The sequence below is a fragment of the Onychostruthus taczanowskii genome, unplaced genomic scaffold (genome assembly GCF_017590055.1).
Source record: "Onychostruthus taczanowskii isolate IOZ18803 unplaced genomic scaffold, ASM1759005v1 scaffold18, whole genome shotgun sequence".
Lineage (NCBI taxonomy): Eukaryota > Metazoa > Chordata > Aves > Passeriformes > Passeridae > Onychostruthus > Onychostruthus taczanowskii.
This window is the reverse complement of record NW_024499017.1, coordinates 3,060,317-3,204,495: the sequence shown is the minus strand read 5'-3', so window position 1 is coordinate 3,204,495 and position 144,179 is coordinate 3,060,317. Positions and strand designations below refer to the sequence as shown.

The 144,179-nt window shown below is 38.6% G+C and overlaps 1 protein-coding gene across 2 annotated transcripts; it reads left to right on the top strand.

The window, feature by feature from the left end:
- The first annotated feature begins 50,420 nt into the window (after nucleotides 1-50,420).
- On the top strand, nucleotides 50,421-124,658 carry TOX3 (TOX high mobility group box family member 3). Of its 2 annotated transcripts, none has more exons than XM_041400677.1 (7): nucleotides 50,421-51,126; nucleotides 99,551-99,616; nucleotides 103,516-103,767; nucleotides 117,868-118,137; nucleotides 119,497-119,724; nucleotides 121,076-121,156; nucleotides 122,796-124,658. In XM_041400677.1, exons 1-7 carry the CDS (start codon nucleotides 51,025-51,027, stop codon nucleotides 123,537-123,539), a joined length of 1,743 nt encoding a protein of 580 aa, XP_041256611.1. In that variant the 5' UTR covers nucleotides 50,421-51,024; the 3' UTR covers nucleotides 123,540-124,658. The 2 variants fall into 2 exon arrangements, with proteins under 2 accessions (XP_041256611.1, XP_041256610.1); XM_041400676.1 differs by having other exon boundaries at nucleotides 103,513-103,767.
- The last annotated feature ends 19,521 nt before the right edge of the window (nucleotides 124,659-144,179 follow it).

Below are 144,179 nucleotides of genomic sequence, written 5' to 3'. Positions count from 1 at the left end.
AGTGAAAATGTTTTTAATTGCCCTTGCCTTCCAGAGAAGCAGTTCTTATCATATCACATTATCATGTAATCTTCCAGGCCTGTAATGTGACATATGGGTTTATTAGTGGATAACATCTGAAGTGACACAGTTTTAACTAAACATAGATCTAGTCAAGATGCCTGCAACCTTTAGGATCAACAGAGATGATCGGTTTGAGAACTAATGATTCCTATTTTTAAAATGTACACATTATCTTCAGCAGTAGTCACACTTTGGTGTGGTTTTTTATCCCACGAAATTAAATAAAATTATAAATTACTATAGTAATCACATATAGTGTAAATTTTATACTGCAGTGGGTTTTAATAATAGATTTTTCTATTTAAGGAAGTACCTTTGATCCAAGCAAAAGAGTCTGCCTTAAAAAAAAAAAGAGAAAAGAAAAAAAAAAAAAGCTGTTTCATTTTATATTGGAAAAATACAATGTGACATCTGGAGAATAAATTGTTCAGTCAGCCAGAAATACGCCTTGTAAAAATTGCTTAGGTTTCTGTAACAAGATTATTTACTGCGACTGTTCACCTATAATACAGCACACTTCTGAAATGGACCTTTTATGAAACACATCAAGCACTGTGGAAATATATTCAGTGCATTAATCTACAACACTACACACTTTACAACACTTTTAGAACAGATTTTGAAACTCAGATCATCTAATGAGACAGAAAGTTTTGTCTTTATATTCATTCCAGTCACGTTTTACGCTAAGCCCTCAGGGTATTTAACATAACGCAATAGGTTTTTTTAGAAAATACAGACAAACAAAATGTATTACTTTTCAGATGACTAGTGATCTCGGACTGTTCTCTGTGCATATTTCCCCTGCCTGTACATAAAGCACACACCATGCCTATCTTTTGCTCTAGAGTTTTATAAATATTTGAGCACTTCAAAATATGTCGGTTTCTAATCATAGTTTTGTGTAATTAATAGCAACATCTTGATTATGATCATACTAAAGGCAAAGAAAGGGCCTGACACAGAGAGGGTGGCATTGATTTGCTTTGGCTCTAGGTGCCAAGCGAAGGAACATGGAAAAATGGAAGCAATAAAAAGGATGCATCTGTGCCTCGTTTTAGGCCCTAGATATGCAAGGAGCTGCACGTGTTGTGTAAAAGGGTGATTTCTAGGTCTGAATAAAGTCATAAGTAAAGATTGGATGAAAATTGATTCCGGAAATATCCAGATGTAGCAATGAAAAATTAAATTTTACTAGTGATACCTGCGAATAGCTAATATCCAAATCCAAAAAAAAATGTCAGTAATCTAACACCTATTTTTTTCCCTGTGAGATAGGTTACAGTGAAATTGCAAGTATGTAGGAGGGGAGTAATTTCTTGACATGCAATTCAGAAATTACTGCATTCAAATTGTGAGATAGATACTGAGACAGTCAGCAGCAGAAAACAGTGGTCACAAAAGCAGGAATCTTTCAGTTTCTAAACAGAGGAGGCAATCTGTAATTGCTGTCTTGCCTGAAAGTATGAAGAGTATTCTCTTGACTGGTAAAAACATCGCATAAATCGCATGTTGGAATGCTTGACTCAGACGTTGGAGCTGTCATACTTTGGCAAGTCAGGTTGTCCTAAACCAATGTGGTTTTTTTTTTTTTCTCCAGAAGTCCATTATAAAAATGAGAATCAAGATCATAAAATTCCTTAACTGTCAATTGTCATTAAAGATGTAGGTGGTAAAAGAAACCAGCTGAAGAATACGAATGCAGCATAAAAGCAAAAAGTATATAAAAATCCACTTATTTTTTAGTTTAGATTCCCCTCTGTTCCAGCAGCATGGTTTCTAGCAGTGTCTCAGCACAGGTAAACTGCAGGTTTACCTTCAGGTTTTGGGGTAAGCATTCAAGCCTGCCCATATTTCCTGTCAGTTCAAGTTACTTATTATGAATAGAAGTCCAAAATACCCACCAATTTTATAACATAGGATATTAACTTGGAAATTGCTGCTCTGGATTGCAATTACTTTCAGTGCTTTATACCAAGACATTATATTTCCTTTGTTGCAAGATAATGGTACCATATGGAGAAGGCTAAAATTCACCGACTGGAGGAAATGACCAGCCCTTGAATTCTTGATTTCTGTCACTGCCTCATAGATTGATTTGAAAACTTGAGTTTCATCTTGGTAGTCTGATACCTATCTTCATTATGGATTATTCGGTATTTTGCGTATATAAACTGCTGTATTAGTGGTTTTGCTTTTACTTATGTTAAAATTAAGAAAAATAAGTAATTTATACAAGCATGGGGTAATTGAGAGATGTTTTCTGCCAGAAGTTGCTACCTGTCATCTTGCTTTCAAAGGTGTTTCTTCTGTGTCTTGCCACTTAAAATGAAATCATTCCAAGATTGTGAAATATTTTTCTTCAGTAGCCTTCTGATGTTGTCATTTTTGTATCTTCAGATGTGCAATTTTTGCAGTGCTCTGTGTTTCCTGCAGATTTCATTCTTCACAGAATGATTCATGTAATTTGCTGAAAGCAGTGTCTACTGTATGTTTACTTCTTCAGCTAGAAGTAAACCAGAATATGCATGTATCAGAAGATATACTGTTTCCTGTAATTACCTCTGGTTTCTTTGTTGTTAAAAATGTCATAATTTATCTCAAATGCTGTTACGATGTTCCTTTCATTTTCCACCTTTATTTTCTTTGATTGCTTTTAAACTCCACTCCATTTTGCAGTTTGGTTCTTTATTTGTCTTATTTTTTTAGCTGTGATTATGTTTTCATTTCATGTCCTTGATTTTACCACATAAACAATGACTTTGAGTTTATTGTTAGCAGATATATATATATGGAGAACTTAGGCTGACATACTGCAGGCAATTATGAATGGAAATGAAAGGCATATTATGTACTACACAGTGGTTATCTGAACAGACTAAATAACAAAGTACATGATATAAAGTAAAGCAGTTGTTTTACTCAATACCTGCATTTATTGTCAAGTAGCAAACAGATAACTCAATCAATCAGGGAGAGGAGTGGTATCTCTTCACCTTAACTTTCCAGATAAAATTTCCTCAAGGACTGCTGTGTTCCTCAACTTTTATGCCCCTATTGGTTGGTGCTGTTGCTTAGTGTAACTCTGAGAATTGTGTGAATAAACTGAAAAACTCCTTGATATAGGAGCTAAAACAATGTAAAATATTATTCTCCTATTATTTAAAGTTTCCGCAATTTAAAATTTGGTCTTTTCATTGATATGGAAATCTGACTTATAAAACACCTGACAAGAGCTCCACCCTGTCTCAGCCCTGATCCTCTGTGTCTGTGGTATGTTGAAGGATAAAAAGCCAACATCAAGAAAATAGCAACTATTCCTAAATGGTGGCAGAGAGAGTTAGACCAGGCCTTTGCCTCTCGCCAATGCAGAGAGTTTTGTGCTGCTTCTCAGGCTCAAGAAAATCAGATGTTTAAACTTATGATCAGCAAACTAAATATGAAATACTGTAGCACTGGGCAGAGAGAAAGCAGGGAGGTAAGTTGGGCTCCAGATATTACTGAGGTTCTGCTGGACGACTGAATTAAAACTAAAGCAAATACTGAATATCTGTGTATATCACAATAAGAAATAGAACTCAAAGGAAAGTTAAGATAACTTCTTTTGTCATGAAAACTGACAAAGCTTCTTTTATGAAAATACCACTGAAAAAAACTGTTTTCCTCTGCACATTCTCCAGATGGAGTGCAGGAATATGAATTTTCTCATGGATTCATGGTTGTAGCGTTAGACAGACTAAAACTTCCAGAGATTTTTCTTGTTCAGTTCTGATCCTGCACTGAAGTGATAATATTATTCTTTCTGTGCTCAGTAATCCTTGGTCAGCTACTTGGGCTTTCAATATCATTAACTTTTTCATACCAAATCCCAATATTAAAGTAAAAATCTGCAGTAAAAGGATGTGAAATAAATAAGCTTCTGCTCTGTAAAACACATATAAAATACATACAGTAAGCTACTACTATGGTAGTAGCTATATAATACAGTATACTGTAAATCCCTACATAGCAAAATGAAGACTACAGAAATGGAAAAATTCAAGTATAATACTTAGAATACAAAAATATGTGTATTCTAGTACTAAAATTACTATTGGTTCATAATAGCCATTCCTTAAGCCTGCACAACTGCTATGCATAGAAATTGCAGAAAACCAGCCCTAGTTCTGGAGAAATTTGGCATTTGGCTGTGGTGGCAGTGTGAAATGTTTAAGTGCTTCAGAGCCACTCTGCATTTCATGACCCCACCCTGCCCTCTTCCGTAGATTCTTAAATCATTCTGGTAGCAGGTGTCAGGGGGAGAGGCAGGCTGTGCTAATCTCCTGTTCCAGTGCTGTAACACCACTATTTAACACAGCCCTTTGGCCCTTTCCTCTGTGTAAAGCACAAGTCTGGTATTCCTAATTCCCAGAGTGTTTGAAAGGGAAGAGGACACGCTGCTGTGATGAAACACTTTGTGTCACACACCTCAGCTGCCACCTTTCCTTGGCTGCATAGGCGCAGGAGGGTCTTGTAACCCTTGGAATTTTAGCTTCATCCTTCCCTCAGCCACACCTTCCCTTCCCAGCTCATCACAGCTGTGAACCTGTGAGTGAGATCTCACGTTTTTGGGAAGGCAAGGGAGGGGTTGGGGACAGCAGAAAGAAATGTCCTTACTTGACCAGAGCATTGCTGTGCTCTGACTGTGTGGCAGATCCATGGAATATCTCATGGAGACTGTGCCAGCTCAGAAGGTGTGCTGAGGTAAATAATGCTAGAACAGGCATTAGGCTCAGGTTGATAGAAAATGAGGGCTTTGGCTTGGAATAATGAAACTATTTGGGCTAGAATAGTTTTGTGAAATGTGCAGTGAAAATCTTTATTTTCAGGAAATGCACCTGTCCAGTAAGTGGGGAAGTACCCAGCTGATAATTAAAGAGTGTATTTGGGAATATCATGTTTAAACTGGTGAAAGAAGGAAAAATGTGTAGTTTCTAAGGAAAAAAAACTTTCTCTAAGCAGTAGTGCATTAATTTTTCTTGTAGTTCAGCTACATCATTGCAGAGTTTTTCTATTAGATTGAAAAACCTGAAGGATGCAGAGAAAACTATTAGCTGAAAAACTGTCAAATGTGCATATTTTTCCCTGCGAATTTTTTATCTCCATAAAGACTTTTCCCTGCTATAATTGGGAAAATGCCTTTAGTTCTTACAGTTTGTAACATGAGTAATGACTGCATAAGGTTTATTAGCCTGATGAATATGAGTGTTAGGTTACTTATTTCTGATAAATGAAAATCAATCCAATAGATGAAAGAAAAAAAATACAACACCAAGAATTAATACTTATGCTTGTTTTATAGTTCTTCCAAAAAATCTAGTTAGGAATTCTGCCAATGTCTGCATATAAAAAATGTACTAATTTTATAAATAGTGTATTTTACACGATAGTTACACAAGTAAAATTTTTTCCCTACTGACTGCAAGGTATGCTGGCAGGAATAAAATTTGGAATTGAAACTCTCAGTCTGCAAATACTTCAGTCTGCAAATTTTCAGTTATTAAAGGTATTTTTTCTCAAATTCTTACTTCAGAATCAGACTTTATCCTCCTTTGATAAAGTCTTTGCATCTCTGGATCTTACACCTACTTAAGAGGTTGATCTGAAATCACACAACTCTTTTTTCTACTCTGCTCCCCCCCTCTTTGAGACAGTTTAAGAAATGCAGTTGTTCTGCTCTAGACATTTTGGTGCATATCATCTACAGAATAATTTGCAGTATTATTTTATAGTTTAAATAATGTTCCCTTGTTCAGAAACCCACTACTGTAATCATTTATTGATTGACTAGTATTGAAATACTATAGTCTCTGGCACAATGTAAATTAGTATTTTATATCTGATGCCACATTGCAAAATATTAGCATTCAGATTAAAAACAACTGCACTCTGCCAAGAAAAGATAGATTTAGGGCCAAAGCAATTGGATTTTGAAATACATTTATGCTTATTTTTTAAAGCATTTCAATTTTTGGAAAATGAAATTGAGGGTAAGCTTTTTGCCTGGTACAGTGTGTGTTAGGGGTTTACCCAAGGGGATAAATCCAAGCCATGAAGTTAATTTAGCTTCAGTACTAGACAAAAATCTCTTGGCTCACACAGGCAATGCAAAAGGTTGAGAACAGCTGCAGATCTCTTAAAATCATGCTTTTTCTGCAAATCAGTTTTTGTATTTCTATATGCATCATCTATTTATAAATATTTCTATGGCTATGTAGCTTCCTCTTTATAAATGGGTTATTTTAGTACACGTTTGATCCACATCAAATTTATTCAGATTATTTCAAGGTCAGGATGAACTTTTAAAAGCAAAATGTCTACAGAGAGATTTTTTTCTTAGATGTTATTTCAAAAGGTGATCTTTCATAGCAAATGTTTTAAAACGTTATCCGTACATAACTCAAATGTTGAAAATACTTTTTTATTAAGCTGTTTAGGTTTTGCTTTGAAAGGAAAGCTGTATTAATGTCTTATTTACTTTTTTCTTTATTAGTTTTTTTGATAAAAAAAGCTAAGAGTAGATAAAAGTGAAACTGTTTCTTCAGTGTGCATTTTTGCAAACGGTGTTAAGCAAAACCATCTTTTGTTTTATAGAATTAAAATAATGTTGTTAAATGCAGAAAAATAAGTATAGGGAACAAAAAAGTTGCAAAAGTCTGTTTAGCCTGTTTTTTTCACTCTACTGAAAATGAACAAAATAGATATTAGTTGTATAGAAAAGAACTTTCAAACAGAGATAATTGTTCTTGCCAAGTAGAAATTTTGAAACACCTAGAGGAAGCTTCTGCCAGTATTTGAAAATTCTCTTGTGTATGAATTTTCCAGAAACTATATTTTTTTTTCCAAGGATTATAATTTAAAGCTACACATGGTATTTTCTATACTGATTTAATTATCACCAGAAGCTACTGTAGTAACTAAGAAATGCCTATTTCTCAAAAAAGTCTATTCTAGACACAATTTGGTGTGTGAGCTCATGCTGGATTTGCTTTTCAATACAAATCTCCTTTATACATTCTGGCCCATACCTGAAATACGTTTTAAGCTAACAAATTTTGAATATAAAATTCCATTTACCACCTTGATGCCACATTGCAGGAGGAAATTTTTCTTCTGAAATTTTCCAAGTGTTATTTATGCTGAATTCTGGCAGCTTCATGCAAGCCGTGATTGCTGTGAAAATGAAAGAGCAACGTGTTCTGATCTGTTGACCCTCATAGATTTTTTTGGGGGGTAGGCTTTTATTTTTACTTTTACTGTCCTAAATGGCTTTTTTTTTTCTTATTTTTTTTTTCTTTTGTCAGTTGAGTTAGCTCAGACAGAAGCTGCTAGTTTGGGGTTCAAGTTTACACTCACCCTGGTGGTTGATGGCAGTGGTTACCCTGCAGGATTGAGGAGTGTGTGGTAGCAGCCCACCATGAGTGTTTTCAAGTACTCAGTTCTACATAAAATGCTATTAATACAGAAATGTTAATAGCTACAGCCTCCCTGGTGTGCCTGGAGAAATAGTAAATGGCTTGTTCTTTGTAAAACATCAGATGATCAGCTGCTCAAAGACTTAGTTGAACAGCTGTAAGGACACTTGTGTTCTCCATGCCTGTGGTGTGTTTTTGCCCCTTGCTGTCCTTGGGCACAGTGTCAGTGTGAATGGCACCAAGGCTCTTCCTCATCAATTTCTATTAGCATGCTATTAGTATTAGTAAATTAGTAAATCAGATACAGTGCCAAGTGTAGTGGAGGCTTGAGAACTCCAATTCTAAGACATGACTCCTTAGAGAAAGTGTCACCCAGCCCCAGATATCCCAGTATTACACTCTACAGGCTTGGCATTATCACCTGCTTGGCTTCCCTCACATATGGAGATATCCTGGCACCTGACTTGTCACAGCTGCATGATTTGCTTCCCATCATGTCACGATAATACATTTCCCCTGCTCGTGTATATATTTATCTTTCCTGGTGTTTGAAGTTCTCTAGTGTAAAACACCAGGTAGAAACACATACTGTGTTATCAACAATCTAGAAGAAATGTTTCTCGCAACTCTTGCTTAATTTTTAAGATTGCTTTTGCTGATAATTTACAGCCACCAACATGATTCTGCGATCCCTCCCCTTTACACAGACACACAATGGATACACCCACACATTTTTCCCTCTTAGTTGATGGAGGGCACAATTGTGACTCTGAAAATCCATTTAGGTATAAACTACAGAGCTCTGTTCTATTGAGAACCATGCTGGTAACACTGAGTGAATTAAAAATTCATTCAAGCATTAATTTCAAGAGGGTGTTTAATTAGCTGATCTTACATTATTAGTTATCAAAACAGAGTATGAGTATTCATTCATAGCTACAGAATTATTGCATTCTGCCTTCTCTTTGGCAGTTAATAATTTTGAGATAACAGGCCAATGTAGGGAACAAGGGAACATATTTTGTAAGGGATTGGTTTTTAGAAATGCATTGTAAACATTTATTTTTTTGAAAGTTTTTCATGATATTTCGTTCAAAATCACAGATGTTTTTTGTTCTCAGACACCCTAGTATTACAGCCCAGCATTTCAGTTGTTTCAGTTGTCTCAGTTTAACTGCCTGGGTAATTCTTAATCTTGCTATGTTACATTCAAAATCCACAGTACTCTTGAGAGTCTGTCCAAACTCTTGTTTTTCTTCTAATATTATTGTAGGTTTTTTATTTAATTGGTATCTCAAGTGACAGATCTTCAATCCAGAAGGTCAGCTTTGGGCAGAAAGCCCCTTCTCCCTGCATTCTGTATGATAATCCCAACAAAAAACGGGCTGGCAGAGTTAATGTCAGCATGGGCATACCAGTCTGTGAACATGTACCCATGTCATGACTGCCCACAGCTCAAGCTTCAATTGTGCTTTATTTATCAATTCTATCAGGAGACAAACTCACTCCAACACAAAGGGCACAGTTACACTGATATGTTTCCTGAATCACCGGGGAGGTTAAGTGACTCATGGACAATTAGGTCAATATTGTATTGAAAAATGCTATTCATTTTAAGCTGAGTGATCCTGTAATCATCTACAGAGTTTTGAAGGCAGAGAAGCAGACAAAAATACTAGCAGTAAAAATAAATTAAAAGCTTTATTTTAGAAAATTTATTCTAATTCATAATTCCACTTCTACAGCAGATGTAGTGAGAGAGTTTTAAAATTTTGTGGGAAGGGTTTATTATTTAAAAATATCCTAATAGTACAATGAATGATCCCCAAGGAAAAAAAGGTAGAAAAGATGTTTTCCAGACCCAGCCCCTTTCTCTTAAATTCCACAAAGAGCACCACTGCTAGAATGGAAAATGAGTATTTACTTTGGAAAATTGCTTGCTTTTTGAATAAGTCATGTTGTTCAGGGTAGAATGGAATAACCTACATCATAAATTAATGCTGTTAAAATGAATACTTGATATGAATCCTGGGAAATGTTCTTTGCCATCAGTGTTTGGAAAGAGTAGGAGCTGTGCAGGAGCCAAACCAATTTGCATTGCTTGAAAACACATAGGTTTCCCACTACTGATGAATTAACAAACACTTTGGATCAGCTCCATCTTGTAGTGTTGTTAACGTTTACCTAAAAGCAATAGTGTGAGAAGGTACAGTATGTGATTTGGAAGTAAATCAATACTGAAGTTCAATGAGGAATTTTAAGTTAGAAGAGCAAAAAGAAATGAAATTTTGTGGACCTAAACACCTGATGTATATCACTGAGCACAGGCCAACAAAGGTTGTTTAATACATAATTTCTGTATAATTGTGAGGAGATGTTTGTTTTAGTTTGGAAAGTTCTATATTCCTGCTAGGCCAAACTGTCAGTTACAGCATCTCTCCAGTTTTGGATGTCCTTGCAATTTTTAGCTTTTTTTTTCTTCTTCTGATTCCATTCCATTTCATTTATCTCTCATGCTCTTCTCTTGCCATTGCCCCCATAAGTGACTCACTTTTTCCCAGTAACTGAAATGTTATGGTTCAAACACTTTTGTATTTTGTGATAAATCATTCCAGCAGCTATTATCTGCCTTTCCTATAATAATTAGTGTTTTCAGAAAAAAAAAATCTTTAAGCGTACCACTGTAAATTGTGTGTATTTTTCTAGAATTGGCCAAAGAGCGTTCCTGAGCACCACTACTGCTGAAAAGAGACATGTCCAGTGACCTTTCTGGGCACTGTGAGAGCATTTAGGAAGGAAATGTAACAGACCTTTGCTCTCTGTGTGCAGGATCACATTTTTCCAGTTTTTAAACAAAGCAAGCACTGTACTTTCTAGTATGAAAACTGCCATGTTGGATTGTTCCACGATCAGCATTTAAAAATTATCTGATGACAGTAAAAGTAGCTAATAAAGACTGAGAGGTAAAAACAGTCTCTGCAAGCTCCTTCCATATGGAATCTCTCCTCAGCTGTGGCTGTAAATCTCAAGCAGGAGTAACTGGGAAGCCCCTTATTTTGCTCCCTGAGTTATCCCCTTCCCTTCAACTCCCTGACCTCAAACTTGTCTTGATTCCCTGGGCAGTGTAAACTCATACTTTCAGCTTTATAGCCATGAAGAGTAATGTTTGAAACACAAGTACATGGCAATTACTGTACTGAAGAAGAGCTCTAGATTTGCTGTCCAGCATTCTGACTAATAGGGGTCATCTGTGAAGTGCTCATTATGTTTGTCTTAATATCTAAAACCCAGAGTTTTAAACCACTTCAAATAATTCTTTGTCAGCATTAAGTAAAATTCTTTGTTTCAACCGCAGAGTATCTCAAGAATTTATCTATGTGAAATCTATTCTTTCTGTGAATCTTGTTTAATTTATGGCCTTAGCAAAATGCCATGGTAAGGAGTCCCAAAATCTAATTATGTGTTGTGTGAGAAAAATTATTTTCCTTTTATCAGTTCCTAATTTGCCCCACTTCAATTTAATAACCAACTCGTTTTGTTGTATTATGGAAGAGAAGAGGAAAAGCTCCCAGTTGACCTTCTTTATAGCTTTCATTACTTCGTAATACACTTGTTGTCATGCCTGTCCCTATTTGTCTTCTTTTCAAGAAAATAAACAAAATAAGCTTAAAGGGCAATTTATCCTTATCTAAGAGGTTTGGGTTTTTTTCTTCCATCATACTTGTCTGCTTCTGTGAACCCCATTTCTTCAACATCCCTCATGAGATGCAGAGAATCTCCAGGTGTTTTAATTCACATTATTTCATTCTTTTCCTTAAATAGTAAAACTTTCTTTTCTTTATATGAGTTCCCATTCCTGCTGCAGGCATGCTTCAGGTCTTCACAATATTGGTTAGATGCTTTTCCTAGATTAGATCAACTTGGAACTTGCTAAGATGAACGACTAATTCCCATTGCCTCCCCAATGTACATTAACTTTCATTTATCAATATTGAGTTTTTTTGCAGTGGCTTTGACCTACATTATTAAGCCATTTGAAAGACACCAATATCTCTACCAAACACCAGATTTTGTCATCCTTGAGCAATAGTAGTTTTGTCAAAATAAAAAGGCAAACATATTTGAAGCCTGATGCAATTATGAAAAATTCCCTATTCTTTCCTAACTGTTTAACTGAGACACAGAATTAATATATTTTGTGGGATTTGGGCACCTGCATTCTGGGATTAAGGAAAAAGGCTACAGTGATGGGATCCAATGTGGACTTTCCAGTCCAGTTTGGTTCACTTAGAGGGGACCCCAGGTTTCTAAACAACCATCTACTGCCATGATCTCAGGATTTCACTGGAATGGCCAGCTTGGGCTTTATCTCTGAACTGTATGTCATGTAAACGAGCCATTGGAAGGTAGTGATTTACTGCACATTCCACCACATTTCTGTATTTCCTACCCCCAGAGCGATGGCTGGCAAATTTTATTCAAAAGCCCTGGGGAGCAGAACTGGGAATTTTGTGTTGAGCTTCGAGTGTGTCCTGATTAAGAGCCCTTTCTGAGTTTAACATCCTCTGCCATTGTTCCTGTGTTCTGCATTTGAAGTGCCAGGGAAAGGGTGCCAGGGTGTCTTCAGCACGGTGGTAGAAATTTGCTACAGCTCAGCAAGAAGGCACTGAACTGCTCACAAGTAGTCCAAGAGCCCCTTCCTTGTTCATATTTCATGTGACACATAGATTACTTTCTTGACTACTTATATTTCCTGGCTCTAAATGCTGTGCTATTTGTCTGATGTGCATCTTAGTCAGGATTCAGCATAATTCTTATGAATTGATTGAACAATCTTTGTCATGTGGTTATTGAACTTAAGAGGTTTAAATCTATCTGTCACTGAGCTGCACTGTTCCTTATCACTTAGCACTCTTTTTCTTCACCTTCCTCGACTCTCCAGTGTCACTGGTGCATTTTTGGCACTAAATCTGGCCCTGCTGCTCCCTCGACAGCCTCATTAACTTTACCCTGAGGTGTGGATTTTCGTTAGTAGCCTTTTCTGAACCCAATCTCATCAGCAGATCAATTGTGCTCTGAAATGGTGCTTGTTGTGATTATTAAAGCTGGAGTATTTATCCATTTGGTTTTAGGGACTTGGGTGCAAGTAGAACTTGTTCCTCCTGCTTTACAACCTCCTGCCACAAGCAGTTATTTTTAGGTGTGTAACTTAGGTTGTGAGCATCTGATGTATAAGAACTGCTTACAGAGCAGGAGTGTGTCGTTACAGAGTGTGTACCTGCAGTATATGAGTGCTCCCATGAATTCCTCATTTTATTCTCCACTGACACTGTATCTGCTTAGTTTCAAGGGCATTGCAGAGTGGCAGTGGGGGTGGGATGTAGAAGGCAGCTTGCTGCTGACAATTCTGGCATAAACATTCTTTGTAACAGACATAATTTGGATACCAGGCTGAATTTTCAGCAGTAATTAACAGGTTGAGTAACCTCAGCAGTTGTTTATAAAGTACCTGCAGAAGTTGTTCTCTAGAGGGTGGGCATTTTAGTATTGAGCAATTTATACTCTGGCAGATACACTCTGTGAACAGCACTTTACCTGATCCAAATTCACACTGAATTAAAATTGGGTTAGGTACAAACAAGTTCCCCATAAAAGCATTAGAATTATTATGAAAGAATGCTCTGTGATAAATTTGGAGCAAAATGAGAATGCTAAAAATAACAGGTTTTATATTTCACATATGCATTTTTCAGTGGCAGAAATATCGGTAAAAATGTTTTTAATTAGTACACCTTTTCTCCAGAAAAGTGAAGTTGTTGCAAAAGAAAAAAGCGCAGAAAGCATGTTTTGAATACATGTACTAAATAACTATGATACTTTTGGCACTTCAAAACATGCCAAAATTTGGCATGTTGCTAAGGGCATTATGTGAACATTTGTATATCCAAATCACATAAATCACTACTGCAATAATTGTTCATCTTGTTTTTCTGAAACTTTTGATGCTGGTTTGGTAGAACTAGGGGGAAAAATTGTTCTAGTAGGCAAAATAGTGTGAAAGTTCTTGGTATCTTTAGGCAAGATAGTGAAAGACCATCCTAGTCAGTTTGTGAAATGAAACCTAATTTTAATTTACCTCTCTGACTTCTCTGTGTTTGGAGCACTGTGCAGGTGGAGGAAAAGTCTCCCTACAGTGAGAGCCCAGAACCAGAACAGAGCAGTGGCTGCATGTGCTGCTGATGGCACCTACACCTGGCCCATCCTGGGGGGTGTTCCAATTTGAAGCTAAAAGTGCTAAAGCAGATGGGTAAATTTAATGTAAGAGAAGCCAGTGAGGTGCAACTGCATTTTCAAATGCTAATAATAACATTTAATAGATTTCAACTACCAGCTGATATAAGTTAGATAGATACAGTGCTGCTGCTGCAGAGGAAGGAAGAGCTGGCCAAGTTACAGCGAATCAGGCACTATGATGTGTTTCAAAAGTGTTTCCATCAAACCATCCAGATGCAAGAATATTCCATTATTGATTATCACTTATTCTACCATGAGTGCTCAATAAGATAGCCAAATGCTCCAAGATATACAAAAAAAAGATCATAGATTTTCTCTTTCAAGTTTTTTTTGACTGGGGGTAAAATGTTCTTTGGTGTGCTTGTATGAAAACATGTATAACAGAAAGGAAATGGAGCAGGCTGGATTTGTTCTCAGGGAATAAGGTTAGGATGTGAAGCCGAATAATATCTCTTAAAATATCTAAAAAGTGTAATAAAGAAGGTTTGAAAGCAATCAGAGGTGTTAAAACAAAGATCTTTCACACACATGTATTCAGCAGTATAGAGGTAATAACGTGAGCAGAGTATGAGTCCTTAAACTCAGTGATGCTAGTAGAGAAAATACTACAGTGTTTTCAATCTCTGAAGTTTAGTTTTTTGCTTTGATCTGTTGTCTTGCAATATCCTACAAAGGTGCTACACTGAGAAAGAGATGCCCTTTCTGTACAGGTAACCCAGTACCACTTACATGCTGTCTGTGCTGTGTGAGGTTGCTGAAGATGTGTTGGTATAAAATACTAAACATTTAGACTTAGAGCAGTTATTCCTTTTTGCTGTTATTGGGAATCAAAGGGAACATTGCTGTGTCCTACCTCAGGTGTGTCCAGAGTATCAAAAAGATACTTTGATACTTTTAGAAGTATCAAAAATCCCCATGATGGTATGGAAACAGATTATAGTCACATCCTTGTTTACCCTTTGGGTCCTAATGGGGGAGGGAAGGCCCCAGTTAAGAGACTATTTAACAATGAGTTGAGAATATGAATGGATCTTTTAATTTCATTTTATTGGTATGCAGTGGGCTGACAGGAAAGGATGCTGAGAAATACCCATTGTCACATCTTGGGATAACTCATCTCAATCCATTATTGTTTTTATATTCTACTACTGTGCTTTAGACCTTGATGAAGTGCATGTGCTATGGGGGTCCAAAAGATGTGGTTTCATACTGAAGTGCAACACAGCATTGTTTGATGTGATCTGTTTCTTCTTGTCATTCAAGCCCATTTAAGGAAGATATGTAATTCTGCCAAGCCTGAATTGACTGGTAACACTCATGAATATTTATCATGTCTCTGATTTGTTTTTTTCTATTTTATTCCACATAATATTGCTTACCAGATTAGTGGTGGTGACGGTGCTGTTGGCAGGAAAAAAGTAAAGACCAAATTCTAGACAAAACCATATTTCTGACTCGACCTTAGGAACTGTCTGTGTCCATTTTGGACAATCTGGGAGGCCTGAAATGCTAGCTGTGAAATACAAAACTTAGTGCAGGAGGGGGCTATTGTACAAATCCATATATTCACAAGCAATGTAAAAGAGAGGAATAAGAAGCAGTTATTTCTGGCAACATAAGGACTATGCTGCTACCTTATAACTCTGGTCAAGGGACAAGTTTAACAGAAATTAAAGGAAGTGCTCACTCATTTTATGAATTACCCACATATAGAATTCATTAAGGTGTTGTGGAAACTAAAAAATGGATTCACAATGATGTAACACAAATTCATGGCATTAAGTCCAGCTGTTATTAAATGTGATGGTCCACATGGAGTCTTCATCAGAGAAAGCTTTGCTTGGGAGGAATACTTTGGAGAGGATGCTTCCATAGAGCCCCAGCTTCTTGGTCTGCAGTTATCTCCTCCTGGTTGATGTCAAGGCCAGAAATAGTATCCTAGTTTGCACCTGTAAAGGTACCACTTTTGGGTGTTACATGGCTCCTTTACTTAAGGAGGTTACAAATTTGATAATCCTTCAGCAGTCACTGAATTCCAGACTCTTGGGTCCCAGTCTATTGTACTGGAGTGTTTTACCCATGCATGTATTGTGAAGATTCAATGTGTGTGTTATCTCCCTCAAACATAGGTGCAGAAGCTTATAAACTGCCATTCTGATGTTCCTTGCCTGGGAAACTTGCCCTCCACTACACACATTTGGTACTTGTACATTATCTTTTGGCTTCCCATGCACATGCCCATCTGTTCCCATGGCATTGTGCCTGCTCACAAGATGGTGTGCCAGCTTCACTAGACAATGATGCCAATCAAATAAGAGTTGCTGCAAGTGCTTTCTTTTCTAAAAGTAGCCCCTTTCAAGTGAAAGCAGTGCTATAATGGTGCCACTTGTCTCCTTTTTCCTGTTTACACCTGCTGACACTTATCCTCCAAGATAGTGCTGGAACAGTAAAAGAGAGGAAGAGGTGCAACATGGGGCAGCTCAGGATTGTCAGATAATACAGGCAGAATCACCAGAGCAAATTCAAAAAGGCATATTAAACACAGACCGCACTGACCATGTTGATCAGGGGGCAGATCCAAAAGAAGACAGAAATATTTAACTGTAAAGAGCTTGAGAATAAGTGTACTGCTGTACTGCTGGCAAAAAAAAAAGAGAAAAAACAAGTTTTTTATTTGTGTTATTTATGTGTGTGTGTGTGTGTACACAGCTTTGCAATGATAACCTATAAAACTCAAAGGTTTTATAGGTTATAAAACTCAAAGGTGTAAGTGCAGGTAAACCTCTTTATTCTGTTGTCCGTTAGTGACAGGTACCTGTTCAGCTCACAAGAAACTGGGAACTAGACCTAGGAAAAACTCTGACATAAAAGTCAAAATGTTTGACAGTTTGTTATAAGATGTATAAACAGCTAGGACTGGAAAGAACCTGCTTTCTTCCTTTCCATTTGTTATATAAGCCAAAATTAATTCAGTATTCCACATCTGAACATATAATACCACTTTCCATGTTTTCTCCTTTCATTTGAAAGGACATCAACCCTGAGAGCAGTTTAGGCACAATGTAGAATATTTTGATATAGTCTGCAATGCTCTGAAAGGTGTAAGTATTCAGAAATTAATCTGAGAACAAAGCAATGATAAAAATTGATCTGAGGTGACAAATATTTTCTTAATTTTTGCCATTTAATAATGTTTATGGACTATAACTGGGTGTGTGTTAGTGTAGTTCTGAAAACGCTGATCAAATCATGATCTTTTTTAAGTATATCATCTAATTGTTTTTTTCAGAATGCGTGCTCAGCTCGGTATTTTCCCCATGCCTAAACAGAGTTAGTAGAACCTTATTTTTAAATAGTGAAGTCAAGAGTTAATTATTGAATTTGCATAGCATATGGTAAGAAACTGTGAAGCAGTTCCTGAGGTGCACAAACCTTGCATTATTAAGCCACAGAATTACTTGGGAAAAATTAATCTTCACAGAAATAAAGAACGACTCTCAGTTCTTACTTATGATGATCATCTTGATACTTGAAAGCCCCTTAATAGCCCATTAGCAACCCATTATAGTGATCTTTCTGCTAAGGTGACCATCTCCTGTCATGACGGATGTGATTACACACATTGCATCTCCAGGCTGTGGGATTGGTTAGCACCGATCCAGGATGCACACATCCCAGCGGCAGACAGACAAGAAATTTAGGTTATTGTTTCCAAGAGCAAGCTGGCCAGAAACAAAATAAAAGTTGACTAAAGGACAGCTAACTTTCCCTTACTGATGTAAAGTACAGCCTAAAGAAAAATATATCTTCACATTCTCAAATGTATGAAAAAAACACTGAAACAGTAGAATAGTGATTATTACCAATAAGCATCAACTGAAGATACCAGTCTGTGCGTGGGATTCTTGAAACTTTTGAAATTATTTTCATAACTTGCTTCATTTTGTTTCCTAGTGGAATATTGGTGCTGCCAAACAGAATAGGAGAGTTATCCATATGGAATAAGAGAATGTTTTAGGATTGACACAGATATTAATAAAGGTCAAAGATTAAGCAGTCACAGGGGATGAAGTGTGCTGCCTAAAGTGTCCAGAAAATTAAATATCAAATCTAGGAAAATAATTTGGTTTCTGAGACCCAGACATGTGTCCTATCTGGGTCAAGCTATTGCCTTTTGAGGCCAATAGCTTGGACAATGTCTAATTAGCTAATATTTTGAAGAGATTGGACATGAGTAAGCAGTGATAGGACCTAACACCTGTACAGATATAAAAAGGCAATAGTCCATGATCTTTTACTGGCTCTGCAAAGAGAATTACTGAATTTTACATTCCTAGGGGGAATTGATTTAGGAGTGTACCTGATATTATATAAACACACTGTTCATGGATAAAGGCATTTCACCTTGTGAGAGTCCTCTTTAGTCATAGAAAATGCATAAATCTCTATTATATGAAAAGACCTGAAAGCCAGCTTCCAAATTTCCCTCTTTAGAGAACAATAAAAGTCAATCATTGACCCAGAAAAGCTCAAATAAAGCTTTACTTATAATTTACAACCAAACAACTTAACATCAAACATTTTCTGAGAGAGACATGAGTGACTCATTGGGAAATTTAATCTAGACTAACCCTTGGCCTTTGCTCTCTCGCTCAGGCTGCTGCTACCTGCAGCTGTTCATTTAATGCAGAAGCATCTCCATTCTGCAGAAGAGTTGAATCCATTGCACACCAGCATTACTGGGACATGGGATTAACACACTGTAAACAAGATTTGTCTTATCACAACTCGTAGCAAGAGTCTGCTATGTAGAACTGTAAATTGTCATGAAGCTGTCTCCTTAATCCTTTCTGCATTCATTTTTATTAGATTTCTTACTGCTTCCTTCAATCATGTTTGCAGATTATTAAAAGTAGGAGTTTGGGAAAAAGCAGCCTTTTGAGCTGTCAACTCTGATACTGCTGCATAGACAGAATGCATATAAATAAAAACCCTCCTAATTTTTCTTTAGTATATTCTGATGTAGTATCATGTGTAATTGTGCTGTTAGCTGCAAGTTCCCAGGTGAGGCTGGAAGTGATTTTGTCTCCCTTATCATGGCTTGATGACTTTTTTAATAGCAGAGGAACTCTTGTGTATTAGCATGTCAGGCTGGTGAAACAATCAGGATGATACGGAAATCACTCTGGTTTGTTAAATTCTTATCTTCCTTTCCATTTTAACACTTCAAATTTTCAGTGTTTGTCAGCAGTAAAGCACCTTCAGCAATAAAAGTAATGGAAAGAAGAAGGGAACTGTGTTCAAGGCAGGGGAGGAAGGGGAGGCTCATTCACGCCACACAGAGATAAGGGAGAAACCCCTGGGGTACCACACTGTACTCAGGGTTCTTCCCTGAGCTTTGGGAATTCCTGATTCGAGGGAAGAGAGGAAACAGCACACCTGTGTCTCTGCTCAGCTGAGCACACACACCTCAGGGTGCTGCTGGATTTGTTTGCCAGAGCTGCTCATGACCTTGCAGGAAATCTCCAGGTGTTGCCCAGGAAGAGCACCGCTCCCTCATGCACCACGGGCATTCCTCCTGCCCAGTTTTGCTGGTGCAGCCTTTCCCTTGGTTTTTCAGGACACCACAACAGTGCTCTCATTTCAACTTCTCTGCCGCTTTAGAATATTTGCTTTTTTGATTAGATGGCCCAAGTGCCTTCACAGTGCTCATTTCCCACAGCAGCTACCTAACAAAACTCCGCCTATTTGTTACAGCTTTTTTCTTTCTAGCTCCTGCATAGCTTCTCTAGGAAGTAACAGCACCTGCAGCCCTCCTGAAACCTGAAAAAAAGAAGTATTTCTTCTTACTTGCTGGTTTTTTTATGGGTTTCCCATTCTTGATTCACAGCTGTCCTTCCTCCAGGGTAGAAGACCACCACTGTAAGCACCTTTTCCTGCTGTGACTCCTCAGGCTGCATTTCTTCTGAGCCCTGTCAAGGGACTTATATAAACCTCCTTATGCTGCAAGTAGTTAGTATATCTTTTATTGTTAGCTGTTAGGAGTAATGTTTCAAAACAAAACGTAATTAATCACAGAAGTGAGTAAAAGTGAATAATTAAATGGAGATAAAAAGTATAATTCACACAAATGCCTAATTATTGTCAGTTTATTACAATTTTCAAAATCTCATATGTGTCTTAATTCACTTGTGAAAGTTGGGAATGCAGATCCTCCATCACTTAAATAGTTTGGGAAATGTTGTGTACCAGTCCTTGTTTCTTCCATTTAATCTATTTTATGCTGAATGCTTTATACACAGATGTCTGTCAGAGAGCAGACTAGCACAGTGGTGGATCATTAAATATCAGCCCAATGTTATTCTGGACTGACTGAAATGCTTGTCATTGCCTGAGAAAGGGGAAAAGAGGGTTTTACTGTGCTTTGCAGGTGTTTGTTTTATGGTAAATGATATTCACATGATTTACATTAATTTGTGGGTGACTGAGTGTGTCTAATGGTGTCAGGATAATTAGAGGGAAATATTTTATGGTTTGCAAGGAGCAGAGCTCTGTTTTCCTTCATGACTCAGGCCTGGGTTTGAGAAGATAAATGACTCTGGTACCAGAACACATCTGATCAGATTCATTATAAATGGCTTCACACATCTTTGAACTCTGGCTGACTCTGTAAAATGGAAAAAGCAGCATCATGTCTTGGGGTGCCCTCAAATAAGGAAACCTTTTGAAAGAGGCATCTTTACCTGCTTTGGGGAGTTTGAACAACAAGAGAACCAGAGCTTATTAGTTTCACTCAAAAGGATATTTCTCCAGGGGTGTGATACCTTCACTTTTCCTTGGGGCTTGCGATAAAAAATTGCATTACCACCTGGCTAATTCCAAGGGTTAGTAGAGACTAAAACAGGCTTGTTCTCCCAGGAAATAGCAAACCTCAGGCAGAACTTTCCTCCAGGATTGGAGGCTGGTGCCATACTGGATGGAAGAGGCTAAGGGATGGGGCAGGAACTGGAGCAGGGCGTTCTCATGAGACAGTTGTGCCATAGATTTGTGCAACCTCACAGGGATCTAGGACATAGATACTGGAGAAAATGAAGAAGAGATTGAGCACAGATTTTTGTCATCCCGTTTCTGCCTGCCCTAGTGCTCTGCCCAGGCTTTAGCCCAAATCACTCTGTGGTCAGATTTAGACAATGTGCCCCAATGCCTTCTCAGTGAAACCACATGGAACACATTTGAGAAGCTAATCTTATCAGAAGCTGCTTTTTGAAATTCTTGTAATAATTGAATCATTTGTAAACTTCCCTACTGGTTTCTGTTTGCTGTTCCACCCAGGCACATGGGGATGGATGCCCTGTGGGCAGGTTCATTTAGCATTAATTCTGCAGTTGAGCAAAGGGGAATCAAAGGCAAGGAGAAAGGGACTTAGGCTAAATCAAAAGTACAAGTGCTGTGTGTACATGTTAAAAAGGAAGAAGCCATGGTCTTCAGGGTGGAAGTGAATAAAATGAGAGGACTCAGTGGCAAAACAAATATCAGTGGGAAAGTCTGACTTCACCTGATAGCAGTACTGTTAATGCCAGATATTCCAAATTCTCAATGCCAGTTACCAAAAAAACAAAACAAAACAAAACAATTAAAACTCACACTTACTGAATTAAATAACAAGTTGTTGTTTTCCTTTCATTTTCTTGTCATGAGTTCAGAATAGGGAATAGTCCAGTCACATATTTTGTCATTTTTTCCCCACAGCAAATGAAGTGCAGAAGTACATTTTCTCATTAAAGTGAGAAGATCAGTGTGTGCAGCAGGTTCTTGTTATGTTTCTGAATCTGCCATGGGCCTGCAGGGTTATTCAGATTAGCAGTTTTCCTGCACTTACATGCTTTGCAAAGCAGGTTGAGAGCTGGGTGTGAGGTACCAGAGCCCAATCATGTAATGTGGTGAGCCATACCCAGAGGGCTTTCCTCTGTGCCAAGTCCCTGGTAGGTCCTGTTCTGTCAGACACCAAGGAACCACAAGAAAAACTGGGTACTTTTTACTCTCATCCCTCCTAATCCTTGGTGCCATTCCTCAAGCAGTCTGCATATCTACTGGCACAATGCAATGTTTAACATTTACCTCTTTTGTGTTTGTATAATCATTATTTTGGCTTTCAGTGGACGTTTATGTGAGTGCTCAGCTTATTTGGAAACTGTTTTTTTTTCATTTCATTTTTCTTCTAAAATAATTTCTTTTGAAAATGAAGTCCATATTTTGTATTTCTTGGCTGGTCCTTTTTACTCTGCCCTGGAGTATCCTTCCAGTATATTTGCATTTTACTTTCTGTAATCTGGGAAGAAATTTGGAATAGTATGCATTCCTCCAAGTATTTTTTTAAAGTTTTTTGCTTGGATTTGGTCTTTTCTTATCATGTCTTAAATGTGACAATAAGCACTTCTCATAAGAATTTCAAAGAACACCACCTATGACTCAATGATATTAAGTTATTTTCTATTCCTCAGCCTTTGGAAACAGGACAGCTTAAATTTTCATGCTGGAACTTAAATTTTTTTAGATTACAAGTAAGATATAAAATGTTTTTGAACCTGCTTTTTAGTTCACTGATATTATTGGTGAGGGAAGGGCTTTGCTTCCAAAAAAGCTCTTGTCTCACTCTAAGTGAAATTGCTCATAGCACTCTTAAATGTGAACTACAAACTAATAGAGTTTCTCTGTAGCAACTGCTGTCTTTCCAGTGTATGAACTGCATTCTGAGATTTGAATATGTAAAATGACTAGGTCAGGCTGTCTTGAGGATATAAAAATTATTGGATGAAGTAAAATTTTGCCTGAAATTAAATTTGCAGAGAATCAAATATCTGTTGTTTAGTTCTAAGCAGATGTTGAAAAGGTTTTCCTGGATGCCATCCTTCTTGATAGTATGTATTTTGATCTGAAGCCAAGTAAAAAATCTGGATGCTAGTCTGGATCTGGAAATTTTCTTTAAATAAGCATATTAGTTAAGTATGTAAATCTGCTTATCATCACTTAAGGAACATTGCCAGAGTAAGAAACATCTGGAGCTCAATATCAGCTAACTTATTAATTCACATTTTTAGTATGTTGTATCCAGAGTATTGTAGGATTCTGTTATCTCAATTGCTTAAGTCAGCTTTATCTTAAAGGCAATTAGCTGTAAGTTCTGTTGTTTACATTTAGACTCACACGAAATCCATGGAGTGTAGTTTTATAGGCTCCTCACTCAGCTTCCCAGAGCTGCTCAGAAATAGAACAATGCACACTGTGGTACAAGTAACTCAGAGCTGAAGTAATCATGGCTTTAAACACCAGTGCTTGCTTCTGGGAGACAGATTCTGGAAATAATTGTTACTGGTTAGCATTCTGAGCTGCATGGTCTGGCTTCTTTATCTGAACTCACCACAGTCTAATTCAAAGAAATGATTGTTTGACCTGTTCTTGGTAAGAACATAAGTACAGATGTCAGTAAAACCATGAACCTTACTCAGTTTTATGACTATATTTCCCCCTAAGCTTAAAAAGTATTCTCAACTTTTAAAGTTACAGCAAACCATTTATATAATTTCTAGCATTTTCAAAACTGATGGATGCTTTATAGAGTATTTTTGCTAGCTTAGATGATAGGTTTTAACCCATGAGAGGTACCTTGCAGTTATTGAAGTGAAAATGGCTAATGGCTGTCCCTTTATATGTGAAAAGTCTAGTAAATAAAGGAAGCATGTTGTTTAAGGAAATATTGTTTATTGGTGGTGAGAAATTAGTATAAATCTCTACACAAAAAAAAAAAATTCCAAAACTAAACAAACAACATTTTGAAACTGAGTCAAAGCCTTAGAACTGCACAAGCAAGATGGAATGTGCAATTCTACTTAATTATAGTGGAGTCTGCCTAGTTCACATTCTCTTTGGCTATGCAGTTAAGGTGACTCAAAAAAAAGTGCACATAATTGTGAAACTTAGGTAGCAACACTTACTTTAAGGATATAAATGGATATAAATACCCTTTTGTTTCTTTTTTTTTTCCAGTGAAATTTAATGATAATGGTACTATTAAAATAAACTCTTCAGACCTGAAGGAATTCAGAAAATGCTCAAGCTCCAATTAATATTCTAAACAGATCCAGCCCTTTCTAGGAACTTGGAAGCAGTCTAAGGTAGTTCAGGTTTGTGTACCTTAAAATTAAAGACTGTCTTAACTGCATCCTGCTGCAAGGATATTTATCTTTTGCATTTACTCCACAGGAGTCAGGCCCAAAGCAAAGCATTCTGTGAATTAATTTTTCTCAAGTACTGCTCATTGCAGTCACAGTCCCTTAGCTGTGGATCAGAAGTGTTGGTCTTGTGTCCTTGAGCAGATTAGGTAACAATTTATGACTGCATGCTGCTTGATGTGGCATCTGCTGATGAATTTAAATGCAGCCTTGCACACAGACCATAATGATCAGTATTACTACTTTTAATAATTTGATTAGATGTAATGGCTTTGGAGCAAGGATTGCTTCTCTGTTGTTTGTGCTTGTCATTGTGGAAGGGAGTACTGATTCAGAGTTTGATTTCCTTGGTGCTGCCATAAAATGAAAGCTACATAACGATATTCCTAGTAATTTGGAAATAAAAGGCAGATGGGACCTTCAGCTTATAAAGATGATTTTCTCTCTTGTTCTTGCTGTGGCTCTGACTATACAAAGTTACATTAGGGGGTAAAGAGTTCACCAGTTTTTGATATATAAAAGGAAAACTAAGGTATCTTAGTGTGATTCCATGAAAGAATTTTAATATTAACTGAGCAAACAAAGCTCTCATGTACGATCTTCTGTTACTGTTTAAATTCTCATTATGTTTCAGGGTTTTAATAACTGGAAGTTGCTTCACAATGTACCTACTCTGTGAGCTAAGCTGTTCCAAATATTTTTCCTGACTCAAATCAATTAAGAATATTGTGTTTCATTGTGTACTTATAAATACAGCTAGAGTCTCCCTCTAGAGAGTGTATACATTAGAAGAGACAATTTTGGAGGGCAAGAAATTACTAGCATAGTGTTGAAAAAGTGTTTCCTCCATGAAACATAGAAAATGTATTCATTTTTGTTATATACTGTAATTATACATTACATTACTCGCTTGTCGTGTACCTGCTTGTTTTATGTCCTTATAGTAAGTAATGTTTCTATATAATACATTCTAATTTTCTACTGGTCAAGATAAGAAAACAACACAAGGAATATAATAATAATATACATAAACAAAAAATAATATTTGATCATACATCAATGTTTCCGTTCACTTATTTTTTAAAGGAATCTCAATGTTGGGGTGAGAGAAACCTATCTTGTATTATTTTAAAATCTTTTTCACATGCATTTCAGCATTGGAAAGAGCAGTGGAGTCAAAGTAATCATAGTGACTTGCATATATACAGGCAGAAGATATTTAACAGGGGCATTACTGCTATTTTCTGTTGTGATTTTATTTAATTAATGTCAGTCCATCTGTGCACAGATGACATACTGGGTTGGGTTCATAAGAGTTTGTGAATCCATTAACTTCAGGTGAGACACAGCAATGAGCACAAGCTGAAACTTGTTCTTTGAATTGGATTACACCCATGTGTAGGCTTATTTCTATCTATGTTGGTTTGGACCCTCTCCTCTTTCTTTTGTGTTATCTTTCTTTTAAAAAGTGAAAAATCTTACCCAGATTGTAAGGGAAAGCTTCTAAATAAAATGTAAATAAACATCTGAAAAGAAAGAAATCTGTGATACAGGTCATAGCTGTTTATCTTTGAGTGAAAGACAAGAATTGAATGGTGCTGTCCTTTCTTTTTGTTCTTCTGGAAGAAGCATAATAAGAGAAGGTGAGTCATGAGTGTGTTCCAGCAAACATGCAGCTCAGTAGTACATTCTGTTTGGCTTACTGAAATTGTACTGTGAGGAAAACTCCTTTGTATTGGCAGTGAAAGGTCTAAGAATACTTTTCCAGCCCCTAAATGATCAACTCTGTGTGTGCAAATGATCACCAGTGTAGCTTGTAGGCTGAAAAGTTGTGACATAGGTGTATAAACGACTTCCATGGAGCACTCAAAAGACAAAAAATCCTTCTAATGTCATTGGGGGGGTACAGATTATTTTCTGAATGAAAATGAAAACACTTTCACTCACAAAGAACACAGAATTTCTTCATATTCATATATCTTGAATGAGCTGTTGAAAGGGAAGATATTTACTGGAATTCAGAAAGAATTTTCTTGAGTTCTTACAGTGATAATAGGCCCTCTTTCCCTGACGCATCACTCAGCAGGTGTCAGCACTGAAAACTAAAATTTTCACATGGAGTTTTCTCCATTATATTATTATCATTTTTAAAGAACAACAAATAATGTTTTTTGCTGAATCCAAAGAAGAAATTTGTTTTGACTGTAGAATGTGATTCTGGAGAGGAACAGCATGTATTACCTAGTGAATCATAGTTTTCAAACAAAGAGCAGCATACAAGAAAAGATCAAGGTTTATTATGCCTCACTTACTATCAAAGAAAAATGCAATGGCAGATGCAATGTTAGCAAATTCATGGTGCTCTGCTCACTTTTCCACAGCAGATGAATGACTGTAATTGATGGACTGGTCAGACAGACTAAAACAAAATAACATTTGTCTTTGACAGATCAAGGATTCACCTGCTTTCTTTTTAGAGAAAAACATGAAAGCTGGAATGAAGTTTTATTGGAAGTAATGCACTTTCATTGTCAGTAACAGGCAAATGAGTACTGGAGTGACAGAAGGTAAGCTCAATGCTCATATTTAATATTTTATTGCTAAAAGGCATGGATTTTTTTTCTGAGTAATTTATAATTCCAAGAGCAAGATTGAGCAGGACCCAGTGTTTAGCAACAAGTGAGGAGGGCAAATGGTTTTTCAAAACTTATTGTGTGGAACAAAGCCACTTAACTGCTCAGGATACTTCAGAGTGTGCACTATGGACTCAGCAAAATGGAAAATAACCAGAAAGTCCTCCTTCTACCATCTTTTCTCCTTCTTGCTGGTTGGTATTTTTCTTTATGATGTACCTAATGACTCCTGGTTTTTTGAGGGGTGTTCATCAATATGGTTAAAATATTCTGGCAAGCCAAAGGTTATCTTTGTACCTCAGGGGAGAAGAGCCCATTGGCATTGGTAGACAAGATCTTTTGTCCACATGCCTCCCTCCCACCCCCATTGGACTCTCTCTTGAAACTATGTGAAACAAGCAGAAGATATAGTCAGTGGTTTTATAAATATAATTTCATCCAAAAATTTCCAGTTCATGGAAGAACTTGCAGAAAAACCCCCACTATTTAAGTCAATACCTATTATTCTCCCCCCCAAAAAATTAGGGTGCTTCAAAAAAAGAAAGGACAAGGTTTTGTCTGCTGCCATGCTATCTAAAGTGCATGGCCTTTGCAATAAAGAAATCCAGTATACAAAACAACTTTTCCAATGAAAGCTGAATAAACAGTATTGTGTTTAACTTGCAAACTATTAAATTTGTGATAATGCTATTTAAACACTGTGGTTCTCTACTGTACTTATCTGATATAATTCTTTCTTTGCATACGACCATGTCCTTCCAATATGCCTTGTCACATCCCTGATAAAATGGAGTTGAGAGTCATGACAAAAGCAGGAACATCTGGGAAATGAGAGCAGAGAAGCTGAGTGTCAGATAGCAATCAATGGATCACTTAGGGCAATTATGCTTAGGAAATGAAGGTAGTGCAGATGATGTAATTTGCACATGATCAGGCTGGTGAAGGGAGTCAACGCTGCTCCCCTTAGGCTGTTATGGAGATGCCTGTGCAGATGTCTGTCCTGGAAATGCCACACGTTCAGGAGAAGCTGTCAGCTCCCTGAGGAACTGCCCACTTCAGATGAGGCAGAGCAGGGCAAATGCCCCCTGGCAGTGCCATCCATTAGGACAATCTGTGTAAGTCACACTCTAAAGAAATGAGCGAACTGCAACAGAATGAAACATGAATTGTAAAGCACAGAGAAGTTCTCCTTCCAGTCAGTTCAAGCTTCCTGGCTCAGTCCAATCTTGACACCTCTCCAGTGACACGTGACTTTGTTTTGCCAGGTCTGTCCTTTCCCGTTTGTCAAGTGGTTTTGACTTTTTTTGTCATTTCAACTTAGCCCATTTTCCTTCTGTACATTTTCTTGTGCAATTAGTTGACTGATTTTGCTGCCTTCCTTTTCACATGATGTCAACTAATCACTTGTCTATATTTCTCTTGCCTCAGCTGGGCACATTTCTCTTATGCAACAATACAGCTTTAAGCTTCCCCTCCTCTTAGGGCTGCCCCCATTATTATTTATTAATGCTTTGCACAACTCTTCACCAAGAACTTTGACTTATCTTAAAGACTTTCAATAATTAAGCTCCACAATAAGCCTATAAAGGATGCAATTATATTATCTATTTACCAGATGGCTAACCAGGAACAGACAGAAGTTAGCTAAATTGCCCTGGGTTAAAAGTTGGGGAAAGACAGCACTGGGAATAGAATCCAGTGTTAGTTGAGTTTCTCTGCCAAAAGCTTGTAGTACTACAAAGTGTGTATACCAGCTGTTGGGGAATCACTCTGCTGGCCCAGAATTGTCCTGCTCTAGCTAAGACCTTAAGATCTATTATTGAATAGGTTTTCAAACTCAGTCCTTGCCCTTTTCTTTCCTAAGGGGACAATAGAAACATCTGAACTTGTAAACTTAAAATGAAACTCTGCTGATGTTTTCCCATCTCTTCTGTAGTAGTTCTGTAACTGAGTGAGGTCTATGCATAGCTGGATTTTTTAAAAATGTGTATTATCAACAAAACACTCTGAAAAAGAGAATGTCATTGTTTTTCTGCCTATCAATCTATCTGTCTATCACAGTGTCAGCCAGTCAGACAGCCTGCCCATAGCACCAAAAAGCCATGCTGGATTTGTTATCTGTGTGACCAACCATCTGGACTACATACTGAATTCTCTGTCACCATTAAACAGAGGAATCACACTTTGTAAATAGTGACTTTAGGGATTTTTTTCCAGAGCTACTTATTTGGTGAGGCTGGCAAACTAACCAGTTCTTGTAAGTTTAGGTCTTGATGTCCATGTTCATCCTATTGCCACGTGTATGATCTTTGATATGTAGAATATTGAACAGAATAAAACCTATGGACTATTCCAGATGCAGGGTTTGCAGTGTATTTATGAAAGCATTGACATGGTGCTCTGACTATTTTCATGAAGTATTTTAGGATCATTTTAAGTCTTTGGGATCATTTTAAGTGTTACAATGGAGACTTATAGTCCTTTCACAATCCTTTCACTGATCTTGAAATCCCATTTTAAACTAGACATGTCTAATTTTCATGCTGGGAATTAATCTACAAAGAATAATTCTTATGATGGACAGAAGTACTGATTCTCTGCTGCAAGAGCTGTGGCCAGTGTGTGATCACTTCTATAAGGTTGGTCCCATTCCCCGTGGAAGGAGAGCTGTTGTGCAAAATATTGTCATTAAGTTGTAAACTGAATGACAATAAATGTGAAGAAACACCTTTTGGTCATTTTGCCTTGAACTACCTGTGGGTTCCTGGAAGCTTTCCAGTATGAGTGGTGAGGGCAGCAACCTCCAGTTATTCTCTGTACATTTCCAGATCTTCAGGCACATGTTTATTCCCCTGCCCAAGGTGATGCCTTCCAGGGGGACTGGTTACAGTATCTTGCATAAACTCACTGGACTTGTAGAAGATCTTTAAGGGCCATTTGAGATTTTGTCATGAGGAAGATTATGCTGAAATCTAGATGGCCTTTCTACTTTGGGGAGGAAAAAAGGCCCATCTATACGAAATTGTGCTCATTACTGAGGAAAATAAATTCTTGTCTGTCAAGCAAATGGCTAGGCTTTAGAAATGGTTAGACTTGCACATCAATTACTAGGGAAAAACAACACCTGTGTACACTAATTACTTATTTAATGGAAGGTTTTCAGATATAGGGTCAAATTCTCCACTTGCATCAGTTGTATGCCACAGAAATGTCATTTTTGTCAATGGAAAAACCCACTGATTTACACTGGCAGGTATTAGGTCAGGTGAATGGGACATTATGGTGCACAATAGGAGTGTCATTGTAATAAATAACATCTTTAACTTTTAAATGTATGCTTTATATATTCTTTCATGATTGATGTCCCTTTACGTACTGTTTGAGTTCATTTGAGTGCAGTTGTGTTTAGTTTTTGTCTCATGTTTGTTGACTTTTTACTCTCCTTGCTATGTCAAAAACATTTTGATGCTATAAATAAGAGCATGGATTAAGTACATCCTTTGTGACAAGCAATGTGCAGTGCATTCACTTCTTTCTTCTAGAAGATAGATTATCTTTTTCATTATTTTGAATCTGCACTCTTCCAGTATTCTGAAGATCAGTAGAAGTATATTTAAACTCAGTTATGGAAAAATGATGTTTTATATATATATTTTATGCTTTTGACAGATGTGTGCTTGCACCTGAAAATATCCACACTCATACAAACTGCAGTTTGAAGAAGTTGCAGAATCCATGGCATTGGTTTTATTTACTACAGGAGCTGTGTATGATGCTGTGGTACAAGAGCTTGTGTTATGATGGGATTGTGTATGATTCATAGGTTAAATCAGTTAGGTTTAAAGTATTCCCTCTGGCTAAAGAGGTGGGTGTACAAAGGATCAGACTGGGGAGGTCATCATGCATCAGTTGTAGCTCCCTGTGCCCTGGCACTTGAGGAGCTCTGTCCTAATTGCCACCCCCACCAAGCATTCTGAAACATGTCTGATGTCCTGGCAGGTATCTTTATGGTTATATGGGTATGGCCAAACCTCTTACAGGTGTAAGCTGACTTGAGTGAAACTGTGTGCTTGCATTAAGGGAAAATTTCATGGATGGTGTGCACTGCACCCACAGCAAAGGGAGACTGAGTACAGTGCCAGTTCACTTAAATAACAGCAGGAAACACACAAGAGGAAACATCAAGGGCAGCTGGCCATATAGTCTAGGTGCACACAGAAGACATCATTGCATATTTTCAAGTTGTATATTTTCCCCAAATATCACATTTAGCCAGTGATCTTCAGGCAGGAGTAAGACAGGAAGAGTCTTTCCTCGTGTAACTGTCCTAGGGCTCAAAAAGTCCAGTGACTGTAAAGTCTAGTCTCATCACAGGCAATTCTATTTTATATTTGTCTTCATTATTGAGCACGCTTCATATTCTCTTCCTCGGCTCACTGCAGCTTCATTGCTTCATTTCATGTATCGGGAAGCCGGACAAAGCTCAACTGGCAGCAGGATTTAGACTTTTATTAAGTCAGATAGAAATCATCTCACTCAGTAATCTGGAAAGATGGTGAGAAGTCGTGAGTTTGGCAGGATGGTCTTTTTTAATTACTGCAGATTTCTGATCTACATTTCCCTGCAGTTTAGCATATTGTTGTGAACTTGCAATGTGAGTGTCAAACTTCCCTCTAGTGGTTGGTACACAGAGAATAAACATTGATTTAGCTTGATGACAAGTATTTAACTCTGGACAGAAAAAGATGACAATTCATATGAGAGTCTGATGGTTGTACACAGTGAAATGTATTTATTTGTCTTTCTTCCTCCTTTAATGATTTAGTTACTTCACATGTTGAAATACTGTAATTAAAACATGATTCATTGTCAAAGCAAACAAACAAACAAAAACAAACAAAAAGAAGGATGGCATTATGCTCTGCAAAATGCGAATGTGCCACCTATTGGTGATGCCTCTGCACTTCTTGATTGCTCTTCAGCAGGTCAGTGGCAAGGTCACCATGAACAATGTCAGTTGTCCCAAACCACACAACAGGACTACACACAGTTTTGTGCCTGCTTGTATTAATGCAGTACTAGTGCTGCAATAATATAAAAGCAAGAATTGAGCAGTAAGTGTGAAATAAAGAACTGAGTGTTAAAAATGTGCAAAGAATAGAGTGACTCATTAAGTGTCATTATGATTAAAGAGTTCCATTTCTTGCTAACAGAGTTCTCAGCAGCAGATTGTGAAACCAGAAATACACTCTGCAAGGCAGAAGTTTTTTGCTATGTGTGAAGAGGAAAGATATGGTGAACTTGTATGTTTCTCAGCCATCTGAGCTGTAAATTTGCACCTCTACAATCCTCTCAGAGAATCTGTTAATAACTTTTTGGAAGCTATTCTGCTTGAATCCTATAAGGCAGTAAGATTGGATCCTGCCTGCACAGGGTCCATGCATGGAAAGGAAGAAGCCTCGGGACATCTGACACTGTAAACTCTGTTGTGAAAGTTTTGTTTCCAGTTTTCAAAAGCAGCCTTCATTCATCCTTTATGCATATTCAGAATTGTATTTCTGTTGAATAAATATTTCCCACAGGTACCTCTGTTCTTCAGCAGGTGCCAGTGATTAAACCTGTCTATGCACAAATAGAAACTATATTTTAAATCTGTGGTCCTTCTTAATTGATTTTTCTTATACTTTATATAGCAGTTACCAATTGTCCCACTCTCCAGGACAGTATTGAATCACTGCTTATGGTATCACCTCTACTTCATTTCATTTAATAGAAAAACAAAAATCAATATTAGTTTCCTCAGTCTAAACCTAGCAAAACTGCTATTTAGTAAAAAAATTTGGAATGTATTTTTGCTCATAATCTTCTCTATGGCATAATTTTGGTGATGGTTTGGTGCAGATTTTGTGCTTTGTCTTTTTTTTTCTCTTTTTTTTGTTAGTGGCACAGCTTAGTGAAAGGACAGAGTCAGCCTTGACTGGCTGCAATAAGCTAAGCACTGGTGTGTGACATTAAATGTACACACTAGAATGTAAGATGTCATTGAAAACAAAACCAGTTCTGGAGAGATAAGGTAATAGTGAGAGCTAGCTTACAGCAAGCACAATTAAAGTACACCACAGTGCAATATTTGACTAATCCTCTAAAAATATTGGTTTTCCTTAAACTTGAGATTTGTCAGAATCACAAAACAACCCAGCAGCCTAGATAAAAGTCAGAATGAAGAATCATTTGAAAATATGGGGTATGTTGTTATACCCATAAAGATTGTAAAGCAATAGCTGTGTCAGGTCCTCTTAAAAATAATACGCTTTCATCTTATGTCTTAATGCAAGAATGTCTTTTGGAGCAGATGTTCTGGGAGTGCTCCCTCCCTTCTGCAATGACAGAAGCATAGCAGTGCTCCTAGAGAGGTTTACCTTTCAGAGCTGACAAGTGTTAAAAGAAAATGGGGGGTGCGAACAGGTTTATAATCTACATCACAGATCTGTGGGAAAGGGTTTTAAAATACACTGTGTAAGGAAGAGGAGAAAAATCAGACACATTAAATAAAATCTTTATAAATAGTAACAGTGAAGTCATACAATGATCTTTAGCAAAATAAGCCCCACTAAAGCAGGCCATGAGCAGTGAGAGCTGCTATTTCTTATGGGATGCAGTGATAAAGAAATTACATACTTATTTGAGAGGAACATAAATAAAGATTAATAGGTTAATGAGTTATTTTCCTTTCATTACTATACTATTGTACTTTATTATAATTGCTTTGCACTCATTTAATTAAATTTGAACTAGGGCCAACACAAGATAATTTGTTTTCCCTGTACTAAACAATGAGTATGCAGATTGGAAGTACTGAAGCAGTAATCAGCCCTCTGTTTGCAACACTTTTCTACTCTGAGTAGACATTATAATTGATAATTTGATTGTTGCAGCACTCTGTGCAATATATTTTAAAGCAACATTAACATAATGGAAATTATGTTGTGTGCCTAATCCAAGCTTTTCACTGTGTAAGTATATGAATCCCATTCTGTAATGAATTAGGGCACTATCCACCAAACATGCATACAACCTTTACACACCTCATTTTGGAACAGAGCTATCTCCTTCTAGTCTCCAGTCAATGTCTTCCCTATCAAGTTATATCACTGAAGTTGTACACAAAAAGAGCTAAAATAGCTAAGCTAAGCATTTCAATGAAGGCAAATTTGTTCTGAAATAAATCTTTCATTAAAACTAAGTAGGTTTTTTATAGTCCCTGTATAATTTTTGCATTATTTCCAAGGAAGGTGTTTATCCTGTCCATTAGATTTTATCTTTCTATTGTCTCTTTCCACCTTCTGAGAACCCCACTAGCAAAACAATGATGTGACTGAGAAGCTGAGGTAGGACTTTTCAATGCCTGTAATATAAACAAAAGCTGCCTCATTACATTTTTGTATATATTGAATTTAGGAAACAAAGCATTTTTTTTTCATATTCTGCAAGAATGAGAGAAAAGACTGAGGTTCTGTTTGATCTTTTCTTTGTCCCAATCACATGACCACCCTACAGTTTTAAGGCATTGCTTGCTGTTGCCCACAGTCCCTGCAGAGGATTGGTGTCTGCATCTCCTGACCTGATGGAGTTCTGAGGGTGGTGGGACAGTCCTGAGCAGTAGTGTGCCACCTCAGCAGTCACCAAGGTTATCTTGCCTTTCAAGTTTGGGCCATGAAAAAGAAGTAGAAAAACAAAGTGAAGTATGATGGCTTATAAAACTCTGCCAACTTTAACTTTATTTGTTTTCTGACAAAATAAGAGTGGTTTTGCTTGCGTAAATATTTGAGTCACCTCATTTAATATTTGCCTGAAGTGTCCCTGTACTAGAAAGGTGAGTTGTGGGTTTGCAAAATAAGTTCAACTTGTTTGAGAAAAGTGTTGTAGAGGAGAGTATTTCACTTACTGTCTTTTAGAACTGAGCATGCAAATTCTCCTATGGTCTTCCTTATGCAAGGAATCCGACTGAAAATAATCACGATTACTATTTTAGAGAAGTCATGATGAGCTTAACTGTGCTGCTCGCTGAAGAGCAGTGCTAATGAGTGTGGAGTGGACCAGGTTGCCTGCACAGACTTCTTTTGTTCTCCACCATGTTTCCAAAGGAAGTTTTTGAAGAAGATAGGAAGCCTGACTGGCAGGCTTGACTTCCCTTTTTTTTCTCTTCTAGTGTGTAATTCAATTTCCTTTTGCTGACAATTCTTTAACATCATTATAAAGCCTAATATATTAGGAGAGATGCCACTATAATACTCCTGGAGCTGAGAGAAAATTAGAACTACAGGAGAAATGAATGGTGTTACGGATATTTAAAAAGGTGTCAGAGAGTGCTCCTTGCATCACCACCCAGCTCTAAAACCACTGATCCTCTGAGAGGTTCTCTCTGTCTATTGCTATGGTCTGACACTATGTGCTTCCAGTGTTATTCTTTTGGGATTTCTGTGCTTTTCCAGCCATGTAAGAGGACCTTGGGGAATCCAGCCCCAGATATTTCCTCTCTTACATATGAATTTTTTAAATAGGTCCCCAAGTCTACCTCATTACTTCTGGACCCCAAACAGAACTCAAAGGTTCTGTTTGGGCTTCAGAAGTAATAAGGTGGACTTTGTGTGCATGAAAGGAGATGGAGCTGCTGGCCATGGTGAGGCACTGTGTGTTGGGAGGGAGCTGGGACTGCAGCATCCCTGCTGGAAATCAGGGTGTAGGGGAGCTCCTCTCAGCTTCATTCAGAGCCTGCAGGAGGCTTCTTTCCTGCACTTAGTAGCACAAAGACAGAAACCTTTTGTAACTTGTCTACCACGAGGCCTAACCAAAGTCCCCTGAGTCTTAATAAAGGTTGCAGTCATCCTCAGTGTGTTCAGTTTTGCAATAAAGGTTGGTGCATTTCAATAACTTTTGAGTTTTCCAGAGACAGGCTTTGCCTGAGCAAAGAAACACAGGATCCATGACAGACAGGGCATCATTTAGTGTTCATATCAAGGAGTGGTGGGATTTTTCCACACCACCTTAGAATCTGTTACGGTGGATTATGCCTTCAGAAAAACTAATTTATAATGTCTCAAGTAGAAAGTGGATCATAAGTGCTCTGTCTTTTTATACAAAGCCACTGCTGTCAGCCCATAAGGCAAATCCAGGGAGGCTTCTGTTTTCCATTTACTGTAGTTTTCAATTGATTGGTCAGTGGTGTGTATCCTTTTTCGGTTTCTTTATTCCCTCTCTTTCAGACTTGGGATATCATTGCCTGAAATCCTGAGGGTAATATTATAGATTTCTTTTTATTTCACACAGAGCTCTTTAAACACACAACATGCCTGAATTGCCCGTCCATCTAGCTTTAAATCAGTCTGGGTGTGTAACTCAAATCACAGACTGAATGCTATAAGATTGCTTCTTTGCACAATTTAAAAGCTTGGACTAAAAAGGGAACAACCCTTTTCATAGGTGTGCATAGTAAATATAGCATGACTAGAGATGTAAGAATGGGAGAATATTTTGATATGAAGTGTTTTAACCGAGCTAGGTTTACAGTGAAATCGAAAAATGCAAGAAGAAAGAAAAGCTCTGAAAGGCATGAGGGGATCATGGAAGGGTATGGATGGAAAATAAAACAGGAGATTTTCAAAGCTGAAGTTTTGCAGCTAGAGAATTCTACCTGCCATCCAGTGTGGATATTTATTTGGGATAAATAAAATAGCAGTTGAGACTGTTGAAATGCATATATCAATCATCTGTAAGATAAAGTGGGTGGGGAAGATTGAAAGATTACAGAACAAAGGGGAAAGTGTAAGTAAAAGGAAGAAAATAAAAGAAGTCTGTGTGAAGGCTAAGATAAATAAGAGATTTTCTGAATACACAAGAAATGAGGTCACTGGAGAATGCAGCTGAGTTTGAGACATTGCAAAGGTAGTCTACCTTTGGTTGAAAGAAATATATCTTTCAGATGTTAAATTCTTTGAGTCAGTTTTGTCAATGAAGACAAGGATAATACAAAGGAATGACACTGAAACAGAAAAAGGAATTAATATAGATTCTGAATACTGACAGAAATTAGCACTTTAAAAATCAACCCAGAATTCTGGGAGAAACTGAAACACTCAGAAGGAAACATGAACATGCTGACCATGTTATTGGAAATAGTGCCTGGCTGGAAATGCCTGAAGGCTTGAAGTACAGTCCTGGATAGTGAGTTCTTGGCAGATTTTAGGTCATGACATATGGTTTGGATAGTCTGTGCTTACAACAGAATTGTTCTTACACAGAAGTTTCCATTATCCTTATGTACTATGAGCTTTTTTAAAGTTTACAATGGAGAGAAGGGCACCAAAATGAGACCAAGGTGAGCCACATCCTCACTCCATTTGAGTCAGGGTATTTAAACACAGTGAACTATACTTAGGAGAATAGGAAAGACCACGAGCTTGCAATCAGGTGAAGAATGTATCACATGCTTTCAAAGACAGCCCAGACCAGTGGAGAGCAGTAAGATTGAAGAGTTCTCACCAGCAAAACAAAAAACAACCAACCAAAAACAAAAAGTAAAAAAAAAAAAAATAAGAACAGCAAAAAGAATCAGTTCATCAAGGTGTGAAATGGAAACACAGAGGCGTCATCTTTGTGTAGCCTGATAGTGGTGAGGCATAACAGTAACATCGTAATGCTCAAAAGACCGATTTTAATTATCTTTTAAAAAAGTTATTGTATGATCAGAAAAGGTTCAAAACCACTGCTAGTATGGTACAAGGGCAGAGAGACCTTAGTTATTTGTTTAAGTTAGAGAAAGCAGGTCTATAGAACAGAGGAAATTAGGAGGTCATCTCATTGAGTCAGAGATAATTCTGAAGGGAATAGGCAGGATAAATGCTACCAGGTTAGTTGAACTCTTTTGAGATGCAAGAACAAAGGAGATGAACTAAGAGAAATCAATGGCCACTGTATTTATTTGGAATTCCTTACAGAAATCGGGAGCAATTGCATATATAAAATGTTTCACTAATGGCGGCAAGAGGAAGAAACAATTGAAACAATAATTTAAAGGGTTAGTGTATCTAAGGTTTTAAAAGCATAGACATTTAACATTAGCATTTACAATGAGCTCTTTTCTTTGCAAATAATTATACATAATCTTTTTGCAAGGCCACTCTATTGCAATAAATAATAAAAGAAGGCAGAAAACCTTAAAAATAGAAATTTTAATTTAGAGGTGGTTATAACTCTGGATATTGGAATTTTTCCTACAGTGATTCCCCAACAGCACAAGTAAATTGTGTGTGGCAAGAGGGAGTAAACACTACTTTACTATACATACTTCTGTGTCTACCATTCATCCTGTTTGAAAACAAGTATAGCAGAAGGGATTGTGTCATCAGAGAAGTTACTTGATTTTTTGGGTTTGGCTGGGTTTTCTGTTTGTTTTGTTGGTTTTTTAAAATGAATTTAAATTTGCATCTGTGCAGAGGAGTACACAAATGCACACACCACACACACATATATATTTTTGTATATTTATATATTTGTATATATATATATATGTGGTATTGTAACCCAGAAATTTGCATGCTGTAGTTCTGAACTTAAATTATGAGAGCCCTTCAGGGACTGGTGCTTCCCAAGATCCTCCCTCTTTAATCAGGAGCTCCCCTCTTCTGTAACACAGCACTTAATGGAAAAGTGCTGACTGAAATGGGGGGTAGAAGGGACAAAGGAATTTTTTTTCCAGAGAAAAATAAACTCCTGTTCAAATGTAAAAATGCAGATTTCTATCTGTACATGGACTAATAGGTGCTATATTTTGTTATATTAGGAGTCCATCAAAGGCTGAGATGAAGCTGTAACATCCTGCCTGGAAGAGGGAGCCTTTCCACCAGAGTGCTGATGGACCATCAGACTCACTGCATCAAAGAGAAAACTTAATCTGCAATAAGAGAGGCTCAGGTATGAGGCAAGACCACTTCTACTCACCCAGCAATGACCGCCTCTATAGAAGCTGTCAGCAGAGGTCCCTATGGTCTGCTGAAACCTGGAGCTTCCCTTTTCTTTCCAGGATATGAAGATTGACATAAATGTAAGTTAAGAGTAAAAGATGAAGCACATTGAAGGGTGGAGTGCAGTGTATGGGTGTGAAGGTGAATGAATATTGAATTGTTGTACATTGAAGCAGTTAGGAGCATTAATTACTCTGGATTTTAAGTATTAGAAGAGGAACATGTACTATACATGTACTTGTAGGACGTGTGCCTGAGAAATTAACATATATCTGCATAACCCTAAAAAACCCCTATGGATTCAGAACCATTCCTGAAACTCAGCTAGTTTGTGTTTTGCTTTGCTAGGTACATAGAAAAGATAGGATTTTCCCTTCCCCATCTCAGGCAAAGTGGGTTCCAAAGTGGTTCAAATCCTGGTAATCCAGCCTGAAGAATGAAATATTCCTGAAAAGAGGAGGTATGCTGTGTGAAGAACAGCTCTCTGCCAGGGCTGCCGCTCGTACAGGCACACCCAGGCTGGCTGTAAATGAGGTTGTTCAGGCAGTAATGTAGCCACAGAGCTCAGAGCTGCACAGGGCACACTGTTTACCCAGTTTTTCAGCCATGGAACAACATTCACATCAGTGAATGCAGTGGAGACATACCCAGAATAAGAATGTGATTTATTCTTTCAATGTGAGAAGCAGCTATATGTTCAACAAAGGCTTTCCTTAGACTAATGGCCAAAGTAGGCCCCAGTGCAGCTCCTCTATAGACTGAGAAGAAAGGATTGTTTGTTGAGGCCCAACTGTCCCCAAAAACCAGTCTGCTGAGTGGATTCCGTCATGTATGAGTTCTCTGCTCGCTTCATTGTCACGGGTGTTTCCGTGAGCCTGCCATGCACGGCATAACTGGGAATTTACTGCAGCAGTTGCTGATAGAGCAAATAATTCAAAGTCCTGTCACAGCTTGGAAAGAACAGATGACTACTACAGAACAGTTTAATATATATAAGATATTGTTTACCAGTGGAATACAGGACAATGTGATTTTTCTGTAGACCCTCTCATTCTCAAGGAATGGCAAAGCATTTAATAAGGAATGAGTTAGAGTTGTGGTTGTTCAGTCCAGAGCAATGGCTGGTTTAGCCTTTCAGTGCAAAATCATTATGTGCTCAGCAGCAGCTCACAGAGCCATGGCCAGTAAGGGCTGTCGTGCTGAGACAGGGACAGAGATTGTGACTTCATGCTCCACAAATGCAGAATTTCTTCTGGTTGGGCTCAGCTCTCAGAACCTGTTTGTCCTGCAGGTTTGCTCAGAAGGGGCTTGTTATACAGGGCCTCACAGCTCAGTGTTTAGACACGTGAGTGCTCTGGTTTCAATCTGTGCAGACAAATGCAGATTGATTGAGAAAATAGTACTCCAAAGGTATCTGATTCAACCAAACTCTTCAACACATCACTATTTTCAGCCATGTGGAGTATTTATTTTTTAATGATACACAGATTTTGGACAAAAGCACAAGCTGCTCATGAGACTACATGAGCAGAAGGAGAGGCTGTGTTGATCAGCTCTTTTTCTGCTGGAAATTATTTATTCAGGTCACCCTTCTACTGTAAAAGTTTGGGAGCAGGAGTGAGTCATGCCAAGAGTTTAAGGGGCTGGAATGGCTCCACTGGATGCAGAATGATGGAAGAAGGGGGAGAGGATGGGGAGAAGGGCCACTGCCCCTTCCTGCTCCTGCTCCTGTTCCTGGTCCTGCATGAGGTGACTTTTGGTGCTTGCTGCTGCTCTCCTGTGTGTGAGACTGATCTCCCAGTGCCTCTCAGTGACTGCCATGCCTCCTGTCCCTGCACTGGTGGCTGTCTGTGTCCCTGGGCTGTGCCCACCTCCCTGGGCACTGCAGGGAGAGCTGCCCCATCGCCACTGCCATCAATGTGCTCTGAGCCAAAGAGGAACTTGAGGCTGTGATTGCTGTGAATGGTGTTGCTGTACCTTAGCAGCTGGATGGATGTCATTGAAAGTGAGAGAAGGGGAAGAAAACCCACAAAACAAGTTTTGGAGAAATCTTTATCAAACAATACCTGTTGTGGGAACTGCTTTCAGTGAGATGCAAACGCATTTCTCTTTCATTTCTGCAACGGTTCTGAGCTGCTTCATTAATAACAGACTTGTTTGGGAGACTGACAAGATGGGAACCAGCACTGTAATTACACACTGCTCTTTTTGTGAGGACTGCCATGAAAACAACGCTGTGTTCTCATTTTCTCCAAAGACAAGCAGGGAAACAAATTTCTAACACCTTACCCTCTGTTGCAGCCGGACACAGTTCCAGACTGACATGAATCAATTAAAAGTAATAATGTAACCCATAGAAACATTATTCAGCAAGCTTCATACAAAAGAAAGCATTTCTACTTGCCTAATTAAGGGATGAGAAAAAATATATATATTTTTGGCAGTGGTTGTGGAAGTACTTTGCTTTTTTTTTTTTTTCAAAAGTCAGACCATCATAGCACAAACAATTAACAAAAGAAAAATGTTTCCTTTTCCCGGAGTTGGCTAATTAAAAACTTTCTCCCTCATCAATTCACTGAACTCCAAAGGAGACATTGTGTGGCTTTTTAGCACCTGGAATGCCATATTTATTTTTCAGTTGTAAAACTGTATTATAGTGAACTGTCATACACACAGCTTACCTGGATTCTTTAAATAAAGCAGTGATAATCTTTATCATTGCTCTCTTGACTTTGTTTCAACATTCTTTTTAATGCAAATTTCCTAATCTAACTTGTAAAACATTTAATATTTAGAATATACTCCTTTAAGATCCATCAAAAGAGGCAAAGCTGCACAACAATGCCTGGTGCTGGAGCATTGTGAGCCTGCTACAAAGGAATGAGGTGATTCTTTCTTTCAGGTCAGAAGGTCAGGCTTCACTGCATTAATTTTGCTGAGTCTCTTTGTTATTTATAACAAACAAGGTCATTTATTTTCATTTCCTTGTTTCTAATTGCATGCATCTCCTTTGGAGTATGAACTCAGTAAACAGGTGGCTGAAATGCTGGGGAAAATACTTGAAGCTGTTCCAGAAAAAGGGCATGTCCCACACTGGTAAAGCAATTTGATGAGTTAGAGATTTAGTCATAGCAGGATGTGCACCTGCTTGAAAGCAAACACACTTCTCTTTGGCACACACAGATACATGCAAATTAAAAGAGATTATTTCACTCTGAATGGTGGGTTGATATTTGATCAAATTTAACACTGTATATTTTAAATAAAGCCTTGGTATATATTAGTGAAATACAATCTCTTTTCAGCTGCTTTTGATTTTTTTTTCAACTTCTCTTTGAGTATTACAAATGAATGATATTTCTTCACTGGCTGAGCCTACAAAAAGAGTATGTCTCTGGAGGAGAACTTTATCAGTGGATCTTTCTGATGAGAACTGCCTACATGCACTGAAAAAAAAATGGTATAATGAAAAGCTAGGATGTTTGACTGACAAGGAATAAACCAGATCTTAAATTTTTTATTCTAAAATGAATTCCTACAAATTAAAGGGCATTCATTGGAGTGATAGCAGTATGTCTTTTTAATCCTGTAAACCCCATGTTTCCAGGCAGCCCAAATGGAACTCCTAAATATATTCATGGGCAGCTTTTGCATAGGTAGTTATTGAATTTGCATTTCAAAATACTGGCACTGTAGGGCTAAATCTGTGGCTGCTTTGTCCTGAAAGATGAGATACACTGTGGACTACCTTGATTTTAGGGGTATTTGGGAATATAGCAAGAAGCAGTAATTGTCTGGCATGACTGAGCTTCTGTTGGTGGTGGTTGAGAGCAGGTCCAGGGCTGAATCCTTAAGAGAAAAAGAGGGAGATTTCTCAGCAAGGTCTTCCAGTTCCCCAGAGAATGGGAGGCACCATGCCCTGTGTCCACAGGCTCTGCACTGAGCTCTGGAGCTTCAGAAATGTCTCTGAGCAAGGGAAAGCATGGGTGGGAAGCTGGAGCAAAGGATGTACCATCCTAAGAGACAACTTTTTGTCTCTTTTCTAAGACTGGGCATAGAGGGGCTGTTTGGAGGAGGCTCTGCAAAGGGGCATGTATCCTTCTGCTTAAATTGTCCTTTTCTGCAGATTATTTCCAAAGAGTGGGGCAGGGAAGGCAATTTGGTTGTAAGGACTATGCTGCAGCTTTCATTGTTTAGGATGCATACTGTAGCCTTTCTATGAGAAGATTACTGTCCTGGGTTTTTCTTTCCATGCATATAAAAACATACTTTGTAATTTCAGGGAGACAGTATCATTAGGTGGTATGTTGGAAGAAAGAAAATATTTTTTATCTCTAAAATCGATAAAAATCCAAATCCTTTCTTTAGCAAAATATTTGTTTCTTGAATGTAATTATAAATGTCATTGTACATTCTTCCTGACTTCAATGCTTATCTTGAGGAGTTCAGCGAAAATAAATTGTTTTCATGAAAGCAGAGAAGCCATTTGATAAACACACTGTCTCAGAAAATTGTTCCTGAAGCAGAGGTCGTTCTCTCACTTTAAAAGAAAGAGACTATGTTTTAGAAAACAAGCCAGGCAGCAGAAAAAAGCATTTTTTCTTTCAGACAATTCATTTTTAAAAGCAATGTGTAAATCACATGGAAAATTCTGCATTGATTATTTTGACTGCTGTAGAACCCTGGAATAAATGAAGTTGAAATAGACTTATATCAAAGAACATTGCATTTAGTACCAAGTCGGAGAGTTATTTTACTACTGATTTTTATTTTTTTTTTAGATTTGGTTTTGTGATCAGATGTTTTATTAAACATTAGCCATTCATGGTAATGTGGACTGATTCTTTAAGACCAGCTTGGCACATACTGTTCATGAGCATCAGGAAATAGTCTTGAGAACTGGAATCTGTCTTTTCAACATTGAAAACCTGGCCCACTGAGGCATACAGAAAACAAAAAAACCAAAAAAACCCCAAAAACCAAACAAAAACCAAACCAAAAAATCCCTCAACTCTATAACTGAACAAAAATCCTGAATGAAAGTATAGCAGTTCATTTAGAGATGTTATTGCAGTCCCTAATCACACCTTCAGAAATCTGTTCCTCAATTTTCAATCTGATGAATTTATGTCTGTGTCTAAGTCCCAAACTCTATTGTACAAGTACTTATAAAGTAGTGCTTCATTTTTTTTAATCCTCAGCTAGAATTATGCTGCTATTAATATCAGTGTTATTAATATGCTCTCAGAAGACTACATCATTAATTAGAAGACCTAAAGGATAACTAATGGGTCCTTTGGAAGACTACTCCCAGTTATTGTATGGATCTGATCTATCTAAATAAAGCAGTATGTCTACAGCACTATTCTTTTTTTTTTTTAAATTTTTTATATCTTCACATTCCCTAGCATTAGCCACTAATTATTTAATCTTATAACCTGTGCTGGTAGATGGTGTGACACGGTAAGTCACTGTAACATTTGAAAGGGACATGATGACAGCAGCATTTCTAAATGATTCATTTGGTTTTTAAGGCATGACTGTGAAACTACATACTGCTTTTACCTTGTACCTTGGCAGTGTCTCATCAAGTCCTTCACTGCCTTCCAAGAGATGACCAAAAGCCCATCTCTTCCACAGCCACCAAGAAAGGATGTGCATTGTGGTCACTGAGGGTGGACAGAGCCACCTCCCCAGCCTGGGGACAGCCACTGCTGCTCACCTTGCCCCCAGGGTACCAGGCAGCTCTCAAGGGTGAGGATGCCCTTGAGCTGGGGATTGTTGAATTATTCACAGAATCTCAGAAAGACCTTTCATTGATCACTCCAGAAACATGCCCACATCCTTCTTTAGGTGCTTTTTTTTGCAAAGTGTGCACCTGAAATATATCAGAGGTCGTATTTGTGTATTTCGAACCATTGCCTAAAAGAACACTGGGTGAAATTAAAACTGAGAAACATGCATGAGTGAATTTGTTGCAGCTACAAGGATTAAATGTAACCTTTCCCACCTGGAAAAATTCTTCAGACTATCTCTCTAAGATTTTTATTAAAATAATTATTTCAGTAATTAGATTTGGTTCTACTGCACAATAAAAGTTTCTGCCTATCACATTCCTCTAAACTAACAGAGAAATTTCGAGGAGAATTTGGATTTCTCGTGGTGAGCATATTTTTCTTTCTGTAGAATTTTCTTATAAATTCCCTGTAAAATGTAGATGACAGTGGCTTTTCCCCCCTCACAATAGTTCCAGCAGTTTAAATTCAACAAATGTATGAATGTGGAGAGAGCTGGAGGAGAAAATCAGAAATATACCACACAGCTTTATATCAACAGATGATACAAATTATATATATGTACATGTAATTATATATATGTGTGTGTGTGTATATATATATATATATATATATATATATATATATATATAACCACCATCTCTAACCAAGTTTTCCTGTCTTGCTTTAAAATAATATCCCTGGAAAAAAGGAATACACTGCATTAATTTCTTAGTTTCAGTTAAAACTTTTATTCTTTAATGCTAATCTAGTGCTAATCTAGAAGTGACACTGTTCCAGTCATTGTTCCCCTAAATAAGTGAATTTTCATATTATTGGACAGTTCCTTTACTGTTTTCAGTGCTGCCATCAGTTTGTTTTTCACCGTGGTCTTTATCCCACAATAATTGTGTACTAGTGTGTGAGGATACTGTAACACTGCAGTCAATAGCAACAGGATATTCCCTCTGCCAAAAAGTAATCCTATATTGTCCATTACACACAGGTTATTTTGGAAGGTTATGGAATACTTTCTTTAAAGCAGCAGAAACCTTTTGCTGTAACATAGTTCAACAGTATTAATGGTTGCCTCTGCTCTCTAAACAACTCAAATATCTGGTTTTCCGGTAAAATATTATTTGAAATATTGTATGTGATTTGAGGTGGTAAAATACTTCAGATAAAGTAAGAGACTTCAGCAACCACAGAAGTATCAAAGAGGCACATGTAAATCTTTGAAAAGTTTAATAATTTTATTTTATTCCCAGTTTCACAAAGTAATGTATTTCCTGATTTGGGCCTTAAAGAATTTTCACAAACCAAAAACTTGCAGTTGTGATTTTTTTTCCCCCTTGCAACAATCCATACTTGTACTTTGAAATAAAGATTTGTATTTTAAAGGAATGACTATAATTTTTAAATAATCCTGTGATCTGCAGTTCTCTAGATGTGGCAGCTGAGACAATGAGAAGGTAAATGATCTTCTGGCAGGTAAGCACCAAACTCCAGCTCCCCACTTGTTTGGATTCTTCAATCTGTTGGATGAAATTCTCTCCTTTACTGCAGGAAACGTAGTCAGTGACTAATAAGTGTCTATGGATCTCTGCTTGAGATACTTGGTAGGAGATGTAGGTATCAATGAATATTTGATCTGACTTAATGTTAAGAACAAAAGTATTTTCTTTATTGACTCACTTATATAGGATATTCATGCATTGTGATCACTTCTAAATGACATCTGACTTTACCACCTGATGAGAAGGGGACTTCAGTGAGATAAACTCTGATGAATTAATATGCTCTTAATTGTACTTTTTCTTAGCCAGAAGTTAGTATTGCAGTTATTGCTTTGAAGGGTTAGTCAAAATATTATTGATTCTCAGCAGCTGTACTTGATAAGTAGAATATAGGTCTAATTCAAAATTCATTGCAGTCAATTAAAGTGACTGTCTATTGATTTGAGGAGGCTTTAGACTCTTTTCTAAATCAGACCTGCTTGGTGCTCTTTCTTTTCTCCTGTATTCCACCCTTTTTGTTTTGTGCCCTTCCATCCTCCACATGTGCTCTGGGGGGAAGGGGCTCAGACAGTCTTCACAGGTGACAGCAGAGATGTCCTGCTCCTCCCTTTCCTCTTGTTCCTCCAGTTCTTACAGAAGCCAAAAGATAATGTAGGAGACTGAAGGCATAGTCGGTCTTGGGATGCTGAATATTTACCTTTCTCTCTCCCTTTTTTTTCTCTTTCTCCCTCTTTCTTCTACCTTCCTCTTCTTAAAGCTGAACGAAAAATTTCCAGAAAGTACCTTGTTGTGTCTGGACAGGTTAAAGTTTGCCAAGTTAAAAGTTTTCAAAGTGCCTTACTTCATCTGGATGTTTTAAAATTTGCCAAGTACCTTATTCTACTTAAGAGTTCTAAAGTTTGTGGGTAAAAGTTGTTATTGAACCTACTGAGAATTTGGGTGTTTCTCCCATGCACCGCTGTCTTTGCCAGTGGGAGGGAACTGTGTGGTCAGGGACAGGGGGGTGCTGAGGTGTGGTGCTTGTGGAGGACCTGGCTGCCTACCTGAGAATTTGGGTGTTAAGAGATCTGGTTTGTTCGCTCTTACCTCTGAGGTCCCTTGCTGACCCTGTGGTTTGCTGGAGTAAATCTTCCAGTGCCTTTGTTACTGAGCCTCAGATACTACTTCCATGTTACTGAACTGACACAGGGCTCTAAGGATACAAAGTTTGGGCTGGCATGAGAGGAAAAAAAAAAAAAAAATGCGGGTTGCAGGGCTTGTGTGGGAATCAGCCAGGCTTGGAACATTCATATTTACCTGTGCAAGTTGAAAGGTTCCTGGGCAGCAGTGAGAATTTGTGCAGGCACACTTTCAAGTATGTATATGACTGATTCACTCAATACAATTTCTGTTCTTACATCAGAAAAGCAGTTTGAGTGTTCTTAATGGCTTTTAAAATTGAATTGTGATGATGAGTCAGAAGAAAGTATAGCTGAAGATGGAACAGAGTCACCATTTGTGTGTTGCTTCCTGAATCATAATTGTTGGCATCAGTAGGCATACATTCAAACCTTTATGAAACAAGGCTTTTTTAAAAGTTTCTTTGAAATTGAGGCTACCCAGGACCAGGGAAATTATGGGAGTACTCCACTTACTGTAGATAGTATAGATGCTTGCTTTTATTAAACTAGCAAGGAAAAAAAGAATACTTACTCAAAATTGCAAATACTTCATACTCCATCTACTCTGAAAGAAAAAAAAAAGATAAAAGAAGACTTTCAAAGCCACAGTTTTACCGAAGCACCTTTAAGAGAATGGCTTAAGAGAATTTGTTGGACTCCTTTCAAGCATCATGTACAGAAGGTTATAAATACTTTGGCTCATTTTTCATCTTTAAGGTACTCCTGAGATAAATGCATTTAAATGCATTGTAATAAAAAACATGTAATGACGTCATGTATATGCATTAAAAGTATAGCAGAGATGACTCAAGTTTACTTATTTAATATACTACATGGAAGAGGTGTTGAGAAAGAAAAACACACACTTGCCTAATTCTTTAGTTTGTACAATTCTCTCTGGTATAGTATCACATAACATAATATTTTATTTAAAAAGAAAAATAAATTAGCATATATATGCCAGTTTCTCTTCTGCTTTTCTTTAGATCATTTTGGATCACTAATTCATTTCACTGCAGTCATACTAGTTCTGCAAAAGACTTAATTTGGCCACTAGGTAGAGGTGACAAAAGTAGATTTTAGCTAGGAATTGTAATTCTTTTACTGTTGAAAATATTGAAGTTCTGCTTTATTTTCATGACAGTATAAACAGAGAATATTTCAAAACTTTTCAGCAAATAATACTTTTGGGGTGTTTTGCCTAGCTTGAATGTAATTACTTTTTTTTTTTTTTTTTTTATATGCTGACTGAGTCTGTTGCGATTTCACATCAACCTTCTGAGCCAGTGATGCAGTGATGTCAAAACAGAATATTTTGAAGTATTCCTGTTGTGGGTATTACTTCCAGAAGGAACTGTGTTGGAAACAGCAGAATACTTAAAACCATTGCTATTAACATCACCAGTATTTGCTCATGTCCTGACCCCAAGTCTCCTAAGCAGCGGCAGTAGTTGCTGGTCCCCTGCAGCACCTGCTGCGCCTCCCACCTGCAGCCTCCCACTGCTGGCCCTGCAGCAGAGGCTGCTGCTGGAGCAGGGAACAGGAGAGGAGGGCTGGGCTGTGCTGCCAGGCAGTGCCCAGGGCCATGGATCACACAGCTCTGCAGCCTTGCAGTGCCTGCTTGCAGTGCAGCAACAGCACCAAAGCCAGACTTGGAATCAGTTGCTGTTTGCCCTTCACTCATGTAGTCTTCCTCTGAGTTCTGTGGAAATATGCTTTCAGATCTCATTAGAAGTGCAGAGACCCAGAGCTAGGCAGTGGGAAATAGCTGTGTTCATATATCTCTGTTCATATAGCAGAGCAGTCTAGAACTTGAGGGCAAAGATCTGTTCCTATACCTAAGAATCAGTTTAATGTAATGTGCACTTGGGTAGAATTCTACTTTTACTTTCAGCCTCAGCTGAAAGATGTTTACTGTGCCTGTACACCACACCTTTTCCATCGCTGTGTTGGAGAAATGCTCTAATGCGATGTTGCATTCTGAAACAGTTTCATTGTCTTTTTCTGAACAATTTGTTTCTCTCAGGAGCATAAGTAATTTTTTGCCACAGATACGGGGTGTTCCTGTGTGAATATTCTGTGCTGTATGTGCCTTAACCATTTCTCTCCTAGTAACAGGATACGTTTTGCAGTCTTTTGCCTTCGGTTAAAAACAGCTGCCATAATGAATATGAAATTGGATTATGTATTTGACAGTGTATGCCTGTTATCTTTGCTATCGAGGCATTTACCCATTCATACACAGTTTTCTAGAAAGTTAAATTCTGAATGCTCTATGGAAATACAAATATGTATCTATGCTATGTTTAATTCTGCTCTTAGTGCAAAATACCATGCTAGAGATGTTTGTTTCAGAGTGTGATACTTCAGAATCAATACCCTGAATAAGGGTGATCTGGCATCTCCTATGCAACCAGGAGCTACTTGTGCCACCACAAATATTGAACATAAGATTTCTAGGAATGGAGTTGGGAAGATGTTCCTTTTTACATGATGTAGCTATTGACTGTTTTACAGTTTGCTCCCAATGTTTTTAGACAGTGAAGAATTATGCCTGGAGATGAAGTATTGGGCACTAAGCTCCTGAGGAAGGAGTGTGACTGAGCATGTGCCCAAGGATGTGTGTCCTTCAGAGCAGGTCTTGCTGCTGTTGTACAGTTAAGCCTTGTCTTCTTGTGTTATTATTGCTATTTTGCAGCTGAATGGAGGAATCTCTATCTGAGGCGTACTTTCAGCTGCATGAGAACTGCCCAGGAACCCGCCCTAGACCCAAAAGGCAATCCTCTCCCAGTCACGGAAGCCTTGAGTCCAGGGCGTGTTTCCATCCTTCTTCCTTGCACCTTGTCTGCAGGGCTCAAGCTGTTAGTTTAACTGGCCTTGTGCTGCTTTAGTGTTTTCTCCACAAGTTCTGGAGCAGATTTTCGGGTCAGCAAAGCCCCGTGCAAGGGAGCAGACATGGCCGGGCTGTGCCTTCGACTGACAAAACAAATTTGGGTTATTAGCGGGTTGCTTTGACTCATCACCCGGAGACTTTGAGAGTGAGGAGGTTTCTGTAAGTGAGGCAGGCTACTGTGGTTTAAAGTCTTGCTCTTGACAGCACGTTAGAAAAACCTCGTTTCTTCTGCTACCAACCAGACGCAGCAAGGCAGAGGTGTGAATCGATAAAGCGCATTATCCAAAAAAAGGAAAAAAAAAAGGCGGAAAACTGGTGGAAGCGGTGAAAGTTACTCACCTGGAACCTTCCGGGAGCGAGGACAGCCATGAGCAGGACCGCTCGCTGCCGGCCCCGCAGCGCGCCCGGCCAGCGCAGCCCTGTTGCACCGAGTCCGGGGTAGCCGCCCCCTCCCCGGCAGCGCGGGGCGGCCGCGGCCCCGCCGTGCCCCGCTCCCCGGCGGTGACGGTCCCCCCGCCTTTGTCGGGCGGGCGGCGGCCGGTCCGTCCGTCAGTCCGTCCGCGCCGGGCGCGTGGCTCCTTTGTGTACAGCAGCTGCTCTTGAATGCGGAGGCAAAGCCTGTGGCTTGGCACTGAGCTTTTAAAAAACAACAGCCCTCCCTCCCTCCTTCCCTCTCCCCTGCCCTCCCTCCTTCCCTCCCCTCCCCTCCTCCCGCCGAGGTGGACGGGCATCCACCTGGGTCCGCTGCCCACCTCTCCTCTCATCCTCCTCTCTTCTCCTCCTTGTTTACCTGCACTTTTCCGCCGCCTCTTCCCCCGCCGTCCCCGCCGCCCCCCGGCCCTCGCTCGTCCCCGCTCTCGGGCAGGCTCGGCGCCCCGCAGCTCCGCTCCCTCGGCGGTTTGCCCGTGCCCCTACCCCGGGGAAGGCACTTGAAGGTGGATCTATTAAACCTCCCGGCGGTCTCTCCAAGTGGACCAAATCTCCAGCATGGATGTAAGATTTTACCCGGCTGCGGCGGGCAGCGCGCTCCCCGGAGACCCCTCCAACCTGGACTTTGCCCAGTGTTTGGGTTACTACAACTACAACAAGGTGATTATTCCCGCGGGTGTTAATTCCTCGTGCTGCTGCCCGGGCCGGTTGCCCGCGCACCGGAGTTGGGGCTCCGTCGGGGCGGGGAGGTCGGGGCTGGGGGATGCGCGGAGCCCGGGGCGGGAGCGCCCGCCGCTCTCCGCGGGGCCGGGGAATGCCCAGCTCCGCAAAGTTGTGCTCGGCGGGCCCGGGCAGCTCCTCCTGCCGCGGGGCTCGCCCCGGGGAACCTGCCCTCGGGCCGGTGCTCGGGCGGTTCAGAGGGGTGCGAGCGGCGGACAGCCGGGAAGAGCTCGGGGAGGCGATGCTGCTCCCCACGGCCGGCGAACAAAGGCGCGTCCCGAGCGCGCAGCGTTCGCGGTGGGGTCGGGACTTGCCGAACTTTCCCCGGGCGGGAGCCCCGCGGCTCCCGGCGCGTCGGGCGGAGCGCGGTGGGCTCGGACGGCCCTGCGAGGAGAGCACGGAGCCTCCCTCTGCTCCGTTCTCTCGGCTCAGCGCGGCTCTGTCATGGCCAGTTCCTAACTAGAGGATTATCCAAACGGGAGGATTATCTAAAAGTGCATCAGCTGCTGGTACAGGAGGGTAACTAGCGCTCCGCTTTGGCGAGGGCTGTCACAGAAGTTGCAGTACCACTTCTGTCTATTCACACCTCTGCGGCATGTGCAGCGTTTGGAGTAAACCTTACAGTCAGAAGCAGTAGTCATTTCCCAGTGTCTTACCTTCATTTACAGAAATATGTTTTAATAATACGGGATGATTTACCACAAATTACCCAAAGTTGAGAATGACACTGTGACTCACGCTATTTTGAAAAAGACTTAGCTGTTTGCACTGTGATGTGTCAATAGCACATTGAGCTATTAGCACTGGGCCCTCACACATGCACATAAAGATCCCTTTCACGCTGTGTTTTTCCTGGTGCTATGTTTGTCCAACCTCTGGGGCCTTTTGTGAGGCACTGTATGAGATGCTGGGGAAAAGAAGGGTGCTGCATGAAGCCTGAACTTACGTTAAATCCTTTTTTTTTTTTTTCAAAAATCCTTTCCAAACGAAGAGATAAACTTTGCTGAAATACAAACCTCACTTTCAGAGAGAGAAGTAGCGTGCGTTCAAACAGATTCAGTAGCTGGAGAAAACTTTCTCCAAGAGAAATCGCGCGTGGGTGGATGTCGTGGGTGGACTGCGGTGTCGCTCTGCAGGCCGATGTCCCTCGGGGCCGCTGAAGTTTGGCCGGCGGGGCGGCTGTCCGGCCCGTGTCCGGCTGTCCGGCCCGTGTCAGGCTGTCCGGCCCGTGTCCGGCTGTCCGGCCCGTGTCAGGCTGTCCGGCCCGGGTCCGGCTGTCCGGCCCGTGTCAGGCTGTCCGGCCTGTGTCAGGCTGTCCGGCCCGTGTCCGGCTGTCCGGCCTGTGTCCGGCTGTCCAGCCCGTGTCCGGCCCGTGTCCAGCTGGCCGCGGGGCGCGCAGGGCCCGCGCATGCGCGCGCGGGGCTTTGTTAGCGCGGAGCGGAGCGCGCCGGGCGTGAGGTGAAGATGAAATGTCAGCCCCAGCTCTGAGGGCTGCTGAGGACTCCGGGAGCTCGAAAATGCCTCGTAAATGTCCGCTGTTGGTTGATAAGCCGGCTAATTTTGGAAGCTTGCAGCGCTCACTGGCAGCCGGCGTGTTTACTGTAAATTTCACTTGTTCTGTGACTTTCCTGTGTTGTGCGCGGCGTGCGCTTAATTCAAGCTCAGGTACAAGTTACTCTGTAGGCTCTTTCTAAATCTTTTTGTACGTCCAAAATTTTTAATATCTTCTGAATACCGGTAGTTTCTCGTGTCCATTAACTTGCTGCTAGTGCACAGTTACATATAACCTTTTAACTGTATTTCCCATCGTTGTACAATGAGAACAGAGTGTGCATTCAGAAAAAGTCAAAAGTAACTAACTTTTGGCCTGCTCAGAAACACATTTCACTTGCTGCGCTCCTGAACATAATTTTGGCAAGTACCTTGTAGGCCAGGCTTCCAGTCTGCAGCAGAAAATATTTTAATTAACAGAGTACAGCTCATGATGCTTGTGTCTTATAATAGATATCTTTGTATGCAAAAGGCCTGATCTGGGGCAGGCTGACACACAGGAATTGTGTTGCTGTTGCTGTGAGCTCTTCATTGGCTCAGCTGGCAAAACAGCAACGTGGTGTACAGGTGTTTCAAGGACATAAGAAGAATTTGTGAATGAGTTCCTAGAAAGGATGGGCCTAACTGATCTCATTTTCTGCATTGTTTGTAATCTGTAGTTATAAGAGCCATTGTAAATTTGTGGGGTGTTTAATTATTCTGATAAAGAGAGTACATCTATTTTGTTATCTTGCCTCCCTGCTTTGCTTTCCTTGTCTTTTGTCCTTTTCCCTGTGTTTCTAAGGAAAATAAATGGTTGTTCTGTTAGCTACTGAGATGACCAGAAGGCACTGAAAAAAAGGGCTGAAATATTTACTCTGCTGAAGTAAATGTGAGAACTGTTATTGATTTCACTAGGGACAGTATTTCACCTCAAGTCTTTCTGAAACTCATTTGAGCGTCCTGCCCACTCATCCATGCCTGCTTCATTGTTAGGAGCTGAATCCGTGTTCTCCTTGTGACAGTGACATTGCCTGTGACAACTGCCGGGAAGCAGCGTGATGGCAAGAGTAAACACACTACGTGGTTGTATATACGTGCAAAAGCAGAATTATTTATGTGAAAATATTCTCAAGATCATTAAGACATAGAGTTGATGGCATATGGCCCGCCTGTGGAAAATTGTATTTTGCATGATAGTGTCTAAAAATATCAAATTTAAAGCCTTTTAGTGCAAATACATTGCACCCTGTGAGACAATGCTGCCTTCCACCTGCATGCTATAAACAGAATTTCCCAGAACTGCAGGGTTTTTGCCCTTCAGTGGGTGCAGCACTGGCAGGAATGTGGCAGACTGACCCGTGAACCCCCAGGCAGGACTTGGGATCGCAGGGTGCCCTGTGAGGAAGGGTCAGAGGTGGGAGGGGAGCTGCATCCTGAGCCCTGGGTTTGGAACCTGGGATGATGAGGAGCTGTGCTGGCCCTGACCTGCAGGTAGCCTTTGGCTGGATTCCATCCCAGATGCTTTTCAAAAGCATCCCAGTGCTTTTGAAATTGGTGCTGAGGGCTGGGTAAGACCTAAGGGTGAGGGATGTCATCTTGGGGTGTTTTGGAGGAGGGTTATTGTTGCGTACATGACAGGTGTTTGAAATGGACTGATGCACGTACACATCCCTGCCACCACAGCAGTTTCTAGGAGATTCTTTGGGGCTGCCTTTGGTGAGGTGGTGCAACATGGCACCCACATGTGGAGGGCAAAAGAGGAAAGAGGGGCACAGAGTGCAGTGATTTGTCCAAGGTTACACAGTCGGTCGCTGACATAATCAGGGCCACAACCAAGGTATTCTGAGATTCAGTCCAGTGGTTTATGCTGAATCTCATTTACTCTAATAGGATTACTTACATGTTTAAAGTAAAGCATGTGCTTAAGTGCTTTGCTGGATCAGGGCCATATTTGATAAGTTTTCAGCCCTGATGTGAGAGTACATTACTTGACCCTGCATGTGTGTGCCTGGTGGTGGCTCGGGATAACAGCGATCCACTTCTGCTTCATGGAACTGCACAAGTGAAGCCATGGTTTGCCTGCTTCTAGAAGAATCCTGCTGCAGTATACTAAAAAAAAATCACCAAAAAGGAGCTATAAAAATTACAGAAAGTTGAAAGAGACCAGCTGTTGTAAAACATTCTGCTTCTGTTTTGAGCCCTTTTATGGTTCTGCAGATGGAGAATGATTTTGGACATTCAGTACAGTTGAGTAGCTTTTTCTAAACAAACTTTTTCACTTATTGAGTAAATTATATGTCTTGTACTAAAAATATTTAGGGAACTAGTATTCATCCTGGCATACACATGTGGGTTTGTTTTTTTTTTTTTTTGGGTTTTTTTTTTTTTTTTTTTGGGTTTTTTTTTTTTTTTAAAGAAGCTGTAATTCTTATAATGCCATTTGGAAAAAGTGAAAACTCCAAAACCTAAATACATACAGCTCAGTGCTTGAGTTATCATATTAAATTCCAGAATCCTTACTTCATTATTTAGCTGCCTGCATTTTATAACGTTTATCTCTACTACACAGATTGTCCTTGAAGGATACAAATTTCAAACATACATACCTTAATTTAGGCACACATACGAGATTGTCAGAGCTTGATGTTTTCGGCTGAAATATTTTTCATTTTACAAAGGAGGCTCGGGAAGTTTATCTTGTTCTTCCAGAGGTAAAGCAAAGACAGCAGTAGTTTAGTAGCAACTAAACTGGGCTCTAAGTCATTCCTATTAGAATGTTGTTAGGAAAAAGTGGATTACAGTTATGCAAATACTTTAAAACTACTCTTCTTGCAAATTTAGGGTGGCTCTATATGCGTGAGTTTTCCTCTCCTGCAGCAGATGGTGAGAGACAATGGGTGCATGTATGTTGCTAAGATAGAAAGCTCCATGCTCACTCATCAGCTGCCCTGCACATATCTTGTTTACATCTGGGCTCTGCTCTGGTGCAAAGGGGCAGTGGGGGCAGTCTCTGCTGCTCTGTGCTGTGCTCCTGTGTGTGTGCACAGCTTCACCAGGACAGAGGTGGCCCCAGCTGATGGGACAGGGCCACAAAGCACCAGGGAGAAGTAGAGAAGTAGAGGTGTGTGGCAGAGACACAAATACAGGTCTTGTTGGAGACAACTTAGGCAGGGGATTGGGAACTTTTTGTTGCAGTATCAACTCAGTAAATGACATTTTATCACCAGTATTTTCCACTGATCATCTGGCACATATGGCAAGTGTGCTCAACTGCCTCTTTCCCAGAACGCCCAGCTCCTGCCTTGGTATCTCAAAACCTCAGGACTGTGTAGGCAACTGCTGCTAGGGAGCAAAAAAGTTCCCAAAATATTTGTCTGTCCAGTCCAGCACTAAAATTGTTGGATATATAATTCCTAGTCCCTGGAAGAGGAAGTGAAATGGTCATATGAGTATGTCCACCAGAATGAAAATTATAATTTGTATCATCACCCCGCCTTGCATGATGTTGTTTTGCAGGCAGAGTCACCCCTGAGGTTTTCTGGCATAGCTAAGAGCTGGCTGTGAAACAGGAAAAACCCCTGTATGCCACAGCTGTGCAAGAACCTGTGGCTGGTGCTCAGAATGAACACCTGTAATGGGGATTGTGACTGGATTGTGCAGTGTACAGTTTTTCTGTTGCTCACATAGTGCAGCTCCTATACTGAATGTTCCATTTGCTGGTTGAGAGTTGATTGTATAAAAAATATACTTTGTAGAAGTCAATTTTTAGAAATAATTTTTAGATGTTTTCATTACAGTGGGTTACAACCATATCAGTAAGATGCTTGCAGGAATACAGTAATACATAAAGAGTTTGAATGTAATGCTTGGGAGATATTTAGAGTACTTAAGGTATGTGTGGAAATCACTAGTGGGTGGAAATTTAAAAACAGTGGTATTTTGTAGCAATCACAACTCTGGGGTGTGTGTGCCATGGACCTGGAGACCCACTTTACACAGACTCTGGGGTGAGGAAACATTGACCAAATCCACTGGGATGACAAGAACCTCATTCCCACGGTACCACCCATAGTACACCGCATTGTACTTCACAGACAGGCACCCAGTCCAACCTAACCTTATAATGAATTATTGCAAATTTATAATAAAATCTAAAATAGAAGCACAGGAAATAGCAGCCTCTATTCTTTGGCAGATACTCAAGAGAGGCTCTCAGTTGTGTGATTCATTTGTTGCAGTTTTGTGCAGTGTCTGACAAAGCGAGGCCAGTCAAACTGTGACCTGTGGTTTGTGCTGCAGCTTTTATTAAATTTACAGTTAATACATGCCTATATATTTGTTGAATTCTGATACTCCTTAAAAACCTAAGTAATGCTATTGAATGATGATGATCAAATTTAAGAGGAGAAGAATTTGTACAGCGCTAATCCTACCTTTTTATCTGTAATCACTTTTCTACTGCCGTAAAATTGAGTACTGTTATACAGACCTAATGGCAGGGTTGAATTTTCAAATGCTTCACACTCTTATCTGATAGCTGTGTTCTGTACTGTTACCTGTCTGTGTGATGTATTTATAGAGTGCCAGTCACCACAGTATCTTTGTGATGATTGCTACCAAAATTGAGAACTCTGAGGTGAAAATCTAATCAGGACTTTAGATAACAATGTCACACAAGAGCCTTCTGGTCTTTGCCTCTGTGCTCTGTTCAGATGAAGACTTAGATGAGATCATGCTTGCTGCCACGTTATTCATTATTTATTTTTGTAACAAGATTTCTATTTCACATCTTTTCCACTGATGCTAGTGTGTGTCAAAACAGTCCAAATCCTGTTTTGAATGTATTCTCTCTGTTTATACCTGAAACAATGTATTCAAAATCACAGGCATTACAGGGCAGCTGAAATATTAAAACCAAAAGGGGAGACTGTCATTACACAGCTGCTTCTGCCATGGGTAATCTTGAATATCCAAACAGATGTTTTCATGAACTTCCTCATTCACTTCATGGTAACGGGCAGATTAGCTGAAAATACTATTTTCATCACATTAAAAATAGCTGAGTCTTATGAGCAGAGTGCTGGAAGTATGATTGACCAGTGTTGCAGGCTGAATTGTGTTGGAAAAAGTGTGCTACTGAAAACAGACAATGTTAGTTTATAATTGAAAACTGTTTTAAGCAAACAGTTCATCTAGTTTTCAGTTTGTTTGTATAGTTCATGTTCCAGCTCTTGGCATCAGTGTTTGCTGTTTATTCCTGCACAACCAGTTTGCCCAGCAGCCACATTTGGTTGAAAGCTCCATATCAAGAGGGAAAAGAAAAGCAATCCACTCTCAGAAACTGTAAGTTGAAGATATCCCTTGTATCAAAGTGGTTTTTTCATGCATAGAAGACCCATTCAGTGTGGGCATCTTTCACTTACTTACATGTGCATTAGATCAGGCCTGATCTTGGTATTTCACAGAGAAATTTTCATCCATTCAATGTTTTATTTTCACTCTTTTAAAGTAACAGCCCTTCTCTGGGTCACTAGAGCCACATATTATTGTTCCTGGCCAAAGACTTGTGAGAGCTGAGACTAACATGGAAAAGAGTGGGTTGTGACATAGGTTAAAAACAGAGGGTGTTTTGGGATGAAATGCCAGGACTTGGACTGGTAACCTCTGAAATAAGGGATCAGAGATCTCAGCTACTGGCTGGGGTGAGAGCTGCAGAGGCAGCAGCACAGGGATCTCCTCCCTTCCCTGCTCTGCTTTACCACCTATGTAAGTGATGGTTACGTTAAATCATTGTGTTAAAGCAGCACATTTCTCAGACAGATACATTTGCATTTGGATTTTCCTTCTCTACAGTGAATATTCTGAAGAGTTCTGATCAACTGGGCAACCTAACAAAAGGCTAGAAATATATAAAATTACCAGCATGATAGGATTTGAGGAAAATGAAGTCTCATGCAGATGGTTAAGATCACTTGGGGTGAGGTGTCTTCATCTCTGCCTTTGATTTCCTTAAGAAGTTTTTGTTTTGTTTTGTTTTGTTTTGTTTTGGAGTGGGGCTTTGTTTGTTTTTGTTGTTGGTGTTGTTGTGGGGTTTTGGTGCGTTTTTTTGCAAGGAAACAACATGAGCTTTATGAATCATCTTTTCTGTTCCAATGGGACAATGCCTGTATTCAAAGTCACTGAATTATATAAAGGTTTGTAGGTTCAGGACATATTTAAACACCTCAGTATTGATTAACTGTCTAATTTTGATAAGAAAATGGTGTTAAAGCCATGCAAGAATCAATTGCTGAATGTTGGAGTAGCTTATTTTCAGAGCAGATCATATTTATCTGCATTCTTTTTATGCTACTCTTTTTATGGTTGTAAGGCTTACACAAATAGTTGAATTTGTGAATGGTTTGGGATACTGTATTTCAGTACTTGTTATTAATAAAATTTGTTATTAATAAAATGCTTTTGTTAAACTGTACTTTTATCAGTAAACTGTTCACCTGATAAGGGATTAACAGTCCTCTATTTACATTCTTTAAATAAAGAAGAATTTTATTAGGAATGGAAAAACAATCATTTTGTTTGCTTTAATAGGTTAATGCTGTGACTTTTGTGGTTTCCTGAAAAGCACGTGGCTGAAATGATGATGACTATAATAGGTGGTGGCCGTGTAAATATGGGGCTATCGTGCTATTGATCTTTCGTAGCAAAAAACTTGGTAGTTGTGGTTTCCTACCACAACCCAACATGGTTCTTTTTTCTCCTGTTGTTTTGCTTGATACAGTTTGAAATATGTAGTATACTTTACATTTTAAAAAAGCCTATTCTATACATGTGTTAAAACCCCCAGAATTTTACGATGCATTCTCTGCTCTTTTTCACAGCAGAACTTTAAGTAAAAACAAGACTGATCTCAAAACTACACTGGACTATAGATGTAAATACACTGTGAGGTGCAAACACAAGAGCTTAGTATAGAGTTGTGGTACAAAGCAATCGTGAGAGTAAATAATATGTTTATGCCTATGTGACTTTCTCTTTGTGGTTTTATGAGAGTGTCCAATTGCTGTGTTGCAAATGATAAGATGAAGTCATTTGTATCAATTTATTTTGTCCTTCCAAATAATTTGCAATTTCAGAATATTGTTAAATAAAAGGATCTAACAGATGTTTCTGCTGTCCTTTCCTCCTGACGTTTTTAAATCCTACTTAGAGCTATCTTTATGCTCCCGTGGTGGTGCAGCTGAGACCCAAGGAGAGCATGTGGAGTGGTAAATCAGATGTTATGTCACACAGGGCAGCCAGGCTTCCTAAACAGTGGCTTGCATCACTGCTTCCATGATAGAGATCTACCTGCTGTTTATGACAGAGCAGAAGTGCCTTTGTTTCATTCTCATACTTTCATCTAAGCCTCTTTTTAACGTAATAGCTCTGTGCTGGGGTCTTGGATGATGCTTGTAAGGTGCACTGGGTATTGGATGGCTTCTGTAATTGTTGTTTCAAGGATGTGACAAGCCCTCAGTGTGTGCAGCCTCAGTTCTCAGGGTTGTCTCACCTGGGTCTGCCTCCAGCACTCCGAGTCAGCCGTCCCTGTGTGTCAGTGACTGCAGTGCAGTGGTTCAGTGCTCCCTGCTCTCCCTGGCCTGCTGATGGAAACAAAGGTTTGTTCTGAGATTATGCCTTCCTGGAATTAGCTTTGTGGGTGCCTTTGCTGTGAGAGGGCTCTTGGAGTGTGCTCTGCCTCAACACATTCCTTGGGTGGCTTTCTCATCTCCTCGTGGCTCTGCTGCCTGCTCTGGCTGGTGCTGATGGCACGTACCAAAAACCTGACATGCTTGGGGCCACCACAGCTGGGACAGAACCTCAGTGTTTGTGCAGCTCAGACTGAATTAGGTGAAAGACAGGCAGTTTAATCTAGGGCTAAATGTGACTCAGAGCGATTTATCAGAGATCATATGAAAAGAAAATATGTTCATGAAATACCTCCTCAATCAGGCAAACAAGCAGCATTTCAGTGTTGTGCATACACAGGTGTGGGGTATGTCCAGTGTGCAGCTTAGAGATCAGTCTTGCTCTTTTACCTGTAATTCTTCACAACAAACAGCTATAGAATGGTAGTGTGAGCTTCTGTGTTTATTTTGCCTCGATCTGCTATAGCTTGCCCAGTTTAAGTAGAAAACTGTTTTTCTAAATTTAGTTGGCAAACAACTTGTGATAGGATAGCAGCCTTTTTCTGTCTTCTCTGCTAGAAAGTGTCTGAGTAGGGATGGTGAAGATTGGCTTTGACTTCTATCAGCACAAATATATTGCTGGTGATAACATATCATAGGAGTATGCTGCCTATCTCCTGTATTCTTGTCTCCAGTAAATAGCAATTTTTCAAGGGACGTCTCAGAATCTGCCCTTCTGTTAATAGTCTGGTGGAGAGTTTACATTCCAGAAAAGAATACTGATTCTTCGCTTGATAACATATTAAAGGGTTTGGTCTTTTTTTTTTTTTTTTTTTGTTGTGTTTTTTTAGTTTTTTTTTTTTTTTTTGAGGTTTGTGTTAGGTTTTGTAAAGAAAATTGGCAGCTATTGCTTGTAATACATGTAACTAATAAATGTGAAATTGAAAACGTGACTCTTGGACAGTCACACATTTTTAAAGCTCACACAATGTGTATTGGTTTGCACTAGCTCTAAAACAGTTCCACTGCTTGGAAAATGTGGGGAGGGACACTTTGCTCCTGCACAGAATACCTACATTAAGATACAAACATCTTTGGAGATCATGGAGCTCCTTATGATGGCTTGTAACATTTGGATTGCTAACTAAATACACTCTGCATCATATTCCATGTCATTTGTGTGTTTATGCAGAATTATTTCTAAATAGAAGCTTTTAAGGTTATTCCATCATGAGGCATAAGTGAGAGACAGTGATAAAAAGCTTGATTTATTATGACTAACTGCAGGTGAACACTGTTGTTATGCCTCATTCTGAGTGTTTCTGTGACTCAAAAAGGACTCCATTAAAATACCATGACGTCAATGGAGTATTTTAAATGCATATCAAAGGATAAAGTCTAGAAATCATAATAGTAAAAGCATCTATCCATATACTTTTAGACTAAATAAAGCATTTCTAGATCTTCTGAGTTTCATTTATTCTTTGTGTGGGTGAGACCTGATATCAAGGATACATTTTGCTTTCTGCTCCCCCAGGTGTAACCTTTTTTCTTTTAAAATAAATGTGAAAGTAGAAGGAACAATATCCATGGAGGAAAGTTATTCTGTACCTTCAGGCTCATGAAATCAGATTTATACTTTGCAACTGCAGTGAGTACAACCAATGCACCACCAATCTGACACAGAATTTTAACAGTGAGAAATCTTTGATCTTATTTTTTTGATTTTTTTCCCCAATTCTTCTTATTTTGCTCATTTTTAGAGTTTTACTTCATCTTCCACACTTCTGTGGTAGGAAGAAGTCTTTGCATTATTTGTTGCCAAAGGAAATGGCCATTTCTTGATGTAAAAGGATAGAAAAAGGGATGTGAAACACCTTGGGGACAAAGAGGGAATAGTGCCTTGGGAACACTGCTAAATATTTACAGTTGGATGATCAAGTGTTTTCAGTCTCTCTCAGTTCTTAAACTTCTCTCTTTTGTTGGCAAGAAACAGTAATAGAAGGGGGTGAAAATACATGTTATTCCCATTTAATTTTTTTCCCTACATTTTAGAGAACTGATCTTTGCTTCTCATTTGATCAAAAGAAAGAGGCAGGTTTGTCTTTGCTTCTTGGTTCTGGTTGTTTATGGCATCCAAAGTTTGTTTATGGCAAAGGAGCTCATATCTGCAGCATTTTCCCCCAAAACTCAAGTATTCAGGGGTCATTGAATGCAGAAGTAAGAAATAAGAAGATTCTAGATGATGAATCTCAGTATGTATGCTAGAGCAAGGCCAGTTGCTTATTGATCCCAGCTACTGAAGTTTTCCCTGTGAAGCTGATTTATGTTTATCTCAAAAAACCCCAATCAATCAATCAGTGAGACAAACTGAACTTCATGTAAGAACTGATTTAAAACATATTCAGCTTTTTCTTTCTCATTCTTACTTTGTAAGAAAATCTTCTGTGGATTCAAAAGGAAAGGGTGCAATCCTGCTCTTGCACATAGGAATATACTTTCTTTAAAAAAGAGAGTTGTATCTGCTTTTGAATTGAGCTTCATAAGTAGTTTCTTGGGCACTGAACCACTCATTTCCTAAAAGGATAAAGCCAGTTCTTTGTACCTGCTGGCAAGACAAAGGAATCAGTGCTGCTGCTGCTACGTTCTTGCAGTGTTGGTAAGTGTTAACTCTGGCTGGTGAGAAACACCTCTTCTGCTGGGCCTCTCATCCTTACCAGAAGCAACGCATTGGTCTCACTAGTTTTGTTCTGTACTTTTACTAAATAAATGAATGATTATTATGTTTTCTCTGGCTTAGATACCAAACAAAAAGGAAGGAAAATGCTACACTCATCTGCAAAGGTACAGATAATTTTCATGTCTGAAGTGTGAAAGAAGTGACACACAAAATTGCAGGTCTGTCAGAAAAGTTTAAGGTTTTTTTCATAAGTGCCTTCTACTGGAGAATTTCATTTTCTTACGAGAAGATGACATAAGAGATAGTATATATAACCTAACAGTAATAATGGAAAATGCAGGGTGAGAAAGAAAAGAGTGTTCCAAGCATGGCTGTGTATATATATATATATATACATATATATATATATTTATATATATATGTATAACGCTGCCCATGAGCTTAGATTGAGGAGAGGAAAACCTTTCTCTCCAGAGGGCTGAGCTGCTGAGGCAGCCTTTGCATAGGGAAGGAGCAGTAATGTCTTTTCAGGCTCAGGATTGTTGCTAAACGTCATCTGGTTGGGTGAAACACAGGCCATGGGGTTAGCTGTACTTTTCATCTTGCTTAATGTTGTTCTTTTAAGTTTCATCTTTACTTTGCTAAATATGTGATACTGAATTTGTGTTATGCACTTTGTGAGTCTTAGAGTGAGTCTGTGAGACTGGACAAGGCAACCACAGATGTAATAGTTACTTACACACTTAATAACAACTTTGGAGTATTGCATAACAGCTAGTAAAGAAAATTAATGTCTGAAGTCTAATTATATAATGGAAAACAATTAGAAATGAGATTTTTAGATGGTGGGTAGTTACCTAGTATCTCTTAATGAATATGGAAAGACTATTCAGTTCTTCCTTCAGAAGCGGTGGGCTTTTCCTTGGTGGTGATGAGGAGGGAGGGGAAAAGGCCTTTAAGCATCTGAGGTGGTGGAACAATCCACATCTGGAACCTTGACAATCTCTAGAAGTATGTTATTAAATCATTAGCTATTTTGTATTGATGTGGGTGTTTTGCAGGTGCACATCAGGTAATTATCTGCTTCCTCACCTCCATGCTCTGCTAACTGGTAGCTGCCTCCATTTTTGAGAACACAGGATTCCCAGGAAATGTGCTTCGTACTGTACCCTGTGGTGTTCATTTGTATTATATTTTTAGTTCAGCATAAAAAAAAAATAACAGCATACTTATTCATCTACTCTTTTAGGGAAATTTCTACTGTCCACTATTGCTATCATTATTATAAACATAGTATCTTGCTAATTGATGTAATGATTTTTTTCCATGTATGTCCTTTTCCAGGCCTGTTACATGACAGAAAAATGTGGGCAGTTGTGTCTTTTCATTTTAAACAAAGATTATCTGTTGGCTTCTTGAAATGGTCCTCTGGTTGGAGTACATACAATTGAAACCTCATCCAAGTAATTTTCTTTGAAAAATCACATGAAATAAGGGTAAAGCTGTAGAAGTTGTATGTCAACAAACAGTATCTTGAGGATTCTTCAGCTGGAGTGGAATCAGTTCAGTTATTGTTTCCAACAGAGAGGGCCCAAGCGTGTGGCACAAAGAGCTGGTAGATCTCAGATCTCTTTGAAAGCCTCTCATTCATAGCACTGGGTGTGACACACTGATGTTTTTGGAAGAGATCATTTGGCTGAACTGGTTTTGTGTTTCAGACTCAAAAAACCTGTAGATTAATCTCAGAAGTTCAGAAAAATTTAACGGTAATAAATATCTGCTGGTTCTGAGGTTTTAGGAATTAGATGGCTCCTTCTGAACACTGGTAGCCTCATGTTTAGGTAGCTGATTATTTGCATTTGCAGCATGATTTTGTGGGAATTACTGAGCTCTGAAATATACTGTGAAGATGTGCTGCTTGGTTATAAGGCAGTTTAATTGCAAAAATCTTATTGTCAAATTTCATTGCTGCTGTTTCTTAATATGTCCCAAGACAATTCTATTAATTTTGTGCTATTAAAATGTGATTAAAAACCAGTGTAGATTTTTTTCAATAAGGTTCTAGCTTTGTCTTTTTTTGAAGAGTAGGCTGAAATAGTTGAAAGGTAAACTTTAAAGCAGGTGACTGTAGCTGATGTAAAAGTTTTCTTCAAAATCTCAGTTGCCCAAAGTAATTATTCTTCATACTTTGGCTGCTAAGTACTAACAATGGGGTTTTATTTGTTTATGCTTGTGCATCACAATGGGTAATGTAGTGTTTTATCTGGTTTATCTGGAAAGAAAGATTATTTTTCTTCTTAAGTGGACTTTAGAAAAGTGAATAGATGAGGCTTTGGTAGCATCCCAGACCCCTGAAGCTCGATGACAAAGCATTTATCTTTGGTCTAATGTGTCAAACACTGATTTTGGGGTAATGGTTTGAGAGGTATGGGCTGGGATCTGGTTGGCAGGGAAGGACATCTCAGCAAGGACCTGTGGTGGACTGAAACAGAAGAACCTGGAGTGAGAGCCTGCACAGTGGTCAGTACCTGACACACTTGCCCTGTGTGATCAGGGGCTCCGGGACCAGGGCTTGACTAGCCTGGAGAAGGAAAGACTTCAGGGGACTTGGCAGCATCCCCTGTACCTGTGAGGAGATGAGGCAGACTCTGCTCAAGGGTTCATGGTTGGAGGTTGAGTGGTAACAGGCTCAAGCTGAAATGAGAGTTTCAGGCTGGATGAAAAGAGAAAAAAAATCACTTTGAGGATAACAGAGAATTGGAAGAGGTTGCCCAAAATCCTTGATGGTTCTTAAGACCAGACTGAAGAAAAACCCCAAGCAAGAAGTTTCTCAATTTGGTGTGGCTGTGCTTTGAGCAGAGGTCGGATTAGAGATCTCCTGATGTTCCTTCCTAGGGCTGCACAAGGTGAATAGGCAGCAAAGATCAATTTGATCCTCCTTGCACTGTTGTAGAAAAACAGCTCTGGAAGGGTGGTATTGCCTCAGCCTTGGCTTGGCAGGGCCCAGCAGTGGGAGAATGAAGCACTTGTTTCACATCCAGGATAACCATCTCTGCTGCTGGGGAGGAGTTGGCTCTCAAGGGGGAGTGAGCTGGTCACTGTGACCTGTCAGGCCATGGTGATTTGATGCAGCTGCCTGGATCCCCCTGCAGATGCATATTAACTCATGGCATCCTAAAACAAATGATTTTTGTTTAGCTCCATGTAACCGTACTGTAAGGGATTTCTAAAATGGAGCCCATCAGTTTGGTTTGGCAGTTGTTACAGTGTAGGAAAAAAGTGTTTAAAGACTTTATTTGAAACTCCAATCTGGAATAGGTGTCGCTGGTACCCGTTAGCTTTTCATATACGTGACTTGGCTGTTGCTTCTATAATAAAGTTTTAGAGTTTCTTCTTTCCTTCTTCAGAATTCCATCCACATGATAATTCAGTTTTTATTCTCTATAGTACTCTTTAGAGAAATTCATCCAAAGGAAGGTAGTTCAAATATCAGAATTTCCTAGAAACCCTGTTGCTTTTGATACACAGAAAAACAAATCACAGTAGCAGCACAGATTTGGAGATGTAAAATAGTTTTCCTAGAAAATAAAACTTTTATTGTGCACAGCAGTCTTGGAAGAAGGTTTTTGAAGGAAGCTTTTAACTTTAGTAGATGTTAATTACTGCATTCTACATTTCTTCTTCCTCTGTAGTTGGTGCCAGGTGCTGGTTGCATGAGCTGACAAAAGTGCCCATGTGTGAGAGGAATAGGGAATGTGCTGAACTTTAAAATCATACATTGGATAATTTGGTATTTTTCAAAGTCCTACTACTCGTTCCAACCTAAATCTTTGTGGTATATAGTGGTACCCAAAATGTTCCTTGTAGGATGTTTTGGATTTTACATTTAAGACACTACAGAAGGATCTGATTTTCAGAGGTTGGATGTTATAGCTATGGCAATGAAGCTCTTTAAAATATCACATGCCCAAACCCCTCCCCCAGTCACCACCTGTATTGTAGTAAATTAAGCCTTGACTAGGTAGTGCAGTCTGAAATCATCATGGTAGTGATTCAGATCGTTACTGCAAGAGAGTGGCCTAATGAAATTGCTGTGGGGAGGAAAGGACAAAACCTAAGCACTGTAATGGAAAATAACTCATGATAGTTTTGCAAAACTCAAGATTTCACTGTCCTTACAATCTGCTCCAAACATTGAAAGGAGTAGTAGGTTGAAGAGAAAGTATCACCATGTTCATATCTTAGTACATTTCGAAGAAACTTTTTTATTCTTATGAAAACATTTTATAATCACATCAATTTATTAATCAGAAGTAATTAGCTTTTGCAGTTTTAGAGTCATTAGTCACAGAAATCACATACCCTAGAGAAGATGGACCAGGACTTCTTACATGGTGCTGCCTTTGTGGAAATGGTGCTTTCCCTGTGTTTTTTTGTATTAGTTAATAGAAAACCTCCTTGAAAGAAAAAGGATACTTATCAAAGAATGTTTTATGAAACAGAAAAAGAGAACTCATAAACCCTGTTGGATTCCAAGAGTTATTACATTTTACATCATATGCCGTTTATTTTTCCAGATGCCACAGTTAAAAATAATGTATTTTTAATATAACTTGAAGGAGTCTACAGATTCATAATAGCACGTGACATGTTAATATCCTCTGCGACATCCTACTGGTCATATCCAACTGTGATAAACAGTTGTATGTGCTATAAAAGTGACATCTATTATAAAAACAAGGGTAATGCAAAAGGATACAAACAATCTCTTAAATTTGTAAAGACTGTTGCAAATCTTGAATGTTAATTTGAAGAAAAAAGTACATGCTAATGCTAAGTTTATGCCTTCAGTTAATAGTCTTTTATTCCTTCAGAAAAAAAAATCAAGCAGCTATACTTTAAATGAATTTAATGAACTGCAAAGACTGACATTTTCACTATAAAAGTCACACTTCATTTAATGAAGTAGTTAAATATTGATGCTATATTAAAATACAGGCTGAATAAAAATGATAATATGGTTTTTAAAATAAGAATTTGAGCTGTTTTTTCTTGTTATATTGAAAATTTCATGAACTGAGAAAAGGGAAATACAACAGAATATCTCCATAATAAACACAAGGCCCTTTGTTGAAATAACATTAAAGTTGAAAGAACCAAACCTGTAAAAGAAAGGAAATCACTTCACCATACTCAAAACTCAGCATCTTTGTACTTAAACACTGAATGTTTAAATGAGTGGAACCAACAGTATTTTCTAAAATTTTCAAAAATTCTTTGAAACAAAGACCTGTGCTACAGGTGGTACATAGAAGGCCTAGACATGTGTTTAGCCAGGATCAATAGTTGAATTGAGATCAAACAGGATCACAGTATAAAGTCATGCCTTAAGTGCTATGATTTTGATGATCGTGTTCTGGCAAACATACATTTCAGTTGGTATAGTTTGAATTTTCAACTGAATTTTTATACCTGTACTTTCACCATAACATTGACTAAAGGAATATTGCTGGCAAACATGGCTGAGGTGTTTCCCAGCTCCAACACTTACAAGATGGTAAGGGAAAAAGAAAACAAGAATGAATCCTAGCATGGATGTGAATGGGACCAATGACTGAGTGATGGTATGATTGTCTTCACTTTGATGGATTGAATTATGTTGTAATGTACTTCATAAAGCTGTACCAATTCTGACATCAGGCTTCTGTGTGTAGTAAAACACTGAGGATGACATCTTTGGCTCGTTGAAGTCAATGGCAAAACTCACATTAATTTCAGCCGTCTGTAATTTCATTCTCAGTCGCTGACTTATAAAACAATGGCAAATTGATTTAGTACTTTTTTTTTTCCCCTTGGGAAAGAGCTCTACTCTATGTAAAATGATTTGTCTTTTGACTTTCATGCTCTTACTCTGAAAATATGAATTTTAATTCAGGATAAATACAATCTGATTTCCTTCCCATACCTGTGAGCATGTAAACATCAAAGGTGGTAAAAGAAAGTGGAGCTACTTTGAAAGTGGTAGGTTGTATGTATAGTCATATACACAGCTGCTAATTGAAACTGATGATGAGGAAGGTAGTTTTCCAGTGGAAGACTGTTGAATTCTTTCTGTGACTAGCAGCTGTAAGGTGTGGTCTCTACACGTGTTAGTGGAAATCTGGTTTAGGTGTTTGGGTTTTTTTTTTTCTCCTTACATGCAAACAGTTTTTTCCTTAAAGCAAAAACAAAGAAAACACTGGAATCTGAAGTTATATAAATGTATTTGTATTTGGAATACATGCTGTATTTGTGTTTATGACAGTGATCTTCAAAATTCTTCCTAAGCTGCTACATCAGCACATAATAGCATAGTTGTGTGTCCTGGTATTTTGGCACAGCAGGCTCTGAAACACGAGCTACTTAATAGAACATAAAATTTTGTAGGCTATTACATAATATCAGTGAAATTTACCTAGAATTAATAGAGCATTGAGAATTTCTTCCTCCTCTAGACATCCTTCCAGGAAATGGATGTCAAATACATGTTTATGCTCTTCATTGTCTTATAGTAGCTCAGGTTCTGCAATAGCTGTGGCTTTGGGTGGCTGATCTGCTTCCTGCCTAAGGCAGTGCTCCTAGGGAATAGAAAAGGGTGCAGCACAGCCCCAAAGAGGAACATTTGGTGGCATGTTTAGGAATCTGTGTCCTTATGTAGGTAAATCTTTGATGGAAGAATTGTAAGAGGTACTTGAGAAGGTATTCTCAAGTTTCTATACTGCAGAAATTCAATAGTTCTGTATTAGAGTCATAATAGTAAAACTGTGGCAGTGCTGCTGTCTTTAACAGTTGTATGGGGAAAAATGTTTTATTAAACACTAATTTCACTAGTTATTTAAGAAGTAGCTGGCTTTGCACACATTAATCTCTTTTTCTTTTTAATTCAAGGTTGATGGTCTAGGTCTTACACATTGTATTTATGAATAAGGCACTCAATAACTATGCAAAATATCTATTTCTCTCATGGGAATCTGTGCTTTGATATATTCTGATCCTTATTAAATTTAAACAGGATCAAATTTATACAGCTTTGGCAGAGATTTATTAAAATACACTGAGTGGACAGCTTGTGGGAGTGCAGTGTGCTGTAATAACATATGCCTCTTACCAGAGAATAGTAATTATTGAGAATCAAATAAATCTGTAGGAGGTTAAGTATATATGGAAAAGATATCAATTGTAGTTTTCTACAACCAGACACAAGTACTGTTGGAAGATTTGTTGCTGTATAAAGAAGTGAACCACCTTTATAAAACTCTAAATATTCAAAATGTCATTTACCAACAAAGCTAATGTTCATCTTCAAAAAATGTTAATGACATTTGCTCAGTAACATTAAATTCATTATTTAATGCTCTTCATCTGCATAAGAAGCTATTCACATTTATACCAAAGATTTATTAAAGGTAATTGAAAACTGTTTGTTACAAAGTTCTGTAAATTTTTCCCTTAATCTGAGTCATCATGTCCTTGGAAAGGAAAATACAGAATAATGGTTACAGATAAAATAAAGAAAAAATAAAGTTAAAATATATAATTCAGCCAGAGTTTGGCATTGGTTTGTTTAAGATCAGATTTAAATTATTGTATGTGATAATTTCACTAGGCTGAGAATTGAAAAGTTTATAGGTGTGCTAGGAAAAGGAGTAACTTCTGGCATAACTCTGGGTTTGATGAAGCTCCTGTTATTTTGTGATACAATTCTTTGGAATTTCAAAGCTGGAAACATGTAAAAATGGTGACTTTTCTCCCTAAACATTGAAAAAAGACAAACCAACCATTGGTGTGAGGGCAAAACCAAATATCCTATCCATCTGCATTGCTGCTGTGGGGAAGATTCCTGGCTACGGTTAGAGAGCAGAATTTGGTGGAATGTGTTCTAGTGTGGGTCCTGGGGAGGTTGTGCTTGAAAACACAGCAGGCAGGGGCTTGGGTCTTTCATGGTTTGGTTCTTCCAAACAAATTTCCTTTGGAAGGTCACAAAAGACATTTCTTTGATGCCCCCCCCACCAGTTCCTTCAGTTACATGTGGAATTTGCTACCTGTACTGATTAATTCAATGGAGAATAGATTTGCTTTTGAAGAAGCAGTTGAAAATCTGTAGGTTTTGTGCTGTAGTAATTAGTAATGAGCCATTATCCTGATTTTTATGGGTTAGGGATGTTTGAAAGGCAGCAGTATCCAAATAGACAGTTCTGGATGTGCCTGGGTGTGAGGCAGCACTGCAGTGACCTTCGGGCTCTGGGCTTTGCTAGTTGTGGTTTAAGTGAATAGAACTTCATTTGGACTGTTCTACTTCCACTTCTCCCTGTGGCATGAAAGATGTGGAGTAATTTCAGCAGGAAATGTATTTCTGAGGGTTTATTGTGTGAAGAGAGTGACTTTTTAAAAGAAAATGCATTTAAATAGAGATGATATTTGATTTAATTTAAAACTACTACCATCAGAATTCCTCTGCATTTTATTATGAACATCTAGTGAAAGCTGTCTAGTTTCTTGGTAGGAAATTTAAAATATATTAATTTTGGTAAAACTTTTTGTAAGTCTTTATGCTTGAACAATTGTATCTTTTAAAAAAAAATCACTTCCTCACATTGATGTGGATGTGGTATAAATCTAGCTCACTCCTTATCAAAATCATGGTGGTTCTTTTATTAGTCTTTTGTCCTTTTCATCTTTCATCCTACATTTCCCAATGGAGTTTAAGATTTTTCTAAGTAAACTTATTAAATCTGATTACTTCAAGCTAGGAAGTGTATTCTCTTAAAATAATACACGTTCTGTTTCTGTCCTTCACTGTAGGGGAAGAAACACTGTGTATTTGTTAAAATAAAAGGGCATTTAGGTTCCAATCACATTTCAGTTATCCCATGGCTCTGTGTCCTTGGGCACTATTTGTGATGTCTGTCCCTCACTGACTTGTTCTGTGAAAGGAGAGGATGATGATGATGATGATGACAATGATGACATATAGGGACCTCCTGGTAGTGCTCTGAAGCTCAGTTCCTGGCTGTTGTGTTGGGCTCTGCAGGCATTTCTACACTTCCATGCATATTATAGCTGTGCATAGTATAATTTTGCATAGATGAGGTATATATATATGTGTGGTGTGTTATATCAGCAGGTTTCACCACAGTCCTGTATAATTATAGTTCACCAATGAGGCATCTTTTAACACTATTGAAATTTTTGTTTCTGTTTGTGATTATAGTAGAATAAAGGTGTAAGGAGTAGGAGAAAATTATTTTCTTAAATCCCCAAGTGTTTTGACTCAGAATGTTTATTTTTGTGGAAAATTTTCATGTTTAAGTCTGTAAGGAGTCAAGTGATTGTGGAAGAAAACTGGGAGTCAGATGAGCTGCAGCCCTAGAAAATGTTCATCTTGTCTGTTAAATATTTATAGGTCATGCTCTTCATTGTCTAAGCCAATTCAAGAAAACACAATGTTTTGCAACTGATTCTTGTGGTGTTTTCTTTGAAATATACTAATTTCCTTTGGTGCAATGTAGATGAAGATTTATTTGCTTGTAAACAGACATAAGACAGTTTCTAGCGTAAGCACAGGAAATTTATTGTTATAAAAGATTGCTTTATTTGTTAATAGAGAGCAGCCTCATTACACTGGTTTGTATTTACTTTTATTAAATGTGTTATATGATACAAACTGTAAATATTTCAAAGTTTAAACTCTTTTATAAGAACGCTCACCTCTTGAAATTATTTCCTCTTTTAAAGACTCAAATCAAACGTATAGATACCAACTATTAGGCTATGAATTTATTCATTCATCACAGTAAATCAGGTTGGCACGGTGGCTTATAAAAGATCTTCATCTATATTGATATCTTCAGGGTCAAATAGTCATATTGCTTCTTATTTTGAATTGTTGCTACTGGCTATATGCTCTACTACAGGCCCTGATAGAGGGGAAGATTCATGATTGTATTGAGGGGATTATTAAGGATTTAAAAAAATGTACTTTTGCATCTTTGACTAAGATTTATCTTGACTGCAATAGTTAGATGTTTTGCAGCAATAAAATTTGTTTGGAAATGTAAAACAATTTATGTAATTTATGAATGTCATGGGTTTGTGTATGTTCTACAAAGACAGTGTAAGTTGAAGGCAATAGCCTTGTGTTGTTGGAAGACAGCTAAATAATTGTTCTGAAATGTCAGTGGCTGTGACATTCCAAAAACACTGACATTCTCTTGAGTGATGTCTATTTCATCTCAGATTCACAATGATTAATTAATAATGCTGAGCAAGTGGAAGTTTTAATTTGAAGATAACATATGAGGTACAAGATATTAATTGCTCCAAAGATAACATGCTAATTAAAAGGTTTATGCACAGTCATCTAAGGTTAACTGTGCATTGAAATACTTGGAATAGAAACCTAATTATAGTCTCCTATCTGAATGTTGCATTTTTTGCAAAGGTAGCATCTTTTGTGCTTTCTGATTTGCTTTTCCTGGGGAAGAATTCTTTGTGCAACATTCCTTTTGCAGTGAAGGTAGTTCAAAAAGAAAACAGGCGGTGTAAGCCAAGGATTTAGAGCAATGTAAATAGTTCTATGTTGAGTATTAGTTCTAAATGCAGTTGAGAAGATTGTCTCCAAACAAGTAAAGTCAGTTTTGAAGAGAAAACACCAACTTCTCATATCTTAAAACAAGGGAGTTGTTTTTAAGTTTTAGAGTCTTCATATTTAGATAAAGGAGTGTGTGTGGTGTCTGTCTCCTGGGCCAAGCTCTGTTTCATTCTCTTAGCAAAAAAGGGAAGGAGAAAAATGGAATTCCTGTGGCTCTCCTATGATTTATTCTGTTGCAGTTGAATTTTCCAGTACAGCAGTTTCTACCATTCCTTCCTCTGTCCTTTGCACCCTTTTGGAAGTTTCAGCATCACCTTATCCAGCTGACAGGAGTGAAAGGAGAGCTCCTGGCCCTGGCAAGCTTTGGCTTTCATCTGCAGGAACGTGGCATGTTGGAGCTGGTCCTGGCCCGAGGAGAGCCCCTGTGCCAGCAGCCATGTAAATAGATAACACATGTCATGCAAGTGTCATGGCTTTAGAAACAAACATCATCTCACACTGAACGTGCATGACTTCTTTTTTGTTCTCCTTGCAGGACTATGCAGTGGAAATAGACCTTTTTGTTCTTCTTAGATTAACATAAAGCGAGCAACTTCACACCACAATAAAAGTAAGTGGTAGTGAAGTGAGTTTGGAATTCTTACCTGCTTGAAGTAATGGCTGTGGACATGGACTGTGGTCTCACACCAGTGTTAACTTTCATTCTTTGTTGGCTCAAAGGGAGCAGCCATTCTTAAGCTCTATAAACTATTTATTACATTCACTAACTCAAAGTGCAGAGGTAGTATCACTTTTATGTTAAATCATCAAGTTGAATAATGGAAAAAAGTCTCTGTTCAAGAGAATTAAGCAAATATTTAAAAAACATAAATCTTTAGTCTTGACTTTCTCCAGTGCTACCATAGGCAGCAGCATCAGTTTCTGCTCAGTGCATATATATATATATATATATAAATATATATATATATATATACACACACACACACACATATATGGGGAGATATTGAATTGCACATGAATACTGCATGTATAGCTAACATAGCTTCATATTCCCTTATATCCTGAATTGCACAATCATCCTTGTACTAAGGAAAAAGAAGTCTTAATTGAGGCAGACAGATCAGTTACCACAATAAAATCCATCAGTTGCTTCTATGAGTGCTGATTCTGTAGGGCAATAACTAATTAAACAAATAAATTTTCTGCCATCTAGAAACCTAAATGTTTTAAAAGTTTATATCCTAGTATGTTGGACTGAGGTCTAGAGAGAAATTGTCTAAATTCAGAAGTATGGGCTTTAAAATTCTCTTACTTCAGTTTTCTTTTCCCTTCAGTGCATAGGAACCTGTAATTTTTCTCAAAAGTCTTTATACTTAGAAAAAGTTCCTGTGTTCTACAGGTAACCAGCAATGCCACCATTTATCTTTATCCTTAGAGATTTTGGTGCTTTTGGCTTATTCTTTTGGCTTATATTTGGCTTATTATTTTGGTTATTTTGGCTTATTCCCCTTGCCTTTGGAACTTAGGTCCTTTAGGTTTTCCTACTTACGTTTTAGCATTACCTAAAACCTATACCCTGTGATGTTAGAAATGTTGTGTTACTGTTTTCATTAATTTCTCAGGGCCAAGAGTCACAGAGAACTTAAGTAACTTGATCAAGGTCATGCAGACTCAGGTGGCAGAACCAGGAATTGTACATGTATTTTCTTAGCTGTAATTCCATCCTTCCTCTCCTACTGGGTGTTTCTTAGCAAGATGTAGAAATCTACAGGTAACTCCACTGAGATTGTTAAATGTGTATCAGTGGCTTCCAGAGAAGAAATTAAAAAGCTGCCTTGGACTGTAATCAGTAAAAGTCCCCAGGCTGGTTACAGTTCCCTGGGCTCAGGAGATTGCACTGTGGTGTTAAACTATTTCCCCCAGTCCCCTGGCACAGGTTGGGGTTTTGCTGGGTTACCCCATTTGTGGCTCCGAAGCCTCTCTAACTCTTCAGGGAATCATGTTGAAGAAATAAATAAAATAATCTGTCTTCCAAGAGTAGCGATTCCAAATCAGTCCTCACAGATGTGAGAGTACTTCTTGTGCCAGAAAAATTAAAAATGCACAGGAATATGTTCCTTTTGGTTATTGCTCAGGGACAGAAACACTTTCAAATACGATTTTAACTTAAATGGCACTTACCATTGTTTAAAGAAAAAAAGCTCAAAATGAGCATACGTAGACATACAGATTCAAATTAGCAAAGTTCTGTACGGTTTCTCATTGGGAATGTGTACTTTTAGTAAAGGGCATTTACTTGGACTGGACTTTGTTAGGTGCTCTTAATATTCCTTTCTCCTTCTGCTTTCAAGAACAGATTTTAGCATCTAATAAGTTGCAAATTAATTTCCTCCAAAATAAAAAGAGAGCTGAACTATCAGATTTTTTGTTGAAGCAGTAAAAGACAAATACGTTACCCTTTGAATATCAAATTGTTAGTTTATGGGGTTTTTTTTCTTTACGTAGACTTCAAAATACACTAAGCCCTATTAGAGAAGGAAATGTTCATGAATGTTTTCTTGAAAAAATACTGAAGTGTGTGTTCTACTTCACATTGCATTAAATTGATTTCTTGGCATTCAAAATACCGCTTTTTTTCAAAGCAGCTTATTTGTAGCACCTGAATTTTTTAAAATAATCCATATTTCATACTCAATGGCATATTGGGCCTTTTCAGCCTAGAAATACCTGGATAATAAAAGTTTTATGTGGTTGGTGTTTCAGTTCACCAAATGCCTTAATTTTCCATCACTGACATTGATTTTTTTTTTTTAAACACAGTTGTTCCAAGTAAGAGATATCTCTTCTGTAGACAGTACTTACCATCTTTGCTACAGAAATGAGTGTAATGACTTTTGAACAGAATGCTGAAAGTGCTTATTTGAGTGGAATGGGTTGAATTGTCCTATTCCATTGAGCAAGTGATGGTGAACACATTGTCACCAATTGTGGTGTGACAAATTCCAGGCTTGGAAAATAGAGTTCACTTGATTGTGGTAACAGTAGAAGTTGAGACAGTTACTTAATGGCTCAGTCTTTCAGTATTTCACAGAGGTTATTATTTTGGAGTCATTATCCCAGAGATCATTATTTCATTGTAGCAGAGGTTCACAAGTCTGGGGGATGATGCTTCAAGGGGTTACTGTCTTGGCAAATCATAAACAGGTGTTTTGGTTCAAAGCTGGCAGTTGTGCTGCATGAAGACACCAATCCAATTCCCTGCTAACAAAATATGCAAGGGACAAAGGAACTTTTCTAGCAGTTTTTGATCAGCTCCCTCTAAAGTGCTGCTATGAGAATTACTGAAAACACTATGTCAGTGACAGCCCTGGAAATTATCACCAGCAACTCCTAGCACAGCATGTCATGTCAAAAGTATTCTACAGCCAGTGTAGAAAGTGTTAGGTAGGAAAAAAATCTGAGAACAGTTTAAACAAGCTGTAACAAGAGCTAAGGCAGATTAAGCTACTACAATAAATGAGGAAAAGATGCTCAATGAAATTGTATCCTGAGGACAACTTGGTTCAGATACTAATATATTACTGCCTCTAAAGGGAAGCAGTGTATTGCTTGGGCTTTTTTCAGTTTTGTTTAAGTGTAATAAATATTTGGCTTAACTAACTGGTTTGGCGATTCAGGGCTGATTATCGGGGAGGAAGACAAGGAACCTGAATTTTTTAATTCCATTGTTGGAACTCAGCTGTGTAGACATAAGGTGTGCACGTGGGACAAAACATCAGTGCTACTCTTGGGGAGTGCAGCAGTGCCTGCCTGCAAGCAGTTGGAACAGTGGACAAACAATTGTCCAAATCTGGGCTTCTCTAAGCCATATCTGTGAATGAGACTAATGCAGACAGGCTGAATTCACTCTTCCTCGTAGCCCAGGTTGTTCCAAGCATACTGAACATGGAAAGAATTCTTTCCTTTGCAGGAACTGGAAACATGCTAGGTATAGCTCTCATGAAAGTCAATGACTTTCTGGGCACAATGCTATGAAAGTGCTTAAATTTTCATGTGTCCATTGAAGCCTTTCCTTGCAGCTTTTTTTATTGATGCACATTTCATAACTGATTGGGTTCAGTGTCATAATGCAGTATCACAGTATTTGCTAAAAGAGTCATGTGTGAAAGGCCAATTTTGAGGAAGGAAAGGCTGTTGCTGTGCATACATAATGGTGTGAAAGTCCAAGACTGCATCATATGTGCAGTTTGTTCTGACAGAAGTTAGTATTCACTGGGTGATTCGTTTGCCTTCTCCCTTGAATGTGCTACTTTTTCTTTCCAATGTTATAGTTACTATTAAATGCTCTCCTAATGACCACTTCTGATGCCCTGCTAGCATAGCAAGCAGCTCTATAGTCCACTTTAGGTATAAATGAGTTTTCTGTGGTTTTTCTCCTTGATGTCAGCTCATGTATTATAATGATAAAGAGGAAGAGAAAAGCCATGACAGCTTAAGTTTTCTACTACTTTCTCCTGAATAGTGCTTGAAACATTTTACAGAAGGGACAAGAAAACTTATTCCTTTATTTGTACTTGATTTTTCTATTGGAATATCTGTGTCGGAAAGGGACTTCAAGGGTCTCAATTTTAATGTCTTCTCCAACAGTAAGAATTTATATCTTTGAATTTAGTGGAATTACTGTAATAACATCAGTCCTCGTCTAAAATTTCAGATTTTTGCCCTTGTTATAACCTCTGCTAATAAAAATGTCCATTAAAGTGTCACAAATATTTTAAATGCATATTCATGCTGTGCTTGAAATCCTGCACATAATTTTCTTAACTAAGCCATTAGCCTTGATATATACTGTTACTTTGCAAATCTTCACTTCAGCAATTTGTACATGTCAAATTGAACCACTGCACAATACCTAGGAGTAAGAAAACCATCTGAGTTTAGTGCTGTCTGTGCACACAGCTCTCAGTATCTCTTTTGACACTTGATAGCAATCGTGCTGCTAGATATGTTTTTCACTGTATAATGCAGAACACAGGTCACCTATTCTAATCGTGGCTTCTCAGAACACAAATCCATTAACCTGTAGTGATAACCCTGCTGCAAAGACTCGACACAAACAATGCTGCACTGTGAATGATAGAGTTCATGACTGAACTGCATTGGAAGGGGCATTCTGAAAAAAGTTAAGAAAATAGCTTAGAAAAAAGTTAATGAAATTTAAGATGAGTTGCCTGTGGTCAAGGCACAACTGCTTACTGAAGTTTTTACCCAGAGAAAGACTTAATTCCAACTAGAATGTTGTGCTAACCTGTGCATAGCCTAACACAATGTAGAATACTTTTACTTCATTTTATGAAGGTCTTCAGCAAATACTTTTGCAGGTTGCTTCAGTGTCACTCTGTCTTGAAGAACTGAAGAGCCTCTTCATCACCAAGAGCCATGGAATAATTCTGGCATGACAGATGATGGTGTTGGTAAAGCTGACATTATCATAGCACATCGTCATCACTTTGGATGAGACATTCCCCAGCACACATCAGCTATAGATGAAAGTATGCTTAATTTCTTTGACTCTCCTTCTTGGAATATCTGTTGATTTCTTGTTTTTGGTTTTGTTTTTTTTTCCCTTCTCAACTTCAACAGATAGGAATTCTTCATATATATGTATATATATATATATATATATATATATATATATATATATACACATGTATGTATGTTTTCTTGGTAATAGATTAATTGATTGGATTTTTTTCTTAGGTCTTCAGAGACCTAAGGATAGTTTCCCTGGCATACCTTACACTTTCATGTACATTGTATCTCTTGCTACACATAGGATCATCTTTAAAGCTGTGTTGAGATCTCTCTCACTCTTGTTTTTGTTAGCAAGTTCTTTGAAAACTGTCTCAGTCCTCTCTTTTTCCTTGTATTGTGTTTTGATTTTTATAGCTCCCAACCTTGGCAAAGCACTTTTTTCAATCTCATCACTATCAGGCCCCCTTCAGGAAGTGATTACAGTAAAATATTGAAAAGTCATTGTCATCCTGTAAACAGAGACTCCATTTACAGCAGTTTGTTTCATTATTAACTCGATATTAATCTTTTGGAGGAAGTCACCTCAGACAAAGAGAATTGAAAGATAATGGACTTGTGGGTGATTTTGAAGACCATTGGATCTACAAGCTCATCTTTCCAAGTTGCTTTGTGCTGAGAATCAGCTCTCTGCAGCAGTCATAGACTGACTCACTTGTGAAAGCCCCCTGTGAGGATCTCTGTCCTCACAGAGACATTTGTTCATTCTTGAGAATAATCTGTTCATTCAGAGAAAATGACTGAGGCCATGTCATCAGTGAAGGAAACGTGACAAACTCGGAGCTTGGAATTGATGCAGAGAAACGGAAATCTTCATCGTCTCAGACAAGCAAGAAAAGAGCCCATCCCATTATTTTCTTTCCAAAGAGAGGCTCAGTGTGTGTTGATAAAGTCATTTGCAGTCACAGATGAGAAGGCAGGTAGTACCAGTACAATGTAATACTGGCTCAGGTGAAACCGCATGCCACTGATGGCTTTCTTGTGAATTGTCTGTGTCTCAGAAAAGCCTGGTGAAAGTCTTGCCAGGAATTGCTGTGCAATTCCTCTAATGCTGATGTAGGAACATGTAATAGTGATTAAAAAGAAGCTGAGATCAGCATTCCAACTTAGACTCAAGCATTCCTTCTATTGTGCATGGAAGCACAACACCTTGTCAGCAATTACTTATTACCTGTAATGTCTTCTGAGGTCAGGAAGTCAAACGTACCTACCACAAGCACACCTGCACGAGGCCTTGATTTTAAATGGCACATCTCTCAGTAGTTTTTCTTGACTATACTTTTGGCAATATTTTCAGCTTTTCAGCAACATTTCTGATACTTGTAGGACCCACTGAAAAATTTTGGCAGGGGATAAATATTTGATTGCTTTTAAAAAGAAAAGTAAAAATTGTAGTGGTATAAATCCAGCTTAGCATCACTGAAATGCCTGTCCATGAATGCACTCTATTTGGTTTATATAAAAGTCATGTCTGTTCTTGTTTTGGTGATCACAGTGAAATCCATCTGAACCCTGTATCAGGAGTACCTATCTTCTGTTTGATTCTGCAGTCTTCACTTGAATTCAGCAATGTGTCCCTGGATGAGTAAGTCCCTGGTGTGCTTAGCAGCTGCATGGAACCACTCATGTAAGACCTGATCAACATGAAAAAGGGTTGAAGAACTTACTGCCTAAAAGAAATCTATGTGGTTATATTTTAATTGCTACATTACCATGACAGTCTACAATATTTATAATTCTAAAGACTTATTTGAAACAAGAAAGATAAGCTGCTTGTATGCAATAGAAAAGAATCAATACATCAGATGCTTGTCAGATAAACATTGCAGAGCTAACCTAATGAAGGTATTGCAATTGCATGAATGTCTGAGATAGTTTTAATGTCAAAAGCTTAATGCCTTTTGGTGCTTTTAGCTTTTCTGATTTCCCTAAATGATCATAAAGTTATGAAGTTTTTTAAGGAAGTTGCTAAAAATCCTGTTAGGAGCTTTTTATTACACTGTCAAAATCATGTTGAATTGGTATTCATTTTCACTATTACAGAATAATCAAATTTGTGCTGTTACAGTTGAAAAAGGAAATAATGAGGATGTAATGTAACACTGCTAATGTGATGAAGCATTCTTACTCTGCTGGATATAGCATGCTCTGGCTGTCTGTTCCAGCTTTCTTCAACAAGTGATTGAGGGAGGAAGTGGAGGGTGTTCCATTTGTGGCATGAGGTTACACACATTCTGATTTCAGCATGTAATTGTGTTCTGATGGCAGAAAGGGTGATGGTTTGCCCACTTGTGCTTCCTGCCAGGCTGTGGTTTGGTTCTGGGCTGTGAGGACACAACAGCCAATATGTTCCTGCCATCACACATTCGGTACTGTGCTCTCCTGCTTTACTTGTGACAAGCAGCTCATGGTTCTCTCTCCAGAATAAATGGCTCATATATTCTTTTATGTTCATCTGAGGGTTTTTTTTCCAAAAGGGAGTAAAGCTTTTAGAGTGTGTTGTTAAAAACTCCAAGCAGCCCCCTAAAGGTTCAGATCTGACAGGGATGTTAGGAGGCAGGTCAAGTGACTGCCTAATGAAGATGAATGGAGAAAATTGCTGGTACAAGAATCACGTGGTGGGCGCTTAGCCCAGGTTGCTGAAAGTGTGATGGAATCTCACAGCTTCATTTATCAGTGTCATATTTGGGCTAAAAGTGAGCAGTATTGTTCTCATTTCTTCCAGATGGATAGGTCAACTTTAATATTTATTGCTCTTGTAGAACATTTGTTTGATGTATTTCCATTAGCTAGGCAATAATAGAAAAGCAGTGGAGAGAAACATAAAACAGCTCCCTTCCTCTTCTGAAATATGGCATACCCTAATGTGTAAATATTTCTGAGACTGCCACAGATTTTAAATTTTTTTTATTTATTTGATAATATGATCATATATATTGAGGAATTTTAAAAAAATAATGGAAAAAACCACATTGACGAAATACCAAATATTTAACTTTTGGTTGTGATTGTTAATCTTTTAAATTTCTCTGAGCTTATAGAGCTTTTCAGGAGAGGCTTTTGCATAAGAATGTCAGCAAGGGGGAGAGAGAAGACACAATAACACTGTATTTGAAGGACTATTATAAGTCTGGAAGTATTCTAGCAAAATCAACTTAAAATATTTGATTTCTAAAAGGGAATACAAAGATGTTTATTTCTGTCTTTTTTTTCCCTTAATTTCTGTTGTTGCTAATTACTTTCTCTATGATGGGAAAAGACTACCTAGTCTGGGTTGGTGTAGAATTTAAAATAAATAAAGGATTTAACCATTACAAAATGGTGGCTTGTAGCTGGTAGTGGTACGCTGTGGTTGCTGCTTATGAACTTATTTTTTTTCCATTTATTGGAATTAGGTTCAAGGCGTTTGACATATATTATTTTATACTATAGAAGAAAACTTAGCTGTTTGTGAAGCAGGTGTTGTGTTAAGTGCACTGCAAACATCCTAGCCATATGTTTCTATAATTTAAATTAATTTGGTACAGTCATACTGTTAATCTTTAGTGACTTGTTGATTGGCATTTTGCAGACATATTTCTGGAAGGCACCCAATACCATTTTCTGTAGCCTTTCTGGCAGTAGCAGAGAGTAACATTTCCACAAATTGGAATCTTGTACAGCTCTGGGAAAGGAGCCAAGATTTAAATTAGACAATAACCTCTGCTCTGTATATAGCTTCTATTCTTCAGCTGTAGGGAAAGTGATTTGTTTAATACAGTCAGCTCTGTAGCATATAATAGACTGATATATGAGTCACTCCTTGGCAATGTGTGTTTCTTAAATTTATATAGATTGAACAACTAGTTGGTAATGTACTTAGTTACAGTTGTGCAAACAATAACTATTAGCAGAGCTGAAGAGACCTAGAAAAAATTGTGTTTGCTTGGTGTTTGCTGGGGATTCTGCAGAACTGTTGGATTTTAGAACAATTCTTCTCTTCAGATGCAGAGGATACAATTTCATAATCATGAGTATTCTTTGAGCTTGGAAAATCAATAATAAAGCTAATAATAAAGCTTTTATATCAGAGTTGAATATTTTTAATGTTTTGTATATGGACATGCGTTCCTTAAAAATGAAACTTAGCATCAGTCTGTTACAGCTACATAATTACATTGCAGCTCTTTTTGGTTTGCCCTTGTATGTTTTTTTTCTGTCTTCATGTAAAAAATCTGTTGCTGTCAATTGATACCTGTGAATGCAAAGAATTCTTTTCTTTCCAAACAGCAAGAATCTTTTCTTTAAAGGAGAGCTCTTTACACCATTCAGTTCATGTTTATTTAAAAGCTTAAAATCTTTAGAGCAAATCTCACTTTTTGTCCAACAGAAAATTGATTTTGCTAACAAAAGTGATGTAGGCTTGTAAGAGAATATTCAGAAATATGCAAATAAGTACAGATAGAAATCTGTGTGAGCAGCTGAACAAAGCAATCAAATTTTTCTCATTGAAAGTTTGTTTAGCTCTGCTGTGAACGTTTTTGAACAAAATTATGAACTACTGTTAGTGAAATGCTTCTTTTTATAGGAAAAAGGGGCATTCTTTTTTATCAGAACTATTTTTAATACTCTGCAATTTTTCTGCGAGGTCTTATATTTACAAAATAAAGCACATTGTAAATATTGAACAATAGACAGATACATTTCCTAATAGTTTATAATACGATGCGTATTCTGGGTGGGTTCCAAGCAGCAGTTAGTACAAATGAGATGCCAATCAAAATTATTTTTGCAACTATAACCTGTTATAATGCAGTTTCTTATCTGAAACCTCAACTTGATATAAACCAGATCTCTTTTCTTAAGCTTTAACTGTTACATGAATAATTTCCCTTGTCCTGAACTAATCCTGCTTCTGTCCTGTAAGCTTCTTGCTAGTGCATGGCAGCAAAGTATAATTTATCTAGAGGTTATATAAATCTTAATAATCACTACTTCCATGATGTAGTCATGTGCATTTCTTTTTCCTTATTCCGGGCTCAGTTGTACACAGAATTTTTGATGTACTTCAGTGAGTCAGATTTGCACATCCAGCATGTCCCTTCTGGGCCATCTCTCTAATGATTCAGCTTCGGTGTAAAAGATGACTTTTTTAAAAAGTCCCCTGATGGCAGTGAAATGAATACTTAAAATTCTACCATTTCTATTGGTGAAAAAATGTGTGGTTTCACAGTGTGCCATGTTTGTCACTGCTGTTAGTTCAATGTGTTTCTTCATCTACTCTTCATTTCTGCCCCAGGTGAAAAAGAATCTTTAATTTCATTTATCTCCCCAAATTCTATGTTTCATTTTTTTTGCAGTGGGGCCTGAAATAAGTTGTGTCAGCATAAGCAAAGGTGTACTGAGTTATAGAGCAAATAACTGAGTAAGCAAGTGGGTGGAGGTTTGAAGCATGATGCACGCTGAGATATTCTCTGGCACTTGAGGTCACTTAGCATCATTTCTGCTGGTGGCAGTGCTGACATCAGGAGTTTGAGTCACTGGAATGTCTTTTAGTTTGGTTCCCACTGCTGCTGATATAACCATTTTATTGTTGCATGGCATATAACCTATTTTTGGAAGCAGGAAATGCTGTGAATCTCCTTCTTTGTTGACGATGGCCACTCTAAATGTTGATGATTCTGTTCATAGGACCCAAGAACTTCTGTCATGGGGATTGTGTGAGATTGTCACTTTAAGATTTTGATAATAAAAAAATCTATTAATGAAGTTGAAGGGCTGTGATATTCTCAAGCTGAACACAATTCATATCTTTGAAGCAGTCAGGGATTACTGAGCCAGTAGCATGGGCTGTGCTTCTGAGGGGAGGAAAAGACTGGAAACAGGCCTGAATTTCCCTAAATTTATGTTTATGAAGGAAAACATAGGAAGAGTGAAGACTGTAGAAAGAGAATTTACAATTGACAATGGTGAAGGGTTTATACTCCTTTGACACTTTTCACACATGCATGGTGTAACAATATGCAAAAACTTTTTCCTTGTCTCAGAAGATGATATATTTATATGTCGACATGAAAATTGATAACCCTTTTATTTTTTTATAGTACTTATTTTAGTTACAGCTGATACTCCATTTACTGGAATATGACACAAAACCAGCACCACCATCTGAATCAAGTGGCACAGCCTGATTTATGCTGGCAAATAACCCTTCAGTGTTTTTCTCCCTGGTAAATACCACAGCAGGTTTCTGATTTTTCCTAGGTAATTCTTATACAAATTATTGTTTAAATTTTGATTTGATGAGAGGTGCGAGGGTTTGGGGGTTTGGTATGTAAACAGAAGCAGAGGGGTTTCTTACAACCAGTGCTTTGTAAGGCTGGAATGAAGATGAGGTTACAGCACTGAAGAGTTTCCTGTGTCCCTTGGAATCTGTCCTTGGTGGTTTGGGTGGTGCTAAGGAAGGTCGCATGTGGAAATGTGTGAAGTGTCATCACAGCATGTCACTCAGAATTTCTCATGGCTGTATGTGAACTTAGACATGGACAACTGTTCATGGGCAGGAGAAGGAAAAACTGTGAGATTGTGTGGGGGGCAAAGGAAAGAGACCTCTTTGCTCTAGACCTCTTTACTGGTGGCCTGGAATTATGAGATTAATTTAAATTTCATATTTGCTGTTACAACCTGTCCATTTTTTCAAAATATGGAAAAATGGCATTTATATGAAAATGTGGGTAAAAAATGTGTGCCTTGAATTGTTACTAGATGCTCTCAAAATCATGCTTATAAGGTATTACAAAATAAAAATATTTTTCATTAAATTTTGAACATTTTTCCTTTCTGTGTTAATCTTTCTTCAAGTTATTTAAGTCTCACTTTAATCCCTTATGTGTTTCAGTCTATCTTTTTCATATCTATCTGATAATCTAATTGTTATTATCCTGTTCTGATAGTCATTGTCTTACTATGCTTTTCTATGGGTCTTTATTCCACACTTTCTCTGCCTCCTAGTACCCAGCACTTGCACAGCATTTCATAAAACTTGTATATCTTTTTATTCCTCTTCAAACCATACTATGTATATTGTATTTGACGACTCACTTCTTCCATTAAAATGCATTTATTTTTCTTCACCAGTTTTGAAAATACAGTTGAGCAACTTTGTTTTGATGACCAAAGGAAATCTCTTTCACTGGAAAACTGCTATAATTCCAAGACAGATCAGGCAAGCAATTACAGGCAGAACCATTAGTGTGAGGATGGCTTTGTTTTGGGATTTTCTAAATCTAAAATCACTGGACAATTATTATCAGAAACTGTTCTAAATGCTTGTACAAATTAACAGAAAGCAATTAATTATAATAACATTTATTTTTAACTGACACATATTTATTTTTCCTACCTTTGTTAGTATTTTCCTCTTTTGGCAGCAAAAAGCTGCCAAAACATCACATGCTTTTTTACCCCTTTCCTGCCTTCTCCATTACATTAACACTAACACTGTGCAGCGTTTCCCAATTCAGGTAGAAAAAGTGACTGAGAAACTTCATGGTAGAGCAAAATCACCCCAGTTCGGCAGATGATGAGCAACCAACTGAATGGATTTCCTGTGATTTGTTCTCTCTGTGAACAGGCAGAGCAATTTGCATGTTTTGTGCTCCTTTGCATGGTTTTGAATAGTTTCATTGGCTGACTACAACTGGATGTGCGATTTGAAGTTTTGAACCTTCACACAGCTTTGATATCACAGAGGCATCACAATGTCTGTGTTGTAAAACTTGGCTAAAGTTATTGTGTGATCCAAAATACAATATAGTAATGAAACAGCTGTAACCCTGAGTGTTTGGGAAACAAAACCCTGAATATACAGGATTTTGTGAGAGTGCCCTGACTCCAGGACTCACTTCTTGTGCCCACAGATTTCTGATCTCTGGGAAATTTTCCATTCTAAAAGAGGGATGGAGTGGTAGGGTTCAAGATACAAAATAAAATTAAGAGAACTCCCAGAAGTTTGCAGTTAGTTGTAGCAGTCATCTGCCTACCAGAAGCTTGTGGTTATGGTGCAAAGTATTACTTGGTTCTGTCAGAGTGGTTTCTGTATCAAAAATACTATCTCAGGGACACCCAAAGAAATGTTTTTGGTAGAGCTCAGATCATGTCATCAGCTGACAAGGAAAAAGAGTGTTACATGTATATAAACTTGTGGCTTTTCTGATTTGACATCCATTTATCAACCTGGCTTGGAATTAACAGGTATCTCTAGGAATATGTTGCATAGTTTCTAACATTTAGGCAAAGAAAGTTCATGAAGAGATTACAGCTTTTCTACATCTACTGATTATGATTACAGTTCATGCATCTACTTTGAATTCATGCTAAAGCTACATCTGATCATTTTAAATTCAACTAAGAAGTGTTCAACTTCTTGCACATCTTTGATATGAATAGCATGAGACTGAATTATCTCAGTCCACTAAAGTAGGAGAATATATTCAGAGTGTGAGTTGTGAGCTGTGGAACAGCTTGGCAGCAGAAATGCCACTAGGATCTGGTGTCTCTCATACTTCAAGAAAAGAAATGCAAGAATTTGCATGTATCAAAGCTTGTGCTTGCTTACATCAAGACATGAAGGGCAGTACTTGACTGTTCAAGTGAGCTTTTATTACAATTTTTAGTTTTATATTTAAAAACTTTGGTTTTTCTATGGCATCTGAAAATTATGAGAACGAATTACTGGTGGGCTTTTTAATATGCACTTAATTCTAACACTAATTACTCATTAGTATTTTGACACACCAATGCTGAAGATCACCTGAAGACTTGAGAGCCTGGTTTTGTGATGGTGCCAGGCATTTCCAGCCCTGCACATGTGTGAGATGCTTTATAGAGAATCTCCATGTTAAAATATCTGGATTTTCCTAATATGAAGGTTTGACTGATACTTTATTCATTTCATTTGTCATAAATGGAATTTGCTGTGCATCCTTTGTGTGTCCTCGACTCTCAGCTGAACCTCAGGGGGTGCAATCAATATCAGAAGTAATTTCTGTGCCCACTTTCAAGAAGAAACACAGTGACCCAATTAACTGAAGAAAATTCTACACTGTAGTAATGGATGAAAATGCAATTAAAGTAGGTTACTCACCTACAAAATAAAGTTTCTCCTGCCCAAAATGTTGCCTTTAGGTTGGAATGAAACAGTGGGAAGCTAAAGATAGATAAATTAAGCCTGATTAGTCTCTGTGGCATAAATTAGGAATACAAACCAGCCTGAGGGATTATTCCGCTCTTAAATTTAATTCTCCTGTACTGTTATTTCAGAGCATTGCATCCAATTCCATCTTGAATGTTTAAATAAAGTCAGATGCTGCTGAAGACTCTCCAGAGGCCTCCCTGCTGTGGGACTTGTAATGATGCCCCAACTAAAAACAGTGGAGAAATCCTGCAGGTTTCAGGTTGATGTGAAATAAAGGAACAGGAGGAAGTGATGTGTTACGTGCCAGTTTACAAAATACATCTCTGATCTATGTTGTATTAACACATGTAAGTTTTCCAAACTGAAAAACGTCATCACCTGAGGAACATTTGAGGGTGACTGGCACCAGGTCTAGTGCTGGGGTTGGGGCATTTCTGAGTGGCTTTCCTCAATTTCTCCTCAGAGTATTTGTTTAATAAGAGCAGTTACATCCCACAGGCTGTCTTTGCAATGGACTTGCTTTGTACAGCCTTGCACATGGTGCAGTAGAGTTAACAGAGACTTCAAAAAATGCTATTTATCTATTTGGTTATGATTAGTGCTTCTAAAGTGGAAAGTATTTAATTTCATTTAAAAATGCAGGAACTCATGGTATCAACATGGCTGAGAGCTGAGATATTTAAGATTTTATGCATGTACTGATTTTAGACTGAAAGTATCTTGACTGATCCTCCATTATGATTATTATAAAATGTCTACATCTGCCTCACCCTTTCTCTATCAATTTTGCATTTAAAACTTGATATAATTTTCTAGTGTAGTAGAGCTGATTCACAGTCTAGAATGGAATTTACAATTTTCACTGAAGTGAGTGAAATTTGATATAAGATTGTAAGAAAAGCTACTTACAGCCCCAATTGCAGTATAATCACATCACTTTAAATTCATGTGCGAAAATGTTACAGTAATCTTGAATATAGTGATGTAAAAGTATTTCTTGGGATCCGAAGTATAAAATGCTGTCATTATGCTAAGAAATGCTTAGGTTCAATGCTTAGACAGTTTATATAAAATAAAGGGGGGGTAGACATGATTAACAGCTTGATTATATGAATTTAATGCCTCAAAGAAGGAAGTGAAACAGAAATGTTCATATGGCAAAACCATTTCTGTGTTTATGTGTTTACCTCCTGAAAAAACCCAACCAAACAAAACTCCCTGTAGGAATATCCCTTGCAGCAGTTGAAGTGCTGGGGGTAAAGGTGTGCTCAGAGGTGTGAGAGGGGAGTTAAAGAAGGGCTCTTGATGCTGTCCTTGGTGCCTCGGGGCTGCTCCCTCTCAGGACCTCGCTGTCTCTCAGGTCCTTGGGTTGGCTGGGGGACTCCTGTCCCTGAGCTGGGTGTGAGGCAGTGGCTGCAGCCATGTCACCAGGGCTCCATGTCACCAGTGTTCCATGTCACCAGGGCTCCATGTCACCAGGGCTCCATGTCACCAGTGTTCCATGTCACCAGGGCTCCATGTCACCAGGGCTCCATGTCACCAGTGTTCCATGTCACCAGGGCTCCATGTCACCAGGGCTCCATGCCACCAGTGCTCCATGTCACCACGGCTCCATGCCACCAGGGCTCCATGTCACAACCTCTGTCGGACCAGATAGGAGGGGCAGCCCCAGCATCAGGGCCACACACTTGGTTTGGGTCCTTTTTTCAGATTATTTTGTGGGTGTGTTGGAGGCTGTTCTGAGAAGTTGTCCATCTTCCGTTTGGTAAATGTCTGGAGAAAAGAGCCATTTCCATCTTCTCACAGGACTGTGGAAAAGCTCACTTGTGCTTTAGCTTTGCGTAATTCTTTAGAGCAGCTGTGTAAAAAGAGCATATTGTAACTGCCATATGTCCTCAGATGTCGTCAGAAATGAAATCTTATGTAGAATTTCAGCTGTTTAAAATTATGTGAAATACATATCAAATGGGTGACGTGAAAACTGCATGTGTGAGAAGTCCTTTGCTCATGTGGAATCAAGATTGCCCCAGAGTTGTAGAAAAATACATACAAACAGGAGCAATATAAGTTCTTTTTTTGATTTTAGCAATATTTCCCTTCTATGACATTTATGCCTAATCTGGTTTATTGTAGCAACAAGTATGTGCTCATGAGAGTGGCTGGGAAAATAATTTGGTAGTTCATCACTGCAAACACATCTAGGTTAGAAAGCAAGGCAAGAAAACACGTTCTTTAAATTCTTTAAATATTCATATATTTTTAAACAAAGACTTAAGCTACAGTGGCCTCTCCTTGGCTTTATAACTGAATATCTTAACATCTGGTATCTTTCTGTGTTTCAAGCTTCAGGCAACAACAGGGTGTGATAATAGGGAATGTACTTCAGACCTATGGGAAGTAACATCTGTAGATCTTGTAAGGTCTTTTTAATGTGAAACTCAGTGGGTTGGTCTCAGTTTGATATTTGTATTATCCTTGTACAGAGGAGAAGTAGTCTTAGCATGTGTAGGAAGACAGAGGTATTCCCAGAATCTCTGTTTGAGTGTCCATTTTATTACCTTTGAATGCACAGCTGCACAGACTGTGGACAGACATTCTTGTCTACAAAGAGTCAAAATAGTAAGTTAAAACTCTTTGACCATGTAACAGCAAAATTGTTGGTGTGTCTGTCTTGGAGAACACTATCCAGATTCCGACTAATTTTATAACACCTTAATCTTGTATAAATATTAGGACCAGGACTGCTCTTTGAACCATCTTTTAATATGCATGCATTTAAATACGGAATAAGTACCATTAACAGTCTGGTGTATATTGAATTGCCTTGACTGTCAGCCAGCAGAATAATACTGTGCATATTCATACAAAGTTACTTCTTGCATATAAAAACATTTATAGAATGTGTCCTTCTTAAGATATCTGAAAATGTCTAACATGAGACCATTAAATATTCCTTTCACTACTGTTCCCAAGACTTGTTCAGTTTCACACTTTGCAAAATATTATTCAGTTACAGTTTTTGGCTCTGGAATTCACTGAAGGACTTCATATTAAAGCATTTGGCTGGAATCACAGAGATTAAGTCAGTGCTTTTTATTGTTATTGTTAAAGTTTTTATTTGCTGGCTGAAAGCTTTTAAAGTAACTTCAAATGTTTCCATTCTAATTGCTTTCCAAAAATTTTAAATCTGTACTATCTGCAAGCAGTGTGTCTGATGGATATTGAGACAATATTAAAAAACTATAAATGTCCTTTTTCTTTTGTATCTTACTCAAATATTTCATCCCACTGAGATTTTTTTTTGGCTCTAAGAAGAGCTAGAGAATATATATGTGTACATATATATATATACAGGCATAGCCTCACTTATATAAGGATATATATAATAATTAGTGTGGCAGATGTTTAAGACTCAAAAATTGGAATCTAAATGGACCCCGAATTAAAAGCTTAAAGATTTTAAATATCAAAAGACCGTCACATGTATGATTCTACACATATTTATGAAGAGGTTCAATAATTAACGAAACACTAACGAGATCATTCATTTGTCTAAAATTCAGGACTGAGAATGTGACAGCAAAGATGGGTACTTTAAACTTTTGTGCTCCTCTCTGTTGGCTTGTTGATCATCAGTGATGTGGCTGTAAGCAAATGCAGCTCTGTGGCATGAAATCCACTACAAGAACTCCTTTGGTTCTCTACAGGGTCTGCATTCCCTCCAGGTCATTGCAGGATCTTGATATGGTGTGATAGAGAATCCTGATGGGGAAGAAATGGAGAGAAATAACTGCTGTGTAGCGGGTTCTGGTGGCCAGGGTCACCAAGGCTGACACTTCCTGGGTTGCTTTTCACAAGTCTATGAAGACATGTCCTGATTTCTAGGCAGATCCTTGCAGGAAATTAACCCTCTTCCAGAAGTCATGAACTACTGAAAAGAAGAAAACACTGTAATCTGTCTCAGCAAGCAGATTGCTACTGTAGTATTCTGTAAAAATAACTAATCTTAAATTTGTTCTGAAATTATGAACAGAAAGTCACAAGTATAAACTTGGCATCCATAGTACATGTTACCTAGTGGTCCACTATTTCATGAAAGTGTTCCAAAATGATATCTCCTGCTGACAGAAGGACTGTCCCTACCCTTGTGTGTACACACACAAAGCAGTTTGCTGTTACATGAAATGGGATACCTTTTGTGCTTACTGATGTGCTCAGAGGCTGACCCAAATGTCTTCTGCCTGCATCTGGTCCAACTCCATCTCCTTTATGCTCAGTGGCTCTACCCATAACCTCCTAGAGCTGCCTGTTGTCTGTGGTGAATCATTGGCATCCTGCCAGAGGAGTGAGTCCCAAAATTTCTGTGGGTACTGATGTAGTGTCAAAATCAAGGCTACCATTTTGCATTCATGCTGAGATAAAATTTCTTCTTCATTTGAAAGGTTTAAAACAATGCTTCATTCACTTAAAATGATATAAATACCTAACAGCATTGCTGGTGTGGCACCTGTCAACATTCTGCCTCATCTTTTCTAGCAGCAAAATCACAACAGAATACTTGTATTTTATAAAATAATATGGATATAGTCTACTGCTTCTGAAATATTGAAACTTCCATGAATGACTTTCTCTTCCAGAAAGGAACTCCCTGCTCCTCCTATGAACACATAACAACTTAGGAGTAAAGCCTCTACAGAGATTAACTGGATATCCATCTAGAACAGAAAGAACTGGAGAATTCTTGTATGTTTTTTAATGAGAAAATAAATTGTGCTTTCTAATGAGAACACCCTCAGTATTTAATTTAATACATCTGGTGAGGACATTGCTGTTCATAGATGGTGATAGTTAATACTATTTAAAAAAAAAAAGAAAAAGTCCCCTGTCCCAGTCCTCCTCCCACTCCTTCTAATTCTGCCAGAATAATTTTAGTGTATATTGTTTTGTTTGGAATAATCAGGCTGAAGTAGCATTAGTCCAGCTTCTCATCTTTTAATTACAGACAGTTTATTGTCTATGCTGTCCCACTTTCTGCATGGTTCCCCACCAGCCAGCTAGACTTAGCAATCTCCATTAATTTAATTTGGCATTTCATTCAATCAGACAGGCTGTGAACATGATGAATTTTTTTTTTTAAATAACACAATGCTCATTCTTAATTGATGTCCTTATCAGACATTGTATTTGCCAGAGCTGTAATTATTGGTCAGGCAGCAAAATCAAATCTGCCCAAATGCAGTGAAGATGTTCTCTGGTGAAATTATTAAGATACAGTACTTAGACCTGCAAAGTAATTTAGTTTTGGTCTGTAATTACATCTTTTGGGATTGTTATCTTTCATTTTGCTCATAAGGGTAGTGTAACCTCAGAGGAATTAATTTGCCAAATATGAAGATAAAACTGAGATTCTTGCCATAATGTATATTTGTGCTAGTTGATATTTGAAAACCACAAGTATGCTCACACCATAAAAGAATGATTTTATTAATGGCTATATTTTAAAAATAAGGGTTCTAATTTTACTGCAGAAATGCTGTAAGTGTGATCACTTGAGGGTGCCATTTTCCATAAGCAGTAAATTCACATCAGAAATAATAGAATTTGGATGTGTAACTGCCTAAAATACATGCATAAGAGGACATGCAGTGCTGTGACAGAACTGGTTTAGAGCTTGTTCTACAGGCAGTGAGAATTTTGACTAGAAATACTATCCTGACAAACTTTAAATGTGTATTTTGACTGGACATTAACTAATAATTATGAAAGGACTGCTGATGTCATGATAATTAAGTCCGAATTCTGTATTCCAGTAAGGGTTGGGATATGGTTTTCTTTAATTAAAAAAAAAAAAAAAAAAAAAAGGGAGTAGGGAGTGGATTCTGTCATAACTGTACATTTTTTTATTTATTCTCAGATACATGAGATGTAGTCTTTCTTTGAATATAGAATTGCAGTCATTCCTTTTAAGCAAAATTTAAGTTGATGGATTAGCTATGAGTAGATGACAAAATGTGTTTCATTCCTGTTCTGGATACATTTTAAGTTTTTCATCTGAGACATTTATTCACACATCTGAGACATTTATTCACATTTCATGGTTTTGTTGTTATCCTGTGCTGGAAAAATAATCTTTCCAATGGTGGTTCTTCCTTGAGGTTGCACTATTAAACAGCAGTATTGTAAAAATAATTATTGGGCATATTTAACAAAATTGCCTGCTGAATTAAATTTTCTTTTTGAGTGTAAAAATATTATTATTTAAACATTCAATTTTGTTCTGTTGAGATGCTCAGATGAAAGTTTGTGCTCCTTTATGTGTGGTTTTATGTAGCTTATGTATTTCTGTATTTGACTTCTTGAGCAAATGAATAGTTGGATTAGAATTGCACCACAAGTCAGTCGATTTAAAGGCAGGTTGTAAAAAATACTAATGACTGAACATTGTAAGTAAAATGATTTCTCCATGAAAATCAGTAGCAACATTCTGATTAACTTTTATAAGTTCAAAATGTTATTCTTTGTGTCCATAATAGTAATATCTTCAAATGTTATTTGCTTTAATCTTGAAGCTTTTTTAAATTATTATAGTTTTGTGTTGTGAAGTTCTCTTTTTTCTATTTTATCTCTTGCTATGATGAGTCAATCACAGTTGCTGAAAAGCCCAGAGAGTGGCCATAATTCAACATTTGAGATTTTCTGAAGACTTTTTTAGTTGGAATTCAGACTCAGTGGACATTTAATCACTGATTTTTATCCCAAGCTGACAAGGGTTTTCTGTGGCATTCATCAGAATCCTGCCTTAAAACAACTGCTCATTAGTCTCAGTTTCATAACCAACCAATTTTTAAGCTCTGGCGAGTACAAAGGGTAGTTTGAAAACCCAAATAGCATTGTGCTGTGCCAGTTCCAAGTGCCTTATCCCCTGATTTACAAAAAAATAGCCTAACATTTGGCCCCAGAGGATTGGTCTAAGAACACACACTTGGTAGAAGTGTGGCAGTGATGCAGTTTTTATATCCCCAGTGCTGGGCAGGAGTTGATTGGGTCTTCATTAGAGCATGTGGTGAAGAAGGAGAGGGTGTGAATTTTCCCCTTGCATTACAAACATACAGCCTTGCTAGAGAAGCTGAGTAAGACCAGGTGTTTGGCTTCAGGTCTGGCAGTCAAAGAGAAGAGAAGAGCTTCAACCAGCTATTTTAGAATGAGTGAGTTTTCTGGACATGCTTTATACAAAGTGTTAGTAAACCAAGCATCCAGTCTCATTCCAGTCTTCCTGTCTGTCCAGAGGGATTTCAGTAGTGCCAAGATTCAGGTGCCCTTCCAAAATACAAGAGCAGGGGACTGAACTGTTGTAGTTTTAATGCAGTGATTTGCATGAAGCATGGAAGCTGTGATTCACAGCAAGTTCAGAAGAGGCTTTGTTTGTGTGCAGTTCATTTCCTGAAATGGGCAGATGCCTGTGGTTTCCATGGGTTGGTGGTGGCAGTCAGCTGGGTACTCCCACTTAATGTGTTCATCAAAACTGAAGAGAGAGTTTGAACTGAAATCAAATGAAAAAAATTGTAATGCAATGGTGTGTATTGCCAAAGGAAGCTGGAGACATTTTACTCTTTCCTAGTTACAGAGCAAGGGAGCTCTGAGTTCTTTAAGTGAAAAAGTTTAAGCAAATCCTTGCTAATTGCTTTGGCAAAGTTCTTTGCAAAGCATCCCAACACCATCCCAAAACAGAGACAGCTGGGCTAGGTGCTGTACCTTACTCTTCTTCTGTCCCACGGAAACCTGACAGGTGCGAGCCTCGGGAGTCTGCCTGGGCTTGCCAAATTGCTGGGTCTCCCCTTTAATTTGGATCCCTGCTGGCAACCATACCAATGCTCTGAGCTGTTTATGAGGGGTCAGAGCAAGGGATCCTTAAAAAAATAAAGAGAGAAAAACAAGTCTTTTCACAAAAAATTATTTTACTAAAATAGGCAAGAACCCGTTGTTCTATTTAGAATGATTTATAACTGTTCCCAGCTGATCACAAAGTGTTTCTAAATTAAAAGCCATTAATTATAGCCTTATATAGATACAAAGATATGCAAGAAGTGCTTTGTAATTCCAGCTCTGCACTTCAGGTGAGAGCTTTTTAAATTACTTGGACCATTGGAGCCACCTGCTTGACTAAATGCTGAGGGCCCTGTGTTTCAGTACTCATCAGTGCATTGCAGTGTTAACATTGTTACTGATTTTTCTTATTTCTCCAGGGCAAATACTAATTAATGGATACAATTCACAGCTGATTAGCTGTAGTTTCTTCAGTAATTACATTCGCAGACTAACTGTTCAGAAGAGGATTTCTAACCCAGTTCTTATTTCACTCTAAGCTTAATTTGTTTGTTGAATTGTTTAGGTCCTTAAGATAATAACCATTTTATTTTCTTTTGTTGTTATAGGTACCATTAGATAATATGGAATTTTAATCTTAGAAATACTCACTGATAATTGTTATGAGCCTTCAATGGATTTTTACTTTAGAGACAAAAAATAAATGTGAAGAATATTAGTTGTGATCCATATTAACAAAAGCTGAAATATTCCAGTTTCTGACATCATTGCCTCAGTCATACACAATGGGGTCTTAAATATTACAGCCTAAGAACAGAATGACTTGAAGGATATGTACCTGTATCTTTTAGCTTTGACATTTTTTGTTACATCATTTGCTTCCACAGTCTTAATAAAATGGAAAATTAAATTGTCACTCTCCCCTTGTCTTACTTTAATAAAACAAAAAAGAAGAAAACCACACTGGCAATCAGAAAGCAGTAGCTGTGCTGTGAGCAATATATGTCCATCAAAACAATGTAGAATTTTACTCTTCAAGGAAAAAATCAGCCACTTTTCTGTTTTGAGGCACTGGAGCCCTCAGGATGCTAAGGTCATTAAAATAGGGTAGGGTTTGTCCCCCGCTTATTTATCCAGTGTTAGAGTAATGCTTGCCTAATGTACCTTTGCCCTTAGGTATCCTTTGAAAACTTGATTTCTTTTTTCTTTTCTTTTTTTTTTTTTTTCTGTAGAAAGAACAGCTCAATTCGAGCCATTTGAGTTTTTCATGTAAATCATTCTTAGTTTGCCACTAAGTGACATGAAAAATTCTCTCCTGTCGATCGCACTGTTGAGCTGAAGTAGTGTCTTTGTGCAACAAATCCACACACACATCCCTATGTGCCAAAACAGTCATTTGTATGTGCAATTTTACTTGAATTTTTTAATCTCCAAACATGGGTGACATCTGGGCTTTTAAAAAATGGATGACATTACTTGAGTATCTGCATAGCTGGGGATAACAGAGTTTTAATAGCTATGAGGCAGCCTACATATTGTGCTAAGGCCTCTGTTGCTTAACATGTGTTATAGGTTGAAAGATTCAGAATGATAAGTACACTTGTTACTTGAGAATGAGGGATCTCATCTTGTATTCCTTCCATCCCCTGAGTGTCTCCTAATTTGGTTGATGTCCTGTTTAGTCAATCTGACAATTCATCAGGTACACAAGGCTCCAATTTTTTTCCTTTTTAAAAATTTATTTATTTATTTATTTAAATCTCCTTTTAACTTTGTCTTATTGCCAGAAGTGAATATTTGAGTTTTCAGGGAAAGAGCCTTTCTTGAAAGGATCACTGGTCCCTCCAGTGAGAAACTGGAGAGTCTGAAACATTTCACTGTTAAAAGCAGTCAGGCACCAAGTGGAGCTGTAGCAAATTGAGCTGAAGCAAAGTGGTTTTCCTTTCAGGACAGGTTCAGCTGCTCTGAAAGCACACCAGAATTTCTTGCTTGGAAAGAAGAAGCTGTGCAAGTGCATGGTCACCCATCCCCATGCACTGGCTGCAGAGCTCGTGCTGCTGTTGGGAGTGTTTGCTGTTATGGGGCTGAGGAGGGGGGTCCACCACAATCTGGTAAGATAAGATAAAACAAAGCCTTCCTAAAAATATTTGTTTTATTAAACTAGAAAATGGGAGTTAGGGGAGGAATTCTCAGTGTGGTTTTAGCAGCAGTGATGTGGCAGGGACAGCATGGGGGCTTTTCCCTCCCTTAGCACTCTGCCTTGCACTGTGCCCTGTGCCTGGAAGGAGCAAGGTGCACATGTGAAATGCCTATTTTACTGTAGGTGCCTGACATGCCTGGTGTCTGTTCCTTGAAGCAAAGACTCTGGATGCTTCCCTCCTCTGGGAACATGTGCAAGACTGGTTACCAGCCTACATGCCTTTGGAAGTGCTGTTCAAGGGCATAAGGCACTGTATTGTGCTGATAATTCTCTTTCCTGTCTGTGTTCAGTCTGTAGAAGTAAAAGTACTTCTACAAATGTTCATACTGGAGAACTTGGAGGAAATGACTGGCATTGAAGGAAATCCCTTGTGATCACTGGCATGTGGAATGAGAGTTGCTCCTCAGTGGCAGCAAGGGGCACTGGGCACATCCCGGGTCTTGGTGTCAGACAGTTTCTCTGATTTGCAAAATGTTCTGGTGTTAATGTTCACTGGAAGAGTGGGAGTTCCACTGGAGTGAAAGAGAAACAAAGGGGGATTGTTTGGCTTTTCGATTTTGTGGAAAGAATGGGAATTCAGAAACAGTATTGCAGATTCTCATTCTTCCCCTTACTGGCCTTCAGCTCTTTGGAGCCTGGTCTGCTTGGAGTAGGAACACAGCAGCTACTTCTGGCTGCAGAAATCCTCTGGGTCAGGATCACTGGCAGAAATGTTGTCATGTGCATCAAAAAACATGTAGTAGAATAGAAATGCCTTTCCTGGGGGGTCTCTTCCTAATGGATTCTTTGCTGCATGGGCAAAAAAAGTTGGAGAGATACACATGAATATCTTCCTTGTAAAGACTGGGGGATGCAGAGTATGTATAACAATAATAATAATGATAATGATGTTGTTGAATCCAATTGAATTCTGACTTCAAAGAACATCTGCAAATACTTTTTATCTGTTTGTTGTTTTGGTTTTGTTGTTTTTGTTTTCTTCCCCCAACCTTTTCTATGCCAGTGATGGGGTAAAAAAAAGTTTATCATGGCATACATTAAATCCAAATATTTATTTTTCTTTCAGTTTGGAAACAATAACAACTACATGAACATGGCAGAGGCAAATAATGCATTTCTTGCTGCAAATGAGGTAGATGTTTTTATTTTTTATCTATGGTCATATTCTGCTGTTTGCGGTGATAATTTAACAGACTTTGAATGGATGAAGAGTGAATTTCTGTGTGTTTTATGGAGCACAAAATAAAGACTTTAATGAGAAAGAAAATAACCTGACAGCTCTCCATTACTAGTCAATTTAGCTGTCCATAAGGCTGTTACTTACATAGCATGTCAATAGAAACAAATCTGCTTTATGTATGGAAAAAAATTATGAACAGAAGGAAACAAATAAAAGGCACAGTAGGTGTACACTTTGAAAGCAAGCTTAGTAATAGTCATTACTAGCTAATGTTCTAGTTTTTGTTATCGATACAAATGGTTTAATTTGGGTTCTTAATACTCATATGAGATAGAAAACCAAAGCCAGCTCTGTTGCCTGAAGTGTATGTGCTACATCAAGAAATCTTTTGAATCCAGGATCCACAACAAACTCAGAGGCTGGGCTGGTGGAGCTGGTTGGGTTGTGGAGATGATGTATTTGATCACTGCCTTTGGGAATGGACACAGGAGAAAGTGTGGGAACTCCAGGCTCCATGTATCTGCTAGGTGGGGCCACCTTATAACCAGTTAAAATCAAACACACTAATCCTGACCCCAAGGCCAGACAGAAACTGCCTTTGCTCATCCTTGAAACCCAAGCTCTAACTCCATGCACTGTCTAGCATGTGCACAGCAATATGGAGAACTAGAACTGCTAGAGGGTGATGTCATAAATGATCTTCCCAACATGAGGAAAGGGTAGAAAACCAGGCAGCCCTGATTTTTGTGTTGTAAGTGGGGCTCAGTCACAGGTATTCCTGTGCACTTCTAAAACAGTGACCTCAGAAAAAATAAGCACAAAGGTATAACAATAAATATGTAGGTTAGAATTAAGGGTAGGATTTTATGAATCATTTATACAATGGTCACCATTTCCTTTTACCCAGCAAGACTGCTTAGATAAGGGAATATTATTTGGCAGTAGCTCCAGTGTTATTTGTGATAATGAACACAAACCCCATCTGTAATGACAACATGATGTTTCTTTCTGTAGAATTTCTTTCCTACATTTGAATCAAACATTGATGAAAGCTCTGCTGCCAGCAGCTGTTCAGAGACAATTTAATTCCAGCTGTGATAATTCACCGTGTCAGACATTGGCTGTTATATGTTGATACAACAGTTCTCCAGATTTGCATTTTTATCAAAAGGAACAAATGTTTTGAACATTTCAGTACAGATGGCATTTAACCATGCACACAGGTTTTTAGTGTTTTTTTTTTTAATATATGTGTAAGATATAAATATTTGAAAAGTTAATAACTTTAAAAAATGTGATTGGTAAGATAAATCTCACAAGTGTTATACCATCTTTCGGTCATAACACCACCTTTTCTGCAGTCCCAAATTGCGTGCTATTCAGGCTCTTTTTACAGACTGAATAGCCCAGTGATTTGGATTTAAGGCTACTTCACTAAGGGGCTTGCTTTCTTCTTAAATTACATCTATTTTATTCTCATTCTTATGTCTGTTATATGTTTGTTTTTTTTTTTTTTTTTTTTTTTAAGATATACAGATATATGGATAAATTCTACACCACAGTTAAATTCAGATTTAAAAATATTAAGTTATTCATCAATTTCCTCTCCCATTTGTAGCTATAAGTATTAAGATGAATGCTACCTTTATAAGTAAAAGAATGTATTATTATCTAGCTGTGTTATATATTTCTGCAGATGTCCTGGAATTATTCTGTTAGATGGGGAAAAAAGATCCAGTTCTTATAATAACTAATATCTCATAAATATGTCAACTAAAGAGAGGTTCAAATATACCTTAATAATACTGATTTCACTGAACCCTTTTGCTTGAACAAGGAATAAAAATATGATTAAGTGTTACTGTTCGTATTAAAGCGTGAACCTTACTTTGCAATTACTGCATTACAATGCATTTAATTATAGTGGTTTTGCATTAACATGAATGTAGCTTTCTCGGTATTATTTTGGGCCTGAGCACTGCTGAGCTAGAATCCCATTTTATTTCTGTAAATAATGGCTTAAGAGTGTAATCTTAGAGCACATTCAGGCTTAGAAGCCACACATTTGCTTTATGTTTTCTGTCTCTATGTCATGATTACTACGACTCATTTTAAAGCACCTTAAATATTTATTGAAATAATATTTCAAGTGTTAATTACAGTGGTAATGAAAACAGCCAAATGCCACATATCAAGAATGAGTGTTTATCCGTATTGTTAATGTGATATGTTAGATTTCATTAAGCAGTAATGGGGTAGCAAATGAGTCACAAATTACAGTTGCATCTGTTACTAGACCACATTAGTGCCAAAATAACTGCAAATGCAGCCATAGGGTTATGTTCATTAGCCAACCACTTCTCCTGGCCAATCCATCCTTTGTGTTTGTGAACCACGGGGTCCTTGAGAAGAAAAATTCACACCTTTTGTAATACAGCAGTGGGGAAGTCAAACATCTCCCTAATCCAGGCCCAGCCTTCACATCCAGAATTGAGTTACAGCCTTGCAGTTGGAGGAGATGGGCACAGTCTCAGCAGACTCTGATGGTGCTGCAGACTGCAGCAATCTGGGACCCCATCATTTCTGGTGTGAGACCAATAATGACAGCTGACAGGTTCTATATGCAGGCAAAGGTTTTTCTTGTGTTTCAGTTTCCATCTTCTCTCAAGCGGTTATTAATTTATATCATCATTAACAGTTTGAAGGATGACAATTTGCAGCAGTTAATGAGATCTTTCACTGAACTTATCATTTTTAAATTAACTGGCATTAAGTCACTCTTTCAAACAATGTAATTAATACATAAAACAATTCTCCCTTCCGCCCCAACCTGAATCCTGAACTAATGCAAACAAACAAATCCCAGAGCAGCCTTGCATGTCCAGAACAAGACAAGAGTGCCTATTTTAGGATTGCCAACTGCCCAATTTGATCAAGGCAGTCCTGATTTGGGTACATTTAAAATGGCCTAATTTCAAGCACTGAATTTCTATTACTAAGTAGCAGTGGACCTGAAATAACACATGAAAGTTCATTTAACTCTCAAAAAATTTGAATAAGCACAGCTCATTTGTTTCCCAAATAAAAGTCAGCAAGGTTGAAGCCAGATACAGACTCTGAATAAAGATTATCTTTGACAGACACATGCACACGTACAAACATGCACAAACCCTGAAGATAACTGGCAGTAAATGTTTTGCTCAAGGCATCTTAACAGGTGTTTAGTTCATAACAAACCTACTGTTCAAACAAAGCTGGCTTGCTTCAGAAAGCACTGGAAGCTGCTGTAATCACCCTCACGCTTTCATACGTCTCTCCTCCAAATTGCAACCTGTGCTTAAAAGGCTTCACGTATTTTGGGGATGGAAAAGAAATAAAGAATGGTCATATTTCATGTTTGTTAGTGGATAAAAGCAAACAAAAGATGTGAAATGGTCAGTGCTGAATTCCTGTTGTGTGTGTGCTACGAAATTGTCCGTGTTTTATGAAGCGTGAGAGTAATGTAAGCTGTTTGTGCTATTTTACTAACATATCAATAAAGGGGCAGTTTGTTATTCAGCCAAATCCAATGTAGCTGATATTCGGACTAACAACAGACAGATGTTGCTAATTAAGTACACATTAAAAAACTGTTAATACTGATACTCCATTTAAGCCATGTGAAAATGAGACTTAAATCTTTAATCAGAATGATCCACAGACCCATTCAGCATATGAAATTTAAAAATTTTGTTGGTTATTATAGAGTTTGCGTTTGAGAAAAACCTGAGATTTGGACTTCAGCTGTGGAGGTGACTGCTGAGCCCTGTGTGCCCTAACACTGTTTGCCTTGTCCTGTCCTTTTCCAGCAGACCTTCCATACGCCGAGCCTTGGGGACGAGGAGTTTGAAATCCCACCCATTACCCCCCCGCCCGAGTCAGACCCCTCACTGGGCATGGCAGATATACTGCTCCCCTTTCAGGGCCTTGGTGACCAGCTGCCTGCACAAGGAAATGAATTTACACCTCAGTTTCCCCCCCAGAGCTTGGATCTTCCCTCTATTACAATATCCCGGAATCTCGTGGAGCAAGACGGCGTCATCCACAGCAATGGATTGCATATGGTAGGTCTGGTTCTTTCTGTGTTCCCATTGCCTAGTGGTGTGTGTCACAAGTAGATCTGGGCCATCTCTCAGTTTTCACTGACCCCTCAGAAGATCTGTGTGTTTTCTTGGGTACCTGACCAAGGTTTTGCCAGTGTTCTGTTACAGGTGTGTTCTGGATGAATGATGACACACGTGTTGATACACAGCAAACAATGATTGGCTATTCTCAGCTACCTAAGGCAGCTGCAAATGGTTTAGGGTTAAATACTGGTGGATTCAGCAAGATAAACGTGTTTGTTAATGTACAGTGCAGTGCTATACTGTTTGTGAACAGATCTCTTGTGAAGAAGCAGTCAGGCTTTACAAACAGAATTTTCATTTTGGGAATGGACTTGGAAGCCCATATCCATTGGCATCATGTGCATCCTAAGTGCTCCCAAAGTTCAAAAATGTGTTATACAGTTGGCATTGGCATCAAGAATTGAAAGACCATAGTGTTGGCTATGGTGAACTACAACATTTACAATTAATTGCTCGTCTGTATTTGAAGTGTAGGACCCACATCTGACATCCTTCAGGATATTTTGAGAGCACAGTATTGAGAGTAGTTCAGAAGGAGAGTCAGACACAGTATGGCAGCGGGAAAAAAAGCAGTGCATTTTCCTCTATCCTGCATATTCCATGGACTAAATCTTTATAAAAGGAAATGAATTCATTTTTTTAACTCATAATAGAAATGACAGGGACGTATCACCTTGAAAATACTCAAAAATATAGGGCAAATAAAAGGCTTTGTTTTGCCCAGTGCTCTTGCTGTCCATAGAGGCTGGGGCAGGATGGTCTTTTCCTGGGCTGTGTCTGAGCCCTCAAGAACAGGGAGGCATGATCTGGGTGTGGAAGAGCTGAGTGATGGGGACTGTGAGGCTAATTCCATTGTTAATTAGGGCAATCAAAAGCAGGGCTGTGTGGAGTTTCCTCCAGAATCTACACACACTGTAGGGCTGCAGTCTCCAAGGGAGGTGCATGGGGCAGTTCCCATGTTGTTGCAGTGTTTCCCTGTGGGCTCAGGGGATCTCCCAGTGTGGGTTTCTGAGAGCTTTGTGCAGCAACATCCACACTGCCAGCCATGAGACACAGCTGTGAGCCAGTTCATCCTACTCAGCATTTTAAACTCAGTGCTTACAATTAGAATTAGTTTCTGTGTTGCATATTGAAGAGTGAGTGAATGTTTAGCTTGAAAAGATATTTTACATCAACTGTATTTTTTTCTGATTAGCTCTTTTATATAGGACCTTTTGCTGAACTTGGCATAGTGAAAATACATATTTACTGCTGGACTGTAATAAAGGTTGTGTTGTTATGTTGTGATTTCTTTTTTTATTATTCTGGCAAGTGAAAATTAATTAAAGATTTACAAACCAATAGGCAGTAAATATTTCTCTGTAATGCTACAGGCTGCTGACTTCATTGCAAATTTCAATATTTCTTTGGAGGTCATGAAGAGTAGCTAGCACTAATGCAGAGTGAAGCACAAGCTGCTCACTGCTCAGGAGATACAGAATTCAGTCATTCTGTGGATCCAAAACAGGCACTGTCTAAAACAAGCCTTGAAGGATGTGGTATTTGATTTAGATCTCATTTTGCACTGTATATGTTGGGTAACTTCTGAAGGAAGATCAGATTAATAAAACCTGAGAGCTAGGAATGTTGTGCCTGAAAACAAAAGTAATGGAGTGTGCGTGCACTGAGTATGATAAAACCTGGTCAGAAAATATTGTGGGCTGGATTGATGTTATGTGTCCCAGTATCACCTCAATGCTATCTAGTGGTTTGTAACCTGACCCAGTTTTGCCCTTAATTTTGCAGCCTTTCACTGAATGTGATTCTTCCATGAGTAAATGTTGTCACCTTAACAGCACCAACCAGAAGAGGCCTCTAGGTTATGTATTCCTTCACTCACCTCTTCTGGTGCTGAATGGGAGGCTTCACATCTTTGCCTTTTCCCTCGACTGTGCAATGTAGAAATTAATGGCACAGTTTACATTGACTACATTGGTAAGATTTGTTCCCATACAGGTCAGTGAAAAGATGTAGAGAAGCTCCTGCCTTCCTACCTCAATAGTCTAGTGGCATTTTTTAGGGTGATTTCCAGTTCAAAGTTATGGATTGAGAACTTGTGTGCTACAGTTTTGCTGCAGAGAATTGATGAGGAATTGTGTGAATTGATACAGAAGAGCCACATAGGGAGGTTTGTATGTCAGACATTCCCCACAACTGCTTGATTTGTTTCATGCTGTGAGATGGAGTGGCCCCTGCCATTGTATTCTACTCAGTAGACTTTTTCTCTTCTGCTCATATATGCTAGGTAGCTTTGGGAAGTTTAAAAACATTAACAGAGGGTCCTTACATAGCTTTCCCCTGAACTCTTTTTAGCAGTCAAATTTTCCAGCAGTTAATCTGTATTTCAAAAATAAAAAAATGAAAACATTATATCATATTTTATGTAGAAAATGTGCACTTTATTAAACTGGTAAATATTTATTAATAATATTAGAATTCATCCTTAAATTAGACATTTCATGAATTACCTTGCCTTGGAGCTATAAAAACTTTATTGCAGCAATAAAAAAATGTAAAGGAGGCATTTTGACTATGAAATTTCATTTCATGGTCAATTGAATTTACTATATCTGAAAGAACTAAAGATGGGGTTGTAAAATAATTATGATGTTCGTATACACTTACAGAACAATGTTCTTATCCAGCGATACTGGGATAGTCTTATTTAAATGCTGTATTAATAGTGTATTGCTAATCACTGAAGCTTCTTGAGCTGAATACAAACTTAAATAATTTTAATATTAGCTGCATTGAGTTTATTGCTTATCTCATGAAGTATTAGAGAGCTTTATTGTAAGCAATATTTAATTTAGGTAAATGTAGTCCTACCCTGTTGCAAAGCCTGCTAGAAGAATTTCACCTTGAGAAATGTCATGAGATTTTAAATCACAAATGTTGGAAAAATAAAATGGGCTTGGACAGAATTATGATTAATACTGTGTGTCTTTGGCTTTTTTCTATGTACTACCTGACATGTTCACCTATAAACTTGAATGCAGAATTGCCAGAGGCATGGTTAAAAATAGGTTATGTCAAGGTTTTCCTATGTCTCCCTTAGGGTATGGAGTTGGCTAGGTACCACATAATGCTTCTGCAAGTATCTCACATATTACTCACACACGTGGAAAACAAAAAAGAGAAAGAAAAAAGGTATAACATATTCTTTATGTGCTATTATGTTGAAAATTGCATTCATTATGCAAGAAAGATATCTATATATTTATTCTCAGCATAAATGTGGCCTAGCCATTACTAAAGATTGTATTGGTGAGTTAACCATTGTTTATGCTATTATGATATACGTACTATGGAAAGAGGGACAATTTACCACAATGCTTATTAACTTCATTATTATTGGCAACAAACATGACACATTTATCTTTACAGCATTTTTAATGTTTAAAAATAGTCAACAGCAACAAAAACAGGAGATAAAATGGAGGCAGTTTGATTTAATTTTAATGTTTTAATAACATGCAAATAAAATTCTGATGTTCAAAAAGGAGTCACTGAAAAATGGAGTGTTGATGTACATTTGACTTCAAAGAATGCGTGAATTTACATGATGCAAATATTATCCCCATAAATACTTGAATATAAATAAGCAGAAATCAACAGCAATATCCTCATTAAAAATCAACTCCCAATATTTTATATTAATGTTCTGTTTTCTGTTGAGCTGCCCATAAAAAATTATTTTAATCTGCAAACTGTGGCAATTCTATAAAACTACAAGTTTTGCTCCTGAGGGTTCCTTTTTTTAACACCTCTCTCTAATCTGCCCAGCCTGCTGAGTAGCATTGACATCAGTAGTACATCAATTTCAGAAAGTGGATTATTTTTACTAGACAGCTATTGTGACATATTGGGTCAGTCATAAATGAAAGATATTCATGCAAGCATGCAATACTTGTAATGAAGTCTCACTCTGACCTTCTGTATGATTGATTCTGTAATTTAGTTTTCTCAGGCAGTGCCTGAAATGAAATGAAATCATGTTGAACAAGTTTTGAATACCCACAGTGCACCAGGAGAAGAAAAATCTGCAGCCCCAGAGGCTTGAGAGAGAGCAGCTGAACGATTTATCTCCATGCTATTATAGCCTTTGCCAGCATTCAACATTTCTTTTTTTTTTTTTTTTTTTTTTTTCTTATTTGGCTTAAGTACTTAATTCTGCAGGTAGCTGTAAATGGGAAAATAAAATGCTGTTCAGATTTAAAATGACAGGACAGGAGTATGTGCAGGGGACTGATAAAATATCTTGAATAGAACTGACCTTTCATGTAGCTGAAAGTTACTGGGGGATTCATCCTCATAATTACCATATAGATTATTTTTATTTCTTTCCTGCAATGAAACATTTCAGAGAGCAGTAGTGCTGATTGAATGAAAATTGAACTTGTTAACATTCTTTTCAGCTTAGCCTGTTGTACATAACAGAAGGTTAGCTTTGATGAATTTCAAAATTCTCTTTCTGATATCTAAGAAACAGACAGTAAAATAATTGTCTTTTTTCAGTCTGTTTTTTTCTTTTATTCAAAAATGTACAATTGTTGGAAAAACAGACTGATAGTTGTGTATATATTGCTCACTACATTACTTATGCTGATAGAGAAAATGTGTTTCCTATTTGATGAAGATTTGAGCCTGTTTGTATTTTATAATTGTTGCAGTGCTGCCAGTGCAGTCAGGATTCTGCACAGATAAGGCTAATTCGTAGTGGAATATGCTCATCTTTAATTATATTACTCCTTAGGAGTGGCACTGTGCTCAAATCAAAGACACAATTGTGACTATTACTTTTATTTGAAGAAGAGACTTATAAAATAAACATCTCAAGAATGTGGCTTTAAAGAGATGAGGTGGAAATTTGAGCTTATTAAAGGCTGCATACAATAGAAATATTATTAATGTTTCAGAACAGTGGTGCCTTTTACTTACAGCTCAAAATCTTTTTTAGTAGTTAAATTCCCAAATTACTAATGAACTTTAAGTGAATAGAATAACATAAGATTGGATGACTAAAAGCTAAAAATATTGCTTTGAAACTGGCAAAAGATAGTTATTTCACTACTCACCTGACTGGGTGCCTCTCATTTTAGGTTTCATTTTCTTTACAAAGAAACTTATTTCTACATCTCTCTTTTAATACCCAGTCAGTAATCTCCTATCTGGAGAGAATGGAGTAGGCTTTAAATTAATAAAATGTTATAACAACATTGTTTAATGTGTTGCAGATGAAACAGTTATTTCATGGGTCATTAATGTGTTTAACGCCTGGAATGGTTTATTAAAACAAGCCCTTGTTATTGTTATGAATGTGTTTATTGTCATCTGTTACACAAAATGTACAACAAATTTCACAAGTTTCTGGGTATTAGCTTATAGAAGTAGCAATAGCTCTTACTAGAAGAAGAGATTCTCTTGTATTTTTTCTTGGAATTCTGTGCTGTGTTGCTAAGCTTGGGCTTTAAATCAGCAGTGTTAGTCTGGCTTGTATTGGCCTTTCCCAGCAGAAATGGCAGCTGTTATTGCCACTGGTTTGCAGAATTTGTGGTACCAGGAAAAATTAATCTCAAGCAACCCTGAATTAAAGGATGCTTGGGCGGCTCTGAGCAGTGACATTTGCCATGTACAGAAAAGAGGGACGCTCTGGAAATTGAGACCTTTAGGACTCAGTTGGCAGCTGTGGGGGCTGCTCCCAGCTGGGCTGGCACACAGCTCAGGGCTGGGTGCTTTGTGGATGAACTTCAGAGTTTTCACAGAGTACTTCTTTTTTTTTTTTTTTTTTTTTTTTTTTTGGTGTGGAATTAATTATTTTATTCTACACCTGATGAGGTAGTTGGGAATTTTGCAGTTCCCTTCCAGAGCACGTGGGTGCCCAGCTGCAGGCCCTGGGGGCAGGCAGGTGATGGGCTGGGAGCCCTGGAGGCAGCAGCAGCTCTGGCACAGGGCCATGCTGTGCCTTTGGCCTGCTGGGAAGATGGTGCTGGCCTGCTAAACAATAGTGTGCAGATTTTCATATCCTCAGTGACCTTGTAATTCTCAGTGTGGATGATACAGAGTCATTTTTCTGAGACATACTCTCTTCTCATTGACCAATGAATGGATCCCCTGTTAATGAGAGAGGGAAATGTCTTCTGCTGTTCTTAAAAATAGAACACTCTTAGTAAGTGCTAGAAAGGACATGTCCATAGGAAATAAAGTGGCAGCAGTTGCCAAAGACACCTGTCTGAATAGCAGGCACTAAACTAAACAAAAAAATAATAAAAATGGAAATAGTTAGGTTATTGCCTATTGAGGTCATGAGGGACTCCTGCACAGCAGCATTGGCAGAACAGTCCGGGAAAAGAGACTGTGACTGTTTTATAATAATAGTACCTAAATCAAGATCCATCATCTCCAGAAAATATTGTGAGGTGCCAAATTAATCTGGGGGAAAGGATATAGCTCACTGAGAAAGCTGTCAGGAATTGGAGTGGAAGCTGAGTGTCTGATGTTCCTAAAAACTGAGCTCAGAAGGAACTCATATGTACGTATGTGGACATCAACTGTGCATTAAGCCTAGGCCATGGCTGTAAGCTATTCTGCCTTCTGACTTTAAAATCTAAAATCAGGTGCTGTTTCCATAAGCCAGCTGAATGAGGCAGATGCTGCAGCTGGTCTGGATGTGCTGTACCTGGCCAAAGGCTTAGTTGGGTCCAGCCACCCTCACTCTTGGGTAATTTGAAAACTTCCTTTGAAGTTCCTGCTCTTCTCTGCTGTTGCCACTCATGTTTCCCTCTGGACAGCTTACCCAATACTCAGCTTCCACTTCAAGTTTGCAAGTGTTGAAGAAATGTGAAGTCTCTTTAGAGTGTTTATTTACTCCATGTTGTCAGGTTGCTGGAAGAAAAACATACCTGGGTCTGGTAATACAAAACATAATGAGACCAACTTGTCTGATTTACTTCAGAAACCAACAATTAAACAAAAAAACCTCATAAAAAAAACCTAAAGACGACATATCCCTGAACATAGCTACCAACACCTGTAGCAATTTTTAAACATAAAAATGCTATGTAACCCCTGAGTCTGTCCCTCTGCAATTCCTTGCACAATTCTTGTTACCTTTGATAATGTTTGTCAGTTGTCATGCTCCCTCACACTCTCTCCCCATGTTCCTTACTGCATAATAAGGACCTTTGAAGTCTGCCTTTGATTTGGGAGCTGAAGCACCTGAGTTGTGGAGGTTGTAAGAAAACCGCTAACAGCGTTTATCTGATGTTCTGGGACTTAATTTCAACTATCCAGGATTTGTTTGCAATGTGTCGTCACTGTTTGCATACAGCAGACCTAAGCTTGTACTGCTAATTTGGAGAGAAGCTCCTCATGCCAAGAGACTCATCAGATCAGAGCCCAGATCTGTGATCTGAGTCACACATGTATTGTGATCATGCTGTTGGGTGCCTTGTCCAAGAGGAGTGTGATTCAATATGCTATAAAGTATGGTAGAATCTTGGGAGGAAGAGAGTGGGGAGTCTGTTTTAAAATGCCTCTACAAAATGGTGTAAAGATTAAATTATAAAGAAGTTGTGAATTAGGTGGTGCTAAAACAGCAGCAGCAGCCACTTTGGGTGGGTGGAGGTCTGTGACCAGCCTGTCCTTGTCTGCAAGAGCAGAAGGATTTGGTAGCAAATGGGGCAACCAAGAAGCGTGACCTCTCTGGCCTGGCTTGGGAATCATGTGAAGAATCTGCAGGCTCACAGGAAAGTAACAGGGTAAGAACAAAGAGAAAACACTCCTGGATAGGGTGGTGGGGCATCTCCAGTAAGAACCTGAATATGAATAAAGAATTGTAAACATTTCACAGACCAGTCCTTGTCGCTTAGTTTGGTAGTTGTGATTTTAACCTTGCTGTGAGCTTTGTGTACTTCTTCACCACATAACACAGTGTTTTGGTAGAGACTCACAGCTGAGCATGCTGTGAATGACTGGGTCCAGCAGAGGCCAAGTTCTGGATGGTGAAAATTGTTGCAGGAAACATCCCAGGTGCCTATGAACAAACCACAAAGGGGAAAAATTTCAGGCCTGGGGTAGGCAGGAACAAACCTGATGCTTTGCATTGCCAGGTTCCTATATATATGCAGTAGATTATGCAGTACGTTATATAACACATCTGTGTAAGTGCAAGAAGTGGTGCCACAAATGAGTGACTTGGTTTTGAGAATACTATCTTGTATGACCCCCACAGGAGCCCCCGATGACCCCCAAAATAAGTTGCTCAGTTTTAAGGAACAAATCAGTGGGCCTTCAAGTTCATTGGGTTTGGGGGTTTTTGGGTTTTTTTGGGGTTTTGGTTTTTTTTTTCTTTTCATGTCTCTTCTATGGTTTATGTGTAAACAGAAGAGAGTAGAGGGACTGGATGGGCACACAGACCAAAAAATGGCATGTTCTTCATGTTTTTTCAGGCAATAAAATGTGTGTGAACCTCTTGTCACCAACCCATCTCTTAGATCCAGATGAAGACATTTTTTTTTTTTTAATGAATTGACATGTACTGTTTCTTCTACACTTTTTTTGGGAATCAAATTAGGTAACTTTACTTTTCTACAGAGACATGAAGTGGAACATAGGAGTTTTTTCACTGCCAGAGAAAAGAAGCTGCTGCTTGTAGGATCTCCTGATAACTGCAGTTTGACAGCTCTATTAGTGATGATGGTGTGTGTGCAGGGGAGAGGAAGGACACTTCTTCAGTGGTGGCAGTACCAAGTGCAACTGTTTTGTATTCTATTAAGTAAGGATTTAATCTCTGACAGAGAAAAGCATCCTGTTAGTTTGATTTGTTTTGATTGGCAGTGAAGTTCAATCCTGTAAAAATTTAGATTAATGGATTCTTTTATCTGTGCTTTACTTGTGGAGAAAAAGAATATTGAGGATTTCTTCTAGAGATATGCTGACATGACTAAAAGTAAAGGGAGTAATTTACAGTCAGGGACAACTGAGGATTTCACTCTTTACATTGCAGTGCATTTGCTTCAACTTAAATACATCCTTTAAAATATTGCATCAGCTTATGTTACACTGACAGTGATGAATTCCTCAGGCAATAGAATGTATAATAGTTTAAGTCAACTTCTGAAACCAGGGCACAGGGAACATAAATGGTTATGTTGGGTTTTGCTTAGTTATTCCTTAGTTATTTTGGTTGGCAGATTTCTCAATTCCCTTAAACTATCTCATGCAGTGTGGGGTGAGATCCCAGCCCTACATCCTCCTGTGAGCACTTCCATGGGGCTCTTCCATCAGTCCTCACATGATCAGAGTCTCACTGGAGGCATTGCATATTTAAATGATGGAAGGCTATAGACATTGATTTTAATCAAGAATTCAGTATTTCTCAAAAATATTCTGAAAAGTAATTTCCTAGTTATATTTTTAAATGTCTTGTTGAATGTTCCCAGAGATTAAAATTATATCAGGGTGGGAATGCAGGATAGAATTACTGTATGGAAATTGTTCTTAAAATGCAGGGTAAATAAGTGGAAATTAGGACGTCTCTCAGGGTAATGGCTGGATGCATTTATCTGTCAAAATAAATACTAACTCTATTACAAGCTATACTAAGTACTGGATGCTTAATGAGTTGCTAACAGAAGAGCAAACTACCTCTTATTAATATAATTTTTTCACTTAGTACTCCATGGTACTTTGAAAAACACCTTTGATAAAACTGTATAAATTAAAGCATGGGAGTTTACACATTCCTTGCTTTTTCTTTTTCTTTTTCTTTTTTTTTTTTAAGTCTCCTTACTCCATTATTTGCTTTCCAATGTCTGTTGATGCATTGATATTTTATATAGTCTTGAGACCTTGTACTTTTACAAATCAATGTAGAATAAGCTGTATATTTGTCATGGCTGTGAGATGCATCCTTTAAAAATAGGACTAAATATGACTTTTATGGCATGACTGTCTGAAGTGATTAGAATTGTTGAGAATAGGACAGTTTGATGGACAGATATCTTTATGGTTCCTTTGATGAGGCCTTCTATGAACCAAGTGCTGAATGTCTTTATAATGTGTGCAACAGGGTGGTGACAGCTGTGTAAGAGATTTTGCCTACACAGTCACCATAAAGTTGTTTTGAGAAGGAGAAAACATTTTGGACTGTGTTTTTCATTTTTTAAATCCAGGTATATAATTAGAATCATAGAAGGGTAAAAATTACGTGGGCTGGAAGGGACCTTAAAGTTCATCTTGTTCCAACCCCCCTGCCATGGGCAGGAAACCTTCCACCAGACCAGTGCTCAGGACCCCATCCCGCCTGGCCTTGAGCGTCTCTGTCCAAGGCTTCATCGCCCTCGCATTAAAGAATTGCTCCCTAATACTTTATCCAAGCCCCCTTGCTCTCTGTTTAGAGCCCTTCCCCTTGCCCTGTCACTGGAGAGCCCAGAGAGGTGGCCAGTGTTGCCCTCAATAAATGTCTCTGTACCTGAGGGGTTTGTAGCACTCGTGTAGGATGACAGCAGATTGATCTGAGTCAAAGCCATTTCAGCCTGCAGAGAAATTAGACAAGTTATTTCTCCTTTGGTTTTGGTTCCACACATCATGTCCTTGTTTGATTGTCATGCTGAGTAAACCAGTGGCTGAACTTTGCCTGACTTGTTTTAAGATCACCAGGTTTTGCCTGACTTCAATCTAAGGCTGTAAAGCAGATCAGGTTCAATTAAAACTTGATACTGTCTGCTTGAGAAGTTCATGAATTTTTGTCAGAACTAATCTCTTGGTTTTGCTGAATGTTACAAAAATCTTCAATGATTTTAATACTTGTGTATCGCATTTACTTTGGCAAAAGTTTATGTAGAAGAGCTTGTGATATTCTCTAAAATTCTCCCAGTATTCTCAGTGGAATATTTTTGAATATGTGAGCTTTTCAGTTTTCATATAGTAATGTAATTAGGATGCCATGTGGGTGCTTCAGTGCACTTGTATTTCCATGTGTGCTTCTGATATAGGATGATTTTTGTTGTTAAACATTTTTTTTTTATAAACATCTCAAGCATAATGAAATGCTATTGATTCTTTCAGTTTGGTATTGGTCTTTGGTAGTAGCAGGGAAAAAGTAAGAGTAAAGATAATTAATGGAAATTTTGTTTTCTTGATTTTAGTTCCTTCTCAGAAGACTTTTGTTTGCTCAGGAGCTATAGGAAAATGCCATGGACTTTAATATTGCTGTGAACTAGCCTCCCTGCCTTCTTTCCAAACCACTGTACACACATAAAAAAAGGCTTTGTCTGAAAGCTCTGGTATAGGTACCATAGGTTGTTCAGGGCCACAGCACTGTACCACAAAGCAAAAGAATGAAAACCCTGTTCCTTTCTTTTTTTAATATTGATCAGCCATATAAGTTAAACTGAAAGTGCAGAAAATATTTTTTTTTTGTTTTCATATGGACATATGAATAATAAGGGATTGGATATTATATGAAATATTTTCTTTCATATAATATGTCTTATCAGTTTAGTTGTAAATAGCCAGTTACAAAATATTGTTGCCATTCCTAGGTTTTACTGAAGCTCTTAAGATTTAAAAAAAAAAAAAAAAGGCTAAAGAAATCAGGAAAAGATACAGAAAAGAAAAACTGAAATTAAGTAAATGGATGTAGAAAACCCACACAGGCATCAGATAGTATCAGAAAAAAGGACAGTTAAGAATTCATGGGCTTGTGTATAAAATTAGATTCTGGGTCAGTGCAAGTCAAGAGAATTTAGTCTCAATAAAATCATAGATGCAACCGAAATGACAAGACTTGGAGTAAATGGTTTGTAACCCTTGTCATCACATTTTGTTGCCTCAGTGTAAAGGCCAGAAAGGCCTGTATTGTGTAGCAATAAAGAGAGAACAAAAGCAAGGCTTTCAGGGGTAGAACACCTCCAAGAAAGTACTGTCTGCACAATAATGAAGAAAGTTAGTTTTTATGAGAGAAGGTTATTCTGATCATCTTCAACTTTGCTGGAGAAAACCAGCAGAGTTTTTCTTCGTGCAATAAAGTAACGTCTGCAAGCTAAAATGATTGGAGTAATAGGCAGAGTGATATCGTTTCACAAAAGACTTTGAATGACTTCCAGATGCCACTGCCAATACAAGTCACAATCAAAATGACCCTGTAGTTAACAGCAGTAAATTTTCACAGAAAGGTGCCCTGAAGCAAATGGGTATTTCAGCCAATAAGTCTGATGTTTTGATCTTTCTGTATCAAGTGCTCCACTTTTGGCACACACACTCATCTCTAAGGAACTACAGTCCTTTACTGAAAATATTAAAAGCATTTAAGAAGTAGGAAAAGCAGTGTGGTGTGGTATGGATAATGAGCCAGGCTGGCAATGGCTGGGGAAACATGGGGAAAATGAGGGTGAGCCCTGGGGCACAGGATCTGGATTGTGAGGTTAACTTGGTCTGTACTGGACCCAGCTGCACGTGCGTTTTTGTGCTAAGGAAGGATTTGTTTCTACTGCATAGGCTTCAGCAGAAAGAGACACAATTGTCAATTAATTCAGCATTAATATGATTTACTGCTGTAGGGAAGCAGTGAGCTGCAGTATTTGTGTATAAAGATACATGAGGCAGGGTGTGCATCTTCTCGAACACATGTTGCTTCTTTGTATGGCCACCCTTGTCCCAGCCAAGGAAAGGCTTCCAGGAGCACAAAACCACTGCCTCTGTTGAGGGCAAAGTTATAAAAAGTAAGGGAAAGTCATTTGGGTGAAACTTCTGCCTCCATGCTGACACAGATTTTTGAAAACTGGTTTCTACTTATCCATACTTAATAAGAGAGCACCAGGAAGGTCAGACTCTGTTGTCGAAGTCCAGTGGGCTCCCACAATTGCTGTTTTGTTCTGTGTCATTTCATTAAGGATCATTGCACCTGCTACTAATTGCAATGTGGCTTATTAATAATGAAAGAGTTTTCAAAATCTAATTTATTTCTCATGTTTCTGGCTGTTCAAACAATGACTGTAGATTAATCAGGTTGCTGAATCAATTTGTGAGCTATTTATTCTCTTATTAACTTTTTAAAAAATCCTCTTTTCTGTTTACATGTTCCTTCATTGTGTATTGATCTGTGTGTGGTCAAAAAAAAATAGTTTTCATAGGCAGATTGCAGCTGACTTTACCTTCAGGGTCTTGCTTCTTTTTATTTACAAATGTGGTAAATGTTGTGCAGATGTAGGAGACACAGTTTGTACCCTCAAGAAACAGTAGAAACCAAACCATGCAAGCGCTTGTGTTTCTGAGACGTGGAGTACGAGAAAAATAAAGTCGGTGATTTGTACATCGATTGCTACTTCCACATGTTTGATTGTTGGATTAAAGATAAAAATGTGCAGTTTTATGTGCTACTTGCCAACAGGGATCTTTAGGAGTGTTCAGGATTACTGGACTGGTTCTCCAGCCTGCTGCAGTGAATGCACTCCAGACTGGCAGGGCAGTGTTCTGTGTTTAAAACAGCTTTAAAATCCCACGCAGACAGGACTGGTTTATACCTACTGCTGTTACTTGTAATGGCCAAGAATAATTGAAACCCAGTAAAGGAAGATGCTTTCCTCTCTACATATATATATATATATATATATCCCCTCATCCCACCCCAATTTTGTTTGCTTTCTGACAACAGTTTGTGTCTCGTCATTTGCAGTGTTTTCCTGAATCCTCAGTCATCCTATTGTTTATGTGGGTATTTCTCACTAAATCAAAAGAAATGTTTAAAAACAGAGAAATGCAATTCTTAGTCAAAGAACAAAATAAGCAGTCCCAGCTGGGGGAAAAGTGAAGTCTGGGGCAATTATAGTAACTGTCGCTGCACTTAATTTATTAACAATATACTTAATTCATTAAAAAGGAAGGAAGCAAACTGCATGTTGACAGTGTTGGTTCTGTAAGCCTGTGAAAATAGCTTCACCTGCTACTGCTGTATGGTAACTGCTAATATCTAACCAACATTTCCATCTCTTTTAGGATCAGAATCACACCCAGGTTTCCCAGTATCGCCAGGATCACTCTCTGATTATGAGATCTATTGTCCACATGACTGATGCTGCTCATTCGGGAATTATGCCTCCGTCTCAGCTCACCACCATTAACCAGTCTCAGCTGAGTGCGCAGCTGGGGCTAAATTTAGGAGGCACTAATTTGCCACACACTTCTCCCTCCCCTCCTGCAAGTAAATCAGCCACTCCTTCCCCATCTAGCTCTATCAATGAGGAAGATGCAGATGAATCAAACAGAGTAAGTTATTCCATGTGCTACAGCCAGCAAGCCTCACACATCCACACGCTGGATTTTCATGGATGTGGCAGTATCAGCTCAGTATCATTTAAAATACAAATGTTACAGTGAAGTGGAATATGATTAATTTGCTGATTACCTTCTTTACTTAAGAAGTTTCCATACTACCCTCATAATAATGAACCTCAGAACAGACACACATACGTACATATATGTATGTATGTATATATATTTCTTTTGGTCTCATTTGACTCAGATTTTCAGATCTGTTGAATCTCTTCAGGCATCAGTCTTGGACAGTTTTGTCATTATGATATTCTCTGGAGTCATGTAAAACATGGATGTGTTCAGAGAGAAGTAAAATAAGGTTTCTTCAAACTGAAAGTTTAGTTAACTTATATCTTCCTTTAAATAAATCTCTTATAAAAGGAAAAAAATATTGACCAAATGAAGAACAAAAGTTGTTATAGCAGTATATGTAAAAGCTAATTTAAGACCGTTGCATGAAAGGTTTTCTCATTAAGTTTATGGAAGTTATACATGTGGAAAGCTCATTGTACAGGATCCCCAAAATATCAAAGTAAATTACTACCATAGAGATATGTATCATATTACATATCATATTTAGAGCCACTTGATCCCCTTGTTGCAATAATCTGTGCACAGCTCAACAAAAGAGAGTCCAGGGCATGAGGCACGCACAGGGAGCAGAGCTGCTGCCATCCCCATCCCAGAGGGGAGAGAGGGGCTGTTGGTGCCTGGCCAGAGCACAGAGCTCCCAGTGCTCCCCCAGGGGCACCTGCCCTGCCCTGGGGGCCTGGGGATCACAGCCAGTGCTCCTGCAGTGGGCACAAACTGCCCAGTTGCTGCTGCTGCCTTTTGCTTGAAGGGTGGGATTTTTAACCCCTGGTCCATGTCTAAGTTGCCAGTCTAAGCCTGGGAATTGGGAAATGCCTCCAGGCTTTTGCCTTTTGAGTCTCAACTGCTGAGATTGGATCTTAAAGGAAAAACATAGATGGCCTCTTCAAAATATGCTAGGAACTAAATCTGAATTTTTAATACAAATTAGCATTGGGGTGTCCTTTTTCAGGTTAAGCTTGTAAGAAGTGACTCTCAGAGCCATGCTTAGAATGAGTAGTAACTACTCATGCATTTAGTTCCAGCAGATCCAATGAGATTATGCTGAGACTAAGTACTCTTTGGTAGAGAGAAGGGCCTGCACAACAGGACTCTCCCAAGTGTTGCCTACATAATAGCTTTATCCATATAATATTATGACTGATTGTAAATAATTTTTTTGCAATTTATTTGACTTATTTAATGCATTTATTGACTGTTCTTGTTCTTACTGTTTCTTAGGCTACTGGAGAAAAAAGAGCTGCCCCAGATTCTGGCAAAAAGCCCAAGACCCCAAAGAAGAAGAAAAAGAAAGACCCCAATGAGCCACAAAAGCCAGTATCAGCATATGCCCTTTTCTTCAGGGACACACAAGCTGCAATTAAAGGACAGAACCCAAATGCTACATTTGGAGATGTTTCAAAAATAGTGGCATCTATGTGGGACAGTTTAGGAGAAGAACAAAAACAGGTAAATTGATGCAGGGCTCTCTCACAAGAATATAGTAATCCTTGTAAAATAAAACCCTCCTGCCTCTGCTCTGAGTGGACCACGCTACTTGCTGATGTAGAACTCTACCTCTGTAGAGCTAAACTGAGTTTTGAACTTTCTGAAGACTTGGCACCTAAAAATTATTTTTTTGTAAGAACCAACAGGTAGTGTTAAATGACTGTATTTGTCTTTAAATTTTAAAGGGCAGTTTGTAAAAGAGCTCAGGTTATAATGTCCTAGAGTCCTCTTAAAATCACCTTTTGATGATTCCTATTTCAAAGCCCTTGTTTCCTATTAATAAGTTAGAAAAGAGGAAGGTACAGCATATTTGCCATTTCCTTTGATCTGCCTTATGAATTTGTTACAAAGCGTGTTGATTTCTAACCTTTGAAGCCAATCCTCTGAGTCTCATTACAATGTTGTGTGGGAAATGCTATCTCCAACTCCAACTGGGTACAGAGTGATGAGTTTTGTACTTCCTTGAGGGTTATTCTTCTTCTATACACATGGAACTGCTGCACATGGATTGAAGGGGGTTAAAAATACCCTTTGTTTGTTCCCAGTAACAGTTAATAGAAGCTTGTATGGGAGGACAGATTCCCAGATAGTCGAAGTTGACACCTTGACACCTTTTGGCAAGAGATGAATGGTACTTTTTTCTGCAATACATTTAGAAACTTTTAATCTGATCTAACAGATGATAATGAACATGATTTAAAGGTGAACTTTAAATTTACTCATGATTAAAAATGGAGTTTTAGTGATCTTTGCCTAACGGTTCTCATTTAACTCAGTGGGATTCTCTCATGCTGGCTTTGGGGCAAGTTCAAGCTCTTTGATCCACCTTTTTTAAAGGTGTACAGATTTTTTATATGTTGTTAAAATATTTGTTTTGAAAAAAAAAAAGCACAGGTGTATTTTGCTATTCTAGACTACTGCTGAAACATTTTGGCATTTGTAATACCCAATGTTCTAAAATCCCTTCTACTTGGAGTCAAAAAAATACTGTTTTCTGGGGAAGTAAAGAGTGCATAGGTAGTCTTGTCGACCAGTTTGCTGCTCAGACTGATGTCAAACAGCAGCCTTTTGTTATTCCTGATAATCAACATAAATTGTGCTGCAAGTCCAGCAAGTAGCCCTGAAAGCCTGTAACAATCTGCAAGAATATTTAGGACTTTCAAGGAGGAAAAAGCACATCTAACATTAGAGTGTTTTCAGGGGTTTTGGTCTATGTTCTTTGTTTCTGTGCAAGTGATTTTGAGAGCATTCTGGCGAAAAAAAAAAAAATCCTAATAATTGGAGTTGGTAAAATTATGGTCTCTTTTAATAGGTATATAAAAGAAAAACTGAAGCTGCCAAAAAAGAATACCTAAAGGCACTTGCTGCCTACAGAGCAAGCCTTGTTTCTAAGGTAAGCCCAATATTGCCTTCGATGTAATGCAAGTGAGCTTTTACCAATGATATTGAAATATTTGGGGCAAGGGGGGGATGTTATGCTACATCTACTTCTACAGAAGTAGAATGCTAGGATTTCTGTAATACAGCTCTACAAGATGTTGTGCTGCTGCTTGAACCCTGCTTAGTCTCTGCAAAAATAATTTCATCTCTCTGCTGGCATACTAATGATTACCAGAAAACATCTTTGTAATTGTACATCTTCCTTGAGCTGCAGAGGCAAAGGAATGCACTTCACCACAAAAATAAAATTCAGTAATGAAAAATATACTGACCTTTTGACAGTAATATTTGCAAGCTGTTTGCAGAGGTTTGTTTTTCCTCAAGTGCTGCTTCTCAAAGGACAGGCTTCCTTTGCGTGGAGTTGGAGAGCAGTTGTTGTGTGACAGAGCTTAAGTATTTTTGCAGGTGAGGGGAAAGAAATGTGTGGTGGCAATGAATTTGGAGAGTACTAAAAAAATGAACTAGCTGGCAGTGAGCCACAAGGAATATTTTAGTGGATCCTGAGTTAAAATAAAACCTGTGAAAAAAACAAAGCTCTGCTGTTTTACTTGTGAATTTACCTTTCTAGACGGCAGCACCATACAGGTTGTAGTTCTGTTACATCTGAATATCATAAATGGAAATGTGCTTATAGACATCTAAAATATGAGTAAAAAGTTGGGAGATGATGTCTTAACTCCTGAGAATATTTATTTGAATGTAAAACTGCAGAACATTAGTAGATCATATGGAAAGTTGCTGTGTATTTTGATTAATGATTAAAAATACATCACCAGAAATGATACATGTGTTTTTGAAAGCTGGAAGATTTCTTCTTCTTGGGTTAAGAAGCTGTGTTTTTCTATTGCCTCTGGGACTCAGATAATATTCTAAAAACCTTTAGTATCACAATGCTAAGTTCAAGATCAGCAGGAATTCTAAATACCTTTAAGAGATATTATTTTGTGAATCTTAAATTCCCTTTTCAAAGCCATCAGAAATTATATATTTTTTTCCCCAAATCGATGGGACCAGGATTGCTAAGTAACTTCTGGGTAGATTGCAGGTGGAAATGACACTCAAAGTCATTGTATCTCATGTCCTCTACATTAAGACATCCTTGCTATAGCTTTTTCACGTGTGGTGGTCGCTCGGGGTAGGGATGGGAGAGAAACTTGTGCAGCACAATTTATTACATTCTCAGGTAAATGTCTAAAGAGTTAATAGCTCAGTGGTTGGTAACTCATGGGGTGAGGAGTGTGTGTGCTGCTGACTCCCATAGGGCAGGGGTTTATTAAAAACATGTAAATATGTTGGGCCTGTTCTAGCTCTTTCAGTGACAAAATGTATGTGACATCTGTGACTTTCTGGTGCTGATCAAGGGCACAAGTTAGTTTTTGTCCAAGACCTGGAGGTACCATATAGGGAGGCAGATAAAGAGGTGATACTCTGTATTGCTGATCAGTGATTGTTTTCAGACTGCAGATTGATCTTTTCTGATAGAAAACAAAAGATGGCAAAGGTCTCTGAGTAGCTGTTACTTTTATTGTCATGTAAACAGTAACAATGTTTTTTCTGTTGAAAAGAACAATTAATTTCTCTTCCAAACACAGGCTGCTGCAGAATCTGCTGAGGCCCAGACAATTCGTTCTGTTCAGCAAACACTGGCATCCACAAATTTGTCTTCCTCCCTCATTCTCAATAGTTCTCTTTCTCAACACGCCACGGTGTCAGCACCTCCCCAAACTCTTCAACAGCCCCTTTCCAGAGCAATTGCTCCAAAACCTTTGACCATGAGACTGCCAATGAATCAGATTGTAGCTTCTGTTACCATTGCCCCAAACATGCCAACAAACATTGCAGCTCCGTTGATAAGCTCCATGGGCACAAACATGGTGGCAACGCCGTCTTCGTCTCAACTCAGCCCCTCCATGCAAAGCCAGCAGCACCAGATGCAGCAGCTGCAGCAGCAACAGATGCAGCAGATGCAGCAGCAGCAACTACATCAGCATCAAATGCATCAGCAAATACAGCAGCAAATGCAGCAGCAGCATTTTCAGCACCACATGCAGCAACATTTGCAGCAGCAGCAGCAGCAGCATCTCCAGCAGCAGATTAATCAACAGCAGATGCAACAGCAACTGCAGCACATACAGCTTCAGCAAATGCAGCAGCAGCAAATGCAGCATATGCAACACCAGTCCCAGCCTTCTCCTCAGCAGCATTCCCCGGGAGCCCCGCAGATGACTTCTCCCATCCCTGCCATTGGGAGCCCTCAGCCAGCACCTCAGCAGCACCAGTCACAAATACAATCTCAGACACAGACTCAAGTATTGTCGCAGGTCAGTATTTTCTGAAGATAAACGATCTTGCAACATGGCTTTGTGCTGATGGAGGGGTAGGGGTAAACCATATTTGGCTGAAAACTGTAAATTGTTGATGGTAGTTATGCAGGGATGCATAACAGATCAAATGATCCTCTAAAGTGTCTATTAGATAGGCAATAAAGAACTACAATGTAGCTGTGTATCATCTTTTAGCTGACTATAAATCATTTTGTTTAAAAGAAAAAATGCTGTTCTCTTTTTCATGTGATGCCTTTTTAATTTATTTAAGCTTTACCTACAATATGTGAATCAACTGGCCTAATAAATACCTGGACCTTATGACTGCAAAATGGCCTTTCAGAGTTATATGCTATAGCCCTTCTTTCTCTAAAAGTGAGTAATGCACTTCAAGGCAGTAGGAACTCATAAAGCCCTTAAAGCACAGTTGTAACTACCTGTAAAATTATGATTGGATTTCATACAATCATACTTGTATGACATGAGTTAGTTGATGGCATTTTTTGTCATGAAAAAATAGAGTAAATCACAGATTTTTTGCCAAAGCTCTTATTTTTTTCTTTTTTCTCTCCTAAATGTCTTCAGAAATACAAATGCAAGTAACTGGACATAAATGTTTGACCCAACTTTTCACTTCATTTCTCCAAATAAACCTGCCATAGTTTGTAAGGAAATATATATTGACATTTACCCTCTTACGTTAATTCCAATTACAGAACAAATGTGAATATTATATTCTGTGTCGAAGTGATGAGTTTCAGATTTAATACACTGTATTTTTAAAAGGGAAATGCACTTAAATAAAACTGTTATTACAGAAAGCTAAGATGAGAAATGCAAGTTATTAATACGCTGTAAAACCAGTAGAATATTTAAATGAAACTCCACAACTGAATAATCAATGTAAATATTTTCTTTAAAAGTTGTAAGTTTTCATATCATGTGTTGTAAAGTTTTCATAAATGAGGCTTTAATGTAAACACTGGTAACATGAATTATTAATTGCTACATTGCTTATTGTGTTTTTATGCTGTTTTATACTTTTTTATGAGTTATGATAGCAGCAATTAAGTTGTTTGTATTTTGCTTATCTAAAATAAATGCTTTTATCTTGCTATAGAATAAACACATTTCAGTAAAACTGATGAGCTGTAAGTCTTTGATAGAGGAACCAGAAATGTTTCCTTCTGCGAATGCTTTCTTGGACATTTTTAAACTCCTTTGGATTTTTATCAAACATTCTGGGTGAACAGGTATGAAGGGAATACAGCAAGTACTTGGCTCTTGTACCCTCCAAGATGCTCTGCTGCAAGTTGTGGGCAACTTCTCTGAGGTGTCTGACTTCAGAGAGAGAAAGCAAGTGCTGGGGCACAGCACAGTCAGGGTGCCCTGTGCTGATCACCTGCAGGAGCAGGGAAGTGAGCCTGCCTCTCGGCTGTCATGGTCAGAGATGGAAATCAGCACAAATTGTTTCTTTGTATCCAAGAGTTCCAGATGTAAACACAGCTACTGCTTCCCTCTGTAAACCTCCAGCTCTTGACTTGGGCTGCTCCTGAGCTGTCTGACTTTTATTTTCCCATTAAGGTAGAAGGCGATGGAGTGGGGAGGATGGAGGGAGCAGGTCATTCATATGAAGGCTTTGGAAACATTAACATCCAGTGTGTTGTCAGGTTATTAGTGCTGTTCCTATATTTTTGCTCTGAACAGAGAGAGCCTCTATTTTGTTGTTTCCCTTCTTCTCCTGCAGTATCTGTGCTGTGAGTGCAGTCTGACCACTATCCCCAGTTGTCTGGCATGATTAATTACAGCATCTGTCCTGTCAGAAGCTATAATGAAGAGGTCTTGATAAAAATTGCAAATTACCACTGGCAACAATCTTAAACTGCTTATGATAAAATGAAAATTAAAAACAGCAAGTGTCAAGCCTGAGCAGAATCCTAATCCTGTTTGAGGTATGGCTACCATGCTCAGAGCACAACCCAAAAATAATGGAATAGAGATCCCCAAAAAGTTGCAGCCAGACTTAAGGGAAGAGGTACTACACCATGTGAGTTTCTTCATAATGAATTCATCTTTCAATATTTCATCATCCTCAGGTACTCTGCTTATTATGTACAAATATTGAACAGCAAGAGATTCTAATTATAAATTTATAGATTTCTTGGAGCAGACAAAATCATATATAAATTGAATCTTTTCATAATAGGTGTTAGTTGACAGCTACCCATGCTCCTAATAGCCTTAGCATGATATCTAATAATGCCTGGAATGGAGGGTGTTTATTCCAAGTGCAAAGAAGCCTGTCTGCATTAGAAATGGCATGACAGAGGCTGGTTGGGAGAGATTTTTTTCTGTGTCAGTTTTAACCAATGTTACATAACAAAGGAAACCATTTTATAGTGGTTTTTGAAACCTTTAGACAAATGTCTTCAGAAAAAATTGCTAAACTGCATGTGACAGTAATTGTGTATTAGTTCTATAATTGTCATTTTGAAGACCTATGAAGTATCGTTGGAAAAATGTCACAAGTGATAAGAGTTAATTACAACTGAAGTCTGTTTTCAACTATTTGCAGCGAGAAGCAGGTGTTATTACACTCATTAAATGGTTTCATAAATCCTGGGTTTTATCACATTTGATTAAGAGCTGCTGAACTACTGATGTTCAATTCCAGGAAAAATAGTTTTAATTACTGCAGCTAAAAAAAAAAAAAAAAAAGGAAATTAATCGTCAAACAGGACACTGTACATTTTAAATATCAAAATTTGAATCTTGAAAAACTGGAGCATCCTCCTGCTTGCCACAAAATTATATTTTGCATTACCCACAATACCATATTGCAGAACATCTTGTGTTTCAAACTGTGCAAGTTTGTGTTCATGTTCCCTAAATCTAAGTGAATAACTGTGCTATCATAGGTCATAAATAAAACTGTTAGTTTAAATCGCTTGATATGCAATTTATACAAGAAAAATGCAATAATCTGTATGGTGTCGTGCATGGTTTTTAAGAATGTTTTTCTTCATAGCATTTACAAGCACTTAACTGCTCCCTTCTTTTCCCAAGGTTTCAGATGCTTTATCACCTCGGTTAACCACATTCTACTTTCACATTAACCCAGGTTGACACATGATGAAAGAACATAAGGAGGTTTAATTTTTAGCTGACACAGGGTCATTAGTTTCTAACTTGGAGAACAAAGCCTTTAAATACCTCTGTGCAACATAATCTCAATTTTATATTATCACCTGACCATTGTGGTTTGCAGGACAGATGGATTAAATATCTCAAGTTTAACCACAAGTCTTGCACTGACTCTTTTCAATGGGGATTCCTATTTGAATGGCTCCTTTTTCATTTCTCACTTCATGGAGTATTTTGCAGCACTGGACTGCATTCTAACCTTTCCCTCCCCCCTTTGTTTGGCTTTTGTTTTGCAACAGCTGTTATTATCGTTTTTGGTCAGCTGTGATTGCTGGAGGCAAAATAGGACCAGATGGTGTTTTGCTATGCATGAATGGCGAGTTAGAGGAGTTTAGATTGAATAGGCCAAGTTTGAATGGTGTCTATGCACCACCTGCCCTCTTCAGCAGCAGCACACACATCATAGGAGCATGATCTGTCTCAGACCTACTAGAATTGGATGGGAATGGAGAGCGCCTCGTTGGATTTTCTCCATATTTATTGATCTTCCATGCACTAACAGCATAATGCAGTACACAGTCAATTTGAGTTAATTGGATATGACACAGCATGTACATGTAATCTATCACCAGAGTCTCCTGGTACACTTTAGGGTTTGCTGCCACAAGAACATGCAGTATTAGCCTGCATTAATAGGCTAAGTGGATGGAAGTAAACCAGGATCACTGTAGGGTTTGATTTGACAAAATATACTGTAGTTTTACAACTGTACCTTTGAAACTGCCAGAAATGCAGTTAACTATGAACATTTCTGATTTGATAGATGGGGGCTGAGTATTTTGTCACCGAAAAATATATGTCATTTCCACACATTTCTGTGAGGTTTGCCAGTGAAATTTAAACAAATGTAGGGAGCAGCATCCATAGGGATGGGCCAGTGCCATTCAGAATAATACCAAAGGGCTGCTTCGGTAACATAAAACTGGCCAGAGAGGTGGAATTTAAATGTTACATAAATATAAGAGCTATTGTATGCTCTGTTAAGGCTGACTGAAAGACATGGGGTATGAAAGACTTGTGCCTGGATGTTACAGAAGAAAATACATATGTTATGAGTAATGAAAAAATATATAACAATAATACAGAATACATAAATTGCTTGCATTGTTACAGCAATTGGATGTTTCAAAGCCTACTTAATATGTGACTGAGGGCTGCGATCATGCTCTAAGTTGGCAGGAGCTGCTCACTCGGCGTCTTTGTCTGTGGTGTCAGGTAGCCAAGTGAGCTACTTTATTATGAAAATTGCATCCAACTGAAAAAATGCTAAATATTTTCAAGTGCCTGTGGGAAAAGCTAGGTTTGTATTAAAGGATTTGGTTCTTAAAGTCACCAAGAAGTTAATGCTTCTCAGGTGCATCGGAGGGAGAGAATTTTCGATTATAATACGAAAATCTTTGAGAAGTGAATGTATTGCTTTGAACGAGCTGCTGTGACACTTCAATAGTCTACACTGGAGATTTAGAATGCATTCTGTTTACCTCAGTTAAAAACCAGAAGTGGTATTTTAAATAGTGGGTTTTGTTCAAGTTCTTGGAGCATTAACATCTTCAGCCCCTAAACAAGCCAAAGCAATGGAGAATTTTCTTAGAAGGTTTGAAATTTAATTTATTTTATTCTTCTTGATAAAAAAAAAGTTGAACAGAAAATTATACTTGTCTTGCAGTTATATGGACACTTCTTCCAGTTCTCCTTCCTCTCCAGGAATACCTTTATGATGCAGTTATCTTTGGTCTGTTATTTTTCTCCAAAGTGGAGTTGCGACATCATTGTGACTCTACTGCTCTAATTGTAAAAGAGAGGCTTTGATGCAGAAAATGATTTAAAATGAGCTGATAATTCATGTATAAAGGTAGTAATTTCACTGAAGTGACTACTCATATGCTCTGTTACACAGTTGCTCAAGTGCTTTTATAGGTCAGGGGTCTAATTGCAAAACATTGTATTTGTTTTCCAAACAGATCCAAGTATTTGTAATAATAATCAGAACCTAAATGCAATCTTACATTTTCTGCATTTTCTTTCATTAAATTCTATTCAAAACAAGTCACAGGTCTCATTTTCAAGTACAGGTATTCTAACCTTAATGCTGGTTCAATGACTGAATCATCATAAATGAGTAGAGAATTACCCACCTGATGAGGAATTGTATCTGCAGTCATTTAGAAGGGATTCTACTGTGCACAGGTCTGGAAACTTCTACCTGGATCAGCAGTCACAGCTCCTGACTGAGCAGATGCCTTAACCAAATATTTGTATTTACAAAACAGAGAAGTAAATGCAAGCAAACAATGTGCCAGGGTACCTGCTGGCAATATTTGTGAAACCTAAAGGGTGCATTTACTGCAGGCTGGTTTATTTTAGTGCTACAGCCCATACTGTACTGATAACAAACATATACATTGCATTAGCACATACATAATAAATAATAAGTACATACTTAATAAACCCCTTGTGTTACCATCTTCTTGCTGGTAGTTAAAGGTACTTAATCTTGGAATTAGTTTTGATATTACAGAAATCATAAGAATTGACCATTAAATTAAAAAAAAAAAAAATAGTAAGTAGCTGTACCATTTCTCACTTTCCTCTTTCTAATTTTGAAAGTCAAGAATATTCAGTGTCTGGAAATCAGAACTCACTATGGAAAATTCTGCTGATCAGGATATTACCACTGCTGCCCTGATGTGCATGTTTACACATATATAAAAAAAAAATCTTGCACCTTGCTCCTATCTGCTCACCACCTGTGGAAAGCTTGTCCTGAAGAACTTCTCCTCTTCCAGGCCCCCTTCATGATCCTCCTGTTCCTGTGGGTCACAAGGAGATTAATAGATTGTGCACATACACAATACATATTTGTTTTACTAAAGAGATGTCCAGATGGGTGCACTTAATTGTATGTGGCAAATGTCTAAAATATACATAAATCTAGGCATGCATTTGGGGATTTTGGGGTTAACATGTTAGGGGCTTTGCTGCACGGACTGTCAAAGGATTTGGTTACTGCTTAGCATGCCTTGGCATTGACAGAATATAGATGAAGCTAGTGATAATTATCATCCTTGTGTAAACAGACTTTCTTCCTTATAGAATGGTGGCAGATAAATCTATAAGAGTTTTGGTCAATTACAGCAGAGAAGTGTATTACAGCAAATCTTGAGCCTGTGGTGAAATACATGTAATTCTGAGTGTCAGTTTAGATACTTGTGTTTCTGTAAAAGCTGGGCAATCTCTTTTTTTCTGTCTTTTTTCTTCCTTTAACCCAAGGCAAATGAAGTTATCCTTCACTTCAGAAAATGGCCAGAACTTGCTAGCAGGCTTGGACAAATTAAACATCCTTGAACAAAAATCATGATACTTTCACAGTCATTTCTGTTGGTGATTCCTGTAGCTGTACAGGAATGGCTTTAAACTGAATGTAGAGTTTGCTCTAATTATTCCTTTCCATTTTCAAAGCCGCTGATCAGAAAAAAAAAAAAAAAAAAAAAAAACTGATGCACAATTCTGCATCCCTGCCCATCCAGCTGCACAAGAGGCAGCTCCCACTGGGAATGGGTGCCAGTCCCAGTGCCACCAGGCACAGCAGGACGTGGGCGCAGCATGGGCTCCATGCTCCTCTCATTTCACGCCACTTTGGTGCTAGATGTCAAAGCAGGGTATAACTGATAGTGTCAAAGGGAGCAGAGCAGCCCACCGTGGGCCACTGCATCCCTGGAGCCCGTGGCCATGGGGTGGGCAGCTGCACCTCTGCTGGGCAGGAGATCTCCCAGGGCCAGGGGGGCAGCAGCACCACCGAGCACTGCACTGTGGAAATTAACACCAGCTTTGTCTGTACTCAGGGATAAATAAGAGCCCATGAAGCCTGTAAAAATAATCTCAGTGATTTCAGGATACTTTGGACCAGGGTTTAGCTGAAAATGGACAGAGAAATGCAGCCATTACGAGCATGCCTGTAATTTTTTCCAATGACGTAGGAATATTTCTTGGAGAAAGAGAATTTGAAGGAGAGGGAGGAACAGCAATTTTCCTTCTGAATTGAGAAAATGAAAACTGTTGGGTGTGTGTTGCTATCACAGCAAAGTGTTTCTATCCAGGCTCAGTGTTTCAGCATGTAAACAACTTCCACTGAAATCTGCGAAGTGCCTGTGCAGAGCATCTGGGAAAATATTTGTGCTGTAAATGCATTAAGCAAAATGATAATGTTATTTGACTTTGGTTAATCAATAACAGAGGAGAAATATAATGCTTTAATAAGCTTCTGCTATACAATACAAAGTCACTGACATAAAAACCACTTTGTTATTTTTAAAAAATGTGCATAAATTATAGTGGGGTTTCATTTTAGGGAGTGTGGGTTTTTTTCCCCTATCGTTATCTGTATATTTTATCTGTAGTTTGTTGCTTTAGAACAACATATTTGTCCACTGTAGACAAAATATGCACTTTGTTCAGTTCCTTACTTGAGGTCAAATTCTCTTGAGGAGAACAAGTGTGGGTTGTGTAGCTGTCAAAAGAGGGTTTAGTGCTTGACCCTAAGAAGCATTCAAAGCCCAGATCTTTCTTTTTTTTTATTGCTTTTCATTTTCATTGTTTGTACTTTATACTTAAGAAGGGGCCTCTGCACAGGGGAAAGCCCCTGCTTTCGTATTCACATCCAGCAGCCTTCTACTGAAACACCTCAAAAGCTTTTCACAGCAAGAATTTGGAAACCACTGCCCTGTGTCAACTGCTGGTGCATAATCAGGCTGCACATGGAGGGGCTGGGGCAGGATGTGAGGTGCACGTGCCGGATGGAGCCCAGGGAGGATGGGATGGAGGTGCTGTAGGGATTTGGGGCATATTCATAAATGTTCTGGCAGCAAACAGAAAGAACAGAAGGTCTGTAAGCTTATATGCAATAAAGCAGGAGTGTGAGTCCAAAAGGTAAGTTGCTGAATTGATGTAATTTAGAAGGTACAGACAATAGTTGTTTAAGTGGACACTCACTGAAAAGTTGATGATATGGTTTTGTATATATGTGCTCCAACAGAAGTTGTCTTACACTCTCTACAGATGGTGTTTATATAGTGTGCACAAGCTCAGGGTTAGAAATAGCCATAAAAAAGGCCAGAGATTTCTTTAAATTATTCACAATTACTACTGTGTAATTGGAAAGTGTAAGTTTTGCATTACATTCTATTTTATAGAACTACAGTGCAATTGTACTTGTAAAAGCTCTTGCCAGTATGAGGTACCTTATTTGTAAAAAATGCAGAATGCTTGTAGTGTTCCTAACTGGACAGGAGTTTTGGTTAACATGCAAAAGTGGTAAAGGTGATTTCAAATCCTTTCCATGCACATTGGTAAGATTGGTGGCCTTATCTTTTTTATCCTGGGTACTAGCTCAGTTCTCCAGGGCCATTCCCAGGGAGCCAGGAGCACAAGAGGACCAAACAAACAGATGGGCTGAGAAGCAGAACCCTGAGCAGTGGAGGGAGGTCACCCCTTTGGAAAGTGACAATCCTTGTGGGAGCCTGGCTCCCAAGCAGGGTGATTTCAGTGCTTCCAGGTGGAAGGTGGGCACTGCACAAGCCCTGCCCTCTGCTGCTGAAAGCATGAAACAGAATAAAAGAAAAGGAGATGACAACAGGATTGTTCATCTATATAAATTGAGACAAACTACATATACTATGTCTTCTGGGATAATTTGCACCCTTAAAAAACCCTAACAAGGAGCAGTTGCTGGCCTATTCAGAACAGAGGCTCCAAATAGGCATTCAAGTGGGGAAGCATGGTTTTAATTACACAGATCTGCAGTCAATATCTGGGAGCCAAGGAAATGCAAGGGTACATAAGCACTCTGTATCAGCATCATCTGGTTCAGCTAAAAAGAAGCATTTCATAGACAGCACAGAAAAATAAAAGTTGAATAAGTCAAAAATCCTTACAATGAAGAAATAAAATAGCATTCAAGTTGAGAATATCAGGAAAAAAACTAGAACAAAACAAAACAACAAAACAAAACAACAAAACAAAACAAAAAACACCTCCAAAAAAAAAAAAAACCCAAACAAAAACCCCACAAAATAAAACACAAAACCACAAAAAACCCCAAAGACAACACTCTCAAAATTACAAACTGTATGAGCTTTCATGTGTAGTAAAAAATTCCTCCAGAATTGTATTTGTTGCTCATAACAGGCAACTGGGAATAACATGACAGGTTTGCAGAGTCCCTGCAGGGCGCAGTGCACATACAGACACTGTCCAAGCCTTGTTCTTGAGGGCAAATGTTGCTTTCTGCTTGTTGCCACTGGTTCAGGACTGTCATTTTTATGCAGACTCGAGGCCATGTCATTAGTCTCTGCTGCTTGTTCTCAACAGCCAGCCAGCCTCAGCTGGGCAATGCAAATGGAAAAGTGACTTTCAGGATCCTCACAGAAAATCCCTGAGACAGGAGGGAACCTTCCCTGTGATACGGAGCTCTGTGGGCTCATGCAGGCCCTGCTGAGGATCAAGGGCATTTTGCTGGCTGCACCAGGCATGAAGAAATCAGAATTATGGGTCCCCCATCCCTGGGAGTGTTCCAAGGCCAGGTCGGGTGGGGCTTTGACCAGTGTGGTCTCTGTGGAAGGTGTCCCTGCCTGTGGCAGTAAGACTGGAACTAGAGGGGATGATCTTTAAGGTCCTTTCCAACCCATACCATTCTATGATTCTATGATGTTGTGATTCTTTTGCCTTCAAACACCTTCACTGGTTGATCCAGAGCTACAGTCAAAACTAATTTAGGGAAAGAATTATTTTAATGCGCATGCAAAAAATCCTGTGTAAGATTAAAATCCTGAGGAGAAGGAAAGGGCAGGAGAGATGATTTCCAGCCTGTGATTCTGCATGTTTGATTGTTTGATGTTTTTGTTTCTGACATGAGGCTGTTTAAATTGCAGCATCTTGGGGTCAAGGATAGAGTTTCAAAATCCCTACTGCTCTTGGGATGGTAGATATTGTAACATGGCACTGATCTGTCTCTGACCTCTGACACCACTGAAAAATGACTGGAATCAGGCACTGAGGAGAAAGGTGGGCCTGGTGCAATGGATTGGAAATGCTCCCAAAAAACCAGCAGTTCCAGGAGTTCCCTGCCATCCTCCCTGTCGGGGTGGTTTGGTGGGTGGGAAGCGCAGCTTCACCACAGAGACATCCACCTGGCTGATCTTGTGATGGATGTTGGGATTGGGTGTGGACACAAGTCCCCGTGGGCTGACCTGACTGTACTCCAGCCCTCGCTGTGACTGCAAAAATACATCTTCAGACCCACTGACAGTCGGACCAGACTGATTCAGCACACGTTCAGATGTAAAAATCTGCTTAAATTTCATGCATTTTAATTACAGAAAATTTAAACAACAGAAAAATAAACACCAGTAAAAGCCCAGCTAAGTCAAACCATTCTAAATCTCCCACAGGTGTCAATGGCCTCTGTCAGCCTGGAGATAATAATGACACCTGTGGCCTGCCAAGTGACCATTTCTGGTTACCAGCATCCTTACACTTTGCCTTCTTCTCCTTGGATTCAATGGCTCTTAAGCTCATGCTTAAAGTTAAGTTCCTTATTAAGTATGTTGCAGAGTATAAGACATAATTAAGATATAGGAACAGTAGAAGAGCCTGTAACTGCTCATAATCCATCTCTTCTTTCTCCAGACTTGGAAAATAGAAATAATGAGGCTTCCCAAAGGTTTGATGTTTTAATTGTATTTTGTGTTTTGGTTCTTTTAAAGATTTCACACTATAAAAGTAGAGTAAGAGGAAAAGTGTGTTACACAGGTTTTTGTTAAAACTGAAACAGCAGAATAAATAGGTGGCTTTCTGAAAAGCTGAACCAGGTCACTATTATTCTTGGTGATTAATGAACATCTGTGGTGTTTAAGTGTTGATAACTGCACCTGTTTCTTTAAAACATCCTCCTGGGCTTCCTGTGTGGAAAAGCAGAGGGTGAGAGGCTGATCACCTGCAGCTCAAGACAAATACTGCTGCGACTAAGATTTGCTGGTCAGGTGCTGTAAGAAACGGAGTCCTTGGAACAAAGTAGATAGATGATCCCTTTGTGAATTTAATGGCACTTGAATAAAAAGTAATTAACCCCTTACAGTATCATATGCAGAATTTCCATCCCATACTTTTTGTTTAGTATCACTGGGATTTCAGCCATCACCTCTTGAAATCCATTGTGAAGCTGGTGGTGGCTGTGGAGCTACTGGACCAAATCTTGACAGAGCAGCTTCAGTACATTTATAATGTAAAAGAATTATTATAACTCAGAGCTGTGCTTATCTTCCTGCTGGCAGCAAGGTGAAGGCTGTTTGAGTCAGAGCCCAACACAGCCCTGTTCACCTTTGCAGCCCTATATGAACGATTGCGAGCAGCACTGAGATTGGGCAAAATTTGGGGCTTCAGTTGGTGCTGAAAGAGTTGATACTGTTCCTCCTTATAGAGAGAATGAAGTGTCTTGCTTTCCACACTTAGGCGTTTAAGCAGATAGTAATTTTAAAAAAAGGTGGTGCCTCCACTGTCCCAGTATTTGCTCACAAAGCAACATCAATATTTTCCATCTTTACACAGAGGTGGGATTAGATTTTCTACCCTACTCCTTTCCTACTTTTAGTACATACACAACTCTTTTAAGCAATACAGATTTGATTAAAAAAACTCAACCCAGCAGCATAAACCAAACCCAACTGTGTTCATTGAAGCGTTGTACATCATAGCTGCTACTTACCATTCTTATTCATCTGGCGTTTACAGAGAAAGCCTGTCTTGATATCTTGAAGGCACTTTTAATGAGTACACATCATGAATTTTCCAACTGCTTTTAGACTGAAAATGATTTCCTTTCTATTTGTCAGAGAATCATGTTATTTTACATTTTAAAAGGTTCTTGCACACCTCCCCAGCCCCTGGATTGTAAGTGATTATTGGCTATTGTAGTTTGAAAATGAAAGTTGGTAGAATTTACTTCAAGCCTGTTCAACTAAATAAAAAAGTTAACTTCTGCTTAAAAAAAAGAATTAAATTGCCTCATAGCTACTGTACTCTCAGCTAAATACCTGCTTTGATATATTCATGCAAAAGGTTAAATACTGCACTCCTTCTCTGTACAACCCCAGTACCAGGCATCCCATCCCCTTTTGCAGAATATTCGACCTCTCAGACTCCTCCTGTCAGGATGCTAAAAGTTTATGAGGGTTCAAAGCATGGACTGTGTAGGCACACAGTTTGTGGTGACTGGGAGTGGGGCTGGCCCAGCCTCGTCCCCAGTGGGCAGAGCTGTGAGCAGCAGGTGAGCAGCACTGACAGCAATGAGCCATGGAGTGCCCAGGGGCACTGACCAACACCAAAGGGAGCAGAGGCACACAGGGGCAGGGCATCAGCATGAGGGGATAAAAGGCTGGGATAAAGAACAAGAGGAGCAGACACCTGAAGCCTTCTGATGTGGTGAGGTGTTCCTCTGTATGGATTGTGGCTTTCTGATATTGAATGGTGATGCTCTGTGTATTGTGGCTGTCTCAGCTCTGACCTATGCTATGACAGGACTGGTCGAAATCAAGGAAAATCCATTCAGGTAACACAGACATAATTTCTGGTTTGGGAAGCCCCCTGATAAAATTGGTTGGAGACTGGAAGGTAATCTGGGAAAACAGCATGTTGTGTGTGTCTTGTGCATACCCTCATCCTAGAGTAGCTCATTTTGCGCACTGGAGACCTGGCTGGGTAAAACTTTGCAGCCCCTATTTTTAAGTCTTATGTTAAATGGACTTTAAAAATGGAATTTTAAAATCACTGCCTTTGCAAAGTTTCAAGATAGGGAAGGTAAAGCTTAGTTTCATGAACAAACTCCATATGCAAAATTCATGAGAGTGGGAAGGCAAGTGGGAAAATTTACTATGTTGGGTTAAGTCAGTCTTTTCCAAGGCCTAAGCCTAACTGCCAAACACTGAGCAGTAACTGATAATTTTCTGTATTTCTCAAACTGTAGATACATTAGAAGTATTTCCTTATTTTCTTGTTCAAATACTACTAAAGATGAGTACACTCAGCATTGACCTGCTTGCCATACTGGCCAAGGAACTCTCAGAGGGAGCAGATGGAGGCTCCTGCCTGTAAGTCCATGGCTGCAGTTTGATCACCACTAATCGGGTGACTTTACTGACTGGGCAGTTTGGTCTAAGAAAATAGTGCATATTTTGGTCATAACCTTGTAAAACTTAGCATTTGAAAATGTTTTGTAAGAGAAATAATGAAATATCTCTACCCACATTAAATAGATAATTGAAAATATGAATATTAAGAAGCCAAATCTAAGGAGTTACTGATTGATTTTCTGCAAGTTACTGTGAATTAGTCTGCAAGGAACAAAACAGGATTACAATTTAAAGATTGTCATTCAATGGCTTAGAATTTGTACCACTTCCCATTCTCATTACATTTGCAGGAATTAAGCACTTCTGTCACACAATTTAGCATTAACTAGGGTAAAAGAGATTTATTGTTTCTGTTGTTATTTTGACGATCATACAGTCAAAGAGAGCAGCCAAAACCATCATTATTTTTAATGTTGGTTGGTGACATGCATTTCTGTTTGGGCAAACATGGCAGGGAGTGGAAAGGCCCATACCCCATGGATGGTCTGAAATTAAAATCTTGCTTTGATGGTGTAGCAAAGCAAAGCCATAACTGAGCAGCCTGCTTCCCTCCGTGGCCCCTGCAGAGGGAACATCCTTCCAGCATTGCAGGGGCGACCGAGTTAAAGGCTGCTGGTTCTCTGTGGTGTGGTAGCCCACACTTGGAGCACTTTTCAAGTGTTCCCACTCTGAATCCAGTGGTTGGGTTTGTGGTCAGACTATTAATAGTGGCCTTTGAGTGGATTCCTTGAAACGGGAGGCTTGGCAGGATCCTGGCAGCTCTCCGGGCTTAAGCAATTTAATGCTCATGCCTGGGATTTAGCATACAGTCTGTTCAGTGCTCATATTTAAGGACAAATTTTCAGACAGGGAGCAGAAAAATGACTTGGTTTCTAGCTAGCTATCACATATGGCTGTTCAGTTTTTTGTGTGAGATCTTAGACTTGTTTTCCAAAACTCCACTAGCAGAGAATATGATAGCAGTTCTTATGCAGAAACAAACAAAGCTCTATTTATGCAGGAAAGCTGTTTGTTAATGATCTTATGCAGGTATAGCTAGTAGTAGTGATGGTAATTCATTGCTTGGAACTCATTTACCCAAAATACTTGTATTTATTTTTGGGGAAGATGACATATACTGACTTCTTCAGTGCAGATATAAAGAAATATCTGTTGTGTTTTACGGAACAACTGCTTTTATTCTCTCTTTTCCTTTGTCCCTTGAGGTTTAGAGTATGACTATTTAATTAAAAAGATTGAATGAGAGACCGAGTTTAATTTTTTTCTAAACAATAAACTCCAACATACTCAACAATATCTCATGCCTTCCTGGCATTTTGACGTATGCCTGCAGCAGAGTCTATTGAATTTGGTATGTGACTAAAATCTAACAAAGAACACTGTCTACTGAACTTTAAATCTGCTTGGTTAAATCATTCAATGTGCTGAACAAGTTGTACAGATGAAATTGAAAATAAGCAGAGCCCTTACAAAACTCGGCCAAGAAGCAGCTTAGCTAAAATTCTCAAGATACGACTTAGGAGCTCCGGGATAATTTCTACAGTAAAAAACTCACTGAAATGATTGCTTTATGTGAATCCATGTTATTTTCTGCTCTTGTTATTTATTCATATTCCATTAATACTTAAATTAAAAGCGTGAGGAATGTGCTTGGTTGGATCCTTGCGACCAGTTGCCCCAATGCTCGTTATTTGGGTAAATATATTACTGCAGTTAGAGCCCTGTCTGACTGGGCTGCAGAATTGGCTCAGCATTGGCATCCATACAGTTAGACAATAAATCCTTCTTTTGCAGGATGTAAAAACAAACAAAAAAAAAGCCCTGTACTGGAAAAATGGAAGTGTTCTTTTGCATCTCCAGTACATCTGTTTGTCAGACAGTACTCTGCAGGGGAGACACTTCCATCTATTGACATATTGTAAATAATAAATAAAAATAACAATAAGGCAATACATGATCACATTTAAATAACAAATAAGCAAAATATGAGGCAACAACCAGTGGCCTTTGAAAGATCTACAGAGACCACATTTCATGCTGAATAGGTCCTAGAGAAATGGGCAAAAGGACATGAGAATAATCTTAGAAATCTGATGAAGTGCTGTTTGCTATAAATCCTGCGCTAAGGGTTCAGCTTTGGTCAAACTCTGTTGAAAGTAGTCATTGGAAATAAAAAGTGAGCATATCTATGAACTGTTTAATAAAATAAAATAATCTGAAACCATGTTAAACTTAAGTGACCTGTTCCGCAGGGAGATTGCACCCTGAATTATATCAGGGCAGTTATAATGAAAATAGCAGGTGTCCTATTGCTTTTTGGTCAATTACCATAGTTAATGAATGAAGCAAATTTTTTATTACAATTTAATTACCCAAGATTGTGCAGCTCACTTGCAGCATCTGGGTTTTTTTTTTTTTTTGGTTTTTTTTTAGCAAGAGCCTGCATGTTGAACCCAATTTTTTTAAAAATTAGGTCATCTGGAGCATACAGAGCTTGATCCAGCACTGTGCATGTGAACTTCTCTACCCAGAAGGATGGGAGATGAGCCCCAGTGTCAGGGACTTCATCCTCTTGCATTTCAGAGTAGAACTATTGCATCCACCTTGGTTCTAGTTTTCCCACCTTCTCACTTTTTGCTGGAGCTGTGTCTCAGCACTGTATTTCTCAGCACCAAAGACCATGACCAGCAGCAGCAGAGTGGGATTTATACAGCTACAGTCTCTGGTTTCAGGCTGTGACTTCTGCACATGTGGGAAGTCAGCTGCCTTAACTATTGAGGAAAGAATTCTTCTTATAAACTTTCCTTACATATCTGTCCTGATGCTCCTTCTGATGCTGTACCCCAGCCAAAATGGCACTATCAGCCTGGACACTCCCAGCCTGGTGGGCTCTAGCCCAAGCAGAAGGGACTCAGCTCTTACAAATGGGATGTCTCGATGCCACGAGAGCACTTCACTGCACTGTGCAGCCTTGGCATATTCATTTCAAAATATCTTCATGGCTCACTGGGCAGGAAGTACCTGTGGTACTGAGATGCACTCCTGCTACCAGAAGGCATCAACTCAACAAATGAATTACTGAGCAAAACTCTATGGTCAGACTAAGTAATCACAAGGCTCTTTTCTGCCCCTAAAATCTATTATCTTAATTCTCTTTTACCCTAAGGCCATTTTACACCCCTCTAGCAATGTAAATGGACCTTAAGGGTTGAATATTTATATCCCCTTTGAGGTATTTTTCTGTTGTCAGAGTGATGCCTCAGAAACCTTTGTGTAAATGAGAATAAGAAGCTCTGAGTCCCTCAATTGCCATGCTGGAAGTTGGCTCAGGGGCTGGGGTTTTGCTTGGTTCTGTGGTTTTCCATGTCTGATCAATACATGTAGACTGTTTGGGAGTCCTTGTTTTAGTATTTTATTAACATTGACTCATGTGACTTGGTTTATGCCTTTTGTGCCGGGGATTGGCTACTTAATGACATAACCAATTAACCACCTGCCTTTGGCACAGTGCTAAAATCAAGGTGTATATTTTTCCAAAATGTGTGTGAAATCATACTAACCTGTGGAGGTGAGAAAAGAAACCAGAGTAAATCTAAAATGGTCTGGACTGTAACCTTGGAAGCAAGTCCCAATGGCTCTCAGCCAGACATCAGATGTTTCTGGGGTGTTGGTGAATCTCTGCTGGTGAGAATCTGAGTGGCACAAGGAGCTGAAAGTAGAACAACTTGACCTAGAGTTGCCTATTATTGGAATTGTGGTTATGTGTCCAAAATTGGAGTTTCTCCATTAAAACCTGCAGTAGGATGGCCGTGATATGCATTATACATGCACACTCTAGGAGCAGCTTTATCTTTCTTGCGGTCTAAATGTAATCCAATAATAAACAAAAATTCCTGGTGGGTTCTTGGATTAGATGAACATCTGCTCACTAATCTGTTTTTAAACTGCATAGTGGCTCTTTCCTGTAAGCTTTTCACTTGGATGAAAAGATAGTAATAAATAAATAAAAAAATAAGACTCAAAAACCCAAAGAGAAATTCAGGTGCTCCAGATTCCTGCCAGATAAACACTGGCATTCAACACTTCCTGGAGCACAGCACTGCTCCCTGCACAGAGCTCTTCACTTTGCTACCAGCAACCCAAATGCCTCCTACAGTGAGGGCTCTTTGTTTCACTGGGCATTGGATGCAGCGATACGAGCCATGGCACATGGCAGGAGAAAAGCAGACACCCGAGGACAGATTCCTCTGTTGCAAAATTCCACAGCAGAGAAATGTGCCAGGGAATGCAGAATTATGACCAAGACTTTTCCAGCTTTCCTTCTCATTGTCTTCATGGCCTGGTAGAAAACTGTGACAGCTGGAAATGAGGGAAAAATGGAGCTTTATTGCTTACCAGAGTCAGATGGCCTTCAGTAATTATTGTGAGAAGTGCTTCTTTTTATTGAATCTGTTGCAAATCTGTGGACCTGGGCTGTATATTTGTAAGGATGGCTTTTTAGTCCCAAAGTGCTCCTGAGCACTGGCAAATGTTTCCAAGATCTTCCCTCTTGCAAATGCAGACGTGCAGCTACTTCTGCAAGTGCCCAAGCCATTTTCTGGGCAAGGAATAGCAAAGTCGGACAAGCTAAGCTTAAAGCTGAAAAAAGAGCCCAAAGTGGAAACTGTTCCAAGAAAACAGCAGGGAACAACTTTTGCTGCTGTTTGTTCTGGATTGCGCTTATTTTTTTTTTTTTTTTTAATTTTTATTTTGAAATACAGGACCTGTGTGCAGGGCATGTCCCCACGGCTGTTGGGGGCACGTGGTGGCAGCGTGGTGTGGTCACCCCAGTTTGGAGAGAGGTGTGAGGCCAAAGTGAGGAGAGTACTCAGCAGAGCAGAAATGTTGTTCACAGCACACCCAGCCGTGTTGCACAAGTGCTTTAATGAGGCAACAGGCTCCTCAGAGCTTACTGCTTTGGATCACACCATGTCACCTTCTGTCACACCGCGTGGAGCCCTAAGCGAGGCTGACGTGGTGGAACTCAGGGGATCCTGGTGCGGAATGTTATTACATGCTGCAGTGTGTGAGACAATCAAAGTTTGCCTCTCCTGGCATCAGGTTCTTGCTCTCCACTTCTGCAGTGGCCCGGCAGTCCAGCTTCCAGCAGGGGGTCAGCAGAGTAGGTGTTGGGAAGAACTGGGATATTTTCATTAAGCAATTTCAAATCTCATTAGCAAATTTTCATAAAGTGATAATGCAGTGGCAATATTAGCTGTATTAATCCAATATGAAAGTCACTCTCATGCTAGGGAAAAGTGCTAATAAAAGCCTTTCATTTTATACAGTCTAGCAGCACGTGCATCAGTGTGCTCTTAATAAAACGTTGCACAATTTTAATCTCCCAGAATCAGTTCAAAGCTTTGGAATACAGTGAATTCATACCAATTGAAAGTTTTAAAGTTCATCTTTACCTTCACAACTGCCAGCTCTTAGTAAAACCAAGAATTTTTTTACTTAAAAAAAAAAAACCCAGAAAACTGAACAAAACCCCAAAAATTTTCATTTAAGCCTGACAGACAGAAGGGATTTGTGTTGTTGTACAGCACCAGATAAAAGCAGCATCTAGAGCTGTGCTTCAGTTGCCAGGACGACAAACCACTGCTGCACACTCAGCGGTGTGGACTGTGAGGGAGATCAGACCCTCTGGGACGGATCAGCCCAACCAGCAGCCCCAGTGACAGACACAGGGCTGTGGTGACTTCTGGGGGATGCTCCTTCTTGGCCAATACTTGATCTGTGGGAAAAATATAGGCCCACACCTATTTTTAATTTAATCTTTAGATGTTAAAGCTTCTTGTAAGGAGATGAATGACAACATGCATCCAAGTGTTTTTACATTTTGCAAGCCACTGGCTTTCCTCACTCAGCCACTCTGCTCATGCTATGAGATCTGTTTTTGTAGACTAAACCATCTAAAGCCCATCTGAAATCAGAAACCAGTCTTGCTGAGTGACTGGTTGCAGAGGCAGAGGGAATAGGTGCAGGGCAGCACTTGCCCTTCTCCCATTTCACAGCTGGTCCCATCCTGGTGGGTCACAGAGGGACAGACCAGTCCTGTCAGTGAGTGGGTGAACCCCCATTTCCCACTGCTCCTGTTCACGCTGTCACCAGTGCAGATGTCAGGCCATAAACTCAGGCTCCAAAACTAGCAGACCCTCTGGGGAAAGTATAAAAACTGTGTTTAATTCCAGGCTCAGCCCTGTGTCCTCCCCATGTAGGGAACATCAGCTGGTGCTGAGGCACAGCTCTGGGTCCGAGGTGGGGTCACTAATTAATTCCAGCAGTGGATGCTGCTGCAGATCAGATAGTTTATGCACAACGAATTTAATTAGGTTCTGGTTTCTCTTTACTGTTTCATCAATTAGTGTGAGCATAAAGTGGTTTGTAAAAGGATCAATAGGGTGGGGTTTTAATTACTTAGAGAACATTGTTTACATTATTTATCCCATGGTCAGTCAGGTGGTTTTTGTTTGTAAAAGGGAGTTGGAAGCTAAAGGGCTGCTGCAGCAGCTCTGCTGAGGCTGGTTAACCTCTCATTGTGTAAGGAATGCTGCTCACGTGAATAAGTGCTCTGTAGTTTTGTCAAGAGATGTAGATAAATGCTGTCTAGAAGCAATCAGTTTCTTTAGTTTCATTCTGCATAAAGAGTTTCTAACTTTAAAGACTCTTTTCATGAATGGGAAAATATGAAATCAATTCCGTTTATCTGAATGAATCTTTCAGCGAGCTCAGGGTTTAGTGTGGGGGCACTGCAGGCAAAATGTAACAAATGCAGCAGTATAAAAATGATTAAAGCATGATGAGCAAGGTTATAGAGATAAAAATGAGTGAAAGAATTGGAAAAGTGCAAACAAGAAATCTGTGTGATACTAAGGGGTTTGTCTATTTTTCGTGTTTACTTCTTCAGTGTTCATAATTTTTTGGTCCATCATCAATCACTGTCAATTTGAAAAAGTGCTATACTTAAGGTCATTTATTCAGGGCTATTGGAGGCTAAAATTATGCAGTTTCAGTCAAATATACGTGAATAAAGACTGTCATTTCTGATTAATGACATGTGACTTCAGTGTCTTACAGAATCATCTTGCCATCCAAGCTTTACAAAAAGGTTATTATGTAAAGCTTCTTCCACAATATATCTACTTTTCCTCTTAGAACACTGCAGAAGCCATTTTGCTCACATTAAAATCAGCGCAGATATCCCTTATGCCAGTGGTAATTACTC

Excerpts from the sequence above, each read along its gene's own strand:
- TOX3 (XM_041400676.1), top strand. The coding sequence starts at position 51,025 with ATGGATGTAAGATTTTACCCGGCTGCGGCGGGCAGCGCGCTCCCCGGA. Across the intron at positions 99,617-103,512 it reads CATTTCTTGCTGCAAATGAG|CAGACCTTCCATACGCCGAG; the intron begins GTAGATGTTTTT and ends GTCCTTTTCCAG. Across the intron at positions 118,138-119,496 it reads ATGCAGATGAATCAAACAGA|GCTACTGGAGAAAAAAGAGC; the intron begins GTAAGTTATTCC and ends ACTGTTTCTTAG.